This window comes from Podarcis liolepis (assembly GCF_965112155.1).
Source record: "Podarcis liolepis genome assembly, chromosome: 9".
Classification (NCBI taxonomy): Eukaryota; Metazoa; Chordata; class Lepidosauria; order Squamata; family Lacertidae; genus Podarcis; species Podarcis liolepis.
The window spans coordinates 18615916-18760094 of record NC_139564.1 but is presented as its reverse complement, the minus strand read 5'-3'; the positions used below and the strand labels follow the sequence as shown (position 1 = coordinate 18760094).

The 144179-nt window shown below is 42.4% G+C and overlaps 1 protein-coding gene and 1 long non-coding RNA gene across 4 annotated transcripts; one reads left to right on the top strand and one right to left on the bottom strand.

The window, feature by feature from the left end:
* Positions 1-38049: 38049 nt before the first annotated feature.
* On the bottom strand, positions 38050-89048 carry SMARCAD1 (SNF2 related chromatin remodeling ATPase with DExD box 1). 2 transcript variants are annotated; one of them, XM_083458631.1, is made up of 24 exons: positions 88729-89048; positions 79291-79629; positions 74006-74174; positions 70382-70538; positions 69424-69487; positions 63584-63675; positions 62595-62678; positions 61596-61680; positions 56442-56836; positions 49388-49590; positions 48782-48872; positions 47457-47556; positions 46965-47024; positions 46720-46795; positions 44956-45091; positions 44515-44652; positions 44117-44212; positions 43817-43934; positions 43555-43676; positions 42000-42188; positions 40856-40974; positions 40056-40238; positions 39576-39685; positions 38050-38594 (listed from the first exon to the last, which is right to left on the bottom strand). In XM_083458631.1, the coding sequence occupies exons 2-24, from the start codon at positions 79541-79543 to the stop codon at positions 38533-38535; spliced, it is 3102 nt and encodes a 1033-aa protein (XP_083314757.1). In that variant the 5' UTR covers positions 79544-79629; positions 88729-89048; the 3' UTR covers positions 38050-38532. The 2 variants fall into 2 exon arrangements, with proteins under 2 accessions (XP_083314757.1, XP_083314758.1); XM_083458632.1 differs by lacking the exons at positions 56442-56836; positions 61596-61680; positions 62595-62678; ... (4 more) ...; positions 79291-79629; positions 88729-89048 and adding an exon at positions 55792-56179.
* On the top strand, positions 88838-110568 carry LOC310686015. Of its 2 annotated transcripts, none has more exons than XR_014515641.1 (7): positions 88838-88936; positions 95515-95556; positions 99044-99106; positions 100563-100662; positions 102586-102690; positions 106244-106320; positions 109794-110567. It is a non-coding gene; the product is annotated as an uncharacterized lncRNA (long non-coding RNA). The 2 variants fall into 2 exon arrangements; XR_014515640.1 differs by lacking the exon at positions 88838-88936 and adding an exon at positions 89125-89495 and having other exon boundaries at positions 109794-110568.
* The last annotated feature ends 33611 nt before the right edge of the window (positions 110569-144179 follow it).

Sequence of the window (144179 nt, the reverse complement as noted above, 5' to 3'; positions counted from 1 at the left end):
TTTTGTCCAACCAGTGATGTTCTGAAGCAGGGCTTGTTCTGCAGAAGTTGGGGGACAACAAATCCCCTAATCCCTTACCACTAACTTACACTGCCTAGGACTGATGCCAATTGAAGTCCAACACCATCTGGAGGGCCACAGGTTCCCACCCCAGCTGAAGGGAAGGAAATGGCATCTCAAAGCAAGATGAAAGGTGGAGTGCATCTAGTATGCATTTTTACCAAATGACTCACACTCCCCTAACTTTTCGTCTTCCACCTGGCATGCCAGAGGCATTTTCACAGCTGAAGGATGTTATTACAGGTCAAGGAGGGTGTGGAGCAGGACCAGTGGGAGTGTGGCCTGAGGAGAGTCTTGTGGGCAAGACAGAGAGTCCTGGAGGGTCCCTATCCCTAATGGATTGAGAGTTCTTGTTAGAGGTATAGGTTGGTTGCTCAACAGCAATCAGGCAATATGCTGCAATAGTCTGTTTTAAAGCTTTCTTATCAGTGATAAAAACCTTTGGAAAGCGGAGCACCTCTATCCTGTGTCTTGCTCATTCACTGGCAGAATCTGAGAGTCGGCAGTCCTTAAACCTTCCCCAGCAGAGTAGTTTCTTGACACCCAGTCTGTGCCTCCCCTCTCTGCGCAGAAGCCTACTGCGCAGGGAGGGCGTGGGTAACAGAGGACCTCTCTCCTCCCCGCTTTGCCCAGGCAAAGTGTCCTGGCACCACCTCGCCTCCTCCAAGCCCTGAAGCTCCTCTCCGCTGGAGGCGTGGTTACTCTCCTCCACTGAGGAAGTGCTGCTTCCCACGATCTTTGGGGGCTCTCTGTAATCCATTCGGCTTTCCCCCTCTCGCCCCTCAGCCGATGGCAGTTCCCTGACAGTTTTGGATTCAGAATGTTGCATGCCCCGCTCTCTCACTGCCACATGCTTCAACACGTGATGAAAAAATGTGTATATTAATAAAATCCAACTCCAGAATTTTTAGAGTTGTAAAAAATGTGCATAGGTAACACTCTTGTTCACATATTGAACAACATCCCTTCAATTTTTATTTTCATTCTGGAAAAGAAAGTTCAGCGAATCAGGAAGGCGTCTCCATTTCTATAGCACCTCTCACCCCTGAAGACCTCCAAAGTACTTAGCAAATTTAGCAAGGAATATTATTTCATCAGCTCCAGAAAGCTGTCCTCACTGGGGTGCATTTTGGCAGTTGGGAGACTACTCTGTCCAATGAAGACAACAGAGTAACTGTCTGAAGGCTTAGTAAAGTTACCACCAGTGGAATTTGTTCAGAATGGTGGGTTATCACTCCTCATCTTGCAAAAAACACTGCAGGATTTCTAAGCATCCATCAGAATATGGTCCTGCTGCTAAATCTACTACTGTAGCTCTTGTCTCTATACTGTTAGAAGGTTTTATGCCTTTGCTTTTAATTTTATATATTGGATAGAGGTCACAGACTTTATATTGAAGACTCCTGAAATGACCAGGTGTCTGTGTTGGTTGCTGGTTGGCACCTGTCTGTCTACGGAATAGGATTCCTTCGGGGGTTAAGCAAACCATTGGAGAGTTACAGCACCTGCTGTGGCTGTAGAAGTAGTGCAGATAAAGGAGTCCAGTTTCACTGGTGCAGATGCACTATGACATTTCTCTCTGCACTCCTTCCAGCTGTCATTCCTGCTCTGGATACACAACCTGATTGTCTCCCTCCAGGCACTGCAATCATCTGGTGTAGTTCTGGTGCAGTGCTTTAAATCATGAAAACGCCAAGGTGTTGGTCCAATAGAAACAACGGGTTAATATAGCTATGTAGTCTAAGAAGTGATTTATTTTTCTTTTTGTTTCAAGCAATTGTTTCTTTTATAGTTATCTAATTGATGATGATTATTTTTTTTAAAAGATAGTGCCCTCTGTGTTTGTTATAGATGTGTGTTTGCCAAGATGCATTCATATATATTTTGCAAATAGTAGCAGATCCAGGTGCAAATGAAGTGCTTGCATATCAATATTTTTCAAGTGGTGCCACAATTTCCTGGTCCAACGGTTTAGCAGCAGGCAAAGATCTGCAACAAATGACTTCTCCTCATATCCAGCTGGAGTGACTGCAATGAGCATTAACTGATTAGAGCAGCAGCAGTTATTCTATCTAGTCAATAAGCTGATGTGCAGGGTGCTTGTCTTAATGTATGACTTAAAAGTGTGAGCAGTATTGTACTAATGCCCAGAACGGCAATCAAATCAACATGGGGTGCTGCCTTTCATCTCACAGTGGGACAAAAACCATTGGGCTCTAGTAAACGTGACCTCAGAGTACAACTTTGGTGAAAGAGGCAAAGATCCAGCAGGCTTTTCTTATGTCTTTATATTCTTAACTATTTGCTATAGTTGCATCTGAAATACTGCATATGAATATTTCTCAAGCAATTATTCCTTTTATAGTTATCTAAGATAGTGCCCCAGTGTTTGTTATAGATATGTGTTTGCCAAGATGCATTCGTATACATTTTGCAAATAGTAGCAGATCCAGCTGCAAATGAAGTGGTTGCATATGAATGTTTTTCAAGAGGTGCCACAATTTCTTGGTCCAACAGCTTAGCAGCAGGGCAAAGATCTGTGACAAATTACTTCTCTCATACTCAGCTTGAGCGATTGCAATGGTCACTCCATTTCAAATGCGCCTACCTTTTCAAGGGACCTCATCTGCATTCCAGCTGCACACCTGGAAAGAATGAAACCATCCTATAGAAGGCATGCCCTATCTGTGCTGGCAAAACAGCAGTTTCCCACCCAGCTCCTCAAAGAGCCACAGCTTCTGAGTTATGTTAACAATTTGAAGTTAGTAGGTGCCACAAAAAAGCACATAAATTATACCCCTCCCCATTATATCACCAAAAAGTAAAAAGCATTTGCAATCATTACTTTTCCCCTAGTCTTATATTGTGCAGAGTCCCTACCATATAAAAGTCATCAAATGCTTCAGTGTGATGTGCATCATGTACAGGGCTGTGGTTGTGTTATGTTTTCCAAGTTGATGCCAAGGTAACAAGTACGAGGAAGGTGGAATAAATCATTCACTTGATTGTCAGGACCAAGAATACATGGCTGAGTGGGCATAGCTAGAGGTATGACATCACAGCTCCTGATTTCTGACAATTTGTAGAAGCACCGATTTATGTCAGAAGAGTCCTACAAGTAGACTTAACAATGCACCAAGCTTCCGCTGGTTGATTTTAAAAGCAAAACACTTTCCATAGTAAACTCTCATAATCGCCATCATCTCTTTGCAGAAGGTGATTAAAATGTCTTAGCAATGATGCAGATCTGATTGGAACGATCCTTAAAAATTACCTCCTTGTCCAAAACCCATCAACCAAACAGACACTCATTGATTTTGTTTTAGCCCTAGAGGCTAATCAGATGAATGTTAATCACATAGTTCTACCCCATTGAGTTTCCAGTTGTGTTCTAGATATATTTGAATCTGCTTTTTTAAAAGGGTTGTCGGGTTTAAATTTTTATCAAGCCTCACAGAAGGCAAATGAGTAACACTGCATAAATGCAAGCAGGAAGAATAGCATTAAAAAAAAATGAAGATCAGCTTGATCTACAGTTTCTGATGATCACATGGCAGAATCACATGTTATTTTAGACACTGATACTAAATGAGAGGCAGATGCATTGATAAGACACTGATACAGTGGTACCTCGCAAGACAAATGCCTCGCAAGACGAAAAACTCGCAAGACGAAAGAGTTTTTCGTTTTTTGAGTTGCTTCGCAAGACGAATTTCCCTATGGGCTTGCTTCGCAAGACGAAAACGTCTTGCAAGTTTGTTTCCTTTTTCTTAAAACTGTTAATACCCAGAGTGCATTGCTTGAAGAGGTGCTTCGCAAGATGAAAAATTCGCAAGACGAAAAAACTCGCAGAACGAATTAATTTCGTCTTGCGAGGCACCACTGTATTAAACGAGAGGCAAATGCATTGCCCAATTAATGGATTGGATCCAGACTTGGCTATGCTTAGAGTACAGCTTTTGAAGTGAGTGGGAGTTAAGTGCGCCATTATGTTCCATTGATTTCAATGGGGGTATGCTAAGCATGACTTGTGTTGAAATCCTAAACCCACTTAATTTGGAGCAAGCCCCACTGAATTCGATAGGACTCAATATTCCAGCCCCCCCCCCCACATCACACTGACTTCACTGTGCATTGCAGGGATCTTAGCAGCCCAGCTTCTGTTCGTTCAGCAGCGGCACCAAAAGCAACAAACCCTGTAGGCTAAATTCCAACTGTTCACTATAAACACTTAGCACCAGTATAATGCGGGGAAGATTTTATCTCTTCCTTTTTTCCTTGCTCAAAACAAATGGTTCTTAAAATTCTGTGGTGATGTTTTTCTTTTTTTTTTTTGGCACTTATAGGACAGGGACATCGACAGAGTGCAATCAGTTTAGCACTCCAGCAGCAAACCAGAGGCTCCGAACAAGTCCCCTGAAGCAAAATGGTACAGTTTTGCTTATTTCTAAAATGAAAGCCAATATGCCAGCTGAGAAGCTGATACAAAATACCTGACGGAGCCCCCTTATTGGAGAAGCCTGCCCAGAACGTAAAGGGGACAGGCACCGTAAGGCTTAGCATCCCTGAGTTTATATACTGTGAGATTTAGAAGCACTAGAAACAATCTTACTGAAGAAAAATCTACCCATCGAAAGCCACTGATCAAGCAACTTCAGTTTTGCTTTAGAAAATAACATCAACTGAATATCAGGACTAGATACCAGCAAGCAACTAAGTGAATTGTGTTCCTGTTCCAACACTGTATTCATTTGCTGGTCCAATGTGCATGCGGCATGACATGACACAACATGCACAAGCAAGAAAGAGCCATAATCTGCCTCAAGGTCATGCAGACTCTCTCTACCTTCTTCTCCTCCCACAAGGCCAGCCAGGATCCTTAAGCTTGTTCTTGCCTTTAAATTAAAGGTAAAGGGACCCCTGACCATTAGGGCCAGTCGTGGCCGACTCTGGGGTTGCGGTGCTTATCTCGCTTTATTGGCCGAGGGAGCCGGCGTACAGCTTCCAGGTCATGTGGCCAGCATGACTAAGCCGCTTCTGGCAAACCAGAGCAGCACACGGAAACTGTTGGGATACTGCCAGGGAGACAAAGGCCATCATGCCTCCACGCCGTCTCCGGACGATCCATCAACCTCCCGTAGAAACGCAGTATCAGTCAATTAGCGACATAAGCCTCAGAAATAGCTTTCCACATTCCAAGGACTGTGCACACCCTTTGCAGAGTTCGCACAACGAAAGATGCACTCAGGAGAGCATTATTTACAACTTTATTCAGCGTTGGTCAGAACAAAGAAAACATGACTGCCTGCTTCGATGTCCAGGCACAGAGAGAGAAACAAAAGCTATATACAAAAGAGAAACTTCCTGTGAGCTGGAAGTACCCAGACTCTGTAACTCACAAAGCCTGCTCCCTTTTAAGGTGGAACAGAAATATCCTAACATAAACACCGTTTACCTTCCCGCTGGAGCGGTACCTATTTATCTACTTGCACTTTGACGTGTTTTCGAACTGCTAGGTTGGCAGGAGATGGGACCAAACAACAGGAGCCCACCCTGTCGTGGGGATTCGAACCGCCGACCTTCTGATCGGCAAGTCCTACGCTCTGTGGTTTAACCCATAGCGCCACCCGCGTCCCTTGTCTTTAAATTATCTCACTCCTAATAAAGTCATTCTAGCTATAAAGGCCACAGCATTAGAGGTGAAACCCCCCGCCCCATTTTTAAAAGCAGCAGTTCTGTCAGGAGCATAGGAGGTTCCTCTATTATACCGAATCAGACCATCAGTCTACTAACTCAGTATTGTCAACACTGATTGGCAGCATTTCTCCATGGTTTCCAGGGTCCCAATTTTACCTGGAGATGCTGAGGACTGAAGCTGGGACTTTTGGCATGCAAAAGAGAGCATCTTAGTGCTTTGTTCCTTGTTTTATTTATTTATATGTTATTTGGTTTACAGTAAAAGCCCAGCTCCCCCCTCAGGCGACAGTATGCAGCACACAACAATGCCAAGGTAAGTATTGTTCATTACATGGGTTAAGCAATTTAAGTACAAAGACATTGCTGAATACAAAAAAATCATACAATGCCAGATAGCCCAGAATGCCGGTGGCACGTTGGCCCTCCTCTTCCTTATTTGTAAAGGTTATGAAATGTCTTTTGTTCATTGTGAAATATAAAGAAAAGAGGCCCCACGACTTTGCCACCTGAATTCCTGTAACATAAAATCAGTAGCCTGTTGTCTGGAAGGTTTCTGAGTTAGCCTTACGTTGTTGCACAATTGGCTCCTGTACATGCTGTGTAAATACTCACACACGGAGAGTTCAATAGACTAATCAATAAAGCTCAGAACTAAGTATTCTCTTAGGCCACCATGCTGCTCAAGAATGCTGTTAACCATGGCAAGAGCATAGTTATGACAAGGATCTAGTATACTCCCAGACAGCTTTACTATCTGAAGTGTGAGCAGGGATGCCAACTTGAATCAAATATTTTTTTGGGGGGGGCAGGGAAGCCCCACCCCACATAATCAGAAGATGCGGCATATGCACACCATTTGAATGGCAATGCCCATCAACTTTGGGGGCACCCAGCTCCCTCAAATATTTTATGGGGGTGTGTGCAAAGGACCAAAGCCTATAAGGCGGAGTATTAATTTCTATGATAGAATTGGCCTAACATTTATTATCATCACCATCATTTTGTCTAATCCTCTAAGGCCGTGTTAGGGAGGACTAATGACCTCCTTTTGGTGGAGATATGCTGGGCACTAAAATAGATAGTACTTCTGTCCCATTCTGCAGAACCCTAAATAGGACGTTAGTGGTTTAAGATACAGCTGCTTCCAACACAAGCAGAACTTTTGTAAAGCCAAAGAACAGATTTACAGAGGATGCATTCGCTATTCCCGGTGCAGACAGATAGTTTATAAAGATGTTCTTTTAACCAAATAAACTAGGCCAAAGTTCCATCTCATTGAGGGTGATGCTCAACAATGACTGAAGTAACACACACACACACACACACACATCACACACCACACACCACACACCACACACCACACACCACACACCACACACCATCAACATTTACCATGGGATTTATTCAGATCAAATTATACATCTTCCTACTGTGATATGAATAACATCGCCATTTAAATTGTTATTATAAAATGCGGCACTATTAACCTTCGTAATTGCTCCTGCCTGAGATGTACAACTCACAAAACAAACTTGTGGTTAAGTATGAAACTTATGAAATCTTTGGCTGAAATTATTTCCAAATACAGTGTAAGAATGGGGAGCCTCCATGCTGATTCTAACTTAAATGGTTTATACACAGGATTCTATACAACTCACTGGCAGGACTCATTATCCAGGACTGCAGCAGGGCTTTTCCTAGGATGAAATGAGAAGGAATCATAGAATCATAGAATCATAGAATCATAGAATCATAGAGTTGGAAGAGACCACAAGGGCCATCGAGTCCAACCCCCTGCCAAGCAGGAAACACCATCAGAGCACTCCTGACATATGGTTGTCAAGCCTCTGCTTAAAGACCTCCAAAGTAGGAGACTCCACCACACTCCTTGGCAGCAAATTCCACTGTCGAACAGCTCTTACTGTCAGGAAGTTCTTCCTAATGTTTAGGTGGAATCTTCTTTCTTGTAGTTTGGATCCATTGCTCCGTGTCCGCTTCTCCGGAGCAGCAGAAAACAACCTTTCTCCCTCCTCTATGTGACATCCTTTTATATATTTGAACATGGCTATCATATCACCCCTTAACCTCCTCTTCTCCAGGCTAAACATGCCCAGCCTGCAGGCTGGGTTGTCCTTAAGGGGCAGTGCACAGTTACTTCACAATGCCTGAATACTTGAGTTCCCACCAAAAATAAATCATAATAAAGTTTTAAATTGGACACTTATTTCAGTGAGACTTAATATGCAGTTAATTTTCCCTGGGCTATGTTCAGTATGTCCAGCACTGAACAGTTAGTTAAAGCAAGCAGCCACCTAATAGGAGCTGTCATTTTGAAAATTACAGCTTTTTAGTGTAACACAAGGATCAATCCAGGAACCAGGCTGCACTCTGAATACCAACAACCAGCCAGGCACAGCTTTGGAAAGGCTTAATGAATGCTGCAATAGCAAGATAGACCAAAAAGCAAGCTAATGAATTCATCTACAGTGAGAGAAAAAGAAGGGGACTGCCAACATTTCACTGAGCAGGAAACCAAGTCTCTTTCATATAAAGGGAAACTGGCACACAGAGAGAAGTCTATAAAATATGCTGTGTCATTTTTTCACCCTCATCCAAAATTCTCCTTCAGTTTTCTGGCTTATTTAGTTGCCAAACGAGTTCTTACATCCAATCCCGTGTTACGTTCCGTCAACGTTTTCTAAAACTCAAAAGAGGTTTCAGGCAAAAGTGGATCAATGGGAGTGAAGACAATGGCAAGACAGTGGTTCTGGGGACAGCCAAATGATGCCATCCAGACATTGTTGAACTCTAGCTAGCATGGCCAATGGTCAATGAGCTGGTGCCCATCAATGTGCTGGCATGATATTGGCTACCTAGAGATGGGGGAGACATCCAAACCAGTTCACAGTTAAAGGTGAACTAGGTTTAATTTTCAATTCTTGAAACAATGCACAAACCAAAGCATAGCCGTCCTTCCTCTTAATCCTGGAGAAGAGTGACTAGTGGGGTGCCACAGGGTTCGGTCTTGGGCCCGGTCTTATTCAACATCTTTATCAACGACTTGGATGATGGACTCAAGGGCATCCTGATCAAATTTGCAGATGACACCAAACTGGGAGGGGTGGCTAACACCCCATAGGACAGAATCACACTTCAAAAGGACCTTGACAGATTAGAGAACTGGGCCAAAACAAACAAGATGAACTTTAACAGGGAGAAATGTAAAGTATTGCACTTGGGCAAAAAAAAATGAGAGGCACAAATACAAGATGGGTGACACCTGGCTTGAGAGCAGTACATGTGAAAAGGATCTAGGAGTCTTGGTTGACCACAAACTTGACATGAGCCAACAGTGTGACGCGGCAGCTAAAAAAGCCAATGCAATTCTGGGCTGCATCAATAGGAGTATAGCATCTAGATCAAGGGAAGTAATAGTGCCACTGTATTCTGCTCTGGTCAGACCTCACCTGGAATACTGTATCCAGTTCTGGGCACCACAGTTCAAGAAGGACACTGACAAACTGGAACGTGTCCAGAGGAGGGCAACCCAAATGGTCAAAGGCCTGGAAACGATTCCTTATGAGGAACGGCTAAGGGAGCTGGGCATGTTTAGCCTGGAGAAGAGGAGGTTAAGGGGTGATATGATAGCCATGTTCAAATATATAAAAGGATGTCATATAGAGGAGGGAGAAAGGTTGTTTTCTGCTGCTCCAGAGAAGCGGACACGGAGCAATGGATCCAAACTACAAGAAAGAAGATTCCACCTAAACATTAGGAAGAACTTCCTGACAGTAAGAGCTGTTCGACAGTGGAATTTGCTGCCAAGGAGTGTGGTGGAGTCTCCTACTTTGGAGGTCTTTAAGCAGAGGCTTGACAACCATATGTCAGGAGTGCTCTGATGGTGTTTCCTGCTTGGCAGGGGGTTGGACTCGATGGCCCTTGTGGTCTATTCCAACTCTATGATTCTATGATTCAAAATTTGCACTTATCTGAATTTTGCAAGTTGCAATAGCAAATTTTGCAATTACCTGAATTTTGCAAGTTGCAATAGCAAATTTTGCAATTATCTGAATTTTGTAAGTTGTTGGCATCCATCTGCATCAAGAGACAATGGAGTGATCTTCCAGGGGTGAAGTCAAACTGCTGTGTTAGCAGCACTGAAGTGACCACCCCATGACACTGAAAGATGCCGCAGGGTGGGGGTCCACAGGAGAGGCAAGGGCTGGGCTGACCTGTGTGAGAAGGGACAAAGCAACTTGCAGAGGCAATTGGGGTGGGGGTGGCAGGCTGGGAAATGATCCACAATCCCAGCTAAGGTGGAAGCTGGGATTGCCAGAGGTAATTTGGCAATGCCCTGTGACAGAAATTTCATTGGGATTTCCAAGATAACAACTGAAGTCTAGCAGGAATCATTAGAGAATCAAAAGACAAAGGCTTCTTCTGTAGCATAGTGAAGTTTCATTCTTCAAAATATTTTTAATTTTAAGCACTGGCTTTCATTTTATTTTGAACCATTTGCTTCTTTACCACCAGCCTCTGAAGTCAGGGAGAATCAGTGTTTCAACGTTTGCAGCTAAAGTTCAACACTCACAGCTGAGCTTCTGGCCTTGTAGCTGCTCAAGTTGATCAGCCAGCAAAATACTGTTCAATTCCTTTCTGGGGCTATTAATTGTTGAAGCAATATTGGTCGCAAAAGGGCATACTGAGGTCAGATTAGATATCCTGTAGGGTATATATCAAGAGGGATGATGAATCAGCAGCCACAATGGTGGAAAACCAAAACACAAATATAGAATCTGGGCAGAAGATAAGAAGCATTTTGCTTATGCCTACCTGAGCAAAGAAATGCACATGGAAAGAATTCTCAGAAGATTAGAGATCCCTTGAGATCGCTCAAAAAATGTCAAGGCAGAACTGCTCTTGGAAGATTGCAGTGGCTACTTCAGCTCCTATTTTTTACTGTAATACTTAGATAAGGCATATACATAAGTGCCTTTGCAAGGTTAATAATGATAATGACCCAAAGCTACCTGCAAACACAATATAAGCATTAAAACCAATTAGAGCAAACACAACCTTAAAACCACATTTCTCCAAACAAAAGACAGGTCTTGCAGATCTTGCTCCACTGATAGAGGAATCCCTTCAAATCAATGGCCAAAAGCACAAATAAAAAAGAAAGTATTTGCCTGGTGCCTAAAAACAGAAAAAGCTGGCACCAGGTGAGCTTCTCCGAGATGAGTACTCCACAAGCAGGGAGCCATCACTGAAAAGGCCCATTCTTGTACTACTACCCTCCAGACTTCCTATGGAATAGGCATACAAAGAGAGGTCCCAGACGACTATCAGAGGTTCTGGGTTGGTTCAAGTGAGACAAAGAACATAATATGAGTCCTGCTACAACTAGTCCAGCATCTTGTTTCCCAGACAGGTGCTCCTGGGAAGCCCGTCAGCAGGGAAATAGACATAACTTTGGCTGAAGTATGCAGAAATGGCTGCACAGCTTATGTGGTAAGCGGATCAGCACTTTGACACAGTTAGAAGTGCTATTATGTCCTTTTCCCATCTAATGCTCCACAATTGTTAGATTAGAGAACCAGGTACTGAGACAATAATCTCACTCTCAGGCGTTAGGCATTTCATCCTCTGGAACTGTGCAGGGGGAGGAAAGGGCTTCTGTGTTAGTATTCCCAACAAATAGACTTTTATTTATAAATGTGTATAAAGGAGTGTAAGGGTTGCATTTTGGGAAGTGGGACAGGAAAGAACACATATTTTTGGCCTATTCTATCATATTACTTTTTGCCCATTAGATATAATGAAATGAGAACAAGGATGTGTGGGGAGGAAGGTGGTCAAAGGATGCTTTTATGCCTCCCTCTGACTGTTTATTAATTACTGAAGAGGGATTGGGCTTTCTAAGAGCAAGGACAAGGATCATAAGACGAGCCAATATGGGTCAAACCAAAGACCCTTCCAGTCAAACATTCTGTTCTCACAATAGCCTTCCAGATATTGTTAGAGAAGAAAATGCTAAGGGGTAGACCTGACACAAATCCAGAGTACCTCCTTCTGGCTATTCCTGGTTTGACTTCACCCCTGGAGGCGTACTCCTTTGTCTTTCAAGATAGACAGATGCCAACAACAACAATACTATCAATGTTTCATTACTGATAAATAATAGAGATTATATTACATCAACATTATACTGACATCAACAGTAAATAATATGAGAAATAAAGCTGTTTGTTAGTAAAGTTGTAAGACAAAAATAATGAGGTTAGAGAGTATTCTATGTTAAAATGAACTACTGTAGTTTAGTGACAAATCTTTCTAAAATCCCAAGTTGTATCAGAATGCAATCAAATTAAAGCGAATAACTTATTTGCTTCTAGGCTGCAAGCAGCCCATTACATTGATCTTAATTAGATCAGACACAGTTTCTCGCAAACCTATTGGATTTGTCTAATTTCATGGTTGGTTGTAAAAATCAATCTGTTGTGTTCTCTTAACAAAAAAAAAAGTTACTTAAAACGTATTTGGTTTGAAAAGTTAAAAAGAAAACAGCCAAGGCCGTTGTTGCTGTCGACTTGTTGCTTTGAATTTTGCACTGTTTAATGAGTTCCTAGGAGGGATGATTCTGTCTCTCCTTCTACCTGAGCTGCCATAATAGGCATTCCTCGCCCCGGAAGGTCTTTGAGGAATCCCCCTTCTGACTGGTGCCCTGTTCACTCATTCAACAACAGTATTCAATTTATGCATGTAGAAGGGGAGGGAACAGCATTGCAGCAGCAAGCTCCTCCTCTCCCTCAGCACATGTGTGTTCATTAAACATCTGAAACCACTTCCATTTACAGCTGTATGTGCAGAATCTCTGTTCAGGCATTTATTGAACACACATGGAAAGGGCAGAAGCCTAGATCCCTCACGAGTGCTCATCAGACTTTTTTTTTTAAAAAAAGACTGAATAGGACTTAAATGACTGGCGGATTGAGGGGCTGTAAGACCCGTCCCAGACAGACAATTATGGCTCAAGGCCTTTATCAGATGTGCTGGGGTCTGAGACTCAAAAGGAACCCCCTTCCATACTCTAACTGGAAAAGATGTTCATATACATTTAAGGAACAAGTTAGATTTTCCTTTGGTGAAGGAATGAAAGTGGAGTAATATCTGTTGTATCTTTTTTCAATAGTAGCCTGAGCAGATCTGGTATCTTTTGAATTACTCTGATTCAGCTGCTTTTGCATATGCTTACATCGATTTGCACAGTATGGGGAGCAGAGCTTTCACAGGCCCATGAGTAACCACAATTAGTTCTCATTGATTAACGTTGGCTTAATAGGCCATGTAGGAAGCTAGGTCAAAGATAGTTCCAGTCATGGAACAATTTGTCAGCTGAAATAAATTTAGGATTCATCTTCTCTACCCATAAACTCCGTTCATTATCAGCAAAACTTTCATTGCATTTGATCATATCTCAGAGTCAGTGTGGTGTAGTGGTTAAGAGTGGTGGACTCGTAATCTGGTGAACCGGGTTCGCGTCTCCGCTCCTCCACATGCAGCTGCAGGATGACCTTGGGCTAGTTGCACTTCTCTGAAGTCTCTGAGCCTCACTCACCTCACAGAGTGTTTGTTGTGGGGGAGGAAGGGAAAGGAGATTGTTAGCTGCTTTGAGACTCCTTAGGGTAGTGATAAAGTGGAATATCAAAGCCAAACTCCTCCTCCTCCTCTTTCTACCTTTTATGATTCTTTTAGGGCTCCTTCTGAAAATTTTCTTGACTGTGTGGAATTCACTTTAGTGGTGTTCCATCTCACATTGTGGAGTTACTATTAGAAGTCCGAGGTCACAGGGATGAATCCATGACCATAACATAGGTCCCTCTCATGCCAGCACTGAACCAGTTTCTGCAGCAGGCAAAATGGTCTCCTCTCATGTCAACTCCTGGCATTACCTTCCCAGTGCAGCAAGGAATTGTGGTGCAATGGCTGCTGCACATAAAATATAATGTCAAAAAGGGCTGGTAGGTTCTGATACAAATGCTAAAGAGCTCTTGGCGCTTACTTCCTGGTAAGACAATATTACAGATATTTAAATGATTTTGTAGAACAGCTACTGTATGCCGTCAAGGCACTTTGTTATATTAATGACCCACCTGCTGTTTCTAAAGAAGGATGAGCTTTAAGTCTTTATCCATTGGCTTGATTTCCTACGCCCAGCCTAGTTCCAAGGGGTTTACCTAGCTTACCTTCAGGCACTAGGCCTGCTGGCAGACCAACTCTGTTTTACAAAGAAGTCTGCAAACATGATATGAAGGCTGCCAACATTAACCCCAACCATACGGGAATCCCTTGAAGATGTGCCTGGAGACAAGTGATTAATATATAGATTTCTTAGTGTACAAAAACACGTGTGTTGTCTCTTTTTTCAAGTTCTGTTTTCTAAAATTCAGTTTCATTTGTTGTGAGACATTAGTGTTACATACAATGTTAGGTTAGGAAGAAAAGAGGGGGGGGATGGTGAGTGGGGTGGGGTGGTTATGTTTCCAGTCTTCTACTTAGTGTATGTGTGGGATATTGTGTCAGCATTACTTGTAAGGGTTCTCTTACTATTTGCTTGTTGTGCTTCCTTGGTGGTGAGAGAAGTTGGGGAGTGGCCTAGGTTGTGGTTGCTTGTATTTGGGTGGCTGTAGTGAGATTTGTTTTTGTGTGCGAGTGGTGTGTGTGCATGTATTTGAATCAGGTTAGCCAGATTGATTTGTATGCTTTTGGCAGACAGTCAGGTCATTTATCCACAGTGGTTACCAGAGGAGGAATGACTGCTGGGAGGAGTGCAGACAGACAAAATGTCATGGTAAACCTGCGCAAGCAAAACTGGATGCCTTCATCTGCCCCACCTGCAATAAAACCCACCTCTCCTGTCTCTACAGCCACTGCAGGCACTGTAACTCTCCAACAGTTTGACTTTACCCTTGAAGGCACACTCTTCCACTGTTTCCCAAGAAGGATGGATGCTAACAACCTTAAATTGACCTTCAAATAATTTTTTAATGTTTACATTTTTAAAAAAGCAATTGACTTCAGGAAATGCTGCTGAAAACCACCTGCGCTAATCAGGATTAGGATGGACATTCAGCACATTAGCAAAAACTCAATACATTTTTCTGCTGGGCAGCTATGGTGGGGTGGGAAAGCCTGGAGTTGGTGGTTCACCACCTTCTTCAAAAGAGTGACTGCACCAGTGATATGTTGCAATGAGACGTGATCCCTAATCATATAGCTCTCCATGTGTGTAGCTAATGTGTGGAGGATGGAGCAGGACTATGCTGACTGAGTTTTGTAATACTGTATCTCCCAGTGTGGTGTAGTGGTTAAGAGTGGTAGACTCGTAATCTGGTGAACCGGGTTCGCGTCTCCGCTCCTCCAACATGCAGCTGCTGGGTGACCTTGGGCTAGTCACACTTTTCTGAAGTCTCTCAGCCTCACTCACCTCAGAGAGTGTTTGTTGTGGGAGAGGAAGGGAAAGGAGAATGTTAGCCGCTTTGAGACTACTTTGGGTAGTGATAAAGTGGGATATCAAATCCAAACTCTTCTTCTTCTCCTCCCTGTTCAGAGGGCAGCTATGTGTGTTTAAATGAGCAGGTGCAACTGGTCCATGAGATCAGGATTCTGTATCATGGAGTGCTCTCAACTGCATGGAGAACCTGCAGCCCTTTGCGAAGGCATCTCACAGCAGACCTAATAAACACTGGAAGTGGGATGGGAACAGTGGGGCCAGAAAGCAGGGCCCCATTATACACAGTGTGGAGGAAGATGTGAACAGAGGTTCAACTGAGTGCCTGTTGATCTCCACCAGCCATCTGGGAAATAGGCTGTAAAGCTACAGCACGGTCAAGAAAGAAAGACAGGTATTTGAAATGAAAATAAGACAACCATTTCCTGGGTAAACAGATGGTATAAGATAGAGGAGGAAGCTGGAGAAGGATAGATTGAATCCAGCAAGGGCAGCCAAAAAGATAAATACCACCACTTTGTCCTTGGTGATATGTGGAAGGTGAATATTGCAGGGGAAAGATGTGATGTACTACTTCACACATTTGCCTCACTGCATGGCAACAGCACCAGACAGAGACAAAAAAAGACCCAAATGCCCATCTGGAAACCCTTCTCCAGCGGACAGCAAATATCCTTGATAGACTGGACTTTAAATTCCTCTTCAGATTTTCTTTCTACTTCTCCATACGTATAAGGAGGTGCTGAACTGACCTTTTCCTCTTCAGTTCTTTCTTTTGCCACAGGTCAAGGAAAAACCCATGTTTATATCTAAGTCATTATACCATTCTGGTCTAACTTAGGGTGTGTGTGGGAAACTACTATAGAAATCTGTGTGGTGGCAGGGGTCATTTTCAAAGCATTTAATCAGATTCCTATATATACCTGCTTTTAGCATAATGGCACAAATACTCTGGAACTCTGTTCCTACTGAAATCATATCGGCACCTACAATTGTGATACTGTGTCACCTGAAAATGTTTCTGTTTCACCCAGCATGTTTGAATAATTTGATTCAGTGTCACGGTATACATATATACACTCATGAGGAATAATTGCATATTAAGCAAAGCTGCTTCCCACACGCCACTTTTGCTTATGGAAAAAATATGCCAGTTACTTTTCCATGAGTGTTATATGATAGCTTTCCCACTGCTGATTGATTTTCATATGCAATTTACTCCACTGGAAATGATTTTGCTTCTTTTACTTCCATCTTTCGTCTTTCATCCCCCCCCCCCCCGCTGCTTTTGCAGAGCTGATCAGATCGAATATTACTGAAATGGTGATATATTTCATTTACAGTGAGGTGTTTATATAATGTTTAGTTGCTTATTGAATTTGCATATGGATGTATTGTTACTATGCTTATTTAAAGCTTGTGGGCTTCCCACGGGCATCTGGTTGGTACTGATCCAGCCAGGCTCTTCTTATGTTCTTCAGTGAAATGTTAACCACATGTCACTACAGCTGCAATCCTATGGCTACTTTCCTGGGATTACCATATTTTTTGCTCTATAAGACGCACCAGACCACAAGAGTTTTGGGAGGAGGAAAACAAGGAAAAAAATATTCTGAATCTCGGAAGCCAGAACAGCAAGAGGGATCGCTGCGCAGCGAAAGCAGCAATCCCTCTTGCTGTTCTGGCTTCTGTGATAGCTGTGCAGCCTGCATTCGCTCCATAAGACGCACACACATTTCCCCTTACTTTTTAAGAGGGAAAAAGTGAGTCTTATAGAGCAAAAAATACGGTATGTCCTACTGAGCTCAATGAGTAGATATGGATAGCACTGACAGAGTTTTTACTGCTATGCTATGAAATGCTTATGTACGATGAGATGATTTGGGTCCAATTCTTTTGTGGCAAAGCGGGACGTGAAATAAAAATGAAATTACATGGAATCTGAAATACAGGAGGAACAAAGGGCGGTCTGGGACTCCCCCATTCTGGTTTCCTCATAATGTTACTCCTTGTCAGCTGCCAGTTAGAGGACATGTTCAATGATGCTCCCAGAAGACCTGTTTATTCAGCATTCAGTCTAGTTTATTTATAGTGTGATTAGTCAATGCTAGCTATTAACGAGCATTCGTTCTTATCTGTTTGTGGTATGGTTTGATGATGCATCAAAAGAAGCATTTTCTCACACTTCCCATTGAAAGTCCAAGCTTGGGGGTGAGTGGGTTGTTGCACAAGACCTTCCAATCAATTCTAATAAATCAACCTTAATTTGCCAGCATGTGATTTAATCTCCCCCACCCAAAAAATGGCATCCTGAAAGAACCCCAAGTCCCAAATATCCTTATTTTGCCATTATTCCTAAAAGTGGGGGAGAAGAATTGCAACTTAAAACATCATGCAGTTTATACCATGTGCCTTAAAAATAATAATAAAGTTTAAAATAACAATAGAGCTCCATAGTTTACTGCTTGCTTGATTGCTTAACTCCTGATTTCTCCCATATCTTTGCAGACATGAAAGTTAGGGATAATAACAAGGAAAAAAAATGTGGTTGAAACTCTTGAATTTACCATGAACTCCCCAGTTGTACATCTTTGTCTCAGGAGTCACACATAGCCACAATACCCAATCCTGCCTGTACCTTCTTAAAGATGTCTCTACTGCTCCAGAACACAGAACCCAAGGGAGGACATTGCTGGGAAGTCTATTTCAGCTGAACACTAGGAGAGATATCATTGCAGTAAGTGCTTCTGGACTCTGGAGATTGCTGCATTCTGATGCAATGTGGGGAAATACTATACAGCCTTTTGTCAGGGATGCTGTGGTTGTATCCTGCTGCATCACAGATCCTGTACTGAGCAAGGAGTTAGACTGGATCACCTCCAACTCCCCTTCCAATTTGTTGATTGATTTATTGGAGACTAGTCCATATGGACAAATGAGATACCGCACTTCCATTATATCCTAAAAAGGATGGCAGGAGCAGGGACCGAGCAATGGGAGCTTACCCGATCGCAGGGATTCAAACCGCCGACCTTCTGATTGGCAAGTCCCATGCTCTGTGGTTTAACCCACAGTGCCACCCGTGTCCCTCCATTATATCCTACTTGCTTTTAAATGGAGGGTGAAAAATTAAGAACACTACAGCTAAAAAAGAGGATGTGTGAAATCACAAAACTTTGCAGAATGCATGAGGGAATTGACACATTTGTCTCTTTAAGAAAACGAGTGCTTCCTTGGTTTGAAATCCAGGGAAGCCTTTGACATCGGATGGTTCACGGAAACAGGGATTAATCAAAGTGTGTTGGGCTTTATGCATTGCAGAGATTATTTATTGTTGCATGTTCTTTTCCTGCAAAATTATATGTCACCCTCTTCTTGACATTTCCAGAGGTCAGATAATTCTGCTATTAATTTTTAAAGTGAGAAACCATATCGAGACAATGCATTTTTAAGGGCCATGTGCCAGGGGGAAACTCAGTGTCAATTCATAACATAACCTAAAAGGCATCCATTAGAGAGCAACAAGGGAATTTACAGTTTGTTAAGAAAATTAAAGAAGAGACCAGCAGACAGACAGCAACCAGGGAGCCTTTTGACCTTAAGTCCTTGACAATCTCCTTTTGTATTCCACTCTTCCCAACCCACCAGTCCGTAGGCTGCAGGTATACATTATTACCTGCCTTTTCTTCCTTTACCTCTGTTCAGGCCTGGATCACATATTCAAAAGTTTGCAATTTTCATTTTAGATATAGGACAACTAAAATGGACAAACATAGATTTTTCTCCCTTTCCAAATAATTCCAGAGAGTTTCCAATGAAACTGATTAGCAGACAATTTTGGACAAATGGAAAACATAGCATTAGGGGTTTGTGGGTGCCAGACCTTTCTAACTCATGGACACAGCAAGTGTTAAAATATAAGCCATGCTAGCTTCCTGATGACGTAGTCAACCATTAATAAAACAAAGGAAAGGTGACGGGCCATTAAGAAAGCAAGCTGCAGTCAAGCTAATGCCAAACATGTTGCTCTGGTTCCCTTTGGACCACACCAGCAAGGCCAGGGGTGGGGATGTCTTGTCATCTGCACAGCCCAGGACCTTCATACACACTGCCCAGGCCTGAGCCCCGGAGAGGTTGCGATGATGCAACAGCATTTTTACCCCTGGCACCGTTGGGCCTGCCCTCACTTAAATATTAGTGCATCCACCTCACAGAACACCAATTCCACGAATTCCTGCAAGCTACCCCAGATTATCTTGTGGGGGACTTGTGTGAGGGAAAACTTTATAATTTGGAATCTCAGGCAGGAGATAAACAAGAAAGATTTTATTAAACAAAGGAAGTTTATGACACAAAGAGGGTGAACCATAGGATACTTCAGATTATAATGTTATTTCACTTCAGTTCTTTCTCAGTTGTTGCACAGCTATTGCCGCTTAATACTTTGGTTCTTAAACAAGGTGGTACTTCCTGTCAGTTACACACCCCTTTGACAACCCTACTCCTGAGGTACTCCAAGTAACAGATTCAAGGGATCACCACACCCCTTTTAACTGGTTTGGGAGTCTTTTCTTTCTAGAATAATCTCTCCCTCCTGACTGGAATGAGTCCTAAGTAGACTGTATTCTCACAGCTTCTACTTCTCGTAGTTCAGCCACAGCTTCCCAGTTAATTCCTAGTCTAATTATTCTTACAGGACACCACACACTGTCCTTACACTAAGCTCAGAGTCTCCTTTCTTTAGCTTTTGATATATTCCTCAGAATGGATGTTTCTACCCAGAACCAACTCTCTCTCTCCTCTCACTCCCTATCTCCCAACCTATTCTCCCAACCTCTATCCCAACTTAAAACCGGCTCTCCAAATCCTTTCCTTTTCAACCCCCTCTCCTGGAACCCCAGCCAATCATAAGCTGCTGTTTGTTAACCATTTGCTGGCAGGGAAAAAGAAAAAGAAAACACTTGTTGATCCAACCTTCCCAGCAAAACAAACTTTTCCGTCTCTTCAGTGCTGCTAACACAGCAAAAACAATGTGGGAGGCAGCAGTTACAAATTACTGGTCTCTGCAGCTACAGCAGGCGCTGTGATTCCCAAGTGGTTTCACTGCACCTCCATGGTTGCACTCCATTGCCTCTCGAGACAGACAGATAACAACAACAACAGTGAGCTTCCTAGAGATATCTAGTTGGCCACTGTGGGAAACAGAATACTGGACTCAGGGGATGCTTGGACTTTATCTAATATGGTATTTATTTAGTTGTTAAACTTGTATGACGTCCTTCATCAGAAGGCCACAGCTTGATTTACAACACAGAACATAAAAAACAACATGGGTGGTGTTCAACATAGCACTAAGTGGGTTCCGAACGTAGGGAATCAAGTACACACATAGAATGTCTCTTGCATGCCCCTAAACCTGTTATGCATCCCCCTAAACCAGAGCAGATTTAGGGGTACAGGGAGGGACCCAGCTTACTTGAATCCCATGCTGCATGTCCATACATAACATTATATCTATACAGTACAAAAAACTGAAACAATTAGAGAGATGTTATTTATAAGAAGAAGAAATACACAGTAAAATGCAGTGTTTTGTAACGTAAATTATTACCTATTAATCTCAAATACAGGTATAAAATATAATCCATATTTAACACCAACAACCTAAAAATCAGGGAACAACAACAATTTTTTTCTCTATACAAAAGTAGCTGTTAATCCCCTCTGCCCCCACAGAAAATGATGGACTATCCCAGGTCTGACTTGGAAGTTTTCCTTTCCTCTTCCAGTCTTTCATGTTGGGTGATCCTCACTTCCCTTGCCTCTTGGGGTCCTTCCTGCATCTATTTGCCACTTCCATTGCGGTGATATCTGTTAGCAGTTTGGCTCCTCCGATGCTGCATTTGTGATTGGTGTAAATCACATGCCTGTCTGAGAAGAGTGTGGGAAACGGAAGACACTGTATGTACTTTGTAATGTACTTTCAGTTTTACTTGTGCCTGTTCTCTCTCGGAGCTGATGAGAGAGGACGCCATAATTCTTTGTCTGTACATAGTGTGTAAATAAACACACAGATTAGCTCTACGGTGTCTCACGCTTCTTGCTGTGTGATGCTAGAAGATTAGTGTGCATATACCATCTGGTATAGGATGGTGCTGTGGGTTAAACCACAGAGCCTAGGACTTGCCGATCAGAAGGTTGGCAGTTCAAATCCCTGCGACTGGGTGAGCTCCCATTGCTCATCCCTGCTCCTGCCAACCTAGCAGTTCGAAAGCACGTCAAAGTGCAAGTAGATAAATAGGTACCACTCCGGCAGGAAGGTAAACAGTGTTTCCGTGCACTGCTCTGGTTCGCCAGAAGTGGCTTAGTCATGCTGGCCACATGACCTAGAAGCTGTATGCCGGCTCCCTCAGTCAATAAAGCGAGATGAGCGCCGCAACCCCAGAGTCAGCCACGACTGGACCTAATGGTCAGGGGTCCCTTTACCTTTACCTTTACCATCTGGTATATGTCACTGAGCGCACTGGAGAAGAAGGGAAATGCCTTTCTGTGCATACCGGAGGACGCTCAAATAGAAAGGGCTGCAGGACTACCCAGGGCGTTTTTTCCAACAGAATGGGAGACACCAAAGGGAAGATCCTTTGTGGTGCCTTCCTTTGAGATGAACCCCACATTGACATTGGTCCATCATGGTACCTGGCTTTCCTCTCACCATCCCAAAACTCAAACTCAGGGTGGGTAAAATCCAGTTTGACTGCCTCTATGCATCATGCACCTTGTGCATTTATGGCTCTGTACATGTCTTCAACATGTAGCTATTTGCTCTGCCCCTGTACACCTAGCAAGCCCAATGTTTTCATTCTGCTCCCTACATAGTTTGTGGTGACAGATGGCCAAAAACGTCTTATTCACAGCACCAAATTCCATGTATATCTCAAAGGAGAAATTATTGCTAGAATTCAGCTACAGGAGCAGAAACACTTTCCAAGTTCTCTTCCCTCCCCTCCATGCAAATGCTGTGATTTAATGCAGGCTTTATGTTAAACCTCTTGCAGATGAATGAACTGTCTTCAGCCTTGTTTCAGAAGCATTGCACTGGAATGAGCATTAAGAATAATATGGCTTGTCCGTTAACCACTGATATTGAAGGGGAGGGGGAAGTGGAGATGAGGTGAGGTGGGGTCAGGGTAGTGATTCGACAATATTTGTAGGCCTATTGAGAAAGGAGCCTGTACAGAACTGTACCACGATTTGCTGATCCAATAATAGCCTGCAAACCTTCCAAAACGAACATCTGCCCAACTAAATCTTGGGATTTAATTTTAATCCATCTGACTTCCTCTGGATTTAGTCGGTGCTTTCAAATAAAGAGAGCCTCAGAATTCATCAAGAAAGTATGCCATTTAATTAATGTTCTCATCTTCTTTAATGTTCCCCTCCTGTCCACATTCAAAGAGATTGGGAACAGCAAAGGCCGTGGAGAATCATTAGCACACACCAGTGGCTCACTAACCATAATATTTACTGACACATCCATGATAGTATGGTCAGGATAAAGCTGATTCATTCGTCTGTCTTGACAAAAAGGACACACAGACATCACATTGCATCTTAATGGCATAAGGAGATGTAATTTAAAATGGGGAGGACCTGAGTAACCACTTGCCTCTACAAAAACAAAATGGGAAAAATTTCACTACCAAATGGGTTGTTTTTATGATGCAGAAAGGAGACAGAGCATGGCTGATTCCTATTTGAATCCAGGACTGTGCCTATGAGAGAAGCAAGACCCTTTTGGGGAGTCAGTGCTCTGAATCTCTCCACATTAGGCTCAGGTTGAATATATATATATGTAAATAAAACATATATCATATCGAGTGTCTCCTTGAAGTCTGGGCAAACATGAAGCCTGGGCAAACACTTACAATCCGTGACTGCAGCCTACCACAGCACAGTGCATTCAACTACAGTGGAGCCTCGGTTTTCGAGCGTCTTGGAAGCTGAATGTTTCGGAACCCGAACGCTGAAAACCTTCCATTTTTTAACATGCCTCCGAGGCGTGTTTCTCAATTTTCACCATTGAAATTGCCAACAGCCCTTTGCGCCTCGGTTGTCGAATGTTTGGAAGTCGAACCGTCTTCCAGAATGCATTCAACAATTGAGGTTCCACTGTACTGAAAGCAGCTGGAGGAGGAAAATAAATTTGTAGACTGGGTTTTTGTTTGTTTTGTACAGCAGATTCTGGGTAGGAGCATTTCATCTGTGTAGTTAGAACTCTGGATTTCAGCATCAGTTCCCATTAAGATTCAGAACCAATCTTTACTCCCTCTGGTGTCAGCTTCCATGGGAAGGCATAGAATTGGGAGCCTGCCTTGAGGCAAAAGTCAGGAGAAACCTCTTTACAATACCAGTGAAGTGTGAGGCAGCCTTTAGCTATAGAGCTTACTGGGTGGCCATGGGCAAATCACTGTCTCAGTGGAACCTCCTTTTTAAGCATACTGTTGTGGAGATAAAACAAATGCTAAGGGCACTGTACAAATGTTAGAAATTGCTTTAAGGATTTCGGCAGCATTTCAGAAGCACACTCGGCCTGCTTTGCCACATAGAATGAGACATTATAGGATTCTCCTTTTCATTCTCGATAACCATCTGCTACAGAATGACATAGTGGGCAGTGGTGGATCACATTAACCCAGTGCTTAAGCTGTAAGAAATAATTTATTTCGTTACTAAGTGCATTGGTCTCAAACGTCACAATACAAATCATTTCCAGTTTTAGGAATTTAGGATATTAACCTAGTTATCTTCAAATAAATTAAGCAAATACCACTTAGACTAGGGGAGAATGATTGCATATCCTTCAAAGGGATCGGTAAGCAAGCAGCCTGATCCTTTCCAGGAAACCTCTTTGAAATGTTCTGAATGTCTTAACGTACATAACTTAGGAGACATAAATGGATTCCAACTGCCCCATTTCCAAAGCCTGGTACTGTACATGGAAGTGTGTGTTTCTATGTGTGGAGACACCATCTTCTCCTTCACGTCAGTCTTGGGTAAACCCCGACTGTAACTTGGCAGTTTTTGCTGTGCTCATGTGGCCACTGGTCAGGAATTATGGGAATTGTAGTCCAACAACATCTGAGGACCCAGTGCTGAAGAACACTGTATTCATGTGTATATCACACCCTTAGAAAATAAGCAGGGTGCAAATGTGACTCAAACATCAGCTGGCAATTTCCCCAAATTTTACATCCCAGTAATATGAATTATGGTCATTTTTATGTGAATCCTTTAAAAAGCAGATCTCTCTCTGCAGTCAGTATAACAGCAAAATTACTATAGGAAATCTTTGAAATGCACAGGACGTACATTTGAAAAAAAAAAAAGGATATGCACAGCATCTCTGCAGATTCCCCATTGGAAACAGTTTTTTAAAAAACACTAAATGGGAAGTAAACAAGCATTTAGATGTACTTGACTGAGCAAGTGCTTTGACACCTACATTCAGGAGAGATTTTTTTATGCATTGCACTTCATGTTGACTGAGAAATTCTCTCTCTCACTCACTCTAATTTTGGCCATTTTAAAATATGAGTTGCACTGCTGAGGGGCTCTAAGGTTTATGCATCCAACAAACTCTAGTCCATGAAGCTTATGCCATCATAAATTTGTTAATCTTCATTGTGCCACAAGATTCTTTTTGGTTTTTACTTCTGAGGAGAGAGGTTGATAGAACTGGTCTGTTGAGCTTTGACATGATTCCCACAGCCTGTATTTCAATTTCAAATTCAATGTATTGAAGCTGGAAGACAAGCATTGACATCAGCTACTGAAAATGTATTGTGTTCCATAATTTTGCAAATGTACTTTCAGTTCTGCTAAAGTCAGGAAGGAAATAAATCGATGTACATCACTCTGATCCAAATTTGTTTTGTTGGTTGCTTAGCTTTTGTGATGACTGTTGGTTTTTAGAAAATAAGTTTGAATGACTGACAAATTTTTATTGACTAGCTTGGCATTTTTCGTAGTAAGGAGAAGGCATCATATTGAAGCTCCTGGAGTTTGACTGTGTAGATCTGCAGGAAATTCATTCATCCTGTTATTCTGAATTTTTTCTATCATGAAGGTGCTTTGGGGATTTATTTTTATTTTTGCTATACAAGAAGTGATCCGTTACTGGTGGCTAGATGGAGAGAGGGCCTTTTTAGTGGTGGTGCCAGCCTGTGGAATCCACAGCCTTCCCATTTCCCCTGGAACAAGGAACAAATGACACCATCCCTGGAGCTGCCATAATTGTTTTCCCAAATGATGGATACCAATGGGAGGGAAACTGTACAAGGAAAAACAAGGAAACCACCGAAAAAGGAAAGAGGAATGCAAGAATGGCTATTGGCCCTCAGTTCTCCTGTGCTGACACAAGTCTGGCAGGGTGCTCAGTGCCTCCATCTTTGGACCCCCACATTTCAAATTTCAGCCTAAGTAGAATTTTTAAAGTAAAAAACCTTTTAATCACATTTTGGGCATTTCTTTAGAGTTTAGACTGTCAGGTCAAACAGTCTTTTGGATAAGGACTGTGGCTCAGTGATGGAGCATCTATTTTCTATGCAACAGATTCCTGGCACCTCCAGGTAGGGCTCGAAATGTCCCCCCACTTGAAACCCTGGATAACGATTCAGGGATCTGAATTGGTATAAGGCAACTTTCTGCATTCCTACATACAGTCAAAGAAGTGAGCAGGCTTGTTAAGACCTTTTCAGTAGTGATTTTGAAATTGTTTTCAATGCATATTCTGAACTACAAACCTATTAAGGAACACAGCAGCACTTTGTTTATGTAATGGCAGAAATTGGCTTTGTGGCCATTATAGCAAAAACTACAAAGCCCACCCCACACTTTTCCAGGTCCTGTCTCTTTGGCAAGTGTGCAGCTACGATTTGTGGCTCCCAGTAGTGTGCTATTTCAGGTACCTGAAGAGGTTCATAAGAAAAAACACATATATAGTTATGAAACCGGAATTACCCATCGAAATAGAAAGCTGTTGTCTGAAGAAAGGCCAATAAATGTGTCTGGAAAAAGCAGGAATTTAAAGAAATTGAACACAGCAGTTACCTGAGTAAAGAAAATGGTCAGGAATTTCATGAGTGGGCTGGTTGTTGTTTTTTGCTTCAGCCTTTGACATCAGACATATGGGTGTGGGGGCTTGATTTTTGCCACCAAAGGAAATCTAACTGGTACTTGCTGAAACTCGGGTCTCTCTAAGCATGGTGACGCTAGTTAGATGGAAACTCAGCCAGACTAAGTGCACTTATTTGGAAGCAGGTTCCATTGATTTAGCTTACCTAATTACTGGGAACATAAGCAGAGTCGCGATGGATCAGGCCAAAGGCCCATCTAGGACAGCATCCTGTTCTCACAGTGGCAAACCAGGCGCCTGTAGGAAGCCTGAAAGCAGGACCTGAGTGAAACAGTGCTCTTCCCCATGTGTGATTCTCAGCAACTGGCATTCAGAGCCTCTTTGCCTCCAACAGTGCTGGTAGAACATAGTTGTCATGGCTAGTAACTACAGATACCCTTATCTTCCATTAATTGGTCTAATCCCCTTTAAAGGCCATCCAAGTTGGTGGTCATCACAGCCTCCTGTGGGAATGAGTTCCATAGTAATAATAATAATTTATTATTATTTATAACCCGCCCATCTGGCTGAGTTTCCCCAGCCACTCTGGGCGGCTCCCAATCAAGTGTTAAAATAATACATTAAATATTAAAATCTTCCCTAAACAGGGCTGCCTTCAGATGTCTTTTAAAAATAAGATAGCTGCTTATTTCCTTCACATCTGGAGGGAGGGTGTTCCACAAGGTGGGCGCCACTACTGAGAAGGCCCTCTGTCTGGTTCTCTGTAACCTCACTTCTTGCAATGAGGGAGCCACCAGAAAGCCCTCGGCGCTGGATCTCAGTGTCCGGGCTGAACTATGGGGGTGGAGATGCTCCTTCAGGTATACAGGACCAAGGCTGTTTGGGTTTTAAAAGTCAGCACCAACACTTTGAATTGTGTTCGGAAATGTATTGGGATCCAATGCAGATCTCTCAGGACCGGTGTCATGTGGTCCCGGCGGCCACTCCCAGTCACCAGTCTAGCTGCCGCATTCTGGATTAATTGCAGTTTCCGGGTCACCTTCAAAGGTAGCCCCACGCAGAGTGCATTGCAATAGGCCAAGCAGGAGATAACTAGAGCATGCACCAATCTGGTGAGACAGTCCGCAGGCAGGTAGGGTCTCAGCCTGCGTACCAGGTGGAGCTGGTAGACAGCCGTCCTGGACACAGAATTAGCCTGCGCCTCCATGGACAGCTGTGGGTCCAGGCTGCGCACCTGGTCCTTCAGGGGCACAGTTACCCCATTCAGGACCAGGGAGTCCCCCACACCCGCCCACACTGCAAGAAGTACTTTCCTTTATCTGTCCCAAATCTTCCAACATTCATTGGATGTTCGTAAGTTCTATTGTTATGAGGGAAGGATAATTTTTTCCCATCCACATTCTTATTCTTCCAGACATTTGGGGTGAACCAGTGAGACCAGTTTCTATTTTCAGTATTCTTAGGCTGTTCTTCTTGGGAATAAGAGGGCTCTTGCCCGCAGTTGGGGACAATAAAGAATATTTTCAAGAAACAGTCAAGGGAACTGACCTAAATAGAAAAGACATTCACCAAAGAAAAGGTTGCTTCATTGGGTGGTCTGATTCCAAACAAGAGTTTGGGTGAGGTTACATTAAATATTTTTTTCTACATGATCTACAGAGCAGCTGGTTTCTAGTTTCATGGTGACTGAGCGTTTTGTCAAAGCATTTGTTCAATAATAATAATAAAAAGGCCTGCACATTTACTTAGAAAGCTGCCAGCTTTGGGCATCTCTGCCACTTAATTCTACTTCTGGGCGAAATGACACTCCATTTTGTAAATGTAAGGCACCAGGAGAATCAAAATGGGGAATAATAACATAGGACACTGTCAGACCAGTTGAGCTCGGTACCGTCTATCTGCACTGACTGCCAATGTCTTTCCAAGGTTTCAGAAAGGGAATATTCTCAACTGTATCTGGAGATTTTTTGGGGGGGAGGGTGATTTGGGGGCTTTCTGCATACAGAGCAGATGCTCTACCACTGAGCCACAGCTCTTCCCCAAAATGCTTAAGTATCTTACTCCCCGCACCACCAGAGTACCTTTAAGGCTGAGTAAGTTATTTGTCTGCTATTTGTTGCACAATGCCTACGTAATGGGCAGAGGTTTACTAAAGCATATTAGCCTTGCCTGATCAGGTAGCCTGAGGAACTAATAGCAACCTGCCTGGCTTTATATAACTGCTGCTCCTGACTTTATTCCTCAGTCTGGGCAACTTGTTCATGGGTTAATATCTGCTGCTATGGAAGCTGATCTCTGGCTTTTTGAATCCTTGTCTATCTATCTACTCTGGAACCTGAACACCAGCCCACTGTTGATTATATTACTTGTTTTTGACCTCGCTGAACCCCGGCAGCAATGTAGCGCGGCATTACAAGCTGACAGGTCACATGTCAAATCAAGCGATTACAAGCTTAGCAACATCACTAACATGCATTTCTGCATGTTAATACTAGCATATGAAATCATCTGAGCTTTAGCAGTGAAAAGATAAATGTGGTATTGAGTGAACAAGTGCCTTGCTTTACAGAAGACAATCCTCTATTTGAAAGGCTGCTCAATCCAGTGATTGCCAGTGCCAACTGGGACCAACAATAGGCGCAGCCAGAGCCAAAGAGAAGCAGAACCAACTTATTCTTATTTTGTCCCCATACACCTGGCCTGCTAAGATCTATGAGGGCAGCACTGAAACAGGAGGAAGCTGACAGACAACACCATCCTGTAGGCTGCTTTTGTCGTGGAAGGAAAACAGATTGGGGCTGTCAGCAGAGTGAGTTGGGCAATGTGCCATTCACCCTTATGGACCACCCTCCACTGGTGTGATCCAGGCCCAATTTAAAAATATGAAGGGGTATAGAAAACAGAAGCTTTGAGGTTGCCCATCAACAGCACCTGCATAGCAGACTGAGAAGGCATACAGATGATCTGGCCACAGTTTTCCCCACTATAGTCACATGCATTGCATTTCTATTTAGAGTAACTATTTCTGAACGTGCATCAAAGCACATTAATTGGCAAGTCCCCATTTTATGCAAATCCACGTCTCCTGTTGTCCCCTTTTGGGGTGATGTGCAAGTGGTTACCCTACAAGGATAGCTAATTACATATTGGCATCCATCTGCCAAGACAGACAATGGAGTGTGCCTATGGGGGTGAAGTCAAGCCGCTGAATTAGTAGCACTGAGGAGGAGTATGAGGCACCAGCCAACTGTCTTAGCAACTCCACTCTGAATTTGTGTAGGGTTTACTCCTTAGCCTTTTCTTCTCTCTGAGATATCCCACAAGGCAGTGAAGGTTTAGGATCAGGTTTTCATTCTCCTAGATGGACTACCTTCCCAGGTTGATGAGTCCCACTTCCTTCTGTCTTAAGGTGCTGTCTAGGTTTGTCATTGCTTTTCTCCCAAGAAGCAGGCGTTTTTGTGACTGCTGTCACCATCTGCAGTGATCATGGAGCCAAAGAAAGTAAAATCTCTCACTTCTTCCCCTTCTATTTGCCAGGAGGTGATGGGACCAGTGGCCATGATCTTCGTGTTTTTTTTATGTTGAGCTTCAGACCGTGTATTTTGCGCTCTCCTCTTTTACCCTCATTAAAAGGTTCTTTAATTCCTCCTCACTTTCTGCCATCAAGGTTGTGTCATCTGCATATCTGAGGTTGTTGATATTTCTTCCAGCAATCTTAATCTCCTAACACCCCAGCTAATTACATGTTAAAACAAAATTGTGCTAAAAATCAAAGCGTCTTAAGACACAGCTAGGTTTACCTTTTTAAAATTCAGATCAAAGCTGATCATCAGATCATAGTAGTTAAAAGTAGGATAGATGTGGATTGTGGTTAATGTTGTGAGTACACCCCCTTCTAAATAAACATTGGAAGGGCACTGGATGCAGAGCAATTGCGTGTGAATGCAGTCAAAGAGGTTATCATGGAGTTCTGTCCTCCAAATGAGTGGGAGCAAGACCTTTTTACAAGACCTTTAAATATATATGCTACATAAAAATAAACTTAGGGTTGCCATACGTCCGGAATTTCCCAGACACATCCAGAATACTGCATTTGGCAGCAGTGTTCAGGCAGGAATCAGCAAAATGTTCAGGATAATCCAGACCTATGGCAGCTCATGTCATCAGCAGTGTCTTTTCCCATAAAAATAGCTCAAAACCGGCTTCTTTTTTTGGCGATTTTGCCAAAAAAATCTCAAAAACTATTTGAAATATGGCAACCCTAATAAACTAGTTTTTTTTTCTTTTCTCCTTTCCAAGTATGGATGACCTTTTAATTGCCTGAAATTTTGTGAAAAAGCAGCCCTTTGGGTGCTCTGACAATTAGGGATTGTTTGTTCCTAATGATGGCTGCAGCATAAACAAACATGGTTTGTAGGAACTAATTTGCAAGAGCGGAAAATGCAATTAAAGGTGACATTTCCACCAAAAGGCCTACCCTTGGCTGTGGAGAAAGGAGGAGAATTGGCTGAATCAGCCCTGTCCAGCTTTTCTCCACAGCCTAAGGAAGAGGCTGGCTGTCATCTTGCATCTTTTTTGAACCCCCTGTTATTAATAAGAATCTCATTAAAGTGATGTTTTGGGGAACAGGTTCTTTTGTTGTTCTTTAAATTGCTTTAAATTACTCACCCTTCCATTTTGGTGTCTAGTTCAATGCCCTGAAGAATTTTTCTGGTGTTCCTTGATGCTTGTCTGGTTAGATTTAGAAGACCATGGCCATGTTCACCAGTCCACAACCCTCACTGCAAAAGCTGAAGGAACTGCGATAATGTCTTTTGTTTGCCTGAATGGAGGGAGGGAGGGAGGGAGGTGTGTGTGTGTGTGTGTAAAAACCTCTGACATTTGCACAGACCCTCCAAGTGTCCCTACTTTCCAGGGACAGTCCCAGATTTACAGAAGCAGTCTCAGTTTCTGATTTGATCCTGAAACATTGCACTTTTCCTTAGTCAAAATAAAAAAATTCCTTCCAGTAGCACCTTTTTTATTTTTTTTATTTTTATTTTGACTATGGCAGACCAACACGGCTACCTATCTACTACTTTTCCTTAGGACGTTCATATTTTCCTCAGAGAAATGTTGGAGGGTATGATTTGCATGGCTGGATTATACAAAGATAAGAGCTGCATCCATTGCTCCGCTCACATTTTCTCTGACTCCACCATTTTCTTTGGCAACGCAGCCCCCAGAAGAGAATGTGGCCCTCATTCTGCAAATGTTCTCCATCCCATTCGACAGATTTATGACAGCTGAGAAACTTCTTTCAAGTTTCCAACTGGAATTTGCCTTTGCAATCAAGTGGCCTTTGGTGATAATGTTTAGCATTCACACATTGCAGCTCTTAAAATGGTGCCATCCCAAAGGCCCACTCTGTACCTGAGAACAACCTGAAAATGAAAGGAAGGGAACATGGGAAATGTCCCTTCGAAACCCAGTGGGATTCAACAAGAGAGAACCAGACAAAGAATGATATAAAGGACATGCCTTTGGGCAGGCAAGCAAAGAGAAATGAAAATGCTTGCAACATCTTCCTTGGAAGAAGCAATGTGGGCCCCAACCAAGGAGCTGGGAGAGAGCTGTACTCTCTCAAGTGTTTTCTATTCATAGCTCTCAGCTTGTATGTAGCTTGAAAAACTATAGAAGAGAATGGGAAATGAGTTCCTCATAGACTTTATGTCACAGTCCTGTGCGGCCAGCCAACCAGCCGAGTCTCAGGGGGTACTTGCCTGGAGGCAGAGTCCGCATGCAAGCTTTAGCCCAGTCCTAAGGTCAGGTGTATCTCAGTTCACGTAGTCAGACGATCCGGGGGTCAAGAAAGCCGAGGGTCCAAGGTCACGAGAAGCAAGAAGCAGCAAAGTCTGGCCAGGAACAACGAATGTCGTTTCCAGCAACTGACTGAGGCTGGAAACCTTCCTTAAGAAAGCTGGAGCCAGCTGGTTCACATCAGGAGCAAGAAGGCTGATCAGCAGCAGGTAGAGTCACTCTGCCTTCTGCTCCTTCAGGCTGCTGCTCGGCAGGTGAAGCCGACTCCTGGCCCATGACACTTTGTTCCCAATAACTCTTATTTTTAAAAACGGATCCAGGGGGCTGCATATCTTTTCCCTTGCTATTGTGGGATCCTAAAAAAAGCCACTACTTAACAGTCTTTCTTAGGAGATACAGAAGGGCTGCCAAGTGTGTTTGATATGCCCAAAGGCAAAGTTGCAGAGAGTGGCAATTTCTGCGTGATGATAATTCATTCTGCCATAGTGAGAAGCAGGCAAATCTTAAGAGACTCATCATCTGACGCCCAGGTAAATAACTAACTAACTGTTTTCCTTGCAACCCTCCTTGCCCTTTCCTCACGACAGCCTGCCACCTCTACAGCGCTTCTGCTGGCTCCATTTTGCCTTGAAATAAGCATTTATGAGTTAGTGGTGAAGAAAACATGTACCAGGAGTGCTGTTGCATTGATGGGTGCGGATTATGAAGCAGCCTCCCCCTACTTGGTGCCTTCCAATGCTTTGGGACCGCTGAAGTTCAGTGGCAGAGCATCTGCTTTGCCTGCAGAAGACACTATAAAACAGAGAAGGCTCAAGCACTAGTTTCACTTTAAGAAACTACAACAAATAAACTCACTTTAAAAGCCCAAGGCTACACTGTCCTGATCACAGAGCCTCTGAATGTGAACAGCTGCTCGTGGCTGACGGCCATGCCCAACCAATGCACAATGATGCAGTGCTGAGGGTGGGGTGAAATGTTCTTGACACCACGAGTGTCCTACTTACCTGAATGGCTATCCCACCCATTGCTTCCGAGTAAGAATTGATAGCACATGTGAGTTTAGGGTTGCCAGGTCAGGAGCATCCCAGACCCTCAGATTTCAGGGCCCCAACCTGGAACATACGAGACCCTGCCAATGCCACAGCAGTTAGGATCTGGAGACAGAGGTTATTGCTATTTATTAAATCTCTATACTGCCCTTCATCCAAGGATCACAGAGCTGTTTGCAACAGAAAGGCACAAATATACATAACCTAAAAAGGTAAAGCGACCCCTGGCCATTAGGTCCAGTCGTGACCGACTCTGGGGTTGCGGCTTTATTGGCCGAGGGAGCCGGCGTACAGCTTCTGGGTCATGTGGCCAGCATGACTAAGCTGCTTCTGGCGAACCAGAGCGGCGCACGGAAACACTGTTTACCTTCCCGCCAGAGCTGTACCTATTTATCTACTTGCACTTCGTGCTTTTGAACTGCTAGGTTGGCAGGAGCAGGGAATGAGCAACGGGAGCTCACCCCATCATGGGGATTCGAACCGCCAACCTTCTGATCGGCAATCCCTAGGCTCTGTGGTTTAACCCACAGTGCCACCCGCGTCCCTATACATAATCTAGTTGCAAACAAAAATAATACCACCTCCCAACAGTTTCAAAGGCCATAGATTGTTGAATCAGCCCAAGGCCTGATGTCTAAAGTTATGTAATAAAGGCACCAGGTGAGACTCTGTAGGGAGAACATTCCACAAGCAGGGAGCCACTGCAGAAAATGCCTTTTCTGGTTTTGTTCCCACGCTCCTCCGGGACTTCGCATGGAGGCGGCACACGAAGAAGGGCCACAGATGATGATCACAGGATCTATGGGGTGGTTCATAAGGGAGATGGGGGTGGAGATGCACCTCCAGGGCTGAAGACAAACAGCTGCCTTAGCAGCAGTGAAGTGACCTCCTCAGGACAAGCATGGGCCGGGTGTGTGGAGGGCCTGTGCTGCCCAGTTGACAAAACTCCCCCTCTCAGCCTCACCAAGGTGGTCTAAAGGAAAGCAGAGCAATATGGTTGGCACCAGCTTGGCTGCAGGAGTTGCCGGAAGGAGGCATACAAGGCGCCATCAAACCATCTTAGGGACTCCACTCTGGATTTGTGTAGTGTTTAGTCCTTTGCCCTTTCTTCTCCTGCAGCGGTTCTGCAAGGCAGCGGAGCATCAGGTTGAGTTTTCCATCCCCTTAGATGGGCTACTTTCCCAGGCTGACGAGTCCCATCTGCCCCTCACTTCTCTCTGCAGCAGATGCAGAAACCGCCTTCTTGACATCTGGACCCACTTTTGGTCTTGCCCGTTCAATCTGCCAGAGCCTGTCTTTGCAAGCAGGGGAAGGTAAAGAGGAGGGCAATGAAGCATTATTTCTGCACACTAGGGAGGTGGAAAACACACACTTAACCTAACAGTCCCCCCCTCCCTATTCTCTACTCTGCTGAGATTGCACCATTAGTGAATGAGGCTTTGGGGCCCACGTGAGTGCTTTAACATGGACGTGACCTCTGCTGGCTTAACCTCTGCCCACCTTATTAAAACGGCTTTAACGCGGACAAAAGGGGAGTGGGGGGCACAGCAACTCACGTCAGGAGGATCAAAATGATGAGCATGCTGAAAGGGAGGGGAAAGCCGGGAAAGTGGGACACTGAAGGGGAAAGATCGCAGCGGTGCTAAAGGAATGCGAAAGAGGGAGAAAGGAGGCGGGAAGGTAAAGACTGGGGTAGGGAGAGGATATGCTAGTAATTGAGTTCTAATATAGGTCAGGCTGGAAGCAGCATTCAGAGTGAGAGGTGATCAGAGACAAAAAATACATATAAGGCATATAGCAGTTCTGGAAAGACTACTTCTGGCGGGACGGCGGCAAATGTGGCCCTCCAGTCTTCTCTGTCTGACCCCCGAGACTCCAGGCTAGACTTCTTCAGCCATACACCCCTTCCCCAGGCCACACCTCTCAGCAGGTCTGCTTTGCACCCACCTGGGGCGTTTTTGCCAATTGATGTTTCGTTGAGCTCTAGCCATCCCTCTTGCTTGCCTGGACGGAGAAAGGAGAAGTGTGTGTAAAACTAGCCTAATGTTCAAAGGCAAAACCTGCAGGTGTTGCTCCACCCCCCAAGGATCAAAGGCAGGAGACTAAAGGAAGCTGGTGTCTTTCAGATGGTTTGGACTACTAACTACAGCATCAATCAGCACCAGCCAGCATGGCCATGGTAGTCAGAGCCCCAAATATCTGGAAGGCACCTGGCTGGTGAAGATCGGTGTAAGTGGTGGCTGCCCTCAGTCATCTTCCTATGATCATGGTCTACACACTGGTACCTCCTAGATGTTTTTGATTACACTCCTGACCATCTCCCTTTCTTTTTGCAAATTAATTCCACTTTCTTCCCACTGACCTCCTTCACTTTACTTCCAATGCTGCCACCTTCTGGGAGAAATGAAGCCGGCCACACTTTGTAGCATTTTGCAATGAGCATCTTGTAGAATTTTTGAAGTCAGGCCTCTCCCCCCCTGCCCCAGGGTCATTTTACCAATCATTTGTTTGGCAGGGGAATATGTGGAGATATTCCTGCGTGTGTATGGCCATGAGAATCAAGGGCAAGGGTTACACTGCACTGGAGAATTAAGGAGGATCTTCCTTCCTAATCTAGAGCCTGGTTCCTCTCATTCAGTGAGACCAGCATTGGTCAGCCATATACAAGCAAATTCCAGGAAGAAAAAATAAAAAATTTCTGGGCTCAGTTTGTGACCTGAAAGACAATAATTGACAGCTCATTCATTTATATATTGTGTTTTTGTACACAGCCAGAAGCGTCCTGGGGGACTTCACTGGGATGCCTTTTGCAGATGGTTCGCTCCTCATAAACTGTTCCTTCTGCAAGAGTGGGGGACCAATTAAGATGGCCTGCGCTCAGAGACTTGACGATGGATCGCTGGATGCTCTGGGAGACTTTCCAGTAGAAAGAGGAGGTGATCCAGTTGAGGCTCTCATCTCACTGTGGAATGGTGAGTTCTGAAGGACTATTGACACAATCGCTCTTGAGTGACCTTCTCCAGTGCTGTAGAGTCCGCAATGCCCTCTGGTATTCTAGTGAATTCTGTGTGATGAAACAAGATGGATGACAGCCAGAGCACTGGTGGGGTAGAACTTGCTTCCAAGCACCCAACAAGCACTGTTTACAGCATCAATAAGGGCAGCGAATAATTTTTTTTCATGGCCAGCAATGCTTTTGCAGGTCAACTGGAATCTGGTCTCACCTGTTGGTGGAGATGTGCCTCTGGAGCCAACAGAAGCCTGCTGAGATAATTTGCTTCATCATTTTCAGGATTAAGTTGCTTGACTTCAGAGCAATTTATGCGCTACCAATATGGTTCCAATTCAAGCAGAGGTGCCGATTGCTATGTCTTCCTTAACTCTGTGGGGTCAATTTTAGTCTATGAGGCCCAATGCTGTGGACAAGGGGCTTGTGGAGTTGTGCCCTCTTGAACCCTGCCCATTGTGGCTGGTGAAATTGATCAGGGCCTTTTCAAACATCAGTCCAAAGGTTGGGAGACACAATTTTGTTTTCAAGAGTTTGGGGGATAATAATAATTTCATTATTTGACTTGGTTGCCCCAGCCATTCTGGACAGCCTCCAACATACCATATATAAAAACATAATAAAAATTAAAAGGCTTTCCTATACAGAATTTGCCTCCTCCCACTCCTCCAATATGTTGGCTTACAACAAGGGCAGAAAACTTATTGCCTTATTGTACTACAACTTCCATAATTTCTGATCACTGCCCATGTTGGCTGGAGCCACAGTCCAATAAAATCTGAAGGGCAGCATATTTGCTATCCAAGTTTTGACATGCTGACAAGTTTTGTGAGTTGATTGTGCAACTTATTTTTCTCCTGTTGGTGGGTATGTGTCATAGGGAGTTCAGTTAGTTATCGGTCATATTCCTAACACTGTTTTATGTCAAAATAAAAAAATTCCTTCCAGTAGCACCTTTAAGACCAACTAAGTTAGTTCTTGGTATGAGCTTTCGTGTGCATGCACACTTATTCAGAATTTCGTGTGCATGCACACGAAAGCTCATACCAAGAACTAACTTAGTTGGTCTTTAAGGTGCTACTGGAAGGAATTTTTTATTTTGACTATGGCAGACCAACACGGCTACCTATCTGTAACTGTTTTATGTGTAAGCTGCCTTGTGGACTTATGCAGATCTCATACGGTTCTGAAGGTAGGATAATACATATCATAAATAAAGAAAATAAATAGTGACTGAGATATTGGGGCTGTGGAAGGAGGAAGAGATTGGGAAGAGACATATCCATGCAATGAAAACATAGGAGAATGGTAACAACATATATTTAGATTAGCTTGCAAACCCACTGGGTATAACCTGCCCTTTTTATGTATTTTGTAAGCAACCTAACATTTTAAGCACTTCACAATTATCATAATCTTGTTTATTCCCAACAAAATTCAAGAAAGTTTTTATCCACAATATAACTATGTATAAACAATAAAAGCTGTAAGAAAGTCAGTAAATGTTATTATATAACCTATAGCCAAACTAATCTGTACAAGACATCAAAACAAAATGTGATTCACTAGTTTCAAAGTTTCTGGAGAACAGATCTGTTGTCCACTACTTTCTAAAACCAACTGCAGTTGGAATTCTTTGCCCAATTCCTTGCCCAGAAAACCTCAAAACAACTCTCCCATATTTAATAAAAAGTATATTTGAAGAACGTAAACTTATGATGACATTATGTTCCCAGCTGAAATGAAACCCCTTCTGGGTTTCAAAAAACCGTTTACCAAAACACCATCAGCGAAGGTTCAATTTTTATTTTGTGAACAATTTGATACAAAACATTACAGTACTTCAAATAAAAACAAGCAGAGAGACAAACAATATGGGCATTTCAAATAAGGCACATGTAAAAAAAACCCCACACATCCAGTGAAATAGACAGGTTCTATATATATATTTGGAGGTAGAAATAATTACAAAAATATGGAACAATTTTAAGCATTAGCAGTTCAGTTCAAACTAGGATCCCATTTTAAAATTGCCTTGGTAAGATAGCTTATGTGGCATTTTATGCACTACATTTTTGTGGCAACTCTACTTTTTGCTTCGGAGTAGCAGAGTGGGGAGGAAAAGAAACTATACCATGAGTAATACAAGGAAATTACAAAAAGTTATAAATGTCCATACAAATGTTTTTAATAACAAGAAATTCTTGAAGCACCACATTTTAATTTCCCCCCTCAAATTAAAAAGATATCTACAACACTTTTCTTTATATTATTATTAGAGACCTAATGATGCTTTTAATAGCGTTGCTATATCTGCTGGAATGGCCCCTTCTTCTCCTGCAGAATAAAAAGAATGCATCAGAGGTGTATTTGTGAAGAAGCATTTCATGCAAATAATCAGCGTTCTACACAGCTAAAAAACCTGCAAGCAATAATAATCCATCCCCTTCTGCAACTTCTTAAGGTGGGGGGTCCAAGTGACCTCAAATCAATTTGGGTGTTACATTATGACTAAGGACTAATGATGTAAAGAGTAGCTTGGATATGTACTTGCAAAACTAGAGACACAAACCATGCAAGTCTCTAGGTTTTGTACTGTTGTGCTGAGCCTGATACTATGCTTGCACAAGCTGTGATCCAATATGGTAGGTGGCACAGTAAAATATCAGGCCTGCAAGCATCTAGCATCCAGCTAGATGTAAAAAAGTGATATAAATGCTTAAGAAAGCAGTGGGCTAGTATTCAAAATGCTACACTGAGCACACTACCCAGGCTCCTGCCTTTGGAAAAGCTTCAGATATCCATTAATCAACAAGAGATTTCTACTCTGGAAATAAGGTGCAAGGAATGTGTTGCGTTGGAACTGAATTCGCAAGTTTGTCCAAACAGCAATACGCTACTTGTTTTCCCATTAAATTCCTTCCCCATTAAATTCTTGTCCTTTAGAATTCTTATTCCAAAACAGTGTTTTAGAAGTATGTCTGAACATGAGAAATATAAGAGACCTTTTCCAACATACATTATATTTAAAGTACTGTGATGAATCTGCCATTGCACCAGCTGTTAGCGCTGCAATGTGTTGACAAATTGGTGAAATTAAATATTGCTTTAACTGCACATTCTGCTTTCTTGCATTACTTTTTAACATCTTAACCCAAAAAGTCACAACTTCAACTGCCCATAAATTATTCATTTCTCTTCCCCACTGGTCTCCTGGCACAATGAACCTAAATATTGTATTTCTTTGAACTCTCTCACAGTTTGGGGCCCAGAGCTGCTTCTACTTAGCATATTCAAAATGGTGCTGCAAGAGCTTACCTGCATCTGCTGCTGTCATGTCTTGTTCCAGCTTTAATTTCTGCTGACTAATTCTCAGCATGGATTCCTCTATAGTCCCTTTACTTATGAGCCGTATCACTTTCACTTCTCTTAAAATAAAATAAAAAGAACATGTTTGTTCATACAATTCTGTAAATCCCGATTTTGTCATCAGTGTTTCATTTCCATTTAAATTTCCAGCAGTTCTACAGAAAACAACAGTGCTTGCATGTTAATTATTTTTAATGAAGACTGTAAGTGTCTCATCACATACACCTCTGTGAAAAAATAATATTCCAATATAAAATCAATGGGAAATGAATTCAAGTTTTATCCAACACTATACCAGTTATACCAGCTTGCTTACACCTCTAGACACAAAAAAATCTCTTCTAAAGATTTAGAATACTTGATGCAGTTTATCGTGGATAATTTATTTTGTTTACAACTAAAGCTTCTCCTCATAAACTAAAAACTTACCTAGTTTGTCCTACTCTATGGCATCGGTCTTCCGCCTGCTTGTCATTGTAAGGATTACAGTCAATGTCATGGAGGATGACCACATTGGCTGAGGTCAGATTAATCCCTAGACCACCGGCTTTTGTGGAGAGCAAAAAGATAAATATACCCATATCTGAATTGAACTCGTCTATCAGATGTATCCTACCAAAAAGAGAAAGCAAAGCAGTTTTCAGTATACAAGCCTATTGTTGTTTTGCCTTCAACTATTTGAGCTGACACACATAGGTATGCTCAAGTCAAGCATGTTCACAAGCAAACCATTTTAGATCATACCCTATGGATATTTCTTTCGCGCAATACGTTTCGATGGAATCAGTTCAGACATTCAGACTGCAATTCCATGTACACTAACCCGAGTGTGAACTCTGCTGGAACACAGTGGGACTTCATTCTGAATAAACATTGCTCTGTCAATTGCTAGTTGGGGTATAGGCTCCATGCTTCGGCGCTCATTAGTCATTTATATTATGATTTCCAGACAGCATGTCTACAGTTAGCTCAATCAACTGTGCACTGTGTAATTATTATCTTTGTTTTAGGCTTTATAGCAATTATTTCCAGTTCCTTTCATTCTATGCATTATATGAAGGGAAGAAATTTTAACCATCTTGCTTCAAGAGTTTTTCATTAACTTGAGCTGTTTTATAGATCTCCTCTAATTCCCAGTACCTCCCAGAGTCAAGCTCGAATAGAGGCAGAAATGACTATTAGTTGGACCTGATAATGCTTCCTTGTGTTCTTGTGGAAGTTTCACCTACCTGTCTGAAATTTGTGTCTTTCCATCCAGCCTCAGGTATCGGTGCTGCTTATGTTTCAGAAGAACCTCTAGGATGTCTAGCATCATAGTAAATTGGCTGAACAGGACAACTCTGTCACCCTAAAGGAAGGAAGAGCAGTATTTAAGAGAAAACCCATGCATGCACCTGAAAGTTTGTTTTATACGTATCCGCAGAGTTCTGGCACTTGAACAAAAGCCACCTTGTGTAAGATTCAAATTCTCTTCAACACTATGGAACAATCAGGAGATAAACAGCATGCTGGCCTTTTTACGGGCTGCAAACTTACAAGTGCTGAGTAATGATTTGAAGCCATAGGCAAGACTGTACTTGGAGCAACCAGTATATTCGCAATGAAACACGGGAATAGAGAGAAAATGCCCCAGGATTCAATTACTTTACCTTGGCTTACATAGCACAACAATATGTTGTGATCTGAAGTACCACGTTTCAGCAGTTCAATGTGTATTTTAGATATCAAGACGGGAAAGTTCAAGTGTTTTAAAAACAAGCCTTTATATTTCTTGTTTGACTGAGTACTCAACAGCCAACAAATTCAACAAATATCTGAACAATATCTGAGTCCATTTTTGTTACATAGGTATGCTTCCTACTCTTCAAGGACAATGGAGTGCCAATTTAGGGTGAAGGATGAAAACCTGAGTCCCTGCTGGCTTCCCCCACCTGGGGTCCTCCAGATGTTTTGGCCTACAACCCCCAACAGCCCCAGTCAGCATGGTCAATCGTCAGGGATAATGCGAGTTAAAAGTTCCATGACATCTAGTGGGCACCAGGTTGGAGAAGGCCATCCTATGCAGATACCAGCAAAGGGTAATTTGGGGAGCAGGCAAGAACTTTAATCAGGGTTAATTACAAGCCAAGGTGTTGGTGGGGAGGTGGAGGGGAAGGAATCTGCTGACTTCTGAACTCTGACTAGGGTTATTTCTGGCTCCCATCCATCCTCATATTGCCGGGAATTTGAGGTAAGTCTTCTGACATCCAAGCCTAACACTCAAACAGCTTTCTACAGGATTTAGTGACATTAAAACACAGCACAACTGATATCAGCACATTTATGTGTAAGATGTATGTTCTAGGATGTCCAAAATATACTTTTAGAACAAACCTTTTCTTTGAATTCAGACAAAATGCGCTCTAGTGTTCTAAATTTTCCCGAATCCAAAATTAGATCCATTTCAAGCTTGAAGTCATTAATATTTGCATACTGTTTACAAAGCAAATGCAATTCATAATCTGTCATCACAGACATATCTTCAAATATAAGGTCAGGGTTTGCTTCACAGTGTGTAGGCTCCTAAAACAAATAATCATAAATCAAAATGAAGCAAGCTATTTAGGAACTACCAATATTTCTTCAGGCTTTCTTTTCTAAGTTTACTGATGGATTTTTGAGTGTAAGTGCTGTTAGAAAATTTTAGATACATTCAATAGTCATAACATGTTAGAACAAAAAGAATAAGCCTGACAATAGGCAACAATCACCTCCCTGTCCCACTCATCTCTCAGATAATATAGGGTTTTTTGGGGGGAGGAGGGGGGGAACATGTGTGTTGTGCCTATACAGAAGGTAAAAATGTTTATGATTGTCTTTTCAGTAGAAAATCGGGACTAATCCTAGAGCTGGAGAAAATATAGTGACATTTGTATACACAGAGTTATAAAACTACCTACAGTGTGGTTCATATGAATACAATTAGCTGTTGAATAATTATTTCTCAGACCTGGCAGAATAGGGATTGGATTGGAATGTCAACTTCTGTACAAATGTGATGCAACCAAGAAATGGCAAGGCCAAATCCTGCCTTGTTAGCTATGTATACCACACATGCCTTGAAAACCATGCTTCCCAAGAGCAATCATAATCCAAACAGCAGGATGTGAGTTTACAACAAAGGTCAGAAAAAACTATTCTACGATGAAGTGGTGGCACAGGAGAAAAAGGGGGACAGTGCACTGCCCCACTCCTCCCTTATCCACCTGCTCAAGTGAAGAATGGTCCTTATGAGATATTTGCTGGGGTGTGAGTGGGAAGAGAAAGGGAGAGAAAGTGAACACATACAAAGTGTTATTGTTCTTTGGACTGTTTAATGTTATACTTACTTCCTTAATTACACACACACACACACAGTTTAGAACTTCTTGTATCTGGGGAAGGAGGCTATTGTCCATCGAAGTTTATGCTCAATAAATTTGTTAGTTTTTAAGGTGCTACAAAATTATTTAGTCTTGTAACTTGGGGGAGGGGGAGAGAAAGGGTTTGGCCTTACTGGTTTTTATTTGGTTGCATTTTGACATCTAAATATTGACATCTAAATATTACTTGTGCTTTTCATGTTTTTGGTACATATTCAATTTCATATACAGAGATAAATTATTTTTAAAGTTTCCCATCTGTTTCCTCTAGTGTGGCCAGATCACAGAACTCTGGACCCTTTGTCTTGTTTCATCCCTCAATCTGTGACACGTTTAGAATTCCAGCAATGCTTTCCTAAGGAAGCTTTCTCTATTCTCTATTGATAGTTTGATACATTAAATGATATAATTTATTAAATGCAGGACACATAGTTGAACAATAACTATTTGGTGCAAATACCAATTTGTTAATAACCAAATTAAAATGCACCAAGAGCCTACTGGATTATTCAAATCCAACACTTTACCTTGAGCATAAGTTTTGACATCACTTTAAGTTTCTCTGCTGTAAAATACTGACGGTGAAGAAGAGGATGATTGGCCATTTTTCTTAGCTGCATCATGACATTGCCCATTTCTGAATTCTTTTCTAGGGTTAGAAAACAAATGATATATATGTATATGTCCAGTGGATATTTTCTATTAATATACCCACAACAATAGAAAAGTTCAGTATTTCTGCTCCATATATGATAAAAGTAACAGAGGAAGATGTAAACACCAACGCACCATGACTGTCAATTGATTTCTTTAAGCAGCTGAACAGATCTTGGTATAGCTTTTCCTGTTTCTCAGACATTTCACACTGTTCAACAATATCTTTTTTGGGAGGCAGCTGTTTGAGGACCTGGTGGGATAAAACAACGTTTTGAATTATTTGGCTACCAAGCGTTTGAACTTAGACTTAGAACCAGCACATACTGCGCTGGAGGCTGTTCCTGTTCAAAGAAACCTGTGTTCAGGTGATTTAAGTTAGTCTAAAGCAACCAGTATAGGCTAAAAATAACAAAAACAAACCACCAAACATACCTCATCTTTTACTCTTCTCAGGATGAATGGTTTTATTATCTGCTTGGCATGTGCAATTCTCTCTTTTTCATATATACTGTGTTCCTCGGTTGCTTTCTAGAGAGGAAAAACATATGCTGAATTGCATACAGTGGATGCAATCAAGTTTTATGCTGAGAAAGAGTTTTACCATTTAATAAAAAGGAATGTTCTGAATGTGAATGTTTTGTAGTGAATAGTTGTGATTTCTAAAGCATTTATTATAGCTCCACTAGCACAAAACAGGGGTATTATGTGGTGGTATGCATGAAGACTACATAATGACTTTTTAGGTGGTCTGCAAGGATAAGTTATAAAGACAGCGCTCATTGTGAAAAATGTACATGAAAATCATAAAAATGTTTTTCAAATATACTTACTGCTTTAGAAGAGAACATCCTCCGAATTTCACTGGTGCTACTACTGAACATCCGTGGCATGACAAAATTCAAGAGCGACATAAGTTCTAAAAGGTTATTTTGCACTGGCGTCCCTGTTAACAGCAAACGGTTTTTTGCCTATTTTCATAAATAAATGAAAGCCATTAGCAGATATAAAATGAGATCATCTATTCAAAATGACATTTCAACGGGAGAATGATTTTACTGTTGAGCAATCAAATAGTCTCAAACTAACTGCAGTTTATCATTACCCTTATAAACCCAGGATAGGTGTGCCTAGAGTTACAGCTTAATTTTGTAAAGCAAAAAATCAGGATGCAACTCATTTTAACACAATTTTACTGACACAACACCACTTGAAAACCTAAGGCAACATTTACTAGAAAGTACCAAGAGTAGTAAAGAGCATCAAAATCTTACATTAATTGTCATCAGGTGTTGATAGCGAACAGAACCCATGTTTTTTAACATGTGACCTTCATCAAAGATTGCATAATTAATTTTCATCCGACGAAACAGACTGCGGTCTTCTGGACTGCTAATTGCACAGTTATACCTATCAAGAGAATGAACTATGAGCATATATCTCTAGATATTCTCTCTCTCTCTCAAACACACACACACACACACACACACACACCCTCATTCAGGTGTTCTACTTCTGTGTAAAAACAACACATGAGGAGAGGGGAAGCAAAGACTAGTGTGTCAAATCTGCCCCCATCGCCCTCCACGAATTTGGGGGGGGGGACTTCTTCAGCAGGGGACCTTTCCTACTTGTGCATGTGTCCGACAATATGGTAGGCTTCTAAATAATGGAAGAGGCCTTCATTAGTAGTGCAGGAGTCTTGCTTCAGAAATTATTCTTCCAATTCATGGAGGGTGGCTGGGAACAGAGCTAGCATGATTGTTCCCATCCCTCCCCCAATGCATGTTGATTTAACACAGAAGGGAAAAATTGAACTACAAATACAGTATATTCTGACATCCAGAAAGGCCAGGAGACACTGCTGTGATAACATAGGGTTGGGTTTTTTCACCGTAATGCCCTCCACCGAATCTAGAGGCAACAGCAACTTAACCCTGTGTTAGATCCAAGGAAACGTGAGCAGAAGGAAAGTAACTGCTGGTACTATTCAGCAAACATTTGGGCAAGTGAGTTTGCACAGTGCTACAGCACTGCTTTCAAGAATATCCTCAGTTTTCATTTCACTTCTCATGCAAATGTAGAACAGTATTTCCATGACATGAACAGAGCTCATTTCCTACACATAGAAGGATACTCCCAAGTGGTAAATTGTGTATTGAGTGCCAAGACTGTTTTATAGTAACACTCAATAGTCTGCACACGACTCTGAAATTAGGATCAAATGAGGAAAGTCTAAACCCAGCAATTAATTGTTGTATATGAATTGTCAACTATTACAGACAACACCTCTGCATGCACTTACTATATACAATGTGGTTAAAAAGACTGATGTTGCCAAAATACCATCTTCCTGGTTTCCCCCAATGCCAAATCCTATAATGACTTTTTTACTCAGTCTTAGAAAATACCCAACATTATGAGCAACAATTTATTGTATAGCACGTACTCCTGGAGGGAAATACGATCTCTGCATGCTCTGTACATAGCCAAGTAACACACAATGTAAGCCCCTCTGGGACCCCTGTGAGTGGGGAGGGGTTGGAGCACAGAGTGCCATGAGAACAGAGGTCTTTTCGCTGTAACAATTTCCCCCAATGTAACGTTTCTTTTTCTTTTTCCCAAAGGAGTGAACAATAAACATTTTGTTATACAGGCACCAACCCACTTGCATGCAATCAGCACCCACCCTGTTTTCGGTGCTGCAAAGGGGCGGAACAGGGTGGACTTACATGTGTCCCGCTGATCTGTGTGGCAGCCAGGAGCACAATCCCTGTGCAAGTGGAAAGCTGCCTGTACAGAAGAAGGGGAAGGGGTGCCTGTGGGGATACCACTGGAGTAAAAAAGCATGTTCCATGTGATCCTAGGCAATGAGAATCAAGCTTATTCCCATCTGTACAGCCCCAGCCTGGTTTCTGCATAGGTATGTTTGGGACTGACTTAGCAGATTTAAATTGAACAGCATGTGGTATAGTCTGAAAGAAGTGCCTGATTAGGAAACAGCAAGTGGCTAAATTTCACACAGTCCTTGTACTTACGTTGTCACAATGACATTGAAATCTGCAACTTTATTATGGATATCCATTCTGAGATGCCTCCTGTCTTCTTGCGAGCCTAGACAGAAATAGACTTCATTTTTCCCCAATTCTAGAGAATGGCTTTATAAAGCCTCAAACTTCTCTGCAATTCACAATGTTGCTTAGGGAGTTTTGATACCCACATGTAAAAAGTCGTACTGTCTGCATTTTAGCTACAAATGTTTTATTTTAATATAATTTCTTACCGTAATAAAATAAAACTTGGAGTTCAGGACACCACAGGTTCACTTCTCTTATCCAGTTATCTGTTTTTTTTAAGAAATGAATTAAATAATTACAGACGTATGCTATGTGTACATACAGATTAATTTTAGTCCCAGTTTTGTTTTTACTAAACTACAAGTCAAGAAAACTGTGTGGATTACAATCGCTGTTGTACAGCCAAAAGAGTGGACTTCATTGAAGAACACCTCAGTTCAAAACCCCACTAAGCTCTGAAACTCATCCAGTGTCGTTATCTCTCATCCCAACATATCTAATTGAGAGTTTAGTTGGGGAAGCACTATTGTGTGCTGCCCTGAGCTTCCTTGAAGAAAAAGTAATATATACACATAGATATGGTAATGCAATATATAGTATACATGTTTACTTGAAGTAAACTGCTATTGATTTTTAATCCCGCAAAGCCTGTTTATAATTGGAGCCTTAAAAAAAAAGAAAATAAATTCCTCACTTACCTATTGTTGACGCAGGCACTACAATCAAATGTGGACCTACATCACCCACTTCGTAAAGATATGCCAGAAATGCAATTGCTTGAATGGTTTTTCCTAAACCCTGTGTAAAAGTTGAGATAATTTAAAATAAAATACTATTGCCTTTACAGTACTGATAAAGTTAAACAATGAAATGTTAGCCCATAATATTTATCAAGCTAGTTTTGGGTTTTAAAACTGGAAAACGGAGGTTTGTATTCAAAAAATATTGTGTTGTTAAACCCTACTCTTTAAGAACCGCGTAACCAGGTTTGGCTGACTGAGGCAGGTCAAAACCTCTGGTCCCCACATTATCCATCACATAGGAGCCAGCAAGTGGTTTGAGTACATAAGCAGGTACAATTAGTATACACACCTTGACCTTAGAATAATAGAATTGTAGAGCTGGAAGAGCCCACGAGGGTAATCTAGTCCAACCCCCAGCAACCAACCTTGTCCCTTCACAGGCCTTCCTCTTAGGAATGGAATATCACTAGCCAGTGAGGCAAAGGTTGCCCAGTATTCTCCTGGGATCTAACTTGAGGAGTCCTATGGAGACCCCTGTTCCTCCTGGTAAAGCACAAGGTACCATTTGAGCCATTCCCCCAATGTCTATCTCTGCCACTCAAGGTTCTCTGGCTCAGACCTGGGACTATGCTTCATAGAATCACAGAACTGTAGAGTTGCAAGGAATCCCAAGGGTCATCTAGTCCAACCTCCTGCAATGCAGGAATCTCAGCTAAAGCAACCATGACTTCAAGCTCAAGGGAAGTAGTTGATCATTGGAGGAAGGCTCCACCTGTCACAAGGACTCAAGGAGGGAGGGGAATGGACATAGCCTGTAACCCCTGGCAAGTCTCAGAAACGTTAAAATCACTCACTCCCTTCTTGCTAGCAGCACATAACAGTATTACCACCCACTGAACATCCCCCTGCCCAAGAGACAATTAAAACTTAAAAATCATTTTGGGGCAGCAAAGAATTTCTTTCCTCACTTTCCTTCTAGAACAGCATGAGGATCTTTCTTTCCGATGCCCAACCATGTGCATGTATGATTGCTACTATCAACACATCCTGATTCATTTGTAACGGCTCAGCTATTAAAACTATTGGAAAACTGTGTAACAGGCCACAAGCTAGTCTCTCCTACTAAACACTTCGCTACCGAGCAGCAGAAGCAAACCTTACCATTGCCTATTCTATTAGATCGCAGTCTTCCTAGTTAGACCAGCCTCAGATAATTTGCTAACACTGGCCATGCAGTTATAATGTAATCACTAGTTGAAGTGATAATAATATCAACTTACCATTTCATCAGCTAATATGCCATTTAGCGAATGCTTGTGCAAAAGTGCTAGCCAATTTAAACCAATCTTCTGATAAGGCTTCAGCTCCATGCTGATAATAAAGAAGAAAATGCACCATTAACACTCATGGAAACTCAAATCTAATGACCTGATGTTTACCAGAAATGTAGTACAGGACTTTTTAATATAAGGTATTTGGAGCTTTTATGTTATTTGGGTGGCTTGCCTTTTTTTTCTGTCTTTCATTTGGGATGTGAATGTGTGTTCTGCCCGTTAGGGAGGGGGTTCTAAGCATCACTAGTTTTCTTTTTCTGTGAAATAGCTATTTAGTGGTGCTCATGACAGTTTTGATTTCCAAAGGTACTTGCCAAAAGGTTGGGGACCTCTGGACTAGCTATTCCAAAACATGCAATTTTCACAAGGAGAGAGAATGAGGGTAGTGGTTTTGCTTCATATGGATAGGGCACCATGGATGCTGGCCATTTTTCAAAACCAGTCTCCTCATCTAGATTTCGAGCATTTGGAACCCAAGCTTCTAGCAACTATTACATACACCTTTCTTTTATGGTACTTATGTAACATTCACTTAAGAGCAATCCTACCAACCTTGAATTCAGAATGGAAGGCTGATCAATGTTCCATCCGCTTCCGCTATCTCCAGTGATCCTCGTCACTTGTTTGGTCAGTTTATTTGAGATCTCTTCACATTTGTTCATTAGCTGTAACACGACAGCTCTCTCTCTTAGTAATATTTTGCAGTTCCATATAATATCTTCTGACAACCCATTGGTCTTGCACATTTTTGTGAACTGTGAGAGATCATGGGGGGGGGGAGTGGGGAGTGCAGAGAGCAAGGCATTACTCAATCATAAAGACAGCAAAATCAAACTGAGCCTGTTTGGTGGTGTTGTTTGGTGCCCCAGATTACTCAATTATTCTTCCAAAATACTATGATATTCATTAATTAAAATTGCAATGGTAGGCATACATCTAAAAGCTTATGAAGATTTACTTATCGGTAAACACATTTTTATTACTTCGATATTTTGTTCCAGAATAGAATGAGTTCCTTCTGAGCAGGCAAAGGCAATGTGAAGATGGAAAACTCAGCTGCCAGCTTAAAAATGCTTGAGATTGAGACAAAGGAAAAACAGGTAACGTTGAGGTTAGAAGGGTGGTGGTTGGGTGATTGTCAGATCGCCTTTGCCTTCATTAAAAAAACCAAAACTGGAATAGCATGTTATCTCCATTTTCTTGCCCACACAAAATATGAATGGGTGGTATTCAACTAAGTTTTACTCAGAGTAGAACCACTTGAATTAGGGGACCTCGTAACTTAATTTCAATGGGTATACTCCAAGTAAAACTTAGTTGAATACCACTCATTGTGTATATAATCAGAAGTTTGATCATGCATTTTTACGGTGAGCTATCTCACATCAAGAAGCACAAGGCCTTCCATATCAGAGTTCCACCCACAGGCCACTTCTATCAGAGGAAGGACTAGGAGTCCTTCTCTTTCTCCATTTCTGCAGCTCCTCAAAAAGCTGTTCTAGGACAGTATGGCTGTTGAGGGGCTGCAAGAGAAAAAGTTGCCTCCTTCCCCTCTTTTTTGTCTTGCAGGTGTATCCATTGTTTCAGAGTTATCTTCTGTTCATGGAATGGCATACCTGACTCCAACCCACTCAATTTTCCGACACCAATATCATTTTTAGTGATCACGTTTAGAACGTTGTAAGAAAACTGAAAATCCATGTTTCAACAGCAGAGGGCAACACAGAGCTAAAGATAAGCTGGATTACATTGAAATTGCTGTACTATACTTTTTTTAAAAGTGTGTATGGTTTTATTTATTGTGCCTGGCTGAACTCCAAATGAGAGATGAAGGATCTTTATCCACAAACACAAAAAAGCCTTCAAAACAATCTCTCTCAATTAAAAGAAACAGAATTAATGTGCTACTGAAAGTATAACGGGGCATGATTTTTGCACCTACTCATATATTTTGAAATATAGCATTAGATACTTTAAACAAATCAGCTTCTGTTCTTTCTAGTGTATCTTGATTTCAGTGAGGCTTTTGACAAAATCCTGCTTTTGTGGAGAAGCTGGTAAAATGTGGGCTGGGTGAAGTAACTGTTAGGTGGATTTGTAGCTAGTTGACTGATTGAACCCAAAGAGTTCACTTATGGTTCCTCATGATCCTGGAAAAAAGTGACAAGTGGAGTACTGCAGGGTTCTGTTGTTCTTCAATGTCCATATAAATGATTTGGCTGAAGGAACTGAGGGGATGCTAATTTAATTTGTAGCCGATACCAAACTGGGAGGGGTAGCTAAAGCCACAGAAGACAGAATAAGGATTCAAGATTACTTTAACAGATTGGAAGACTGTGCCCAAACTATCAGAATGAATTTCAATAGGGGGAAAATGTATGGTTCTACACTTAGGCAGGAAGAACCAGCTGCACAAATATAATATGGGGAACTGGGTTTGCCAGTAGTACATGTGAAAAGGATCTAAGGGTCTTAGTAGACCAGAAACTTGATATGAGTCAACAGTGTGAAGCAACAAAATGTTAATGCTATTCAAGGCTGCATCCAAGAAGTCTAGTCTTTGAATCAAGTCTTCCAAGTATTTGTAGATGGCCTCTCTGATCTGCTGAAGGCTGTGCCACCAGTTTGCAATGTGGGTTGTTGTGGCATAAGACAGACATGAGTAGTTACGGCCTTCATGTTCCTGCATCTCCTTGCATGAGGGAGGCCCTTTCAGTGTCAAGATAATCAACATGGACAATACTTGTCACAGATCTGGCTACAGTTCTAAGACTGCCTCTAGCAGCAGAGAACCACCCTCCATACTTGTTTAAACAGGGAAGTAATTTAAGGATATGAGGAACAGAATGAAAAACAAGCTAATATTTTCCTAATCCCAAAGCTATAATAGCCTTTTGTCGGGCTCACTATTGCAAATGAGTACAGTAAAGCATCTTAATCTCATGCATAATGTGTAAAATGAAAAGGTATTTTTGTTTTATTTTGCTTTGCTAGGATTGCTTCACAACCATGGCTTGCTTATAAAGCCCATTCAAAGCATTCTGAAAAATCACCATGAGCTAAAAAGGAACTCCTCTAATGTTTCCTTTGCACTAAAAAAGCATGGCGTAGTCTATACTTGTGACAGAATGAGGTGGTAGAACACCCAAATCCTTGAATGACCAGCTCTCTCTGCATTAGCCTACAGCAGGCTTCCTCAAACTCGGCCTTCCAGATGTTTTTGGCCTAGAACTCCCATCATCCCTAGCAAGAAGGACCAGTGGTAAGGGATGATGGGAACTGTAGTCTCAAAAACATCTGGAGGGCCAAGTCTGAGGAAGCCTGCAAGATGGTGGCACATGCAGGCACTGCGGCTGAGTGCTCCATGGAGAGGAGTCAGGGTTTGTTAGGACGGATTATTTATAGCCGACACAAAATGCTGTATTTAATTATGGGGTATCAGAGCTTCTAGGGGGTTAACCAGGCTGGGATAGCAGACTTGTTGGTTTTTGAATGTCTGAGGCAGATTTTTTCAATTTCATTGTTCTGTATGGGACAATGACAATAAAGATTATCGTATCGTATCGTATCGTATCGTATCGTATCGTATGAAGCCCTTCTCACTGCTCCACCATTAGGACAAATACATTTTCTATGTTGGCACCCTGACAGTGGAATATCCTCCTGCAGATGCATAATGGCACTGACACTTCTGTTCTTTTGGCACATTGGTTTGCCCAGGTGCCTTTTTTTGGGGGGGGGGGGGAATAACAGCTGCAAGTAAGGCATCAAAATTGTGATTTGTTGGGTTGCATCCAAAGAAGTTGCCTCATTTGTACTTCTTCTCTCTCCCTCACTCCCCCTCACATTTGTTCTGTGGTTTTTTCAACCACCACAAGTAGATTTGCAAGGGGAGGTATGGGGACATGTGGGGAGAAACCCCTGTACTAGGAGGATGGCTTTGTTATATAAAACCCAGTATTTTGGTGTTTTTGGAAGCTGAGTTAAATTTGCTTTACTTGTACAGTTGTTATACTGTACTACTGTACTGTAACCGACCCTAGCATGCATGATGAAGGGTAGCTAAAAGTTTTCTTATAAAAATAAATAAAATGAGATAGATTGAGCCAGATGGGAGAAGAATATTTAAAAAATGATACATATCAAGAACTCCCAGCAAGCAAGCTAATAAACAGTGCAGCAGTCTTAAATTTCTGACTAATCTATTTGCCACTAACTTCTATTAGAAAGGAACACCTCGTTTGAAAAGTGCATTTCTGTACATTCAGGGTAGCTTGATTTGGCTGTTGTGGTGAAGTCTTTTTGAAAGTAAGTTTAAACATCAACAGAATACTTTGGAATTTAAACAACACTGAACTACCAGGAGTAGAAAAGCGTGTTTGTTTGTTTGTTTAAAAAAAACCCCACAAAGTTATTTTAAACAGGAGATTAAAAATTCTATTAATTATTCTAGATGCCTAAAGCTCAGGTTGGCATAAAGATAAAACTTATAATCTTTAAATAATGCACCTCAAGTGAAACCATCTGCTATAAAAACCACCCATTTTGTTTCATGTCAGATTGTTAGCATCTGTTTCCAAGTTACAACAAGAAGAACCTTCAGCTGTTTTCCAACTTGAGCCTCATGAACAATATGATAAGCAGTTTATGCAAAAGCTGCTCAGGTTTGTCCATTTGACAAGTACAACTGCAATTGGGATACAATTCAGCATTTTAAAGTCCCACTACCAAAGGACCTAGAGGGGCCTATGGGGCAGTACTGGACAAGATGATCCGACTTGGTTTAGGTCAGTTTCATAGGTCTATAGTTAACTGCAGAGGTTGTCTGAAGCCCAGGGCAGCAGTCTTAATTAGAGTAATGTTATAAACAAAACAAAAAAGGCAGCCGGCCCCTGGCGGGTCCCCCTGCCAGCTTAACCCTCTGAGTTCTGGGGCAAATGTACCTGGCTGCCTCCCACCCACCCATCCTCCCACTGCACGGATCTGTTGCCCTTTCTGAATGCCACTGGTTCTTCCAAGGTTTCTCTCTTATTATTATTATTCAACTGAAGATGTAAATTCAGCTTGGGGACCTTCTGCATGCAATGTATCTACTGCCAAGCTGCAGCGCCCCAACCTATAGCTAGCTTGAGCTCAATACTTCCCAAAGCTTGTGTATGTCTCAGAAGTCTTTGAATCAAGCCCTCAATCTAGCCAAGCTCTATTCTTTCCAATGAGATCTGCAGAACTAAGGTCTCTGTATACACATTTCATTTTAACCTGTGATTGCCGGACTGTTAGGGAGAACTGGATCTTGCATGCATATTGTCTAACAGAAAAGGTTTCACATTTTCCATCAGGTGTTTTTTGGGGGGAAGAGTTACAATATACACACTAGTTTCACAAACTTCATGCTTCCCCCCCCCCCCACTCCCCCGGAAGAGTAAAATAAGCTACAGGTAAATATAAATAGTTCAGATGAGGTCCCACTACTCTGTAATAAGCACTAATACCCTTTCACAAATTTTAGACACGTCTTCCTTATATAAGAGTATAAGCAGGCAAAATGACCTGCACACAAAAGTGTTCTTCCTCAGAAGAGAACCCCTTCTGTTGGAGGAAAGAAATTTTGGATATAACCCAACATATTTACCGTATTTTTCCATGTATAAAACACCCCCATGTATAAGACACTCCCTATTTTTGGGGACTCTAAATTAAGAAAACACCCCTGAGCACTACCGTGTATAAGACGAACCCCAATTTTAAACCTAATTTTTTGGTTAAAAAAACCTAGTTTTATACACGGAAAAATACAGTAAATAATGACTTTGCCACTAATTAGGCACATTTCCCAATAATTAAATTCATGATTTTACACACAGATTAAAGAAGCCTAATCTAAATTTACAGTTTCCATGAATTAAGGTATTTCAGACTATGAAGGAAGCATGCAAATTTCAAAAACATGGACTAAATATTGAAACTCTAAAATAAAATTAAATACTTCTAACATGTGCCTTTTGGATGTAGACTAAAACTGTTTGGTTACCTTTTGCATTCAGCGAAATAAAGCTAGAATTAAACGTGTTTCAAGATAGCATTACTACTTAGTAGCAAAAACATTTGGCCTGCTCTGCATAGTTGGCCTTAAGCACATTTAAAAGCTACTCCTTCCAACTTTCAAGATCTCCAATTTGCTGCATTTTATTAAAACTGTGGGCATGTAGTTACAGCAACTATGCAGCTCTCCGGGTGCTGACAAAGAGCTCTTATGAAAGGGATTGTTTAATACAAACAGGCCCACACAGCTTAATTGTATGGAACTATTTCAGAGGATGGCAGCCCTTTAGCAATTACTTTTGCAAAGAATCTGTCTCGGCGAAGCTCAACATGTTTCAGAACAGACAGATGTTCTGTTCAAAGTCAAAGGCTTCAGGCAAAACAGTCTCCGAAGCAGCATTTCAGTAAAGCTGCACTTCTGTGAATTTGCGTACTCTTTAAAATATAAAAAGTTTGAAAACTTGACCAAGTCATCCTAGGAACTAATGATGAAATGCACCATTATTTTAAAAGACCACTATTATATATGTTGTGCACAGCATATATAATAGTGGTCTTTTAAAATCAAAACAAACAAAACTGAACATATACATAAAAATGCAATTCCCATCAACTCCCCCCCTTCACCTGAGAATACTACTTTAAAAAATACAGTCGGTACAACATCTAACTGTCAAAAGGGCCCATTTACTACTATTTCTCTAAAACCACATCAAACAGAAATCACAAAGTTAAAAATACTGCAATTCCACAACTTTTCTTCTGAATTATTAGCATTTTCAAACACAAAATCAGACTGCTCTGGCTAGAGGCTATTCACTTTCCTGGAACATACATAGCTCGAAGCACACAATTATAGCAAACATTTGAAAAATAAATAGTCCAACGACTGGGAAACCGTTCCAAGTACTCACCATTAGCTAGGTTTTATTCTTTCCTTTCCTATGTTAAGGTTTTCTGACATTGCTTTTGAAAACTGCAAGCTATAGCACTCCATAAAATGGCCACATTGCTCAGCTAATAAAACCAGTGTTAAAAAGACAGAGCATAAACATTTAAAAGGAGGAACAACCACCAGAAAAATCATCAAAGGAACCGTTTCTTCAGTGAAGCTTAAAATATCCATCCTGGCATCTTCAATCATGGAGCAACCCTGGAAGTTGGTTGCTGATTCTCTGAAGTAGTTGCAGCAGAAATTCTGCCACATTCTTGCCTTCTGCATGGTTTCTCGGCTGCAGCAGATCAGAACAGGCTAGCAAACAACAGCTTCCCAAATGAAAGCTCTAAATTCTTCTTCTACAGTGAAATGAACCAGGTTTCGGTGCTCAAGAGTGAGTGACAGTGTTGCCAGCCAATCAGCTTGGGTTTTTCAGGAAAATCACCCCTTAATTCATTCAAAATTAGGTCATCTGACACTATTTGAAATGCTATTGGCTTAGAATGAGCATAGTGTTTTAGCCTAATCAGGAAAAGGACACCCATCTATGTCTTTTTGGATTTAAGGCATCCTTGACTATATTACCTGCTGTATATATATATTTTTAAAGAATGAATGCAGACTTACCAGAGCTTCCCAACTATTAAAGGGACGGAGCTCTATTATCTTCTGAGCCTTTTTCTGAGAGCACTGGGGGATCAAAGTGAGTTCACCCAGTGAAGCATCTTGCAGGAAACTAAGAATTTTAGTTTTGTAACCATCCTCCATCACATCATCACTACCACCATAGTCCTCATCAAGGGAGCTGCCAGCTTCCGAAGCAGACTCGTACTCCAAATCTTGAGAGTCCCTTTTAGTACTCCAGATTTTTTTCTTTTTATCTTTCTTTCTGAAGCCGTTCTCAGTTCGTGTGGAGGATTTCTCTTTCAGCTTCACATTAGTGTCATTCTGGCGATAATGGCTGTTATTAACGGAGACCCCCTTTCCATTTGAAACTTCACTTTTGGAGGGGTATTGGGTATCTGTATATGCATTAAAAAAACAACACAGAGAGAACTTACAAGAAGACAGTAATGATGGGGGGGGGGGGACTGTACAGAACCAGTGCCTACTTTATGGAATAAGCTTCCATTTCCTTACTCAAAAACATTTTATCCAATATTTGGCACTATTCCCATGACTGCATTGTGCTGCTCTGATATCTGACAATCATAACAGAACATTGCACAATTCTATTTAAAAGCTTAAATATTATTGTTAGTATCACATAAAGGTGGAGTAACAGACATTTTCTTCTCAAGCTCTAAATAAATATTAACTGGTTAAATCAGGACATTAAACAGTCATTGCTTTTCATTAATGTCTTGCAGAACATTGCAGAACCTGTTGATAGTTTTAAGCAAGAAGTGTTATTTTGTACCCAAATCTGTTTTAATGTAATGACGACACATTCAACAACAGTAAAACATGCCCGTATTGCTTATTTAAAACACCTTTTGCAATTCTGTACTTTTAAAGACATCTTAGTCATGAAACATTTTCAGTATCTCAAATTCAGTTCTTCTGGAAATAAGGTAACTAAGGCTGAAATCCTAGCCCCATTGAATTAAATAGGACTTACTTCTGAGCAGACATGGCTTGAGCTGTCATGTAACTAAATATCTTGCTACTTTCTAATATTTCATAGTTGTAAGAAATATTGTTTAAAGGAGAGTTAAATAATTCAATTATATTAGAAGAATTCACTGTAAAACAGTAAATAGCTCCATAATAAAAGGGATTTGTATTTTAGCCTTGTTAGGGAAGTCAGTTTAGCTATTTCACCTATTATTACAGTATGAGCATACAGTGGTGCCTCGCAAGACGAAAAGAATTCGTTCCGCGAGTCTTTTTGTCTTGCGATGTTTTTTCGTCTTGCGAAGCACGGTCCGTCGCAACTGCGCCTCTTCAAGCGGCTTAAAAAAAAAGCGCAAGACGTTTTCGTCTTGCGAAGCAAGCCCATAGGGAAATTCGTCTAGCGAAGCAATGCAAAAACGGAAAACCCTTTCGTCTAGCGAGTTTTTCGTCTTGCGAGGCATTCGTCTTGTGGGGCACCACTGTACATTAAAGAAGTAAATAGAATGCAAGTAGCAGTACATTGTTATATTTAACAACAGAAGTTGAAAAGGGTATTTTTCAGACAGATCACCACCTCTTACGCTGTCTCTAGAGAGGCTTATCTTTTCGTTCTTCTAGACTTTTTAATTACAAAGGCTACTTTTATCTGGTTCTTTTAGGCACTTCAACCAAATTATCTTTTTGACAGTTTTAAATAGTTTTAGCTGCTATGTCTAAGCTGGTTCTCTAGGTTTCCCTGCTCTAATTTGTATTAATTATAATTGTCTTTACTGTTTAAACTGTGGGCTGCTTTTTTATTTCCAACAGGTCTATAAACCACCCTAGGGAACTACGTTATATGGATGGCTTACAAATATAACAAGCACATACATTCCTAAATAAAAGTTGCTAATGTGTATTTGTGGAACACCTACCATGGAGTCACAGAAATTAATTCAGTTCACACAAAACTAAAAATAAAAGTTAAAGGAGTCTGCTTGCAGATGCCATAATAGGTAATGAAGTGTGTTCTAATGTAGCAAGGTCAGGATACCAAAAATGATGAGCTATGGGAAGCTATTCAACTTGTACTTTTCAAAGAGTAGCTCCTCACACATATGGCAAATTGCTTTTAAAAATGACAGGGCTTTGTGACATTGCATGTTTGTGGGGATGATGGAGAGTTAGGTGTGTAAGTATGCTGCTCAAATGAAAAATTCTACTAGGCTGCTACAGGTTCCTGTGTTCACACAAGCAAGTATTTGGATCCTGGCCTCAGGTTTTAAATGTGCTCATCATTTTATAAGGTACCTTAAATATTACGCCTCTATTTAATGAAGTGTTAGTAATGCAATTTTTAAAAAGAGAAGCAAGCAGAACACCAGCAGTAACATGTGAGAACTTGAGGGGGCATTGTACATCACTGTTCAACACAGGACATTCCTAAGTCACCAGCTGCTGGGATAAGCCAGCAGTTTCAAATTGTTCAAGTGCTTAGGAGAAGGGACACCCCACGTCCATAGTACAAAAAATATCTGGTACTACCCATTTCTGGTTGTTATATAGCACACTTCCCATGGTTGCTGCAGAAATGCAGCAGCTGAAGCAGCCACAGCAGCTGCGGTAACAATTAGGGTCCAGGATACTGACATTTCACATAATTCAACCAGCCAGTGACAAGCAGAAAGGCAGGAAATATTTTAAAATAAACAAATTTGTTCCAGTATTTCTCTTGTTATTTGCAATTATCTTCCAGACACTTATAATCAAGATGCTCAAGCCTAGTCTCTTTCCCAGTTTCTCAGTTGGTACATAAATTTACTATTTTAAGCAAATTACTATAAACCAAAACACTTTACTTATATAAAACGTGATCCGATTTACAAAGGTACTGAGCCATGAAGAAAATCACTGTGTTTCCCAAAAGTGTCCTATGGGAACTTCGGGAACTACCTCTAACACAGAGCAGGGAGGAGAGACGTGCATGAAAGCACTTGCACATGTATATAAGGTCCTTCTGGATATCGGCTTAGGCTTGGAATGCAAACACATTTATTTGGAAGCATCACTTGGGCTTGGATCCCAAAGCAGAAGGTACCCTTGGCCACACAAGCCTTCCTGCACAGCTTCCTATGCCCAAAACACATAACACCGGTCCTGAAAGACCTACATTAGCTCCCAGTATGTTTCTGAGTACAATTCAAAGTGTTGGCACCGACCTTTAATGCCCTAAACGGCCTCAGCCCAGTATACCCGAAGGGGTGTCTTCACCCCCATCGTTCAGCCCGGACACTAAGGTCCAGCTCCAAGGGCCTTCTGGCGGTTTCCACAGCGAGAAGTGATGTTACAGGGAACCAGGCCTTCTCAGTAGTGGCGCCCGCCCTGTGGAATGCCCTCCCATCATATGTCAAGGAAATAAACAACTATCTGACTTGAAGACATCTGAAGGCAGCCCTGTTTTAATGTTTGATGGTTTATTGTATTTTAAATATTTTGTTGGAAGTCACCCAGAGTGGCTGGGGAAACCCAACCAGATGAGCGGGGTATAAATCTATTATTATTATTACTATTATTATTATTATTATTATTATTATTATTATTATTATTAGGACATGAGTCTGACTGGGAAGGAAGGAAAACCCCATTGTGTAAATGGAGCAGAAGTCAATAAGCAGAGGTCATCATGAAATCACTGTACTATTTTTGAAGATGCCCCCAAAACTAAAATAATCAGTTTTGAACACAAAATCAGACAAAAAAAAACCTCTCATTCAACTGGTAACTGCAAAGTATATTCTAGAAAAAACAACGAATTGCAGTCGTTTTTATTGTTGTTGCTTTTCTAGCGATTTGATCTGCTGATGGAGTTGTTTTTAAAAAAAAAACAAGCAGAAAATATGTTGGTAGAACCAAAAGGCTGGGAAGAAGCTGGTGGCGGCAGCAGTATATGGCAGCTCTCTAGCAGGGATATGAAAGTCTACTTAAATGGCATCAGCGATTACCAACAAGACTGACTTGAAAGCTCAGGAAACAGTACATTTGAATGTCAGAAGTAGTGCTTAGTAACAATCAAGAAAGGGAGGATGTGGAAAATGTTGCATCCTTCTTGGCAGTGCGGTATGGCAGTCTCTATTAAGTATTCTACAAAGAATTAGACAGGTTCCTTACATCAGTTTACAATCTAAAATATTTTAATTGTAATAGCAGCGGTACAATGACATTAAAGCAGGATTAAGGTGGCTGGTTGAAATATGCAGAATGCTTACACTGCAGCTCCACTCTTAGGGACAAAGGTTGCTGCCTGATAGTAAGCCAGACCACTGGTCCATCTAGCTCAGTACAGTCTGCACTGGCTGGCAGCAACCCTCCAGAGTTTCAGACAGGAATCATTTTTTATTCCCTACCTGAAGATGACAGGAATTGAACCTGGGACCTTCTATATGAAAAGCATGTGCGCTGCCATTGAGCTGTGACCCTTCCCAATCTTAGATCCCTAGTTGGGGAGGAAAACACGAAGGAAAGAAACAGAAAGAATGGCAGGGACAGAGAGCAATGCTGCTAAGTTGCTTCTGCTCATATCATTTTGGGCTCTTCGTTGCATAGAAGAACCTCCGTAAGTAAAGCCTCTCCTGAAGTCATTTGTGGGAAGTCAGAGAACATTTCAGAGTGTTGCTTGACATGAGTGAGAGACTGCAAACAGGAACAGCAATTTCTGAAGTCTGTCTAGGACAGGCATCCCCAAACTCGGTCCTCCAGATGTTTTGGGACTACAACTCCCATCATCCCTAGTTAACAGGACCAGTGGTCAGGGATGATGGGAATTGTAGTCCCAAAACATCTGGAGGGCCGAGTGTAGGGGTGCCTGGTCTAGGAAGACCTTAGGCATGCATCGACAAGGCTCTCACCAAATGATAAGAGATTGCAGGATTTAAAATACATTGCAATACTTCTGCCCACAATGGCTCCACAGTTGTCACTCAAGCCTTTTATCACTTAGAGTTTCTCAACTTTTACTCCATCACAGAGTCATTGATAGTAAAAGCTATATTCTTATATCAGCATCTGACATGGTCATTTTTTCCATTTAAAAATATTTCACATATTACTTACAACAGGACATGTAACTCCTTGCGATAGATAAAGCCTATATGGTGTGTGTGTGTGTGAAAATGAAATATTCTTTACCCTCATGATCTTCCATGAATACTTTTAAAGATTCAAAAGCTTCCTGAAATATCCAGTTGTGTTCCCGAAGTACATCTCTCAGCTCCTGTTTAAGAAAAAGTCAACAGAAATCCTATGTAGTCACAAAATTAACAGCCTATGACTAGACAAACATCTATGCAGATTAAAACAAAGAAGACAATCAAGGAACCTTCTCATTTACAGCAACTATGAGAACATAAAATATACACTGCAGCTACTACTGCCCAGTACAAAACTGCTCCTCACCTTTACATTTTATCCAATAATTAAAGCTGAAAGTACTCCAGATCAAAAATTAGCAAAAGTACACTAGCTTCAAATTCAAGAATACCTCACGTTATTTCTTTACAACACTATCTTCTACAGTAATATTAACTGTCTATTCTAGCTCATAATGTGGATTGACTACTAAATCTATTCCTAGGTTGCTCAATTATTACACATACTATTATATATATATTATATATACTAACAATAAATCCATTCTCCAAGTGTCTACCCTTATGTAGCCAATATGACACCATTCATGTAGAAGAAGGTTTCAGCAGGCTTGGGGTAATCCCAATTTTGGCAGAGGTACGAAAGACTTTAGAAAAGCTTAAAGCAGTGATGTCCAAACTTGGGCCACCAGCTCTTTTGGGACTACAACTCCCATCATCCCTAGCTAAGAGGACCAGTGGTCAGGGATGATGGGAATTGTAGACCCAAAACAGCTGGGGGGCATGTTTGGGAGGTTGATGAGCAGGGAGGGAGGATAATGGAAAACTGGGGATGGGGGAGAATGGAATGGAGTATCCTAAAAAAAAGTACACGGCTGGCTGACTGGCAGGCACTTTGACATGATCAAGTCACTTAATCTCTTTTACGCAATTCCAAATTCCTATGCAAAGGGAAGAGAGCTAATAACAGTAACTAGAACGTGGACTAATTTTTGTATGAGGGTTATATACAACACATTTTTGGCTGAATGTAACATACCTCTTTATCCAAGCTGGGAAATTCTTTGTGCAGTTTGCTTACTAGATTTTCACGCTTTTCCCATTGATTCTCAGGACTCTGCAACTACAGTTCGGAAAAGATTCATTTATTTTAGACTTATCCTATGCCACTAACTAGACAACACACTTGCCCACTGAATGGAAAAGGTAACTTGAAGGAACCACAATTATGTGTGGTCCATGGGTGAGGAACCTCAGGCCTGGGGGCCAAAGGCAGCCCCCTGCAAGCCTTCCTAACTGTCCTTCACAACTCTGCCCCAACCTAACCCCCACACCCCTGACTATTCCTGCTTCACGCCTTCCTTCAAGTGTTTGTGCGGTTGGAAATGTCCTTCAAATCTGATAATGCCTTTTATTTGCCTGGGTAGAGACTAGAGAAGAGTGTGTGAGTGTTTGTAGGACATTGCCTACTGTACAAATGTTAAAAATTTACACTTGTTGCACTGCTCACTTTTCCTCAATTACCAGAATGTGGCCCCTGGCAGGCTGCCCATAAAGTAACATGGTCCTCAGACTGAAAAAAGGTTCCTTATCCCTGGTGTAGCAGATACAACTAAGCCTCCAGATTCATCAACTGCACTTATTGTAGCCAGATATGGATTAATGTCTTCACCAAGATTTTTTTTTAGCACACTTAAGGTTTGAAAACTTCATCTGTGTATTTAGAAAGAAAGCGGACAAAGGCCACACAAAATGGCTTAGAGGAGTTGGAGCTGACCAAACATTTGTGATTTCCCCCCTGTGAACTAACTTGGACATGTGGCTACCAAGTCATGCATTAAATACAGAAAATTCAGTGTATGAAAGAGATATGATTAGGAGAACATTTAATTTCCAATGCTCTAGCACTCATCTCATAAATAATTAGCACAGGAACTGAGCACACATGGAAAATCTTGACAAGGTGTTTACTCAATGAGTGCTAATTTGGGGTTCTGTATGTAAAGGAAGTTACAACCAGCTACTTACAGGATCAAGCCTTTTCTTTTTCGTATTTTGGTCATCCTCATCTTCAGTACCATCGTTGGCACTTTCCTCAAGTTTCCTTTTGCGAGAGCTGCCTTTTGAAATTAAAAAGAGGATTTTTAAAAAATTGGCAACTTCTTGCAGTCCAGTATCAAAGCACTTTGTTGCTTAGCAATTAATCTAAATGCCCTTTAATCAAAACCAAAACCTGATTTTTACTTCAAATTAACCAAACAGTAAAAAAATGTAGAAATTTTATTATATACTAACATTTTTGTTATGAGTTGGCAGTTCATAAGAAATAAAATAAATAAAATTTTGCCAGTTTTTTTTCTCCCACCCATCCACCAAACGCACACACACACAATCCCACTGAGACAAAAAAAAAAAAAAGCAGATGTTCAGAAATTCCTCCTTCTTTTAAAACTTGCTCAGAATCAAAGGAACCATGCCCTTATGTTCAGGCATGTTTCTTCATGTCTATTATTTTATACACAGGACGACTAGCCGAAATGTTTTTCACAAAAGTTTGCTGTTAAAAAAGATATACATTTGAGAGGCTATAAAAAGATGTAAAATTTCAGTTTTTTAAAAAATGAAAATTGGATGGAAGGGGAAGCCAATGGGCAAAAACAAACAAGGAAAGAAATGCCATTTTGAGACATGCAAGAGATGTACAGTTGAAATAACTTGTGGCCAAAATCCAAGACCATACTATGTAGTTAATTCTTACTTCTGAGTTAATATGTGCAAGAGTGTGTTGCAAGTCCCCTTAACTTTAGTAGAACTGACTTCCACAGATGATACCAACTTATCTGTATGCTGTCACAAGTGAGATCACCACTGCATTTGCCAATACCTAGCCTTCATAGAATCATAGAATCATAGAATCATAGAGTTGGAAGAGACCACAAGGGCCATCGAGTCCAACCCCCTGCCAAGCAGGAAACACCATCAGAGCACTCCTGACATATGGTTGTCAAGCCTCTGCTTAAAGACCTCCAAAGTAGGAGACTCCACCACACTCCTGGGCAGCAAATTCCACTGTCGAACAGCTCTTACTGTCAGGAAGTTCTTCCTAATGTTTAGGTGGAATCTTCTTTCTTGTAGTTTGGATCCATTGCTCCGTGTCTCTCTCCTCTATGTGACATCCTTTTATATATTTGAACATGGCTATCATATCACCCCTTAACCTCCTCTTCTCCAGGCTAAACATGCCCAGCTCCCTTAGCCGTTCCTCATAAGGCATCGTTTCCAGGCCTTTGACCATTTTGGTTGCCCTCCTCTGGACACGTTCCAGTTTGTCAGTGTCCTTCTTGAATTGTGGTGCCCAGAACTGGACACAGTACTCCAGGTGTGGTCTGACCAGAGCAGAATACAGTGGCACTATTACTTCCCTTGATCTAGATGCTATACTCCTATTGATGCAGCCCAGAATTGCATTGGCTTTTTTAGCTGCCGCGTCACACTGTTGGCTCATGTCAAGTTTGTGGTCAACCAAGACTCCTAGATCCTTTTCACATGTACTGCTCTCAAGCCAGGTGTCACCCATCTTGTATTTGTGCCTCTCATTTTTTTTGCCCAAGTGCAATACTTTACATTTCTCCCTGTTAAAATTCATCTTGTTTGTTTTTGCCCAGTTCTCTAATCTGTCAAGGTCGTTTTGAAGTGTGATCCTGTCCTCTGGGGTGTTAGCCACCCCTCCCAGTTTGGTGTCATCTGCAAATTTGATCAGGATGCCCTTGAGTCCATCATCCAAGTCGTTGATAAAGATGTTGAATAAGACCGGGCCCAAGACAGAACCCTGTGGCACCCCACTAGTCACTCTTCTCCAGGATGAAGAGGAACCATTGATGAGCACCCTTTGGGTTCGGTCAGTCAGCCAGTTACAAATCCACTGAGTGGTAGCATAGTCAAGACCGCATTTTACCAGCTTCTTTACAAGAATATCATGGGGCACCTTGTCAAATGCCTTGCTGAAATCAAGGTAGGCTACATCCACTGCGTTCCCTTCATCTACCAGGCTTGTAATTCTGTCACAAAACGAGATCAGGTTAGTCTGACATGACTTATTTTTCAGAAATCCATGCTGACTATTGGTGATCACAGCATTCCTTTCAAGGTGCTCACAGACTGTTTGCTTAATGATCTGTTCCAGAATCTTCCCTGCTATTGATGTCAGACTGACTGGGCGGTAATTATTTGGGTCCTCTCTTTTCCCCTTTTTGAAAATAGGGACAACATTTGCCCTCCTCCAGTCTGCCGGGACTTCGCCTGTTCTCCAGGAATTCTCAAAGATGACTGCCAGTGGTTCTGAGATCACATCTGCCAGTTCTTTTAATACTCTTGGATGCAGTTCATCTGGCCCTGGAGACTTGAATACATCTAAACTAGCCAAATATTCTTGTACTATCTCCTTAGTTATTCTGGGCTGTGTTTCCTTTGCTGAATCATTTGCTCCAAATTCTTCAGGTCGGGCCTTGTTTTCTTTATCGGAGAAGACTGAGGCAAAAAAGGCATTGAGGAGTTCAGCCCTTTCTGTGTCCCCTGTTTGCATTTCACCATCTTCTCCTCTGAGTGACCCCACTGTTTCTTTGTTCTTCCTTTTGCTACGAACATACCCATAAAAGCCTTTTTTGTTGCTTTTAACCTCTCTAGCAAGCCTGAGTTCATTCTGTGCTTTAGCTTTTCTGACTTTGTGTCTACACGTGCTGGCTATTTGTTTGAATTCCTCTTTGGTGGTTTCCCCCCTTTTCCATTTTTTGTACACATCCTTTTTTAATCTTAATTCAGTTAAAAGTTCTTTAGATAGCCACCCTGGCTTCTTTAGGCACCTTCCATGTTTCCGTCTCATTGGTATTGCCTGACGTTGTGCTTTTACTATCTCCCTCTTAACAAACTCCCAGCCATCATGAACTCCCTTTCCTTTTAGTATTGCTGTCCATGGGATCTCACCCAGCACTTCCCTAAGTTTTATGAAGTCGGCTTTCTTAAAGTCAAGAAATTGAGTCCTAGTATGCTTGGCTGCTCCTTTCCGCTGTATAGTAAACTTCAGAAGAGCATGATCACTCGCGCCTAATGATCCTTCCACATCTACCCCACTAACCAGGTCATCAACATTGGTTAGGACCAGATCTAAAATGGCTGTTCCTCTTGTTGCTTCTCCCACTTTCTGGACAATGAAGTTGTCTGCAAGGCTAGTGAGGAATCTGTTTGACCTTATGCTCTTGGCTGAGTTTGACATCCAACAAATATCCGGGTAATTGAAGTCCCCCATTACTACTATCTCCCTTCCTTTTGCATGCTTGGCCATCTGTTCCAGGAAGGCATCATCTACGTCCTCCGTTTGGCTTGGGGATCTATAGTAAACTCCCACAATGAGGTCTCTGTTATTCTTCTCTCCCTTAATTTTGACCCAAATGCTCTCACTTTGGCTTTGAGGTTCTAAATCTTGGATCTCTTCACAGGTATACACATCCCTGACATATAACGCCACTCCTCCTCCTTTCTTGTCTGGTCTGTTTCTCTGAAATAGATTGTATCCCCCCATTATTACATTCCAATCATGGGACTTATCCCACCAGGTTTCAGTGATGCCTATTATGTCATATTTAGTTTGCTGTACCAAGAGCTCAAGCTCATCTTGTTTATTTCCCATGCTTTGCGCATTAGTGTACAGACATTGAAGTCCATTAATCATTCCCCCATGTCTCTTATTTAAGGATTTTTTCCTCCCACCACTAGGTCCGCGTGCTGTTTGCTCCATTTGGTCTATGACATTTGGATGATCATCTTCATTAATTGATAGACTCCTACCTTCAGGAGCACTGTCTCCCTCCCCCACATTAGTCAGTTTAAAGCCCTCCTGATGAGGTTTCTGAGATTTTTGGCAAAAACATTTCTCCCAACCGTTGTGAGGTGCAGCCCATCACTTGCCAGAAGTCCATCTTCAAGAAACTGCAGTCCGTGATCTAAGAATCCAAACCGTTCCTGTTTACACCATTTGCGAAGCCAGCTGTTCACTTCCACTATTTTCCCCTCTCTCCCTGGGCCACGTCGTTCAACTGGGAGGACAGACGAGATGACAATTTGTGCATTTAGTTGCTTCAATTTCCTGCCGAGAGCCTCGTAGTCTCTTTTGATCTTCTGGAGGCTATTGCTTGCAGTGTCATTGGTTCCCACATGAACCAAGAGGAAGGGGTATTCGTCAGTGGGTTTTATGATTCCTTGCAGTTGTTCAGTTACATCTTGGATCTTAGCCCCGGGGAGACAGCACACTTCCCGAGACATCTTGTCAGGCCCACAAATCACTGCTTCTGTTCCCCTCAGTAGGGAATCCCCTATCACCAGTACACGCCTCCTCTTGCGTTTGGTCGGGGTTCTTCCGTGAGCTGTCCGTTCCAAGGTCGCCTGCACATTCCCTGAGGACTGACTTTGCTGCTCGTCTTCATATACCTGATCGACTGTAATGAGGGAGAGATCCTCAAATGGAGTCTGCTCTTCGTCTTCCATGCTAGGGGAGAGGACCTCAAAGCGATTGTGTATTTCTAAACAATCAGAGTGAACCCTGGGCCTCCTACTTCTTTGAGTCACGTTTCTCCATATATCTGGCTCCTGTGTTGGTGAACAAGCCTCCTTCTCAGGGGAGTCCCCTGTCTCCTCCTTGGTGGGGACGGTGTGCTCTGTTGCTTCCAAGAAGAGCTCCAGCTCTCTAATTCTTTGGAGCATAGCTACACGTTCCTCCAGTTGTTGGACTTTGTCTTTTAAAAGGGCAATCAACATGCAATTGCTGCAGGTAAAGCTGCCTGCAACCTTTGGCAAGATGGCAAACATTGCGCAGGAATCGCAGGCGACTGCAGCTGTTCCCTCCCCTTCCATCATGAGATCGTATTCTGATAATTTGAAGCAAATGGAGTACACAAAATGGAACTTAACCAATATTCATGTGAACATATGCAAAATTAGGCATAGAAATGCTTTGTAGATGGAATTATATCTGAATTTAGGAATCAGCAATGAAGGGCCTTAGACAGTTAGGTCCCCAAAGATGGGTATGGGTAAAGATGGTATGGGCACCAGTGCTTTGCAACTTGATCATAAATAATCTAGGGTTAAGGGTAACTAGTTGGGCGTCCATATTTGCAGATGACATCAACTTATTTAGAGTGGTTAAAACAGAAAGGAATTGCACAGCATTTTATGTGCTAGCCAATGCTAAAGTGCTAGGTAAAAAACTGCTTGGAAACTATTAACAGAAAGTTTTCGCTCTATAGGATGCAGTTTTCCCCCTCCAAAAATTAAGGGGAAATGTGTGTGCGTCCTATGGAGTGAATGTAGGCTCCTTGGCTTCAACGATAGCAATGCGAAGCCTCCGAAGCACAGAGGGAGAGCTCCCCCCCCCCGCGCTCCGGAGGCTTCGCATTGCTTTCGCTGAAGCCACCTGAAGCCCACGGAGCGCAGCGGGAACTCCTGCTGCGGTCTGGGGGCTTCGGGCAGCTACCCGCAAGTCTTCAGAGCGCAGCAGGAGTTCCCGCTGCGCTCCGAAGGCTTGCGGATAGCCGTCTGAAGCCTGGAGAGCAAGAGGGGTCGGTGCACACCGATCCCTCTTGCTCTCCAGGCTTCACATCACTGGAGAGGCGCTGCACAGTTTTCCCTCTCTGCGCAGTGCCCCTTCAGTGAAGCGGGAGGAGAAATGGAAGGGGTTCCATTTCTCCTGCCACTTCGCTGAAGGGGTGCTGAGCAGAGAGGGGGAGAATTTTTTTTTCCTGTTCTCCCCCTCCTATGGTCCAGTGTGTCCTATGGTCCGGGGCGTCCTATAGAGCGAAAAATACGGTGCTTCTTACCTTCCTCATTCAACTTCAAGCCTTCAGCTATAGCTTCATCCATTGTAGCAGTTGATGATATCAGCTAGAGAGAGAGAAAGGACAAAAAAGTCAACAAACATTTCTTTATTAAAATTAGAGGAATTTCAATTATATTCTGAAGAATTTACAGTGAAATCCTATGCATGGTTTTTGAAAGTTATTCTGTATTCAAATTGTCCTACCCCAAAAAATATGAATTCTGCAATCTATACAATTTATGCAAATTGGGAAAACTTGCTACTGATAAAGGGAGAGGAGTTATGCAATACACTGTAGTCCACTGGAAATCTTAATTCATCTGCCTTCTGAGCTGTGAGGAGACATTGCCCACATTATTTCAACTGTATCATCACAGTCACAATGGCTCAAAAACTTGTTTAAGAGGGAAAGCAGAGATTCTCAGAAAGCTGCTACATTCTGCATGCCCACTCTACAGTTCTTTCACTGGCACTATTTAATGATTATATGCTGCTATGAGTTTCAAAGAGCTTTCCATGGACCACCTCAGCAAGCCTTTAAGCTTCTACTTAAATAACATTTACTTAAGCTATTCTTTTATGGATTGCATTTCTAATCATTTTTATGTGCCATGGGGGGATCACACTTTATAGGATAAAATGGCAAGAGCATACATACTAAAACGAATGAACTCACGAAAGGTAGATAGTATAAGAGAATAAGTTCTCAGGCTACTATATATAGAAGAGTTGCCTATCCAAGATCACCTACTCTGTTCACAGCAAATGCAAGATTTGAAAACAGAACTCCCTGAGTCACAGTGTGTGAGAGAATGAGTGAGAAGGTGAGAGTAAGTAGCTCACTTCCAAGTGTACACTAACACTGCTTTAAGACAAAATATTGTAATTCATTCTTCACAATATTTTATGACTGGTGCTCCTTTCAAATTAGCTAACAATTCAAAAGTATATTACTGTACTTGTAATAACTCTTCGTCACTTTTTTGTGGAAAGAGTTCCTTTAGCGTTTGGAGTTTGCAATAGTTCAGATCCTCCTCCTCTTCCTCGTCTTCTTCATTTTCCTTAATAGATTTTGATGGCTTGCCTTCATCCTCTTCACTATCTGAAGGCTCTGAGCTGTCGTGTATGGTAAAAATATTTACACCATTTTAGTCAAGCACCGTAGTATTGCATTTTCTATAAATATATAAACACAGTAGCACTGGTAGGAATAACAGCAAATTTATTACGTCATAGGATTTCATGAACACAACTGATTAAGTGAACTGTAATCTCTGAATGGTTATACCATCTTAAAACACTCTTTCATTGTTTTTTACTGCAAAAAGGGCTACTCCTTTGGAATATAACTTTTAAAACCAGCTGCCTTGTCAAGAGCCTTGGGAAAGCAAGCAATTAGCTCTAGCCTTATCATAAAAACTTACCCAACACAGGAGCTGTTTATAGGCTACGTTTCTGTCTAGGGAATTTATCTGCATTCCCCTGTGGAGTATTCTGCTGCAGCAGATGCAACATTTTCTCTGTAAGAAGGTGAAACCTAATTTTCTAAGATTATGCCTTTCTGATGTCAAAGTAGCTTTCAAAAAAATTGCCAGTTACCCCTTGCAACATTACCCATCCCTGAACATTCTGAGTTGCATCTAAGAAATCTCAAAAATATTGCCAAAACTAATTTACCTATATTCTACATTGTTCTGTGCCAATGTTTCTGTATTCCAACCCTACTGGCTTTTAAGGTTACATCTATTCAAGAGAGTGTGTGGATAGCTTATAAGATTTCATAGGTACACAGCAAAGCTCTTAAATATCACATAAGTTGTACAGCACAGTTGATACAATAATTCCTAGACAATATGTATATGCATCTGTCACACACAAAAAAGTGGTTGTACAGGAATATCCAATGTGGTATTGACCAGATGTTGTTACAGACTATAATTCCCATCATCCCTGACCAAGTTTGGCCAGGGCTAATGGAAACTGGGAGATCAACAGCATCACACTGGCTACCCTGCATAGACTGAACAGACTCTGATTAACAAAAGAGATGCTTCTGTGGGCTGACAATAATTCTGTGGGCTGGAAGCACCTAAGGCTTCCGTAAGTGGCTCCACTTAATGGCCATAAGTGACTGGCTATTTACAAAGATTAGGTTAGTTCCTTTGTTCAACAAAAAAAGGTTCTGAACACGCTAGGAAGGCCTAGGTATTGACTGAGAAGTTCATTTTCTCTATCTCATGAGCACAGCAAATACTTTACAGGAGTCACTCAAGTACACTTGAGCAATAACAGAATTATTAACACAGAGAAATAAGGCCTTATCGAATACCATCTAGTTTACACACTCAGCTAGGAAGTTGATTCTGAACCGCAACACCTGACCACAGTGAAATGAAGAAGCCCTTTTCAAGAGGTGTTAAACACTTCTTAATTTGCCTTAGAGTTGCCTTGGGGAAAGGAATTAAATGCATTAATTACAAGAGATAAAAAGTAGTTTCAAAACTCCATTCATTTATTTGAAAACTTAACTCATAATACATTATCTTCCAAATCTTTTTATAAAACTGAATGCCTGAGGGCATGTTAAAATGCTCATCTAATTATCACGTTGTTGTCATTTATAATATCTTTTTCTTGAAGATGTTGTGTAATTGAAGATCATAAAAAATAAGTACATAATTAAACAAAGCTCTGTGGAAACAATAAAAAATGCTACATGTATCATATAAAAAGTATTTTTTGATAATTTATTTAATGATACTAAGAATTATTTTTTAAAGTTAAAAACAACGAATGCATTTAAAATTCAGACTGAAGGAGGCATGCATCTATAATCAGGAGAGTTTTTAAAATGAACAATGCTTGTTTTAATAACTGAGATTCACTTCTTTTTAACTCTATGGACTTTACTGAATATATGTTAAATAGTAATGTTGCAGTACTTAAGATCATTATATTACAATCCAACCAACGCTTTTGAGTGGGCAGTTTGTCATTATGCTGGTGTGCGAGGGGGTGATTGTTTTATTTATGTTTTTATTATGTGTTTTGTTTTCTTGTATTTTTATGCTGTAAACTGCCCTGAGATCAATGCTGGCATACCAATTTAATAAGTAAATAATATATGTTCTTGGGCCTACAGTCTTTGGCTAACGAAATGGTAAACTTGGTGAAAATGGAATGAATTTTGGACTTACTATGAACATTCATTTTCTTCAGTGGATAGTTCTAACCTAGGAGTGAGTTACAGGGAAAAACCTTGATGGATTGATTGATTTACTTATCAATCCATCCTGCCCCTACTGCCTTCCCTCAGGCCTTCAGTTCCAAGGCACCAGAATTCTCAATGTCATAGTAACCTGCAAGGCCAGCTTATACGTGGTTGCTCCCAAGAGAGGCATGGAGATGTGAGTAGTCATAACACCTGCTACTCCATCTCGTTTAAACAGCTACCTCAGTGCCCTGCCAGCTCCTTTGGCTAGAAGTGTGAAGAAGGGCAAAAGACCCTCCCCTCCTCCATCCTCAATCAAGTTCAGCTGTCCAACAGCTTCCCTGCCCCCAGGTCATGGCTTGAAGATCAGCAAAGCAATTAGAGAGGAGCTAGTGGGGTGGGGAGGGATTAAGCATTTTACAAGTTATGTAACCTTGTTACTTAATTCTTTTAAACTGTATTATGGTATTTTTAAGTATTGTAATTTTTATTGATCATAATTTAGTAAGGATTTATTGTTCTTGTTGAGAGTGAATTTCTGTTTAATTATTTGCGGGTATTTTGAGAGTCAATTTTATTGTGCACTATTAGATTCTAATGGATTACTGAATATTGCTTTATTATAGAATAGAATGGAATCACAGAGTCAGAAGGATCCACAAAAAGAAGAGGAGCTTGGATTTGATATCTCACTTTATCACTACCCTAAGGAGTCTCAAAGCAGCTAACAATCTCCTCTTTCCCTTCCTCCCCCACAACAAACACTCTGTGAGGTGAGTGGGGCTGAGAGACTTCAGAGAAGTGTGGCTAGCCCAAGGTCACCCAGCAGCTGCATGTGGAGGAGCGGAGACGCGAACCCGGTTCACCAGATTACGAGTCCACCACTCTTAACCACTACACCACACTGGGTCTCCAGTGTCATCTGGCTCTCAATGGTCATCTAGTCCAACCCTGTGCGACACAGGACTCTTTGGCCCAATGTGGGGCTCAAACTCATGACCATGGGATTAACAGTTTCATGCTGTTTGATAAAGCTGTTTATTTTAAGCCATATTTCTTATTATGACATATGTGTTGGATCAGACAGTCGTAAGATAGATTTTGTATATTTTGTTGCTTCTTTGGCTTGTAAACTGCCTTGTCTATAGCAATATAGAAAGGCAGTATACAAATTAAACATGCAATGAAATGAAACCTATTCAGGAGCTCTCATGGAGTTAATGATAACAAGCTTTATTGTTTTTTATACCAACCCCCCCCCCAATATTTACTTGTAAGAAAGCAGTAATCAGAAATATGGACTTAATATCAATTTATGAGTATCAATAAGGGAATTTATATCTATAAATAAACAGGCATTACTAAGACTTACATAATAATCACATCCTTCCTGGGAGCAGCAAATTGCTTTATACGGGAGTATTTTGGTGCCACTTCTTCTTCACTTTCTGATGACAATTCAATAACATCTTTCTGACACTTAAAAAAAGATGATTGTGTTGTCCTTTTTGCTTCAGGGGTTTCTGGAACACTGGAATCATCTGTGAAAGCATTTTAAAGGATAAAAAAGACACATGTTACAGAAAAACAAGAGTACAAGTCTTACTATGACTGAGGTATCATCAGAAGTGGCCACGTTGATTACACCAAATTAATTAGAAATGTGCTTTGGGGGCACGTTTAGTCTAAGAATTATGTAACTTAAGGTAATGAGTTTTTAAATTACTCTACTGCCTTGAAAACGTGTGTGTTAAAGGTGGTATAGTTGGGTGGTTAATTGAAGATCTGTTTCAAGTTGTGGCATCCTTAAAACTCAGCTTACTTTCTAACATGTCTCCAAACTTAATGGCTGCTGAGAAAAGTGTGAACACACATGGGCTAAAATCACAGCCTTATGTAGGCTCAGAACTACAGTGTGGCCTGCGCAGGTCTTCTGGCATCCAATGGGAAGAAGGGACTTCTGTGTTCTGCTATGCTCTTGCTTGAAACAGCTAACAGCCCTAAAAGCAGGTAGGGGCAAAAGTGAAAAGATTATGGTTCCATCCATGGCTCCCTTTCAGGGCTAAAGCATTCTGACCCTGGAGGCATGAAGGCAAAATGAGAAAGACAGCAGCACACACAGGAGAACAGCAGCTGCAAAATGGGATTGCTGCTTGACAGAAGTTTACTGGAAATAAATTTTAAATAATCTGAAAGTGCTTGAGAGGCGTTTGATGGAAACTTCAATAAATCTTGAGCTTTTATAACCCCGAGCAAGTGACTGACACTGGAAATGTAAACTTTGAAACTGGGTGCTGTGGCATGCCCCCCACCACCGTAGTAAAATTGTACTGCCATATGGTAACAGGATCTTAGAACTAGATATATTTATTGGAGTAGGGGGGTGACACCCCCCCTGAAAAAATATCAAGAAATAACTTGCAACTTAGCAGTAGATTTTGAATTAGAAAAATGCAGCTCACACACCTGTTCTGTTTAAAAGTAAAACCAGGATACCACAGGAATCAGACGACACCACCACATGCTCCCCCCACACCAATATTTAATGTTTCATATGACCATCACCAAGCCTAATTAGAGACATATTAAACTCACCAGGGTCAAGCAACAGTCAGATATTGTACTGATTCAGGATAGAGAATAGGGAATAGAGCTGCACTAGACAGCACAAGGGGTGAAGGAAACATTCTTGTAGCTTGCTCTTAATTCCAAAGCCATAGCTATTTTTGCATGTCCATATATTGTTATTTAGGGACGCGGGTGGTGCTGTGGGTTAAACCACAGAGCCTAGGACTTGCCGATCCCCGTTCGAATCCCCGTGACGGGTAGAGCTCCCGTTGCTCGGTCCCTGCTCCTGCCAACCTAGCAGTTCGAAAGCACATCAAAGTGCAAGTAGATAAATAGGTACTGCTCTGGCGGGAAGGTAAACGACATTTCTCTGTGCTGCTCTGGTTCACCAGAAGCGGCTTAGTCATGCTGGCCACATGACCCAGAAGCTGTACGCCGGCTCCCTTGGCAAATAAAGCGAGATGAGCGCCGCAACCCCAGAGTCGGTCACAACTGGACCTAATGGTCAGGGGTCGCTTTACCTTTATATTGTTATTTGCTTCATCTTTCTACAGTACAGAGACAAACTTTCCATTGCTCTTATCACCACAGCAGAAACTGACATTCTGATTTCTACTTATATTATAATAATAATAATAATAATAATAATAATAATAATAATAATAATAATAATAATTTATTAATTATACCCCGCCCATCTGGCTGGGCTTCCCCAGCCACTCTGGGCGGCTTCCAAAAGATACATCATACATTAAAAGCTTCCCAAAACAGGGCTGCCTTCAGATGTCTTCTAAAAGCCTGGTAGTTGTTGTTCTCTTTGACATCTGGTAGGAGGGTGTTCCACAGGGAAGGCGCCACTACCGAGAAGGCCCTCTGCCTGGTACCCTGTAACTTGGCTTCTTGCAGTGAGGGAAGCGCCAGAAGGCCCTCGGTGCTGGACCTCAGTGTCCGGGTAAAACGATGGGGGTGGAGACGCTCCTTCAGATATACTGGACCAAGGCCGTTTAGGGCTTTAAAGGTCAGCACCAACACTTTGAATTGTGCTCAGAAACGTACTGGCAGCCAATGTAGGTCTTTCAAGACCGGTGTTATGTGGTCTCTGCGGCTGCTTCCAGTCACCTGTCTAGCTGCCGCGTTCTGGATTAGTTGTAGTTTCTGGGTCACCTTCAAAGGTAGCCCCACGTAGAGCGCATTGCAGTAATCCAAGCGGAAGATAACCAGAGCATGCACCACTCTGGCGAGGCAGTCCGCAGGCAGATAGGTTCTCAGCCTGCATACCAGATGGAGCTGGTAAACAGCTGCCCTGGACACAGATTTGACCTGTGCCTCCATGGACAGCTGTGAGTCCAAAATGACTCCCAGGCTGCGCACCTGGTCCTTCAGGGGCACAGTTACCCCATTCAGGACCAGGGAATCCTCCACACCTGCCCGCCTCCTGTCCCCCAAAAACAGTACTTCTGTCTTGTCAGGATTCAACCTCAATCTGTTAGCCGCCATCCAACCTCCAACCGCCTCCAGACACTCACACAGGACCTTCACTGGTTCTGATTTGAAAGAGAGGTAGAGCTGGGTATCATCCGCATACTGATGAACACCCAGCCCAAATCCCCTGATGATCTCTCCCAGCGGCTTCATGTAGATGTTGAAAAGCACGGGGGAGAGGACAGAACCCTGAGGCACCCCACAGGTGAGGGCCCAGGGGTCTGAACACTCATCCCCCACCACCACTTTCTGAACACGGCCCAGGAGGAAGGAGCGGAACCACTGTATAACAGTACCCCCAGCTCCCAGCCCCTCAAGACGGTCCAGAAGGATGTTATGGTCAATGGTATGAAACACCGCTGAGAGATCCAGCAGAACTAGGAAACAGCTCTCACCTTTGTCCCTAGCCCGCCGGAGATCATCAACCAGTACTTAGCTTGTTTGCTTTAAATTCAGGGATATTATGGCACTTAGACTATAAATGAAATGCCATGGAAGTATTGGTCCATCTAGCCTAAAATAATTGGTTGAGAGTATGGCGTACTCTGTCTGGCAGCAGCTTTCCAAGGACTGAGACAGAAGTATTTCCAGCCCCAAGACCTGCAATCTGAGGTGAAGATGTGGCAACTGGAGCTCAAGACCTTCTACATTCAGAAGAGTTTGCTTTATCACTGAGCTATACTGCTGTATCACTGAGATACAGTCCACAGACTAAATTTAGTGTGAACATTCCAAATTAAGCTGCCCTATTAGATACAGTCAATGATCATTTCGCACTGAGGTTCCATTTCCAGCCCCCACGTTTGTCCGCGGAGCACGCATAGGAACGCCCTGCCCCCTTATGCCATGCCACACCCTTTTAGCGATGTGTTTAGTGACATTTTTGGGTCACTTCCAGGTTCGGTTGCATTTTATTCAGACACGCGTGAATCGGTCGTTACCTGTGCTGTCCATAACAAATTATTTTTAAGAAGTGGGATATGAATGTGTGAATAAAAATTAAAATCTTCAAGTTAGTTTAAGTTTTTGGCTTTTCCCCTGAAGTTAGCAGCTATAATTTCCTGGTTCAAACAAAACCAATAAATTATAGTTAGTTACAAGATTCCACATTTCATTAATGAATGCCATGAGAGAAGGGGATGTGTTCATGGGCAAAATGCTTGTTGGCTATTAAGCAGAGACAGAATCACCCACACAAAGTCACTGGAAAGCTTTGGTTTGTCAGTGCATAATGTGTGCCATAGCTCTCAGATGCATCTGAAGCCTTATTACTACAACAGCTCATTCCAAGGAATAAGATGGATGATACCTCACTAACAAATGAGCAGCAGACACAGTTGTTTCCATTGAACAAAAAAAAAACCACCCTGACTCAGCATAAGCAATGAAATGTATATGACTATACAATTATTACCTATGGACACTTGAAGTAATTCCCATAACAAACTCATTCTACATTTGGTGGGGAAATGTTCCCACTCATCCATAAAAAATAATCATTTTATTTCTTTATAAATAAAGCACCCCCTCCCCAAAAGAGTTTACAATCTAGATTTTTGTAATTTTGGGGGGGAAGGGAGAGAGATAATAGCTAAGGGTTACAAGGGATAGATGTGGTCAACTAATTTGGTTAATAAAACCATTTACTATATTGCTCCTCATTGGCTTTTATTCTCTTCCCCCATTGTATTTGTTGCTCCCCTCGTATTTTTTTACCATATATTAGCAGACCAGTTTCTGCTAAGAGAGATTAGGCACTGGGCCACACCATCCCTATTTGTGCAGTTTCTATGGAGACAGATTTAAATCCATTTCTAAGTTTCCTTTTTCAAAAAGATCTACTGCATTAAAAAAAGCACCTTAAGTGCATACTTTACCTATAAACGTGAAAATTGTCTGTTATATGCAACAGCTTATTATCCCATGTTAATATTAACCTCTAGCTAAAGTTTTCTCTCATATTTTGGGGTGGGGTAGAAAAGCTTTTCATCTTGATTAGATTTCTTTCCTTAGCACAGGACTAAGCAAGTATCTATACATTGCTCTTAATGTGGTACCTTCTGCTCAGGGAATGGGAGATGGGAGATGGGAGAGACGACATTATCACTGACCAATAAAAATGGCTTTCAAAAGCTATTGTACAGTAGTAATAGCAACAGTGAATGCTTATGTTCACATGTAGAAAATATCAAAGGACTGTCTGCTTTGTTTTCCAACAAAACAACTTCAATGGATCAGGATGTTGGCAAAGCAGTTTGAATGTTAAGTTATGAGGGTCAAGCCCTATGGGATTTTCTTGCAAGTTCTTAATTAACCCAGATTTCCTAAATGCTTTTGAGAACATGATATTTGATACCAGAGAAATTGAATGTCTAGTCAACCACAGGAATACTCTGCACATAACCAGAGGAATTCAAAGAATGCTCTAGAAATTAGAGCTGTAAAAGATATAACAAGATACAGCCGCCACATTGCTATCAAAACATCATTCAGCTGTATGAGTGAAGATCAAACACTAAGCTATCAGCACGAGTACTGTAGACTAAATCAAAGCTGGTTGTATATAGACTTTCCCTTCATTTATAAATCACATATATGAGAACTCACCAGTTTTCTCAGACACATCAGATGCTGGGGTGGCTGGTTTACTAATCTGATCAGGAACATTGTCATTTTCTTCACCAACAGATGCAGCACCATCTTTTGAAGGAGGAGAACATGTGGTGTCCTTATCTACTGCATCCAAAGAAGTAGAAGAAGCCTCCTCCTGATCTGCAGAAAGGCCAGGGGAAGGGGCACTCTCTTCCTCCACACATGACTTCCTTTCAAAGCGAAAGCGGTTCAGGTTAAGCAGACTCATGATTGGCCTTCCTCTTCTGTCACAGATTATGGAGTTCAATTTAAAATCCCTCTGGCTTACGATAGCACCATATAAATCAAGAGTAGCTAGAGATATAAAAACAAAACAAAACCCAGAGGGTGAGGTGGGAGATACATGATAGAGCAAGAAAATACAATGGAAGATCCTTATTTGTAGGCATTCATTCATTCAATAAATTTCTATACTGCCTTGGGTCATGAATAACCTCAGGGTAGTTTATACCTATAAAACTTAAGATTTATTGAAACTATAAAACACACAGTAAAAAGTTAGGCCATGTACAAAAGAGGAGAAAGCAGTCTCCAATTATAAATGGGGAACATTGATTAACTACTCCCAAATGCCTTAGTGAACAAATGTATCTCCAACTATTGACAATGTAGACATCAACCACATTTCCGACCAGGGGGAGTTCCATAAGCAGAATGCCAGCACAGAAAAGGAACAACCACAGTTACCTCTACTCCCCCTCTCTCTTTAAAGATCAAAGAAAGATTGGGCATAAAAGAAAATGGGAGGGAGATCCAGCTGAAATTGAGGGGAAAGGGATTTTGGCAGACAGGCACTCTGTCCAAAAGGTTTCCCATTGCCGATATAGATGTTAACAAGCATGAGGACACGATGGAACCTTGCAATACACCATGGTGCAGGTGCCAGGTAGTCAGGCAGTAGTTACCCAATGTCACTTTCTAGAAACAGTCCTGCAGGTAGGAGGGGAACCACAATAACACCATACCTCTAAGTTCCAACTCACAGAGCCACACCAGGAGGATACCAGTCAATGATACTGAAAGCTGTCAAGAACTAAAGAAGAATCAGCAAGTACACACTCCTCCTGGCTGTGTCATTGATCTGGTGTATAAGACAGCTTTTTAAACCCGGAAGAGGTTAAAAAGTCAGGGGTTGTCTTATACACCGGGTACTACCTCCGAGGCAGCAGTGGGCACCGGACGGCTTCCTCCTGGCGCGGAGACCGCCGCCCGCTTCCGTCGCAGCAGCGGGAGGTGGGCTCTGCACCGGGTGGCTTCCTCTCGCCCAGCGTATAAGACTGGGCTTATAAGATGTCTTATAGGCCCAGTCGCCTAATACGCCAGAATCTACGGTAATACTAGAACTGAAACCAGATTCAAATGGGTTCAGGTGATCAGGATACTCCAAGCATGCCTGAAGAGCCACCAGTGATCTACACAGCACTTTCATTTTGCAGCAGCAATCTCATTTTGGGGTGGACAGGGGAAGCAAGGCAAAGTGCACTTGGAATTGGAAGGCAACAGCCAGGGATTTTACTTTGGAGTTGGGCAGGGAGGCATTTCTTCTCCCACGCCCTCAGCACCTGCAGTTTTAACCTTGAATCTCAGTCGCATACATGGCCACAAGGCTTCTCAAATTGCTCACAGACAATTCCTGGTCACAAAACAGACCTGGTACATGGCTAATTTTGAACACTATCTCCAGTACCTTGCCTATGATCTCTCATGCACCTTGGTGGATTTCTCACACACCTTCAGAAGGGAAGATTTAACATCTTCTTCTTTTTTAAAAATAATATTTATTACTTTTCCAACAATTTAAACACAACAAAAAGAAGAAAAAAGACAATAGAATACAACACAAAGACACTACATAACACTAACACATTAAACTAACAAAACAAAACAAAAACCATTTAAAACACATCAAACAATTTCAATATCTTATCTTTCATTCACTTATTTCAACGACCTCCTCACACCTCCCTTTTTGTATTCCACTTCTGTCAATTGTTTCAGCAATTCCTTTCCATCTTCCTCTGTTTTCTATCCTATAATTATCTTAACACATTCTAACCTTATTTTTTCCTTTAATACTCTATTAATCTATTTATACTTAGTTCCTTATAACATTTCTACTAAAGCCATATAACTTCATTCCAACATTTTTCTAACATTCATTAATTTTACAATATTTCTGTAAATAGCCTTTAAACTTTTTCCAATCTTCTTCCACTGACTCTTCTCCCTGGTCTCGGATTCTGCCGGTCATTTCTGCCAGTTCCATATAGTCCATCAACTTCATCTGCCATTCTTCCCGGGTGGGTAAATCTTGTGTCTTCCAATACTTCACAATAAGTATTGCTGCTGTTGTTGCATACATAAAAAAAAGTTCTATCCTTCTTTGGAACCATTTGGCCGACCATGCCCAGGAGAAAGGCCTCTGGTTTCTTCAGGAAGGTATATTTGAATACCTTTTTCATTTTGTTATAAATCATCTCCCAGAATGTCTTAATCCTTGGGCATGTCCACCAAAGGTGAAAGAATGTACCTTCAGTCTCATTACATTTCCAACATTTATTGTCGGGCAAATGGTAAATTTTTTCAAGCTTGACTGGTGTCATGTACCACCTATAAATTATTTTCATTAAATTTTCTCTTAGGACATTACATGCCGTGAATTTCATACCTGTGGTACATAACTGTTCCCAGTCAGCCATCATTATGCTATGTCCAACATCTTGCTCCCATTTAATCATAGCTGATTTCACCATTTCATCCTGAGTGTTCCATTTCAACAGCAAGTTATACATTCTTGACAAATTCTTGATTTTTGGGTCTAACAATTCTGTTTCCAATTTTGATTTTTCCACCTGGAAACCAACTTTTTTTGTCCAAATTGTATGCCTCCATTATTTGGTAATAATGGAGCCAATCTCACACTTTGTTTTTCAATTTTTCAAAGCTCTGCAATTTTATTCTGCCTCCATCTTGTTCCAGAATTTCCCAATATTTCGGCCATTTGGCCTCCATATTGAGTTTTTTCTGTGCCTTCGCTTCCATTGGTGACAACCATCTTGGGGTTTCCTTTTCTAACAAATCCTTATATCTTATCCAAACATTAAACAATGCTTTTCTAACAATATGATTTTTAAACGCTTTATGTGCTTTTACCTTATCGTACCAGAAATATGCATGCCAACCAAATGCATTGTTGAAACCTTCTAAATCCAACACGTCAGTGTTTTCAAGAAGCAGCCATTCTCTCAGCCAGCAAAAAGCAGCTGATTCATAATAAAGTTTCAGGTCTGGCAGGGCAAATCCACCTCTTTCTTTAGCATCAGTTAATATCTTAAATTTTATTCGAGGCTTCTTGCCCTGCCAAACAAATCTAGAAATATCTTTCTGCCACATCTTCTTAGACATCCCCCATTCCACCCCCACGTCAATCTCTCTGTTTAGCTTTTATAAGTCATAATGGGCAAGGATCAAGAGCACACGAAGCTGGCCAAACACCTTCAAGTGCCTTGTCCACAAGAACTTGAAAGGATCCCATACAACTTGATTAGCTGGTGATCTGGAACCTCCCCCAGAGTTATATTAATTGCCCTTATTTCCCTTAAAGTGCCTTACAAATTTATCACAACAAGCCTCTGAGGGTTTTTGATATTTTCACCTTGGAAAAGCTCTGCAGGATGGTTACTTGATGATGCAATGGAAGAGGGCATATATATTTTATTTGTCACAATTGCTGCCATATGGCAGGCATTATTATGTGCTCTCACCTGTGCCTTTTTACTATACAATGTGTGCCACATATGCTTCAGTCACCACCCTGGTCAGCTGTGACCAAGGTACGTGAGTGGGTTGGCAAGAATGGATGGATTTCGCTTTCTCCACCAGCCTGTTTGGCAGAAGGCAATCCACACCTGTTAAGCAATTAATACCCTACATTTCCATGCAGGCTGCAGAAGACGATTTCCCTATTCTATGACAAGCATGGAAACACAGGATACTATGATTACCTACCTTTCTAAAATATTTGTAGGCTACCTTTTAAGGTCAACCCCCCTCAAGATAATTTCCAACATGTAGATTCACAAGATATAATCAGTAGTAACTTTAAAACCATAAAACACCTGCTGTATACAACAGATTTTAAAGGTTAATATTCAATTGAAGCCATAACTTTTTCTTTTAGGGTTAATTAATAGGATGCACAACTGAAAAGGGACTATGGAAAACTATTCTAATATATGATTACAGAAATAAGATTGTTATATGCACAAAGATGGAAAGATACAGACCTACCTACTATAGAGAAATGGTTGGTAAAATTATTGGACATAGCTGAGATAGCAAAGTTAACGTGTTTAATTGGAGAAAAATCATTATTGACATTTATTAAGGATTGGAAATTTCTTATGGCCATTTTGCATGAATGAGAAAATGAACTTGTAATATCTGGATTTGAAGACTGACAAAATATTGGCTTACAGAAAATAGCATAGTTGGATGTTAATGAATGAATACTATATTTAGATGAAGGATAGAGCACTGGAAGTCTTTTAATCTTTTCTTCACACACACACACCCCACTCTCTCCTTTCCCCCTACTTTCTTCTCCTTTTTTATTCTGTTTCCTTTTAGATTGGATTTTTTAAGTATTTCTTTTATTCTGGTGTATTATAAAAATATACTTTGTACTGGGTATGAACATTCATATATCTTTGGATAAGTATCAATAAAAATAGATACTTAAAAAACCCCACCATAACACACAGTAAAAATAACTTTACTAAACATAGAGAACTAGCATTATCACTAACTGCAAACAACATTCACCCCAGTATGAATGAAATCAGGTAACTAAAACTAATGCAGTTGGGATATTGTTTATGGGTTTTTGCTGGGGAATTTTGTTGCTGTTATTGATTATTATTTTTTGTATCCTTATTTTTAGATCTTATTATCATTCATGATTTATGTAGCAATTATTCAGTTTGGCTGTCTATATTTGATGTGTTTTATTTATTGTTTATTACTACTTTTGTTAGGTTTGTAATTATGTAAATCCTTTAATGTTGTAAGCCACCTTGAGCATGGTTTTAACTATGGAAAGGTGGCATACAAATAAAATGATGATTTTCTGCAAACTGACGTTTCTGAACCATCTTTAAAGACAGGCCCATACAGCATGCTTTACAGTAGTCCAGCTTGGTTATCACTTGTGAATGGTTCACTAAGACAAGGTCTCTCCTGTCTAAATAGGGTCGAAGTTGGCACACTAGACTAAATTGGTAAAAAGCAGTTGGCCACTCCTGCCACCTGAACTTCCCCATTTAGCGCTGAGTCCAAAACTCCCCCACTCTATACTTCGTCATTCAGGGGAGTGCAAGCCTATCTAACAAAGGCAAACTTCCATCCAGAGAACTCTGTTTACCACCCCACAGTATTTCCTTGTCTGCATTAAGCCCCAGCCTGTTCACTCTTATCCAGCTCTAAACCACTTCCAGACAGTGAGGCAAGAGTTCCATAACCTCCATGGAATGAATAGATGGAAATGGTATGGAGGTAGAGTGTCTACAGTATAGTGATGACACTTTAGCCCAAACCTCCAGGAACCTTCCCCCTGTGGTTTCATGCAGATGTTAAATGTGTGAGAGTCAAGATGCTCCACTAGACATATTCATTATAAGGCGCCACATAAGTTAACAGATACAGTGGTACCTTGGTTTACTAACTTAATCCGTTCCGGATGTCCGTTCTTAAACCAAGGCATGCTTTCCCATAGCAGCGGGGGACTCAATTTACAAATGGAACACACTCAATGGGCAGCGAAACATGTTCTTATTCCAAGGCAAAATTCACAAATCAAAACACCTACTTCCGGGTTTGCAGCGTTCTTAATCCAAGTTGCTCATACACTAAGCTGTTCTTAAACCAAGGTTCAACTGTATAAAACAGAGTGGAAGCTCCCCTAGCATCAGTTTCCAAGACTTATCCTCCAAAAAGGACTGAAGCCACAGTAACACTGCGCCTCCTCAGCCCAACCCATACTGATAGTTCAGAAAATACCAAGGCCAATAGCACGAAAATACACTGAGAGGTCAATAACACATAGGACTGGACTCTCTACCCCTTTCTCCAGTGCAGGTAATCCACCAGGTCAATCAAGGCTGTTTCAAAATCAGCCTGAAACAGATCATCAGCATCATCTAATATTACCTGGAGTTGAAAAACCATCACATACTCCAGCATCTTGTTCATTAATGGCAGGTAACTGGACAGTAACTATAATAATAATAATAATAATAATAATAATAATAATAATAATAATAATAATAATAATTTATTTGTACCCTGCCCATCTGGCTGGGTTTCCCCAGCCACTCTGGGCGGCTTCCATAGAAACCAAAAATACACTAAAATATCACAGATTAAAAACTTCCCTGAATAGGGCTGCCTTAAGATGTCTTCTGAATGTCAGGTAGTTATTTATCGCTTTGACATCTGATGGGAGGGCGTTCCACAGGGCGGGCGCCACTACCGAGAAGACCCTCTGCCTGTTTCCCTGTAGTTTTGCTTCTCGTAATGAGGGAACTGCCAGAAGGCCCTCGGCACTGGACCTCAGCGTCCGGGCAGAACGATGGGGGGTGGAGACGCTCCTTCAGGTATACTGTGCCGAGGCCGTTTAGGGCTTTAAAGGTCAACACCAGCACTTTGAATTGTGCTCAGAAATGTACTGGGAGCCAATGTAGGTCTTTCCCACATTTAGGTCTAAATTTGGTTTCCAAAGGTGACCACATCTGAGATCCATAGTTCCAGCCCAGCCCAGACAAATTTTAGTAACTAGGAAGGGCAATGATCACTAGAACATGTGGTAGGCCTCAATCCTGCAAAGAGTGGTACTGTCTTCAAGTTGTTCTAGTCCCATCTATTTCAAATTACGTCAAATCTATGGTATCCAAGTCATCACATACGCAAGCAACTTTATAGCTGAAATGTGCAAGCAAACTGATCACAGTGGGCTTTTAAGGGTTCCAGTTTTTGCAACCCAGTGTTTACACCCCCCAAAAAAAATCACTACTGGATGGCATTGAGAAAACACAATGGTGATGGAAAAGTCAGTATTTTTCACTTTCATCACCACAATGAAGAATGACTGAAAATGAACTCTTACTTGTGTTCAGTCATATTATTTATGAATCTTCCACCATTCATTCTAATCATCAGCTCTGCTGTCTCATCATCCTCAGCTTCTTGGAATACCAATAGACTGGGGCTTTACTCTACAACTGGATTGAGTCAATAGCTTGTTATCCACACATTCCAAGCACAGACCAAATTATTGCGTGGTATCACAGAATTAGCATAAAGTTATTTTTTGTAAAAGCACCACACCTACAGGACACAGCTAAGGGTGCCTACTAAAAAGAGTTAGGGTCCTAAACCAATATTAAACTGCTTTTGAACAGATAGGCAGCATCCTCCCTAACACATAGAGCATTCAAACAAAACAAATGGAAAACATCCTAGTCTGTACTGACTTTAAAATGCTGGATTCCAGCTGTGAGGCAGTTTTAGGGCACTTATGTTTTTAAAATTATTATTTATTAAATTTATTATTTGTTAAATGTATTATATTTGTATACCGCCCTACACCCATAGATCTCAGGGCACTTTTAAATTGCGATTTCCTCATGTTTTACCAGGCTGAGGTTTCAATCTGCCTGAAAGGCACCCCCAAAGGTCATCTAGTCCAACCCAACCCCCCAACCCCGGTTTGCAATGCAGGAATCTCAACCAAAGCATCAATGTCTGAGAGCTGCTCACTAGTGATAGAAGCAAATGCAAATCAGGCAAGATCTCTTCAAGCTTCCACACACCTTGACATTTATTTTAGCAACCTGCTCACACGGCAACACCAGAGCGACAGAAAGGGTGAGCGTGGGGAGGAGTGGAGGGAACAGGGAATATTTTATATAACAATAATAATTTATTATTATTTATACCCCACCCATCTGGCTCGGTTTCCCCAGCCACTATGGGTGGCTTCCAGCAGAATATTAAAATACAATGATTCATCAAATGTTAAAAGCTTCCCTAAACAGGGCTGCATTCAGATGTCTTTTGAAAGTCTGATAGTTGTTTATTAATGGGAGGGTGTTCCACAGGGCAGGTGCCACTACTGAGAAGGCCCTCTGCCTGCTTCCCTGTAACTTCACTACTCGCAGTGAGGGAACCGCCAGAAGGTCCTCACAGCTGCATCTCAGTGTTCAGGCTGAACGACGGGGGTGGAGACACTCCTTTGGGTATACTGGACTGAGGCAGTTTAGGGCGTTAAAGGTCAGCACCAACACTGAATTATGCCCAGAAATGTACTGAGAACCAGTGTAGGTCTTTCAGGACCGGTGTTATGTGGTCTCGACAGCCACTCCCAGTCACCAGTCTGGCTGCCACATTCTGGATTAGTTGCAGTTTCTGGGTCACCTTCAAAGGTAGCCCCACATAGAGCGCATTGCAGTAGTCCAAGCAGGAGATGCACCACTCTGGCGAGACAGTCCGCAGGCAGGTAGGGTCTCAGCCTGCGTACCAGATGGAGCTGGTAAACAGCTGTCCTGGACACAGAATTGACCTGCACCTCCATGGACAGCTGTGAGTCCAAAATGACTCCCAGGCTGCGCACCTTCAGGGGCACAGTTACCCCATTCAGGACCAGGGAGTCCTCCACACTAGCCCGCCCCCTGTCCCCCAAAAACAGTACTTCTGTCTTGTCAGGATTCAACCTCAACCTGTTAGCTGCCATCCATCCTCCAACCGCCTCCAGACACCCACACTGGATCTTCACCACCTTCACTGGTTCTGATTTAAAAGACAGGTAGAGCTTTCAAAAGGGAGGTACAATCTCCCTTCTAAGTAAACACTCGCTCGGCAGCGCTTCCTTCTGCCCCCATAATCCGGCCGGCCTTAATCCCTCCACACACACCCCCCCAGCCCCCAATGCCTCGGGGGTTTAGGCTCCGAGAGTCGGCAGGCACACATCCCAACGCACCCCTATAGCTCGGCCCTCCAAATCCCGGCCTCTCCTTCTCCTTCTCCCCCCCCCCCATCTGCTCCCCACACAATAGTCGTCCTGCCTTCCACCATCTTCCCTCGCGAGAAGGGGGGAAAAAACGGCACTTTTGTCGCCTGGGAAGGATGAGGAAGACATTCCACCTCACAAACCACCGCGCGCTCTCCCTCCCCCCCCCCCCCCCGTGGAGCAAATAGCCTGTGAGGCAAACAAAAGATGGGAATGGGGGGAGGGGGGAGGAAAAGGGGGCCGGCGCCACCCTCCCCCACCCTCTTTCTCTTTCCTTCCTTCCCTCCCTCCCTCCCCCCTCACAACAACACCGGGTGCTTCTTCCTTACCCCGCCCCCGCTCCGAGGAGGCGCGCGAGCCTTTCCAGAGCGCCGACACCGGCCAGCGGCGACGGCAACAAGGGAGGGGAAGGGGGGGAAAAAAAGAAAAGAGCGGGCTGTGCCGAAGGGATGACGGCGGCGGCGACAATGACGGCGAAGGCCGGCCTCAGCCAGCGAGCTCGGCAAGGCGAACGATAGAGACGGAGGGGAAAGAAAGGCGAGAGAGAGAGAGAGAGAGGCGAGCCGGGAGGATGGGGGGGGAGGGGGCGTTGAGAAAAGAGAGAAAGAAAGGGAGGATTGTACCCCCAAAGCGGCGCCTAGTGATGACCTCACTGGGTTCCCTTCGTTTTTCCCAGCATTCCTCTCTTTCTCTCTATCCGGCTTTTTTATTGTTTGTTTATTTTATTTATCCACCGTGGCTCTTCGTGTCTTACATGTGACGGGATATATACATATACAGAGAGGGAAACAAAAACACACACACACACAAAAAAAAATACATACACGCATATATAGGCGCACTCAGACGCGCGTGCACGCGCGCGCGGTTTGCCCCAAGAGCACGCAATAAATTCAGCTGGCGAATTCCGCCCGCTCAGAGGGCCTCCTCAGCCCCTCACGGATCACCCGCGTGACGGCAGTTGGCTGCCCGAGATCCTCGACTTGAAGGTTTCTTCTGGGTTGCCAAGTCCTAGGCAAGAGTTTAAAGGAGCCCTTAAATCCACATAAATCAGCCTTTAAATCTTCAAGATGGAGACAGCAGAAATGAAGGGAAAGTGAGCTTGATTATTTATATATAGATGTGAGATTGTGGGTGCTTTCTTGAGAGAGAAGATTATGTATGTAATATGTATATAGTGTGCATATGTATGTGTGTGTAATTATGTAACAAAAATGAATCGGATTATAAAAAAACGAGCACTTTGCAATATAAAATAAAACATTAAAATTCCTGATAAAAACAATTTAAAGCAAGTATTAAAAACATCAAAAGGATTATCAAAATCAACACTAGCTAAAAAAGAAATAAAACACCTTCAACTTCTACATGTCTGGATTAGGTAAAGAGACCCCTGACCATTAGGTCCAGTCGTGGCCGACTCTGGGGTTGCAGCGCTCATCTCGCTTTACTGGCCGAGGGAGCCGGCGTACAGCTTCCAGGTCATGTGGCCAGCATGATGATACGGAAGGGGGGGGCATGTCTTCTTCACCTCCTTCTTCGCTACAATATATCCATTTATTTCCAATTGTCAATGTCAAAAGGGACTAAAATCTATAAAATTCATAGAAAATCAACGTGCCAATTTGCTCAATTTCTCTAGGACTCCATGACACCTCCCCTGTCCTCCATAATCCCTCAAGCAAGGTGTCAAGACCCTAATCCTGTCAAACCACTCTGCCAAGCTTTTCCTCCGGGCAAGGCCAGGTGGCAGACCATGCATACATGGACCATTGTCTTCTCATCAGGTACTCAGGATGTGCTTATCTGCGCATATCTCCAGCTCTGCATAATCCCCCCTCCCTCCTCCGTATGTTAATCCTGTGTGACCCAACCTTTTCTTAATGTATTCATGATGTAATCTGTGTAACCCAACCTCTTCTTAATGTATTCATGATGTAATCTGTGTAACCCAACCTCTTCTTAATGTATTCATGATGTAATCTGTGTAACCCAACCTCTTCTTAATGTATTCATGATGTAACTGGGATGTATTTTGCACTGTATTCTGGGACATGGAGGGAAATTTCAAAAGTTCATGTCACCCCTTTCTCGCTGTTCAATCTCGCCTTGAACCTGTTGCGCAATAAACTTGGATCTTCTGCAGTTTGCGCCTGTCTCCGGCTGAGCTCATTTTCTTCCGCAGGGACCCGCGGACCTAGTCCGACGAGCTGGGTGGCAGAGTAGCCCCGCACCCAGATTTTACCGTAACAATGACTAAGCCGCTTCTGGCGAACCAGAGCAGCACACGGAAACACCGTTTACCTTCCCGCCGGAGCGGTACCTAATTATCTACTTGCACTTTGATGTGCTTTTGAACTGCTAGGTTGGCAGGGTAGGCTTGCCTTAAAAATGTTTTACGTAGATGCTGAAAACAGAGCTAGTGTGGTGTAGTGGTTAGTGCTGGACTAGGATGTGGGAGACCAGGATTCAAATCTCCACTCTGCCATGAAGCTCAGTGGGTGACCTTGGGCCAGTCACTGCCTCAGCCAAACCTAACTCATAGGGCTATTGTGGGATTAAATGAAGGGGGGGGAACACACCATATATATATATTGCTTTAAACTCCTTGGAGAAAAAGGCAGTATATAAATGCAATGAATAAATAAATAAATAAATAAATATAGTGATGGTACCTGCCTGATGCTTATAGACAGGGAGTTCAAAAGTGTAGGTTCTGCTATGCTAAAATGCATTTGCAGATTGGGTATTATATGGTAGCTGTAACACAGCCAGTTCCACAGGTAGAAGTGGGCATAGGCAAGTAAACTGATCCCAGCTGTTAAGGGTTTAATATACTAATTGTAAAACATTAAACATTGCCTGGTAGCAAATAAACAACCAGTGTAGATCTGTGAGCAGAGGTATTATATGCTGACAGGGTCTTACTCCTGTCAACAACTGTGCCACAGCATTCTGCATTAACTGCAGCTTCCAGATGAAGTGCAAGAGAGGCTCCACATAGAGTGCACTGCAGTAATCCAACCCTGAAGTCACTAGTGACTGAATTACTGTGGTCAAGCTCTCCAGCTGTAGTTGGTTGCACCAACTGCAGCAGGTAAAACGCATTTCTAGCCCCTGAGGCTACTTGGGCTTTCAGCAGCAGAGCAAGATCCAGAAGCATCCTCAAAACTGTGTACCTGACGCTTAAGTGGGAGTACAACCTCACCCAGGGCAATGTTGTTGTTGTTGTTTAGTCATTTAGTCGTGTCCGACTCTTCGTGACCCCATGGACCAGAGCACACCAGGCACTCCTGTCTTTCACTGCCTCCCACAGTTTGGTCAAGCTCATGCTGATAGTTTCGAGAACACTGTCCAACCATCTCGTCCTCTGTCGTCCCCTTCTCCTTGTGCCCTCAATCTTTCCCAACATCAGGGTCTTTTCCAGGGAGTCTTCTCTTCTCATGAGGTGGCCAAAGTATTGGAGCCTCAGCTTAAATTGGCCAATTTATCAGACAGTGGAACAACCAAACCACAGTATCTCTGTCTTGCCATGGTCCAAGATCAACTTATTTTCCCTCATCCATCCCACCACCTCATCCAGGCACCTGTCAAAGGCCTGCATGGCCTTTCCGGAGTCAGATGTTATGGAGAAACAGAATCCAGTGTCATCAGCATAGTGTTATAAGAAAAAACTGCTCCTTTATCCCTTATGGGGTAGCCAAGAGCCCGTATAGAGTCCTTATGTAGGTTTTCTATTGGGAGGAGAAAATAACAGAGGCCAAACAGAGAATACTGAGAAGCAAAGCAGCTAGAGCCAGTGTGGTGTAGTGGTTAAGAGCGGTAGTCTCCTAATCTGGGGAACCGGGTTCGCGTCTCCGCTCCTCCACATGCAGCTGCTGGGTGACCTTGGGCTAGTCACACTTCTCTGAAGTCTCTCAGCCCCACTCACCTCACAGAGTGTTTGTTGTGGGGGAGGAAGGGAAAGGAGAATGTTAGCCGCTTTGAGACTCCTTAAAAAAGGGAGTGAAAGGCGGGATATCAAATCCAAACTCCTCCTCCTCCTCCTAGTAAGCTTGATCTTTATTAAACTGTTGCAACAGGGTCCCCCACTCACCCCACGCAGGAAGGGAGGAGAGGAACCCAGAACAATGGTGTCCAAGCTCTTATATAGATATTTGAAATTACCTCCCCTGTAGCTCAAGACTACCCCCCAAAACATCATACATACATCACAGAAAGAGGTGGTCCCCAGCAGAAATTTGAGTGTGTTGCTTCTCTCCTGTCTGCCAGGATACCTGAAAATGCCTTATCTGATTGCCTTTTCTAGGTAGCCTGCCCATTCCTTTGAGATGGTAAATACTTAGTTCCTGAATCTCTTACGGGTATTGATAGTGTGCTCAGCTTAACAGATACTTGCCAGACTGTATTTACAGGGAGGTGTAAGCCCCTACTGTCTAAAGACAATTGGAAAGCTTTCCCCATTTTCTTCCTCCTTGCAGAGAAATATTTGAGGTCAATTTGTGAGAGTCAAAATGGCTTCAGGATTATTCTCCTGTACTATTTCAGACACGTGGTTTATATACTTACGTATGTGTTTGCGTTGTACATTTATGAACATTTATTATTATATATATATAGGACCTTAAAATTCCTATAACAATAGTAATCACACCCAACTTCCAACAGCAGGACCAGCCCACCCATGAGGCAAGGTGAGTCAACTGCCTCAGATGGCAGGATCCATAGATCTGGCCTCCAAGGAATGTATTGCCTGCTGTTGATATTTATTCCCCACTCATTCCCGATGTAAATCCTTATTCCCCACTTGTTCCTGATGTAGATTTTCACTCATCCCCTTTTTCCTGGTGTGGGAGGGGATACCATTTTGTGGTTAGCCTCAGTTGCCGAAATGTATTGGGCCTAGCAGCTTCATGTAGATACCTTTTGTCTTGCCCAGTATAGCAGGAAACTCTGAAGTATGACCATAGAATAATAGAATCTTAGAGTTGGAAGGGACCCCAGGGTCATCTAGTCCAACCCCCTGCAATGCAGGAATCTCAGCTAAAGCATCCATGACAGATGACCATCCAACCTCTGCTTAAAAACCTCCAAGGAAGGATGGCAGGATGCTGGGAAGAGCATTGGTGTGGAGAAGGGTAAAGGCACAATGAATGTGCAGATTAAATATTAAGAAAACACATAAATAGAATGTGAACAAGGCAAAACTTGTTAGATAATAAAACAACACTTAGTGGAAGTTTGAAAAACCCAGCGGTAGAGAGATTAATTCTTTTATACTGTTGTAATTGCTCATGGTTATTATGATTATAAATATTACTATCTGAGATGACTTCCTGGCAAAGAAAGTGAACAGAGGACTAATTGAAGGATCAGGTGCACCAGTCAAGGGTTTGTTTTGTGGAAAACCAATAATTTCTGGATTTTTTTGTTGGTGCTAATGTAAAATTGAAATACAACAGGTTAGAACTGAAGACTTGTCTTTTGGAGAAGATGTCCTAAAAATATAAAGAAGGAACATTGTAACAAACTGAGGAGAAAATGCATGGAGATCAGCAGAACTATTTGGAAATAATATCTTGGAAATATATTTTTCAGTCCCATTAACAAATCACCTAAACCAGTGAAGTAACTTACTTTACACTTCTTTAGGGTGCAAATGAACTCATCCTATATAAAATGAGCATTGTTGAAATTAACAGGAGTTAAATGTTGAATTGCCTGTTGTCTTTGTCCATGTAGTTTTTTTGGCAGGGATACTGGAGTGGCTTGCCGGTTCCTGCTCCAGGTGGATCACGTTTGGTCAAAACTCTCCACTATGAGCTGTCCATCTTGGGTGCCCTGCTCGGCATAGTTCATAGCTTCTCTGAGTTATTCAAGCCCCTTCACCATGGCAAGGCAAACTGCGGGAGGCAGTGGAAGACAGGAGTGCCTGGCGTGCTCTGGTCCATGGGGTCACAAAGAGTCGGACACGACTAAACAACAACAACAAATGCTGAATTGTGCACAACTGCAGCCATGGTGTTTTTAATATGTAAATCTTTATCAGATGTTACGTAATAACAACAACAGCTCACCATTACTCCTGTTTTTCATACAAGGGTCTTGGGTCAAATAGTAACAACTATCCAGATAAGTCTGTGGCAAGGGTAGGAAGTGTATCCACCTGTTCCAGATTCAAGTTCTGCTCTTAGTTTCTGGTTAATGATTCCAATGGCCAATTACTTTATGCTTAAAAATTGCTCTCAGGGTGGCTTACAGTTTACAGACTCATGCAAACTACCTCAGTTAAGAAGAATATAAGACATATTTAAAATAAAAAAAGCATTTACAGCAGAAATTTTAAATACTATTGTAAATCCAAGCCAGATGGACTTGGTCTGGCATCAAAAATCTAGTAATGATAGTGCCAGCCACCACAGAAAAGTAATCAAAATGAGCCATCAGGACATTCAGTGCCAGACAGCAAGTGGGGTGGAGCCTCTCCTCCAACTGTGTGTTAGTGGGCAGAGACAAAAAGGGTTTAGGATTTTAGGTTTCTGTAGGCTGAGGAGAAATACGTTTTCAGTCGGTTAGTGGTGACAAGGAAGAAAGAGCGGCATGTGGACTAGCTGTGACAGGCTGTAACAAAGAGACAGAATGGCTGATTTCTCTGTCCCAAGATCCAAACCTACTGCCACTATGGGAGAAGCAAGAAACCTTATTGGAATGTGAATGCTCTAAATTCTCTCCACCTAGATTTAGGATGTATATGTGTGTAAATAAACCATATACCATAAAGACACCACAGTCTCTGCTGTGCCACATTGTCCAAAGGGAAACATAGACCCTGGGCAAGTACCTGGGCCCTTGGAATCTTGCACAACTCAAAGATTAGGGTGGTGTGCAACAGTACCACAATTTGGTGTGACAGTGCTCCTCATGTAAGCACATACACATTTTGTTGTTGTTGCATACAATTTATTGAGCTAGAAAAAAATATTTTCTTTTTTGTTCCACGTTCACAAAACCTCTGAATCCCATCCATGGAGCCCCTAGAGGTCCATGGATCACAGATTAGGAGTCAACTTCTTTGCTTGAATTTTAAAAAATTGCTCTGAATCCAATTATTGCAGAAGACTGAACCGCAACACAGGGTCTTCTGTGGAATCTGAAAGGTACGTGTCAGGGCCTGCTTCCAAATCTTGTATAGAATTGGTGGGAGGTACATCTAGTGTTATAAATTGTGAGCAACTAGACAGGCTGTCAACGGCAGATGGGCTTATACTTGATTGCCAATTAAAACACACACACACAAAGATGTTTAAACTAGCTCACACATCTGTAGTTGGCAAAGTGGTGAGCAACTCCATGTGTCGTACATGAGGTTGCTGTGGCAACCACACCATACCTTAATCATAAGTGTTTTGAAGTGAGCGATTGGTGAGTACAGACAGAAGAGGGCCTCAGGTTGAAACTGTCCCATACTGTCTCCTCTCTTTTGTTTCAAGAGTGCTCTTTTTACTTTGCTCTTGAAAATTTCCAAGCTGACAACTAACCCTCTTCATGCTTCTAGGATTAAAATCAGCAGACAGGCCATACAAATGATAATTGGGCCTTCGCTACAGTCTTCTGTGGGGTGATGGGAAACCATTTAATTCCACCACCACCCTTTCCCAACAAATGCCAGTACAGCTTGCTGATAAACCATTCTTGTCAAGCACTCTTTGAAGAAACACCCCCCACCCAGTGCTGTGTGTGGTCACTTCCAGATTACCTGCTTATTGAGCATTCATCCTGGTTTTCTATGCAAGGAGGTTATGCAGCAATGCATCAAATATTATGCCACACTTCCCAGTGCTCATAAGGAGAGCCTGCTGAATCAAGCCAGTGGCCTATGTCAGGGTGCTCCAACATGTGGCCCAAGGACTGCATGTGGCCCTTGAGGACTTTGTTGTTGCCCTTTGGCAAAATGTGATCCCCCCCCCCTTCAGCCATCATGCTACCTTCTCAAAATCAGGTAAGCGAGGTGCTGGGCTTTGGAAAAGAGGTGTGAGAGTTCTGCCAGGGTCCTTGAGCCCTCCTTTTGCCTTCCCAAAACCTAGTCGGCACTCCTTCTGCCCAGTCCAGCTTTGGCTGGAGAGGTGTCAAATTTTGGCCTTGTGCCCTGCTGCCTCCACAGCAAGGCAGTGTGCGGTCTATGGGTTCTGTCTAAAAGTACTCTTGTGGGGTTTACTTGGTATGAAAAGTTGGACTGCCCTGGTCTATATAGTCCAGCATCCTGTTCTCACAGTGACCAACCAGAAGAAGCCTGTGGGAAGCCTGCAAACAGGACATGAGCACAACAGCACTCTGCCCACCTGCGGTTCCCAACAACTGGTATTCAGACGCATACCACCACTGACAGTGGAGGTAGAATATAGCCACTGAATTTGCCTGATCTTTTAAAGCCATCCAAGTCAGTGGCCGTCACTATTTTTCAGAGAATTCCATAGTTTTACTATGCACTGCATGAAGAAGTACTTTCTTTTATCTGTCCTGAAGGATCTAACATTCAGCTTCATTGATGTCCACAAGATTTAGTGTTATAAGAGAGGGAGAAAAAATATTTCTCCATCTATTTGCTCCATGCGAAGCATAATTTTATAAACCTCTGTCATGTCATCTTACCTTTTCTCCAAACTAAAAAAAGCCCCAAATTTTGTAACCTTCCCTCATAGCGGAGTTGAGGTGAGGGGACTGGAGAACTGTACACAGTACTCCAAATGTAGTCGCACCATAGATTTGTATAATCACAGTTTTATTATCAATTCCTTGCCACAGCTGGACTAGGCAGACCTTTGGTCTTAAGCCAGTAGGGCTCCTTTTATGTTCTTATCCTCTGAAAATTGCTGGAAACATCAGCCAACGTATTTCACTTTATAACTGCAAAAACTTTTTGTTGATTTTTTTTTTACCAACTTGGTGTCCAGCATGATGGCTGGAGCTGATAGGAGTTGTAGCCCAAAACATCTGGAGAGCACTAGGTTGGCAAAGGCTGTCATATGATCTCTGCAGGGTGCTTCTGAGAGAATTGAAATCTGTGGGTTGCAAACGGCCATGTGAAAATCCAAGCCAACTGTGCAGCCCTCTTCATAGTCTCCCCAGGGATGCTGTGCGGACAGAAATGTACCAGCCCTTGCCAGGACCAGTTCTCTGATACAAGTTTAGGCATTATCATGCTCAACCTTCTAAGAACAGGAAATTGACATAAGGAAACCGCATTAAACTGATTTCTAGCAAAAATAATAAATATTTAAATATTGGAATCACTCCAGTAAAATTAGTAAGAGTTTGCTGTTTCCCATAATGTCAGAGTAGTTGCATTCATGGTTTGCATTACCAACAAAGATCAGTGCCACACTCTTTTCATCCACCCAGAGAACCACACCTAGTGGTAATAACATCCCTTTTATTTCTTAATGTTCTATTAAGTGAATGTTTACTAGCCCGAACTAGTCCAAAGTGATTGATGAAATGCTTATCTTCTTATAATGCACCTTAAGTCAGGGAGGTAAGTGCCAGAGGACTTATAATAATACTTACAATAATATCTCCAGGTCTCTTCCTTAACAGCACACTTTTAGTAGGCAAAACATCTGCTGGAGTTTCAACTAATCAACTAATTATACTAAGAAGCATGGGCCACGAGAGTTAGACAAATTCACGCAGCAGAAGGCTATCAATGGCTATTAGACAGGATGGCTATGCTCTGCCTCTACAGTTGGAGCAAGTAATGTATCTGAGCATCAGTTGCTGAAAACCATAGTAGCTGAGAGTGCTCTTATGCTTGAATCCTGCTTGTGGGTGTCCCATAGGCATCTGGTTGGCTACTGTGAGAACAAGATCCTGGACTAGATGGGCCATTGGTCTGATCCAGCAGGCTCTTCTTAGGTTCATGATCCACTAGGATCTTTTCCTGCTTAAGGTTCTAAAAAGCAGCTATGCAAAGATACTCAGGTAGGTACATGGTGCAACATGCTTGCTGCAATCGAGCAAATCTTGATCTGGTCAGTGTCTTGAGGGAAGCCCACCTCAGAGCTCTACGCATGTTTCCTTGAGTTCTGTGGTGTTAGAAAGGTGGGATAGAAATACAATAAATGCTGTGATCTTCTACAATTCACAGTAATCAAGAGTGTGCATATTATCAGTAGTATTGCTAAATAGGGGCACTTCTAGACTGTCACTATTTTGAGGTGGGGATTCAATCACACACTTGCAAATCCAGGTTCTACAATTACAGTTGACTGGGAGGTCTTGGGAACAAATTCACTTTCCCAGAAATATTGGATTTTGGGAGGGGAGGGAGTAAAGAATATGGCAGGGAAATGCACTGGAAAGTGTTGGTAACAGTTGCTCTGATGCAATGTCATCTATCCACCCCACAAACCAATCAGAATAAGCTGTACCCAACATTAGTCACACTTGGAGCAAACCCATTGGCATTAATAGGTCACAACAGACAGGTCCATTAATTTCAATGGGTTTGCTCTGACTAAGGCACCATTATTAGGAGCCAACATTGTCTAGTATTCCTGCAAAAATCCAGATGAATGCTTAGTCAACAGGTAGTATGGAAGGTGCCCATCAATATGTGTATTGATTGAAGGCCTTTTTTTATTGCAGGGACTTTCTGGAATATCCTGCCTTCTGTCCCCATGTTTTGCATCACTGTAACAGGATCCCCAAGTACAACTATTTACTTCCCTCACTGACAGCTGTTCACTTCTATTGCAGGAATGGTGGTGGGGGAGAGTGGTGCAGTTAAAACTGTTGAGGAGAGATTATTAACTTCCTTGACTTCATTCATTGAGACTAAAGCCTGCCCCTTATTTGCATAGCCCTTCTTTTTAATCCGTATCACCTCAATTTGGATTTTGAAAACAAGGCATGGGGAACCTTCTGCAGCCAGGGCCAGCCCTACCATGAGGTAATATGAGGCAACTGCCTAAGGCAGCATATTTCTTTTGGGGGGAGGGGGGTAGCAGCAGCACCTTGGACGTTCTTCCTAAACCCCCTTACCATCCCATCTGTTGGAGAACAGAGCTGCACATGCTCCATTACCTGTTCTGCCCACTCTAAATTAGCCTGCTGGTTTGGGTGCAGTGAAGGAGACCATCATTTTATTGGTGTTGTAAGTTTTAGTTTTCAGTCCAATCAGTTTCTGTATGTGGAATGTGGGGAGGGAAACATCTTGTCCTTTGCTCCAGGCAGCAGGTTTCTGGGCATGCAGTTCCCATCATCCCCAACCATTGGCAATGCTGGTTGGGCCACTTAGAAGTTGGGGACCAACAACATCTGGAGGGCTATAGGATCCCCACCCTTGCTTTACAAGGTTGGCATGTCTGTGTGTGTTTAGTTACAAAATGCACATCTGTAGAGTGTATGTTTAGGAAAAGCCACATTTTTTTAAAAAACATACTCTTTAATGTCCACTAGGGGGAGAAAGGTTTGTGATTCAAATTCATATCCTAGAATCATACATTATAATTCCCATTTAGCAATGTCACCTTTAATTTGCAAAAAAACACACAACCCATCTCTCTCTCTCTCTCTCTCTCTCTCTCTCTCTGTGTGTGTGTGTGTGTGTGTGTTTGTGTGTGTACACACAAACCAGTCGAATTGTTCAGATGCAAGCTTAAGTCTCTTTAAAAAAATACCTAACCCTTTTCTAACTGAAATATTTAAATTTTCTCCTTTGATCACCTTCTTGTGCTATGATGTTATTTTAACTGTTAATTCTGGAGTGTATTTTATACTTATTGTTTGTTTTCTGTACCCCACTGGTATTTTATGTGACTGCTTTATGAAATATTTCAAAATGGCAGATATCCTAACTTCACATTCTAGCTTTGCATTTGCAGGGAAGTCTACCCACCCTCCCATGTGTAGAAGCCTTCACACCTGCACTTCGAAGTGGTATCCATTAGGAGCAGGTGCATCATGTGACCATGCCGATCATAGATCTTAATTCTCAGAGTGCACATATATGACCACAACAGATATATCTTATTCCATGTGTGGTGTTGTAATCACTTGGATAAGTGCAGAACGTTTAGTTGGACACATATTAGCGATAGGACAAAAAAGAAAGAGTTACTGAGAGGTGTGCAATCCTTTAACACCTGTTGTTTGGTCATGCCAGTGGATGTGATGTGCTGGAAATGAAACGTATGAAGAAATGAACAGGAGGATAACCATGGAAGAAAAGTCTCACCCGTGGCCCCATCATATGTATCGCTGAGGTGAAGCACTTTAAACCACAAGCATAAAAATGGACAACTGAGTATTTCTGTTGAACCTTGACTACTAATTCAGCCTTACTGCAGGTTTTTGGAACAAGCATATTAACAGTGTTATGTCGTTTCCTTGTTTGTTGAATCCACATCCTGCTCTTCCTCTGAAGGAGCCCGGGATGGCAAAGAAATATGCAATTTAAAAGCAAAGCAAACCATTTTTTCCAGAACAGTTAAAACACCCTAAAAACAATTACAATTAAAAACATTTGAAAAGCAATTACAGTTACAAACTTCTTCCGTCCAATGATCTTGGGGTTGCTAGGAAGAGTATTTTTCAGCCAACAAATGCCAGGGTAAAGGGGGATTTTCCAAATTCATCCTGAAGGTTAATAATAATGCAGCAGGGTTCCTTTTAAGCCAGGAACTTGTGGCCTTCCCAATGTTTTTGGACTACAACTCCTATGTCATTGGTCATGCTGGTGGGAGTTGGAGATAGACGAAATCTGAAAGGCTGCCAACTCCCCATCCCTGTACTAGAACTTCTTGAATTTTCAGCTTTGATTTTTCAAAAAAGTACCTATTTTAAGTCTTGCAAAGCTTATGCACACTACTTCTTCCACTGATTTTCCCCAGGGGAAAATTGCTCTGTAGTGCTCAATCAGAGCAAATGGCAATTCAGGTTTTCTGCAGATTGCTGTTTGAGAGTGGGTTTTTCCTGGCAAAGGAGCAGGGCAAAAGGATAACCACTCATACCCATGCTTTCTAGGCATGTGGAAGTGAGAGCGAGCCCTAACAGCACAATCCTATACATGTCCTGACAGGAGTGAGTCCCACTGAGTTTCAGTGGGACTTTATTCCTGGAAAGTGTGTATGGAAATGCAGCTTAAACCTTTTACTTGTTCCTATACCCTGTATAGAATGTTGATGTATGTTTTAGTGTGGTTTTGGTTTATTGCTAAAATTAATTAGGCAAGTTTTAAATAGTTGTTTTTAACTGCTTACTGATATTTTTATTGTTATACAGTAGTACCTCAGGTTAAGAACTTAATTCGTTCTGGAGGTCCGTTCTTAACCTGAAACTGTTCTTAACCTGAGGTACCACTTTAGCTAATGGGGCCTCCCGCTGCCACCGCGTAATTTCTGTTCGCATCCTGAAGCAAAGTTTTTAACCTGAGGTACTATTTCTGGGTTAGTGGAGTCTGTAACCTGAAGCATCTGTAACCTGAAGCATCTGTAACCTGAGGTACCACTGTATTCTTTTTGTAAACCCCTTTGAGTTTTTTGGGGGGTTTCTTTTTTTACAATCAAGCTGTGTATAAATTTTATGAAAGAAGGAAAGAAAGAATTTTTTAAAAAGCGCATAAGGCACATTGTATTTGATCAATTGCTCTCTAGGAAGAAATACAGTTAAATCAAATAGGCTATTTGTCCTTATGTTGAGGCTCTTCTACAGTGATTCCCCCCCACCCCACCCCCACCCCCCCAAAAAACAAACCACACACCACCAGCCTGGCCACAGGTCTCCTTTTGCTCCAGGCAACTTTCTAAGTACCTTGTTCAAGTGTGTTGGGTTTGTGACACAGCAGCTAAATGTCCACTAGATGCCAGGCTTCCTTTGCACAGAACAGCAGTGCTATGGGCTTCAGGGAACACAGCTATTTGGCAGAAAGAAACCAACCTTTTCCACTGAGGTTACTAAGGTTTTGGAGCTGGCCTTTGTAGACAGGGCTGTGTCCATACTCCATGCTTTATTTCATTTCTTTTAACCTGGTAGAATTCTACACCCTGGAAATGAAGTGCTTATAAATATGATAAACCTTTGATTTTTATTAAAAACAAAAAACAGAATATGTGTTGCAATTAAAATATACCTTTAACTATATTAGACTCTTAATTTATGGATTGATACTCAGGGTTTTTTATTTTAAGCACAGGGATTTTAGGAATTAATTTGGATGTTTCGTATATTTATTGGATGGTTGATTGAGAAGATGTTTTGATCATTGGTTGTAAGATACACTGCTTCTGCCACATGTAAGTCAAACCAATCAATTTCTCTCACATTGTTTCAAGTTTTGCAAATATGAAAAGAAACTGAGTTCTTGTGTTTTGCTTCTGTTGAGCGTCTCAGATATAATACTTGCATGCACCCCCCCATTTAAAAAAAATATTCTGCTCCCAAGAATCCTGTTTCTGTGAAACTGGATAGTTCCTAAGTTATGCAAATTGAGAAGATGTGTAAAAATATTTAGCATTTTGAAATTGCTAAGACACAGGAGCAGCAAGGACTCTGAAGCCCTGTCCACAACCACTGAAAGTATTACTGTACTCAGTAGCATCCATGCTGACTGCTAGTATTTTAGTGGAATTGTTCACACTTTCAGGCATTATTCCTTCCAGTGGTGAATTCAGGTCATGGGTGCTAAAGAGAGAGGTATCTGCATGCTTAGGGGAACCCCAAGTTTTGCAAAAGGCAAAAAACAAACAAAAAAATCATAAGAAAAATACCCTAAAAATGACTATGGAATGCTGACTATCTGTTGAGGAGGAGAGATGGAATGGAGCATGCTGATGGGAGCATGGCTGGCTGGCTGGAACACTAAGCAGACGCACTGCAATATTGCAACATTTTGTCACAGGTCCCATGGAAAGGAAGGAAAAGAGAGAAAAAGAAGAAAGCAGACATGCCCAGGAGACAGAGATTCTGTATCCACTTTCCTATTCTGTGCTTTTCTTGCAGGATCAAGGCATATTCACAGCCTTGTTTATAACTGCATTCTGCCACCATAATGGCGGAAAGGAATTAATTTTTATGAATTAGGCAGGCACAGATGACTTCAGAAAATTCATATTACACATACGATGTAAAAAAGAAGGCTTTTCTGATTGATCACCAGGTTCAGAGTAGGTCAGTAAGGGCTTTGACTTGCACTTGTTTAACATTGGGAAATATGCAAAGGATTGCTGTTTCCCTCTAAATGAGGCCACAAGAATTTCATACTGAGAATAGACAGTACATTTGCCAGGAGACTTTTCTATCCTAAGCTTAGTTTTCTTTCGTCAGTGCTGGATTGGGGTCGAGGGCCACATTGCCTCTTGGCCAACCCTCCAGGGGTCCCATGCAAAAGTGGATGTGGCTAAAGTGAGCATGCCACCCACACACTCTTGTGTGCAGACACGCACAACACACATACATGCATCACAGAATCATAGAATTGTAGCATTGGAAGGGACCGCAAAGATCATGTGGTCCATCTTCCTGCAATGCTGGAATCCTGCCCAAAGCCCAACAGATACACATACAGCACACAATCCCACAGTACATATGTGGGATTAAATAAATGCAGACACACAAACTTCTCTGTGGTGCATTGGATTGAGTCCAAATTCATAAATCACTAAAACTTGAGCCATTTTTACAGCCTGATATTATGGATTCAGCAAGACCCACTTGGTTAAATAGGACTTACACTCAAGTAAGACTGCCTAGACTCTAAAGTCACCCTCCCACAAGTCCATTAAACCTGGAATCAAATATTCTTAACTGGATCGCTGGTGGTGGAAAAGCAATGCCTTAGCAGTGGTCGACATGTGGGCGATACTTTGTCTTCTACTCACAGCTGGTTTTAACAAAACAGCTTGCTACTAGAAGATGAATATTCTGTGTTAGGATAGATAAATAAGGGATTCGATAGGGAAGCAGCAAGGGAGATTCAGGTGATAAGACTATAGCTCAGTGTCAGGGCTGGAGATGATCTCAGGTTCCATCTTTGGAATGTCCTGGGTCTGAATCCCTGCCTGTCAGTGTGGACAATGCCCAGCTAAGTGGACCAATGACTTGACTTTGTACAAGGCACTTTGCCATGTTCCTGTGGCAGCAGAGGGATGGGTAAAGTGAGGTGCTGCATACTGAAAAGAAGGTGCAGAGGCAGGAGTGGGAGAAGGAAATTCAGGAAAGTAACTATAGATGGGCTTGTGCCGAATGGAGTGAGCGAGAAGGATGTAAGCTGAGACAAGGGAAGAGATACAGGCTACAATCCTATACCCCCTTACCCAAGAGTAAGCACCATCCAACTCTATGGGACTGACCTCTGAGTAGATATGTATAGGATTGCACTGATAGACAGGGGCAGAGAGAGGGAGAATTTAAAAGGGTGGGTAATCAGCTTAATGGCATATTTGAATACCTAGTAGACTCAAAAGTGCCCATTTAAGAGAAGCAGAGGAATTCACAGGTTTAGTCATTGAAGGTTTTGTTTCGATTGCACATTTACTTTACTGCCAGACTTTACTGTTTAGAATTAGGTCATTGTGGTTTTTAAACTGTTGTGTGCCACTTTTGGCATCGGTAATAACGCAAAAACAGTTTATAAGATTAAAAACAATAAAAACGCTGTTTAAAAGGGGCTATTCTGTAGCCACCAGTTTTCCAACTGTACTTTCCTCCTTGCCTTCTGTCGTGTGTGTGTGTCTGCAGGGTAGGAGTCACCGATCCCTATGAGCCAGAACTATTGTGAGCAGCACGAAATACCTGTTTCACAGGAGAAAAACTGGCAATGCTCAGAACCTCCCCCTCCTCCAACAACACCTAGAAAATACCTACAACCCCGCCACCCGAATAAAACCACAGATAGAAAGCAGGCTACTCCTCCCCACCCCCCAAAAAAGGAATCCAACAAAATCCTTGGTTGTTTTTTTAAAAAGAAAATAAATAGGAGGGTCACATGGCCTTGGCTGGCAACAAGGGTGCCATATTGGCCACAAATGCCAGATTAGTAAAGGTAAAGGGACCCCTGACCATTAGGTCCAGTCATGGCCAACTCTGGGGTTGCGGCGCTCATCTTGCTTTATTGGCTGAGGGAGCCGGCGTACAGCTTCCGGGTCATGTGGCCAGCATGACTAAGCCACTTCTGGCGAACCAGAGCAGCGCACGGAAACGCCATTTACCTTCCCGCCGGAGTGGTACCTATTTATCTACTTGCACTTTGACGTGCTTTCGAACTGCTAGGTTGGCAGGAGCAGGGACCAACCTAATGCCAGATTAGGAACCCCATAAAGATATAAGAAGTGCCTTCTGGATCAGGCCAATAGCCTATCTCATCCAGTGGCCAACTAGAGGCCTGTGAGAAACCCATAAGCAGGACCTGAGCACAAGAGCCCTCCCCCCCCCCCGGTGGTTTCCAACATACTGTCTCGGACCATGAAAGAAGGGCATAGCCTCCCCCAAGTGTAAGACCCTGTATAAACCTCAGGCAGTATCTATGCACATAGATTTACCTGAAATTAAATCCTCATTAAACACAGACTGGCTGACTTCTGGCTGATCTTGGGAGGTTGCTAGTGTGCCCTGCGTCCCCAAGGGGACAAAGCTAGCCTTGGGCATTCCCACAAGACCCTGCCACAGGTCTGCCAGTGAATACCAGAAGAGAGCTATTGCCCCGTCCTTCCTAAAGCTTGCTTTGAGCCAGGACTTAAGACCTCGATCTGCTTTGAATGCCACCGTGTAGCTTTGGAAGATATGAAGTAAAAACAGAAAAAGTTAAAACAAAACAATACAAAACGCCATACTGATTATCTTTTCCTCCAGGCTGAGGCACCAGAAGCAGTCTTTACAAGCCTAGAATTCAAGGGGAAGGTTTTTCTGTCAGTAGATTTGGCTTCTAGGCAAGTATAAGCCCTGGCACATCTCTCTCTCTCTCTCTCTGCTTAGCACCTGTTCCATCATCTTTTGGTTTGGCATGATTTGTTCTTGAAAAAGCCCATGCTGGGTGCTTCTTAACCCCTTCCTTGAAACGCTTGCCAACTCACTGTTCAAAGATCTCCCTGGGTATGGCAGTCTCTGATTATAGAGTGCCACCACACTCATCAAGTGGGAATGAGGTTGGCAGCAGCATTGGCAACAAACATTCTTCTTTTTTAATAGAACGTATTCATTTACTACTTAATAGATAAAAAGAAACCCCTAAGTGGTATAATCACAGGGCAGAGATTAGAAATCAGTGTCAGTTCATATGAAGAATACAACAATGAAATTCAAATAAGACCTAAATGCTAGGCGAAAAACAAACAACTGAGAGGGTACATAGCTTTTATGCACACTCCATATAATGAGGGAATTTTTGTTTGTTTGTTTATCTATTACCTACCCTTCAGTCTCAGGTGATTTGGGATATGAGCTCACTTTCCTGAGTCAGATAGCACCATTAACAAGGCACCTCGAAGTGGGGAAGGGATGGCTTTATTCTCTCCCAGCCCCCCTTTTATTTTCTGAGAAGTGAAAGCATGCTGAGTTGGAAAACACTCTGACCTGGAGAGGGAGAGGGAGGGGGATCTTTCCTTCGGACAGACAGGCCTAGCTTTTAATTATTTTCTGAGTCCACTCCAATCATGGTGATTAGGAGCAAGGGGTTTTTTGAATTATTTAATTCAAGCATGAGTTGTTCTTCATGCAGGTCATTAGTCTCCATGTCTTGGCTGTGAAAGCATGGTTTAAGAGGGTAGAGTTAAGACTACAGTGGTACCTCGAGTTACAAACGCCTCAGGTTACAAACGCTTCAGGTTACAAACTCCGCTAACCTGGAAGAGTTACCTCAAGTTGAGAACTTTGCCCCAGGATGAGAACGGAAATTGTGTGCTGGCGGCGCAGCAGCAGCAAGAGGACCCATTAGCAAAAGGACGCCTCCAGTTAAGAACAGTTTCAGGTTAAGAATGGACCTCCAGAACAAATTAAGTTCGTAACTAGAGGTACCACTGTATTAGGGTAGCTTGCTCCATTTCCAATTGTTATTTTTTCCAACAAACAATAAAAAGCCCCCTCTCTCTTTTCTTCATGGGGGTTTATTGCCAGGAAGGAAGGGTGGTGGGAGAGAAAAAAACTTTGATTTCTCCAGTTTATTTATAGCAAAGATAAAATTACCTAGCATGATAGTCCCTGGGCATGTTTTTCTGAGGTTTGGTACCTTCTGAGGGAGGTAGACTCCTCCCTCATGTTCCCCGTTTTCAAACTGTTGTCCATAGCAAGTAAGGGAAAGGAATGTTACCCAAAATAGTAAATCTTGCCTAGGAAGAGGGATTGATTGTTATACCAGTCTTGGAATTGCACCTCTCTGGAATAGGTTGCAGATGGGCATTGTCGAGGAACTATACAGTCATGCCTTGGTTGTCAAACTTAATCCGTTCCGGGAGTCTGTTTGACTCCTGGAACCGTTTGAAAACCAAGACGCAGCTTCCAATTGGCTGCAAGAACTTCCTGCACTCAATTGGAAGCCGCAGAAGCTGTGTTGGACGTTCAGCTTCCAAAGAACGTTTGAAAACCGGAACACTTACTTCTGGGTTTTCGGCATTTGGGAGCCAAAATGTACATGCACCAAGGTGTTCGAGAACCAAGGTACGACTGAAATTGGCTGCATATCCTTGAAACTTGTCCACTCCGTGTTTGCAAACACAGTCTCTCTTTTGATTGTAAGGGGGTTTGCTGGCGGATATGTAATGGGTGACAACTTGAGGAGTGTTCACACATTACATTCAACAAGTGTACAATCTGTGTCCCTGTGTATGCAAACAGTTGAGCTGTTCACTCATATAGTTATTCACATGTATCATTCAATGAATGTACAGTCTGTGTGCATAATAGCTGAGTTGTACAAATCAACACCCTGTACACTCTTTCACACAAACACTTGTACATATGTAGGGACTCCCTGTACTTCTGTATATGTGAACAAACCAAAAGTTGCTGCAATAGAATTTACTTGCCATGGAAAGTGTGAGTCAGCATTAGACGTGACCCATCATAGCTATTGGAGACAAAAGCAAAGATGTTTTATTCTCAACCCGGTTATTTGTTTTCTTTTTTACAATGGTGCCATCTTCGGACGATAGAGACATTTCTTTATTCATGCATCTCAGTGAGTGGTAAATGAGGCATGCTTGCTCAACTTGTTTCGGATGGAAATTAGTCTAATTAATCCATGCAGCTAAAGAATAGTTGTTCTATTCCAGTACAGAGCAAGTCTGATGTAGCTAATATTTTATGGCCATTGTTGTGTACTTCACAGGACTAGGATATCCCTCTGTTCTGTAGCAAATTTTCATGGAGTATAGCAACTTGTCAACAATATATCCTGTTTGTAAGATTTCTAATATGTGAAATTGAATTTCTTTTGTAGGTGTTTCCTTGCCAAGTAATGTTTTAGAATGGACATTTGCTTTTCTGTTTAGGATAGGCTAATGTACATTTTCATGTACTGGAGGGATGGAGAAGTTATTTACTGTGCCATATTTTATGTGTAGTTTCCTCCTAATCTATTACTTCCATTTTAGTTCGGTCTTTTATAAGTTGTTATAGAGCTGTAATTTTTTTTAAAAAAAATTGTGTGTGTTTTGTGTTGCTTCACAGCAAGCAGGACTAACAGCCAAAATAAGAGCAAACTTCGCTTGAGGTGGTTGTGTTGAAGTGCATGACTTGAAGGATTTATTATTATTTCTAATTACACAGAGCAACTTGGACATTTTGCAAAAGGCACTTCCAATGAGCTGCTCTGCTCAAGAAAACAAATTGCTTTCCTGGTTTAAGCACAGTGATTTCTGCACGCACACACATGCACACCCAAAATAAACTTATATCAGATACTGACAAATCTTTTTAATTGATAAGAATCACATCCCATAGTGAATTTACATTCTTTAACTGAACAGTTCGGCCCTTGACGCCAACCTCTGAGGGAGAATATTGTGGTCATGGTGTCTGAACAGTGCGGTAGCTATGGCTACGTATATAATTCTTAGCAATGGAAAAAAAAGTGACAATGACATTAAATTTAATCAGGTTCCCCTTTTCGATAGTTCCCACTGGGATGAGCCACTAGTGTCCTGCCTTAAATATTCAGAGCTTTCAAAGTTTGCATGCATTTTTATGCTAGGACAATATCCTGCTAATAGAGAACAATGGAACTGTCATGTATATCTGCCCTGAGTAGCCGTAAGTCTGGATTTCACTAGTATAGGGATATTATGATTGCTTCTTTAGCAATTGTCCTTATGTTAGCCTTCACTTAGGAAGAAGAAGAAAGAAGGGCCGTGATGAAATGTAGGGACTAAAATATAATGCCCCTGTCTATTTTTCTTTTGGAATATAGATCAGAGACGACTGTCCTTTTTAAAAAAGAAGAAGACAGAGCTTTATTTCCAGTCACACTTCATCTGATATAAATGAACCAGCACTGAAGATCACATGGCTGAATGCGTTTGGAAACACAACATACATTAAGGAAAAGGAGGCTGGAAAGCCTGACTCTACAAATGAAAAGCATCTCGTCCTTCACATATACCATAAGATTTGTGAAGTGGAACTACCAAGAAGATGTTTAAAGAGTTTTTTGTAGTATTAATTTTAACTTCATGCGTTCTCAAGCTGAATCCACCTCACAATTAAACACACAGAGTGTGTGTTTACTAGTTACACTATGCATTTTGACCTGCTTAGTTTTACGAGAATGTGGTGCAACATTTATTACTCTAGTAAAGGGAAGCTGTGTTAATCATAAAGGTACAAGAAAATTAGCCTCCTAAGTCTAAAATTTCTAATTAAGGCTGAAATCCGAAGCATAGTTTTCCCGGAAGTAAGCCCCCTTAAATACAGTGATTACATCTGTGCAAATAGGTGTGTGGTTGCATCTTAAGAGTTTATAGGAAGTAAAATACAGAATGAGTTCAAAGACGCTGTTGTGAAAGTATTGTAAGATTGGATTGGATCATTTTTCAGACAGGGTTGGGAGTTCTAGTTGACTAATCAGACAATAATCAATTAAAAGTATTTTGATGAACATTTTGGATCTAATTTATTAGTACTTTTTTTAAAAAAACCCACATGACTAAAAATCCATGGGCTTTTATTTAAGCTTTACTCAGAGTTTGTTGTTGTTGGCATCAGTCTGCCTCGAGAGACAATGGAGTGCACCTCCAGGGTGAAGCCAAATTGCTGTGTTAGCATCCCTGAAGTGACCTCCCTGGGGCACAAGCCCGGGCAGTGTGTATGGATGTCCTGGGCAGAAATTAATGGACTTAACTTGGTCATGTTCATTCACTGCAGTGGGTCTACTCTGAGTAAAGCTTTGTGGACCACTTTACACTTACACTGAAACGCATTTTCCATATTATGGCCAATTCACCCAAGTTTCTCAGTGCAAAATTTTGAACTAGATCTCCTTTAATTTGCAATGTTTTGCAGGAGAGAGAGGGAGAGGAGTAGTTTTGCCCATGGGGGGGTTAATAGCCCCTCCGCATTCCAAACAGTAGCTTCACCACATTCCTCTTCTGAACATGTGGATGGCCTCCAAGTGAAATACATGGGAAAGCACAGCTGTGCTTGCTGACAACAGCCAATCCTGTGTCTCTTATCTCAGCGGCTGAAGGCTTGTGATACAATGCTGATTGCAAGCACTGCGGAGTCTATTAGTTTTCCCTCCACCTGATCACTTATCACATCAAGCATTAGATTAGGCAGTTGAGAAGAGCCACAACTGAGTGATAGAGCACCTATGCTGCAGGCACAAAGTCAATTGAATTTCCAGGTAGGGTCAGGAAAGCTGGTTTTCTTATGTCTTGGAGCAAGAGGGGATCAACCAGTGGGGTTCGTGATCATTTCCATGGGTGGGATTGCTGTAGCAACTGCCTCCCAGCAGGGAAACTTTGGCTGCTTACTGGGAGTGGGAGAGGTTGAGCTTTTGCAGACATCCTGGCAGAGCCAACCCAGAGCTCCCATGAATGCACCTGCACAGCCCCACCCACCCTGCGGGCTTGTCCCTCCCCTTCCTGGTAAGTGGCAGAGACTTTGCTGCTGGGAGACTATTGCTAATGCCCTTCCTTCCCCGGTGACCTGCTCCTGGTCTGGAAAACTGCTGTCAATTAAGCGCAGAGATAGATGGACTAATCGCCTGGCCTGCTATAAGGCAGCTTTATGTGTCCCATAGTCATGTAATTTTATTTAGGAGACTTCGCTCGGTTGGTGCGTTTGCTTTTTACTATGCCTTCTAACAGTCTGAAATACCTTGTTAACTTGAGAGCTAATTCAGATTTGATTTTTCCTTCCTTCCATCATGAAAACGTGAGACAGAAGCAGGTGAGAAGGAAATGGCTGAAGCTACAAACGAGCAAGCAGTCCTGTTCTTTAGGCCAGTATCTCTATTTAATTCTACAAACCAGACAAATCTCATTTTGTTTTATTGCTGCTGCTGTGAAAGGCTGCTTGAATGACTTGTCGCCATGTAGGCGGTACTTTCTGCATTTCATTACCACTTGACCCCACTGCCTACAAGCTTGTCTCTCTACACCCACTTGCTTTAGCTGCCAACTGAAGATAACACTTCAGGCATCTGCCATAATAAAGTCTTTAAGGTGCCACAAGATTCTTTGCTGTTCTTTTTATTAGTCACCAAGGGCTCAGTCCAAATGCCCCCAGGGTTTGCTCTGTTCTGTTTGTTTTACTTGAGCGTAGGATTTCCTAGCTGGCTGCAGGAAGGATCATGTGATTTCAGCCCAAAGCACAGCCCTTGCAGAAGGTTAGCAGAGTGAAATGTGAACCGGGAAACACTGTCCTTGGCATTCATGCCTTTGTTTTAATCAGAAATAAGCAGAAAACGAGAGGGCTGGGCGGGGTGGTGGTCAGAAGAGAACAAGCAGAGAGGAGGGGAAAGGAGCACCTTTAAGATCTGGGCCACAAAACACCTCCATCCTGGACCTCAGACAGCGTATTGGACGTGGCAGCCACCCACCTGTTCTTGATGCGATTAGATTATACGTGCTTAGATGCATGTTTCAAATTGATCTCTGGGGAAATGGAGGCATTTGCGCTTGCAGCTTAAGTGACAACAGCCGCATTCACAGTTGTGCTAGAGATGCCTCTAGCCCACAAGGGAAGCAGCAAGGCGGCTCACAGGGGTTGGAGCCAGACTTGGTCCCGCTTTGAATGGAGCCACTGAAATGACTGACACAGGTGTTACTCATAGGGATGGGTGAATCTGTCAGTTTCAGCTTCTCTCTGCTTCTCATTTTTCCATTCTTAAGTTCAGTTCTCCACATTTCCTCATCAGTTTTGTGATTTTTAAAAAAAGTCATCTTGAGAATTCATCCGCATTTCAATATGAATTTCTCTTTTGATACTTTTTTGGGGGTACTTTTGCCCAATACATTTTTTGCAAAGCAATTTCACCTGATATAATGCATTTTTTCTTCTTCGTTAGTTCCACTAAAACATGCAGTTCCACTAAAACAAACACTTTTACCCTGTTCTGTGTATTTTTGTACACCTTGCTTGGCTGGAGAACTGCACTGCAAATTTCAGAGAAGGGAAAATTTGAAAGGGTGCCTGCATTTCAGGCTGTATATGGTTCTGGAAAGTGTGACTTAAGAAGGTTTGCCTTTAAATGTGAGCTGAATCAAATATCTTCCCTGTCCCTAGGTATTCATCACAAACTTTAAGCTCCACTGATTTCAGTGGGTCTACTCTAAGAATAGGGACACGGGTGGCGCTGTGGGTTAAAACACAGAGCCTAGGACTTGCCAATCAGAAGGTCGGCAGTTTGAATCCCCGTGACGGGGTGAGTTCCCATTGCTTGGTCCCTGCTCCTGCCAACCTAGCAGTTTGAAAGCATGTCAAGTGCAAGTAGATAAATAGGTACCACTCTGGCGGGAAGGTAAATGGCATTTCTGTGTGCTGCTCTGGTTCGCCAGAAGTGGCTTAGTCATGCTGGCCACATGACCCAGAAGCTATACGCCGGCTCCCTCGGCCAGTAAAGCAAGATGAGTGCCGCAACCCCAGAGTCGGCCACGACTGGACCAAATGGTCGGGGGTCCCTTTAAGGCTTCTCACAGGCATCTGGTTGGCCACTGTGAGAATGGGATGCTGGACTAGATGGGCTGTTGGCCTAATCCAGCAGGCTCATTTTACATTCTTATGTTTTTAGCTCCATTTTACTCCTTAATAAAGTTTTCTTTAAAAAAATACAGGCAACAGAAAAGAACCCCCACGTAACAATACAACAAGGTCATGAAATAAGTAAAGAGAGTCATGGATTGCAATCCTTAAGCCATGCATAGGATTTGAAGTGGGGTGAGGGACCAAGATGAGCTTCTCTAACATCAAGGCTGCAGTCATAATGCCCACACTCGGGTGGCTGGGTGAAAGAGAGGGCAGGACTTCAGCACCATTAAAAGGAGAAGGACTTTCAGCAGGTATAGCTTGCCTTCCTTTGCAAAGACCTCGGCAGGTGCATGTGTGCCTCTAAGTGCCACATTGTGACTGTTGACTTTGTGATGAAGTGCGTGATCTGGGGGATCTTACTTTGACCACAAACTAACCAGGCACCCTAAGGGCAGGGATGGGAAAGCTTTGACTGTCAAAGAGGTGGTTCCACCACAATTCCCATCAGACCCAGCTGGAACAGACAATGGGATTCCAGCAACATCTGGAGGACCACAGCTTCTTCATCCCTGGCCTAGGGCTAACCTAGCATACTTCATCCCCAAACCACTTCTGAATTGTAATGGCTTATTTTGGACACTGGCCCACTTTACAACACTTGGGTAAGGTTTACTGAGTTCAAATGCAGTGACGCACACTGAACAACTGAAATGAGCCACATAAGGGAACTTTCCCTGTCACTTCAGTGAGAGAGAGCTACAGTGTTTTGCAGATCCACATCGGAACCCTTGGCTGTACACGGAAGGTGATGGATCAGAGACCTGGATTTTAAAAGTTTTTAAAGATTCAGATTAACTAGTAACATCAGCGCCACCATCTTGTTGCAGGCAGGCAACTGAGACTCTTCATTCCTTCCTCTCATACGGAGACTTAACTCACAGGATGGTCCTTTCTGCTCATGACAATAAAAACACATTTATGGCTCTCATCTGCATTTGCATGCAGGTGTGTATGTTATTGACACAGGTGAGAAACTGCGCAATGCACACAATGTACAGATAGTTATTTCAGTGTGAAATGCAGAGAGAGAGAGAGAGAGAGAGAGAGAGAGAGAGAGAGAGAGAAGTGTACGATTCATGTGTCAAACCAGATGAAAATAAAGACAGCAAAGTTGTTGGTGTGAATGCAGATTATAAATGCTGATATCCAAGGAGTTCAAGCATTTAAAGAAGAGTTTGATGCTGGCTGCATTGTTAGACACTTACGAGGTAGCAAGTCTTGTTGAATTTAATGGGACTTGCTCCATAGCATTCCACTTCTGGTTTCTATATAATTTCCCCACCACCATCACTGCCGTGGAACAGCGAGGGGGAGAGAGGTGCATATATGTTCATAGCTAGCTTCTGGTTAGACAAGCAAGACCAAAGATAATTTTGCAAAGTGAAGTTAGAAACTGTATACTTCTTTATTGTCTCATCACAAAAATGTCCAGTCTAAATGCACCTTAGATCTCTGGGTACTTTGTCATGGTAATGGTAACCTAATGCATTTGATTTTCTTAAACCTTTTCTCCATCCCTTTCAGCAAGGTTGCACTGAAAGCACCTCCTATGCTGTGCTGATAAATGCAATCTATTCTGCTGTGTGAGTATGTGTGTGTGTGTGTCTGTTTAACAGAGGCAGCAGATTTCTTTCTTTTGAAGACATTGGCAAGCTGCCTTTTGCAGTTCAGGGTTCAAATGTTTGGATTTTGGTTATACTTTATGAAACTACCTCACATGTTACCTTGGACTTGTGTTTGCTGCTCATTTATTCATGTACTGTGTGATATGATCACGATTCAAGATTCTCTTTTTCCAGTTGCAACTGAGGTTTGTGAATTAGGTTACATCAGGGATGGTGGACCTGTGAGCATCCAGCTGTTGCTTGTGGTCCCACCAATAGCAGTGGCTCATGGGAAGATTACACGAGTCATATCCTTCTTGGTGGTGGCACCTCAGGATGAATTAAGTTAGGGTGTGGTGGCGGTAGGGAGTTTCCTATTGGTATCTCCACTTGCGTAACATTTTGTGAGTGGACTGTATTTTAACGATACTGAACACCATCCTGAGAACTCATTCATTCATTTTATTTGTATGTCAGTTTTCCACACACAAAAATCATACTCAAAGTGACTTACAACAAGAAAAACAGGGATACGTTTCAAACAAACACTACAAGAACAATTTCATAATAACATAGAAAAACTATATAACGAATATAATAACATACCAAAAAAAACACATTTCAAAACTATAAATATAACAAGATTACTTAAACAACATGCAGCATCCAATAACAAAAATAACAAGGAAGCTTCACAGTTTCACCTTAGTCCTAGAAACAACCCTCCTATGATGTTGCTCATGAATTGGAAAGGAAGCTGGTATAGATAGAAATAATTATCTATCACTGATAGATCTCTCTCTCTCTCTCTCTCTCTCTCTCTCTCTCTCTCTCATCTATCTATCACAATTGACAAAAACAACATTAAAAAGCATTTCAGATAAAAAGGAAAAAAATCAGTAATAGTTAAATCATTAGTAAAATACAAACTATAAAACCAGCATCAATTAAAACCATTTTGTTTCTTACATGCTGCAGGTATTACTAGAAATTGACATGTGGAAATGCAGTTTACCTTTCCGCCACAGCAGTACCTATTTATCTACTTGTACTGGTATGCTTTTGAACTGCTAAGTTGGCAGGAGCTGGGAAAGAGCAACAGGAGCTCACCCCGCCACAGGGATTCAAACTGCTGACCTTCTGAGCACGTGCAGTCAGCTCCAGGGGTTGGCTTGAGAGAGAGTGTAATACCTTTCCTTATTCTGTGAGGCTGTTTTTTGTGTATTTTTAGGGGTGCTTCATGCCACTTTTATATCTCAGAAAGAAAGACAGCATGAAGGACTTGCAAGGAAAAGTCCCTTGGTTCTGTTATCAGCAGTTCCAGGTAAGATTCCTGTCTGTAAGTTGTTAGTGACTGTCCATTTCCCACCCAGTGTGTCCATGCAAAGGATACCAACTTTATTAATAAGAAGAGTGATGAAGGCTAGATAGGAAAGAGGAGAGAGTTATAAATCAAATAATAAAGCAGGCTTTCCACTCAAAGCTAAGGTACTTGGGCCTTTGTAGTAGGGTTTGACTAACCACAATAGCCCTCTTTGTTGTGGTCGCAGCTGAGAGAGACCTTGACTCTCACCTTTGGCTCAGGGAACATAACTCACAATACAACCAATTATCCCACAGTCAGGTTCACAATGGCAATAACTGGATTATTGAAAGTGAAAGTACTCTTGCCACCAGAAAATTGACGATAAAAAAGAGTAGCAGCAGGGGTTCCCTTCATCTACCAGCTTAAAAACAAATAGAACATAGAAGTCCATGCCTGCTTGCTTGCAAACCAGAATATAGTATGCATTTTCTTTGAGAAGGCTAGTGTTTGTTTATTTATTATAAAACTTATATATCACTTTTCACTTCTCTTAAGAACTATCAGAGTCGTTCACAAAATAAAACCAAGCAATGCCCCTTACAGTAAAATCCAATTAATTAATCAATTCAAATCAAAACCAGGAAAAAAATCATAGGATCAACCCCAGAAACCAGATAAATATTCAAGAACATGCTTGTGTAAACACATAAACACACCCACACACCTGGTGCCCATCTGACCTTCCTCAGAGCATCTCCCAGATGAAAATACAGTGGTCCCTTGGTTCTCAAACTTAATCCGTTCCGAGAGTCCATTCGACTCCCAAAACCATTCAAAAGCCAAGGCGTGGCTTCTGATTGGCTGCAGGAGCTTCCTGCACTCAAGCGGAAGCTGCGTCAGACATTCGGCTTCCGAAAAACGTTCACAAACTGGAACACTTCCGGGTTTGCGGCGTTCGGGAGCCTATTTGTTCGGCAACTAAACCATTTGGAAACCAAGGTTTGACTGTAGGGACATTTCTTACTCCCCTCCCAACTGACCCTCCTTGACTTCCCATTTTGGTCCCCCACCCTCCCACAGAACATTTCCTATCAGATTAAGGGCAAGTGCCCCCACCTCTACACTAATGGGACACAGCACATATGCCTGGCACCACCCTGAGAAAACCCCTTGATTCCAGTTTTATTTTATTTTATTTTATTTTATTTTATTTTATTTTATTTTATTTTATTTTATAACGGTAGATTTACAAAAGAAAAACAAGCCCATAAAACATTTTTTTTAGAAAGGGGCAAGATTAGATGTGGATGCACAAAGCTTTTTTTTTAGCTTTTTTTTTTTTTTAAAAAAAATCAAGACTCCTTGCGCTCCCCCCTGCTCCCCCTTTCTTCTTGCCTGGGGTGGCCCTGCCCTCTGCCTGCCCCACAGAGCCAGTGCGTCACACAGAGCTGGGCCTTAGTGGCAGCTGCCTTCCCTCCTCCTTCCCTGCTCTCCAGCAGCCACTACGAATAGTCCAAAGGAGGAGGCCATCAGCAGCGGCCATAGAGACGCCATGGAGAGGCAACAGCTCAGGGCAAGCGCCAGCTCATCCTCTTCCCCGAGTTCAGCAGTGACAGCATTGATGGAGGAAATAGGGACTATCTGGGATCAAATCAGAAGCTGGGGTGGCTTTTGTGATTCTGGGACTGTCCCTGGAAAATCAGGACACTTGGAGGGTATGCACAGGATAGGTACCACCACTAGTTGTCCCAAACTAGGTTTTTTATGGAGTCAATCCTGCTACTTGGGCAAAGATCCCAATTGTGTGTAGGAATTGCAGTTTAGTGAACTTCTTTACCAGTGAAGCTCACCTAGTGTGGGTTTACAGCATTCATGCACATCAGAACTCATGTACCATCACTTGCCACTTATACCATCTCCATAGTGTGGCCTATCCAGTTTGTGAAAAATGTATGTTGCACTTGTAGTGCAGTAGACTGGGGCTTCAACTAATATAGTTAGCGCACGTGCGTGCACACACACACACAATCATCATTGGCAGCAGCCTGGACCTTGTGACCATGGACCAACCTAAAACTCAAGGATGCAAACCTAGCACGCAATTATGCATGGTAGGCCCCAGTGAATCCATGGGCTTCCCTGTGAATAACTGGGGGGAGGAGGGATTGTAGGCTTGCCACTTTTGTTCTGGCCAAATACAGGACAGGACGGGGCAGGGCAGTTGGGGGAGCGATTCTTTTTTTCTTCATCTGGTGCTGAAATGACTTCAAAGCAATCCATTACATCCTAACAGGATGGCTCCTCTGAAATTTCTCTCTCTCTCTCTCTCTCTCTCTCTCTCTCTCACACACACACACACACACACGAATTTGTAAATCTGTCTGTGCTTGGCTACCCAGAGCTTAAATACATGGCCTTTTACACACCCTTTCAAATTTTACATTGAACTACGGTACAATCTTGTATTATACAGGACAGGTGGCAACCCTAGATTGCTACCTAATATAGTGCTTTTGTTTGTATCGGTTTATGTCACTGGCATCACAGTGGGTCTAATTCTAAACAAAAATATGTTGCTATGGACATTTTTCGTTGCTCCACAAATAGTCCTTCTTCCTCACATATGTTGCCCGATTCAAGCAGTTTTTCCTTTCCTTCCCTTTCCCCCCTCCTTCTGAAGTTGAGGGAACCATTGTACCTGTGATCAGTAGCTATGGTTGCTGATACTTGATCTGTTTATTCCACCTGAAAATGTCTGACCTCTGCATTACCTGTGTAAGCAGAAGAATAGAGCAGTGGAAATACATTGACACAAGATTCTCCCTTTACTTGCAAGACAGCTATAGACATGGGGAATTAGAATTAGAATAGGTGAGTGGGCCCTTTGGGATCCAACTGCAGGTCCTTTTAGTCTTCTGATTTCAAAGGCAATTGCTCTCTCTCTCTCCATCCCCACTCTATCTTTAGCTGCAGGAGTCACTGACTACATTAACCTGCCCACTGACTGGCAAATCCATCGCATCTTCTCTCCTTTGAGAGAAGGGGGAAAGGGGTTTGCTTGGTTGCTTGTTGACAATGCTCTTTGCTTAGTCTGGGGCACAGAGAGGGGGGACAGCAGGGTCTCACACTAAGCCACCTGAGTACTGTCTCCATAGGATAGTGACAAATGGTCAGCTGAAGTGCAAAGATCAAGTGCTAGGAGAGCAAGGTCACATGCTTTACACGACACCTAATGGGACTGTCATTTCTCAGGCTCGTTGGCCAATGGGGAGGTGGCGACAGGACCTTCCAGTCACTAAGGTATCATGTCTGGCATCTCAATTGAGTGGGTTAAATCCAGCAGGGCCAAATGAGTTCACATCTAATTGCCATTGTCTCATTAATTCTTTTATGTTACTGTCTCTCTCTCTGTGTGTGTGTGTGTGTGTGTGAGAGAGAGAGAGAGAGAGAGAGAGAGAGAGAGAGAGAGAGAGAGAGAGTCATGTTCAAACAGTAAGAATACTGTTGGGCACCAGCTAGTTGACTGCAGTGCAATTGCTTCCCAATAGCTTCATTTGATAATGCTGCAAATTCTCATGTATTAATCAAAGGCATCTGATAGATATATCTATGAATAATGGAAGGCACAATATTCTTTTATTGGAGAATATTTGGTAGGGGTAGAATGCTAAGGCCTTCTCCAGGGAACAGTAAGTGCATTGACTGTTTAAAAATCTGTCCTCATACATATAGCTCATACAAACATTTCTTAAAGCATCTGTCAGTCATCCTGTGCCCTGCTTGGCTTAAGGAACATTTCAAAACTGCATGTGAGGGTACAAGTTTGTGCTTTGATCAAATGATGTTGCTGTAAAAAAAAAAAAATGAAGCCTTGAGGTGACTTCAGTTACGAAAAAAAAATGGTTCTTAAACTGAGCTCCTGTTTAGGGAAGGGACATGGAGGAAAGATTTTCTCCCACTCTCATAGCACTAGAACTCTGGGGTATTCAGTGAAGCAGAATGCTGGGAGATTCAGGACAGGCAAAAGGAAGTACTTTTTCACACAGTGCATAGTTAAACAATGGAATTCACTTTCATAGGAGACAGTGATGGCCATCAACTCGGCTGGGTTTTTAAAGAGAATTAGTCAAATTCATGGAAGATAAGAGAGGCAGTGTAGTGTAGTGGTTAAGAGCTGTAGACTTGTAATCTGGGGAACCGGGTTCGCATCTCCGCTCCTCCACATGCAGCTGCTGGGTGACCTTGGGCCAGTCACACTTCTCTGAAGTCTCTCAGCCCCACTCACCTCACAGAGTGTTTGTTGTGGGGGAGGAAGGGAAAGGATAATGTTAGCCGCTTTGAGACTCCTTCGGGTAGTGATAAAGCGGGATATCAAATCCAAACTCCTATCAGTTCCTACTAGCCACAATGGCTATGTTCTGCCTCCACTGACAGACGCGGTATTGTTGGGAATCACAAATGGGTGGAATGTTATTCCACTCAAGTCATGCTTTGGGACTTCTCATGGGCATCTAGTTGAGCACTGTGAGAACAAGGTGCTGGATGAGATCCTGATCAAGCAGGGCTCCTCTTACATTCTCATACAGTGGTACCTGGGGTTAAGCACTTAATTCGTTCCGGAGATCCATTCTTAACCTGAAACTGTTCTTAACTTGAAGCACCACTTTAGCTAATGGGGCCTCCTGCTGCTGCCGCGCTGCTGGAGCATGATTTCTGTTCTCATCCTGAAGCAAAGTTCTTAACCCGAGGTACTATTTCTGTGTTAGTGGAGTCTATAACCTGAAGCGTATGTAACCTGAAGCGTATGTAACCCAAGGTACCACTGTATATGAAATTACCTATGAATTTGGGTTTATCTCCCTCTGTACGTCTGCTCCACAGTCTCCTGAGACTAAGGCCACAATCTTGTACACCCCATTGTAAATGATTTGAATAAATAAATAAGGGCCTGTGGGACTCAGCGGGACTTTGTTCCAAACACAGCTGAGGGCACTTTAAGTTTATTCAGAAGTAAAGTAAGTCCCCGTTGCAATCTGTGTGAGTTGCAGAGGGATGCTATGGTGGTTTGTTCCGAAATAAGTCTCACAAAGTTCAGTGGGATTTACTTGCAGGTAATAGTCACTCTTCATTCCCAGGGTTTATGAAGAGAAAATGATTGTAGACAGTTTTATGTCTTTGGTGTAAATCTGTATTTTGCCTGTTTTTATTCTGTTTTTATATTTATGTTTAAGTTTCATTTTGAAGTTCCAGATTATTATTTTTAACCACAGCTCTGATCAGCCCTAGCTAGCATGAGCAGTTGTTAGGTACAGTGGGAGCTGTAATCCAACAACATCTGAAGGGCACCAGGTTGGGGAAGGCTGGCCTAATTAGATAAGCTGCCATTCCAAAATGCTTGCAAGATAGCAAATGCCATTGCATGCAGTAGGGACCTGTTTATGGATTCAGCTGATGGCGTTTACAGACAAACCACATGATTACTGGGTGAGGGGGTCAAAGTCTTGTAGGACTAAACTGGTCAAACTCCCAAGCATTCCGGTTTTGTACCAGTTATGTTCAAACCAATTTCCTTGTACTAAACCAGGCAGTTGGAAACATGAACACATTGAGAGGTTTTATAGTCTTCATTGGCAGGCCATTAAAAAAAACAAAAACCTTACCTCTTCTAACCCTAAGGCATTCATGTGTATAAATGCAGCTTGAAGAAGTCTACTGGAAACCAGGTTGGGAGTGTTCTTCAGCTTTGTGATTGACAGCTCTAGACTTCCCTGGTGACAATGTCATCTGAGAGACCTTTCGTTCCCAACCCCAAGTCTTCTGCAGTCTGTGGTGTCACCGAAGGACAGCCCCCTGCGGTATTGCCAAGCTCCTAGCTGTCACGGGGCTAGGACCTGGACTAATTCATTGCAGTAGAGTTTAATTAAACTGCACCAGAGTTGTTTCCCTGGTAAAATAAGTGTGGGAAGAGAATGTGTGTCAAAAGAGACATACCCCTCACTGTGTGCCGTTTATTGTTGCACCACAACTAATATATTGTGGGAATTCCCATGGAGTCCATGATAAACTGTATTATCATCTTCCCTAAAACAGGCTCTCTACCAGTGCATGTTACCACTGTAGCCCGCAATTCCATTAATCCTCCTAATTTATTGTATTACAGCTGTATGTGAGGTCTCCTAAAGCCATTGCACCCCTTTCATCTTGATAAAAATGCTTGTTTTTTCCTTTTCAGATAAAGCCAGTTATTATTTGTTGTGTCTGTCTCTTCAAAGCCACTTGCACGGAAATATAATTACTGGCTGAGAAATGTAAACTGCATTTGGCATGTTGTCTGCCATAAAACGTAACGATTTTACGAGATCTACTTACTGCAGTAGTATATGAAGACACACACAGCCTGCACAGCATTTTTATTTAGTTCTAGGCTTAAAAGTTATTTTTATAAATATTGTTAGGTGGTGTTTTTTTAAGTGTATGGGTATGTAGCTATATCTCTCTACCCGTACACAACACCCACATAAACAAATAAACTACAAAAGCTGTGTTGGTAGGATCATTTCATTTTATAAGACGACCGAATAATCAAATATATTCTTATTATCATCATTATTCAATTTATATACCACCCATTGATCCCAGGGCAGCGTACAACATTAAAAACATAATTTGCATAGAATAATAATTCAAGACAGTAAAGCAATCGGGGGGGGGGGGAATCATAATAACATGATAAAACCCAATCACCATCAAAGTCTACTAATGATTTTGTCACTGGGTTTCATTGGGATCTTCCACCTAACATTCTGCTTTTTTTCTATGAAAGGAAGATGAAAGCCCTCTACAAAACTTCATGCAATGCTGTGCACACTTACTACACCTCTCTTTGAACTAAGTAGAATTTACTTCTGAGTAGTCTGTGAAAGGGGCCCACTCCTACATATTTGTCATCTGATGACCCAGAGGTAACCTCACAAATTGAACTTTCACAATTGGAGCAGTGTGATTCAGTGGTGTATCGCCTCCTGAACCTGGAGGTTGCAACTAGCCAACATGACTATTAGCTATCATTTTTCCTTTCTCCACAATATGTGGAGTCACCACAATATGTGGCCATCACATACTGTGGTGACCTATTTTAGTCATTACCAGTACCATCCAGAGCATCACCAGTTTCCCTGTCCCTAAAGGAGATGCAGGTGGCTTAAGGTGCAGCTGAACACAAGCTAATCTACCAGCAATTCTACACTTCCTTGGAAGCTGGTTCCAGTGCTAACTGCAAACAGGCTAAAAATATAATTTCTGCACCAGCCCTTTGGACTGCTCTTGGTGTGGGGGCCGTGAATGCTTAAAGCTGAAATGTGAAACTGGGCCAGGTCAGACTCCTTTTATTGAAACTTCCCCCCTGTCTTGTCAAACCACTGAGGCGCATATTGTACTGCAACAGCCTATCACAAAGCCCTTTCTGTCTGGAACTTGTCCCTGAAACTTCTACTGGCCAGCAGAGCATAAACACCAAGGTGGAACTACTGTCCAAAAAGCTGCATGGCACAATAGCTGCTGCTTTCACAGTAAGACAATCAAGTGGATTTTCTGCTGGTGTGTTTTTCTCATCATATGCATGACAGAAAATCTAATGGGGCCTGTTAGGGTTTCCCCCCCAGTAGCTTCTAAGATTCTCTAAAGTAGCCCCTTATCAGCCCCAATCTCAAGATGACTACCTGCTTATTAGAGACCATTGGTAAGGTAGTGGCTATATCTTTGTTTATCCCCTCCACCCCCATGAAGGTAGCAATAAAACAACTTTAGGAAGTGAACCTACTATATCAGACTTAAGCCTTTAAGAGAAATTGAGCATCTACCTTCTAATATGCAACGCACAGAGTTCATACCTACCCTTCTAATTTGTAGCCGAGGCAGTTTACAACATGAAAACTATCAAAACAGTAAAGAAGTAAAACTAATGTTTATAAGAACAATAAAACAGAAGCATAATGCTATAATAATGAACAGTGATAAACCTATATCATTTAAAAGGCAGAAAAACTGGTAGGCAAACAAATGCCTTTCCCTGAGATAGAAAAAGGATGAACACTGGTGGATCTCCCTCAGATGAAATCTGCACTGTCGGTGCCCAGAGTGGGGAGGATTCTGCTGTTCTCAGGTCAAGTGCTTGTGCACTTCCTGGGGCATCTGACTGGCCACTGTGAGTACAGAGGTCTGGACTAGATGGTCCCTTGGCATAATTCAGCAGGCTCTCTTTATGTTTTTAAGCAGAACACCTTTTGAATACCAGTAGCTGGAGAATGTGAGCATGCAAGGTCTATTGGACTCATGCTTTACCATTATCCTCCATGAATTTATATAATCCTCTTTTAAAGCTATCCAAGTTGGTGGCCATCACTACCACTATGGTAGCATCAAGTTGGTGCCTTTGAGATTGGAGATAATAGAAAGCCATCATGAGTAGTAGTCCCTGATTGGTAGTCAAGATTAAGACCTTTCTTTTCCAGTGGACAGGAGTTCCTTTCATTCTGATTCTATCTAATCCTCCCAGGCATTGTGTGTGTGTGAAGCTGCTCTGCATGAAATGTTCAAATTTGTCACTGACTTTTTTTTTATATGTACCTGTAGGGTGTTTTGGATGTTAGGGAAGGGGTAGTACCTCTGGTGGGGGACACATCCCCACCCTGCACTCAGCTCTCACCCATGCCTTATAGAAGCTGTCAGCATGCAACAGTGGCCACACCCCAGGAATGACTTCAACTGGGGAGGCTAAACCAGGTGAGGGTAACCAATGGGTCTCAAAGTCTTGGTAAGTTAGGGGCTTCCCTTGCATACAAAGACAGGCTACGGCAGACCAGAGTGGCAAGACCAATAGTGGGTCCAATGGTCAAGAAGGCAGTTTCTGCATGTGCTATAGAGGGACGTGAGGGGCAGGTGGGACTTGTGAACCTGAGAAGGTAGCCTATCTAGGAGAAGAAAAACTCTGATAAGAAAAAAGGGTTTTCTTGTGTGTATGGCTGATTAGCTGTTTTCCCTGTGTAAAGGTCAGAGGGGGCAGGGTTTCTGTTGAGGCAGGGGATTAGCTGTGGGAGGAGCTTATCAGAGGCTGCAGGGCAGCGGCGCGCGCCTAGCGGCGCGCGCAGTTATACCCATCTTTTAGATTTAGGGGAGCTAGTCTCAAACGTTTGTGGGGGAGACCTAGGTGTTTTGTGTGTGTGTGTGTGTGGAGGGGAAGTTATTTGTCCTGTCCTCAAGCTTTTTATGATGGAGGACCTCTGTAGCCACCCCGAACGACACGATCTCAAGATGGAAGGGGAGGGAACAGCTGCAGTCGCCTGCGATTCCTGCGCAATGTTTGCCATCTTGCCAAAGGTTGCAGGCAGCTTTACCTGCAACAATTGCATGTTGATTGCCCTTTTAAAAGACAAAGTTCAGCAACTGGAGGAACGTGTAGCTACGCTCCAAAGAATTAGAGAGCTGGAGCTCTTCTTGGAAGCAACAGAGCACACCGTCTCCACCAGAGAGGAGACAGGGGACTCCCCTGAGAAGGAGGATAGTTCAGCAACACAGGAGCCAGATATATGGAGAAACGTGACTCAAAGAAGTAGGAGGCCCAGGGTTCACTCTGATTGTTTAGAAATACACAATCGCTTTGAGGTCCTCTCCCCTAGCATGGAAGACGAAGAGCAGACTCCATTTGAGGATCTCTCCCTCATTACAGTCGATCAGGTATATGAAGACGAGCAGCAAAGTCAGTCCTCAGGGAATGTGCAGGCGACCTTGGAACAGACAGCTCACAGAAGAACCCCGACCAAACCCAAGAGGAGGCGTGTAGTGGTGATAGGGGATTCCCTACTGAGGGGAACAGAAGCAGTGATCTGTGGGCCTGACAAGATGTCTCGGGAAGTGTGCTGTCTCCCCGGGGCTAAGATCCAAGATGTAACTGAACGACTGCAAAAAATCATAAAACCCACTGACGAATACCCCTTCCTCTTGGTTCATGTGGGAACCAATGACACTGCAAACAATAGCCTCCAGAAGATCAAAAGAGACTACGAGGCTCTCGGCAGGAAATTGAAGCAACTAAATGCACAAATTGTCATCTCGTCTGTCCTCCCAGTTGAACGACGTGGCCCAGGGAGAGAGGGGAAAATAGTGGAAGTGAACAGCTGGCTTCGCAAATGGTGTAAACAGGAACGGTTTGGATTCTTAGATCACGGACTGCAGTTTCTTGAAGATGGACTTCTGGCAAGTGATGGGCTGCACCTCACAACGGTTGGGAGAAATGTTTTTGCCAAAAATCTCAGAAACCTCATCAGGAGGGCTTTAAACTGACTAATGTGGGGGAGGGAGACAGTGCTCCTGAAGGTAGGAGTCTATCAATTAATGAAGATGATCATCCAAATGTCATAGACCAAATGGAGCAAACAGCACGCGGACCTAGTGGTGGGAGGAAAAAATCCTTAAATAAGAGACACGGGGGAATGATTAATGGACTTCAATGTCTGTACACTAATGCGCAAAGCATGGGAAATAAACAAGATGAGCTTGAGCTCTTGGTACAGCAAACTAAATATGACATAATAGGCATCACTGAAACCTGGTGGGATAAGTCCCACGATTGGAATGTAATAATGGGGGGATACAATCTATTTCAGAGAAACAGACCAGACAAGAAAGGAGGAGGAGTGGCGTTATATGTCAGGGATGTGTATACCTGTGAAGAGATCCAAGATTTAGAATCTCAAAGCCAAAGTGAGAGCATTTGGGTCAAAATTAAGGGAGAGAAGAATAACAGAGACCTCATTGTGGGAGTTTACTATAGATCCCCAAGCCAAACGGAGGACATAGATGCTGCCTTCCTGGAACAGATGGCCAAGCATGCAAAAGGAAGGGAGATAGTAGTAATGGGGGACTTCAATTACCCGGATATTTGTTGGACGTCAAACTCAGCCAAGAGCATAAGGTCAAACAGATTCCTCACTGGCCTTGCAGACAACTTCATTGTCCAGAAAGTGGGAGAAGCAACAAGAGGAACAGCCATTTTAGATCTGGTCCTAACCAATGTTGATGACCTGGTTAGTGGGGTAGATGTGGAAGGATCATTAGGCGCGAGTGATCATGCTCTTCTGAAGTTTACTATACAGCGGAAAGTAGCAGCCAAGCATACTAGGACTCAATTTCTTGACTTTAAGAAAGCCGACTTCATAAAACTTAGGGAAGTGCTGGGTGAGATCCCATGGACAGCAATACTAAAAGGAAAGGGAGTTCATGATGGCTGGGAGTTTGTTAAGAGGGAGATAGTAAAAGCACAACGTCAGGCAATACCAATGAGACGAAAACATGGAAGGTGCCTAAAGAAACCAGGGTGGCTATCTAAAGAACTTTTAACTGAATTAAGATTAAAAAAGGATGTGTACAAAAAATGGAAAAGGGGGGAAACCACCAAAGAGGAATTCAAACAAATAGCCAGCACGTGTAGACACAAAGTCAGAAAAGCTAAAGCACAGAATGAACTCAAGCTTGCTAGAGAGGTTAAAAGCAACAAAAAAGGCTTTTATGGGTATGTTCGTAGCAAAAGGAAGAACAAAGAAACAGTGGGGTCACTCAGAGGAGAAGATGGTGAAATGCAAACAGGGGACACAGAAAGGGCTGAACTCCTCAATGCCTTCTTTGCCTCAGTCTTCTCCGATAAAGAAAACAATGCCCGACCTGAAGAATTTGGAGCAAATGATTCAGCAAAGGAAACACAGCCCAGAATAACTAAGGAGATAGTACAAGAATATTTGGCTAGATTAGATGTATTCAAGTCTCCAGGGCCAGATGAACTGCATCCAAGAGTATTAAAAGAACTGGCAGATGTGATCTCAGAACCACTGGCAGTCATCTTTGAGAATTCCTGGAGAACAGGCGAAGTCCCGGCAGACTGGAGGAGGGCAAATGTTGTCCCTATTTTCAAAAAGGGGAAAAGAGAGGACCCAAATAATTACCGCCCAGTCAGTCTGACATCAATAGCAGGGAAGATTCTGGAACAGATCATTAAGCAAACAGTCTGTGAGCACCTAGAAAGGAATGCTGTGATCACCAATAGTCAGCATGGATTTCTGAAAAATAAGTCATGTCAGACTAACCTGATCTCGTTTTTTGACAGAATTACAAGCCTGGTAGATGAAGGGAACGCAGTGGATGTAGCCTACCTTGATTTCAGCAAGGCATTTGACAAGGTGCCCCATGATATTCTTGTAAAGAAGCTGGTAAAATGCGGTCTTGACTATGCTACCACTCAGTGGATTTGTAACTGGCTGACTGACCGAACCCAAAGGGTGCTCATCAATGGTTCCTCTTCATCCTGGAGAAGAGTGACTAGTGGGGTGCCACAGGGTTCTGTCTTGGGCCCGGTCTTATTCAACATCTTTATCAACGACTTGGATGATGGACTCAAGGGCATCCTGATCAAATTTGCAGATGACACCAAACTGGGAGGGGTGGCTAACACCCCAGAGGACAGGATCACACTTCAAAACGACCTTGACAGATTAGAGAACTGGGCAAAAGCAAACAAGATGAATTTTAACAGGGAGAAATGTAAAGTATTGCACTTGGGCAAAAAAAATGAGAGGCACAAATACAAGATGGGTGACACCTGGCTTGAGAGCAGTACATGTGAAAAGGATCTAGGAGTCTTGGTTGACCACAAACTTGACATGAGCCAACAGTGTGACGCGGCAGCTAAAAAAGCCAATGCAATTCTGGGCTGCATCAATAGGAGTATAGCATCTAGATCAAGGGAAGTAATAGTGCCACTGTATTCTGCTCTGGTCAGACCACATCTGGAGTACTGTGTCCAGTTCTGGGCACCACAATTCAAGAAGGACACTGACAAACTGGAACGTGTCCAGAGGAGGGCAACCAAAATGGTCAAAGGCCTGGAAACGATGCCTTATGAGGAACGGCTAAGGGAGCTGGGCATGTTTAGCCTGGAGAAGAGGAGGTTAAGGGGTGATATGATAGCCATGTTCAAATATATAAAAGGATGTCACATAGAGGAGGGAGAAAGGTTGTTTTCTGCTGCTCCAGAGAAGCGGACACGGAGCAATGGATCCAAACTACAAGAAAGAAGATTCCACCTAAACATTAGGAAGAACTTCCTGACAGTAAGAGCTGTTCGACAGTGGAATTTGCTGCCAAGGAGTGTGGTGGAGTCTCCTACTTTGGAGGTCTTTAAGCAGAGGCTTGACAACCATATGTCAGGAGTGCTCTGATGGTGTTTCCTGCTTGGCAGGGGGTTGGACTCGATGGCCCTTGTGGTCTCTTCCAACTCTATGATTCTATGATTCTATGATTCTATGATCCTAAACCTCCACTGCTTTGTGGGATATGTTCGGGAGAAGAAGAGGTTAAGGAGTTAACCTGCACAAATCCAGGGTGGTGCTCCTAAGACAGTTGGATAGCACCTTGTACACCTCCTTCCAGCAACTCCTGCAGCCAAGCTGATGCCAAACGTCTTGCTCTGCTTTCCTTTGGATCACATCAGCAAGGCTGAGAGGGGCATTTTGCCATCTGGGCAGCCCAGAACCTCTGCACACAAAGCCTAGGCTTGAATCCCAATGAGGTAACTTTGGTGCTGCCAACACAGTGGTTTGGCTTCACCCCTGGAGGCACACTCCATTGTCTCTCAAGACAGACAGATGCTAACAATGTGCAGTATATGTGTGTCCTGGGATAGGGAATCTGTAGTCCTCCAGAAATTGCTGGACCACACCTCCCACCATCCCTGATCATTCACGGAGGCTGATGGGATTTGGAGAACCACAAGTTCTACATTACTCTTTTCAGTGTTCTTTCCTGTCTTGTCCATCCCTTGTGAGACTGTTGCTGTGATCTTATTGTTTTGAATTCTCTGTAAGCCTTTTGGGGCATTTTATTAGAAAAGCAGATGTGTGCACATGTGTTCAGATCAACCCCTTCCAGGGCTCCTACAGAAATGCTGTGAGGCAAAGAGAGTTCCATAGTCTTATAAGAAAATGCCATGGAAAAATAAGTGGAAAATTGAAATATATGTACCTCCCTCAGTGATGCTTTCAAATGCAAGTGAAAGTTTGGGATCAAATCTGGAAAAGGAGGAGGTTTCAGCTACTGGACACTTGCACCAAAAATGTAGATATTTCCCCCAAACATTTTGTATATTTATGCTTGATCTTGAGACCCGACACGCAGGTCAGCAAATGTCAATAACATTTTAATTGCTAAAGGGCTTTTGGTTTTTTTTTACAAAGTCAGCTGGGAATGGGTAAAACAGTATCCTGTCTATTATTCCTGGTTTCTCTTCATGAAACCTATTCTTGGCTGTACACATGATAGTTGCTATGCATACAGATAGAGTCTTAACAATACTGATCTGACATTCAAGCATTTCACCTGCCGCGCAGGACAGCCTGCTTGTGCTTTTAAACTTACTGCTCTGGCCAAATGCAAAGGGACCACTGTACAACTCTTTGCTTATCTGCTGTATTAAGTCAGCAAAGTTAGTGCTTGGATGTGTCAGGTATCACCCAGGGATTTAAGCAAGAGCCATTTTGTAGTTAACCCAATCCCATGGCCTGCACTGCATTGCCTTTGATTTTAAGACAGTTAACAACCAAAGGCAGCCTATGCCATTAATTGGCATCAAATTCACCTGAAATGTGGCTATACAATAATTCCCATTTTGCCTCATAATGGCTTAAGACATATTCTGTTATACCATCCTACAATGGTGCCTGTGAGCAGTAGGTGAAAAAGGTCTTGGATTTTTATTTTTAATCTCCTTTGGGGGTTTTTCTTCCTAAATATCATTTGCTGGACTGAGTATTTTTATTCTGTTGGCATTGCTGCAAGCATACTGTTGCATACATGTTGCAGAAATGCTTTGATTTACTGAGAGAACATAGCGTTTTACCCATGTTCTGTTGCAATTCCCCCTTTGTTATGTCTGAAGCTGTGCAAGATTTCTTTGGAAATGAGGCACAGCGGAGACTGTGGTGTCTTTATGATATTCAGTTTATTTATGTGGGATGTAATCCATTGGAGCAGTCAAATACAACATTCCTTGTTTCCCTAGAGTGGACACACGCAGGAGGATGTTACTCCAGCCAGTATAACTTCCTGTTCCACTGGTCTGGAGCGTCCTCTCCTTACGTGTGACCAGGCAGATGGGCTCAACGCTGGCTGACTCCATAAAATAGCCGAGTCACGCAGCCATCTTGGTGCCATTTTCTTCTCTTGATGCTACTCTCTTAATGTATTTTGCTCTCAGCCAGCAGCACATGGACTCAATTCCCATATGGGATGAACTCATACTTTGTTCTGTAACTACTAGCTAAAACCTGTCTTCAGGGATCATACAGTGAACTGAATGTGAGTAAACTTCTTGTTAGTTTTAAGGAAAGACTTTTGTGTCTTTATTTTTTTAAGAGGGATCAAAGGGGACACCAGGAATAATCCAGTCTGGGTGTGATGGCCTGGGAATCCGATTCAGAGGCTGAACCGGAGGAATCCCAGGCTGCACAGGAGTCCCCACCTCCAGGGCCGGCTGAACTGGGGCAGGGCCTTGATTCTGAAGCGCCTGCACCTGTGCTGGATCCTCAGGAGCAGGCACCAGGTGAATCCACTCTGGCTCCGGAGGTGGTTGAGGACTCAGTGCCTACAGGTGAGTCTCCCCCTGGGTCCAGTAACCCTTCAGCCTCTCCTGAACTGCAGAGGCTCAGGGCAGAGAGGCAGAGGGAACTGTTTCTCCCAGGAGGAGTGCTCGCCTTAAGGCCAGGAGAGGCGGGTCTCCTGGGGGCCGGGACTGCCCCTGGCCTCAGAGAAGATAAAGGCCAGTCAGCCCAGTCCCAGGTTGCGGGAGCAACGTCGTTGAAGAGCTGTTTTGGCCAGCACCCAGTCTGGTTCCCCCAGAGTTCCTGTCCTTGCCCGGCTCCTTGCTGTGGACCCCACTTCGCCCGTGGAGGACTGTCTGCCGACCCTCGACTCAGGTCCTGGACCTTGTCCCATGGTAACCTCCCCCCTGGACCAGCACACTGGGCAAGCCAGACTGGATTGCTTAATGAAAGAGATTCAAACGAATCTGCAAACTAGCTTCCTGCTGTATTGAGGGGAATCTTCTCTGCTACATGACCCACTAGCATGAGCACTATCCTCTCCTACTGTCCTTAACATTCCCACAATTCACACATACCATATTTTTCGCTCTATAACACGTACCCGACCATAACACGCACATAGTTTTTAGAGGAGGAAAATCTGTAGGCATGCCACCCGTAGGCATTTCCTCCATAACATGCACAGACATTTCCCCTTACTTTCTAGGAGGAAAAAAGTGAGTGTTATGGTGCAAAAAATACGGTATATACAACCTGAGCCTATGATGGAGGGGCTCCCAGGATTACACTCCAAGTGGGTCCTGCTTCTCCCATGACTGCCACATTGGATTCAAACTGTCAGCCCACATCATGCTATGACCCCCTGCTTTCTTCCAGCTTGCAAACTGTTTGCAAAACAAACTATTTTTTCTTCAGCTTGCCTCATCGCCAACTGCAATGAAACTGTGTTTTTGTCTCTGCTAACTATCTCTCAGCTCAGGGTGGGGCTCTAACCATTTGGTGGCTGGTATAGTCTTTGCCTGTTAATGTTCTGGTTTAATGGCTCACCTCCCAGGTCATTACTCTGTTCTCCTATCTCTGTTCTGCTGTCACCAGGCAGGCCTGGCTTGTATTTTTAACACAAGCTGAATCCACGGATTCAATATTTGGCAGCGTTTAACTCCCCAAACTTTGATTAATTCTAACTTTGATTGGACCGAGGAATTTAGAGTGTCTTGCACCCCACAAACTCATAGCATTATATTACACCCATTCAAGGGCTATCTTAGAATTTCACTTCATTGGTAGTCCCCATTGAAATCTGTGGAGTAATAGAAACGTCTTCTAACCTGTCCCATTTTTTGCAATGTTGCCTAAGTTGGACAGACTTAATTTGGATGCAGCCCATGGAGTTCTCCTGTGTAAACCTCTGTTGTCCCCATTTATTTCAGTAGGGCTGTTGGAGTATACATTAAAGCACATTTTAAATATAACTTTTCGTGAGGTTAGTGTCACTCTGGGAAAAAGAAACCAGGAGTTGTCCCATGAGTGCTTTCTTTGGGGGAGGCTAACTCAATTGCTTTGATGTAAAGGTTCTGTCTCATTCTTTTAAATATTCCTTTGACGTTGTATTGCTCCACTTGTAATAGGCTGTTATTGCCCAAGATTGAATTTGCAGAGTGAAGGTAAATCTTTTGTGATGTGATTGTGCTGCCCTAAACTCAATATTGTTCAGGGGTCCTTTATAACTCTCTGGTTTCACTGCAGCAAACAGGACAAATTTTCATTTTTACCCTTTTATTTTATTTTTTTTCATTCCTTGTTCTGAAACTGAGACGGAGGGTGTTTACATGCACATTCCATGAGCCCAGAGCTCTTGTGGCATAGGTAGAGGCTTTGGAAATCATCCTCTGAACACTGTTGGCGTTTTATAAATTAATATTGCATGAGGTTTATTACATTCCAGAAGGCACTGAACAATATTATTACTCACATTGGGCTATGGAAAGAGAGCAAACTCATTCAGGTCAAGCACGGTTGAGCAATCACTGGGTGAAAAAGTTATAGAAGTCTTCAGTGTTAGACTTCAATGTAACAAAGCCAGGTTCAAATCTCTAGAAGGGTGGTCATGTGTCCAACTTTACAGTGTCCTACTTCTGAAGGAGTCCTAAAAGGTAAAGGTAAAGGACCCCTGACAGTTAAGTCCAGTCGCGAATGACTCTGGGGTTGCGGCGCTCATCTCGCTTTACTGGCCAAGGGAGCCAAGGTTTGTCCGCAGACAGTTTTTCCGGGTCATGTGGCCGCTTCTGGCGAAACCAGAACAGTGCACGGAAACACCATTTACCTTCCCGCTGGAGCGGTACCTATTTATCTACTTGCACTTTGACATGCTTTCAAACTGCTAGGTTGGCAGGAGCAGGGACTGATCAATGGGAGCTCACCCCTTCGCGGGGATTTGAACCACTGACCTTCTGATTGGCAAGCCCTGGGCTCTGTGGTTTAGACCACAGCACCAGCCGTGTAGGGATGTGCTAATCTGTCAATTTTGCTTTCTCACAATTAAATTCTCTAGGTTTTTGCATCGGCTTGTGTTTGTGGCTTTCTTTTTTTAAAAATCAAATACCAATCACAAAAATTCATTGGCATCTTAGTGTGAATTTTGCAATGTTATAAAGCAGCTTCCTCTAAAATAATGTATCTTTGTCTGATATTTTCACCAAGATATGCATCTTTACGCAAACTTTACTCTAGCACTTGCATTTTTGTACACATTACTCAGCTGGAGAATGGCATTCTGGAGAATTGCAAGTTTTGAAGGCTATGTTTAATTAGGTTCACCCTTAAATGCAAACCAAATCACTCTCCTCCTTGCAGGCATGGTTGAGGGAGGCAACAGGATGCACAGATGGGCAGGGGATGTGGGTGACTATTTGATCTGCTCATAATGGCTCTGGACATTTTCTGGATTTTTCCCATTTGGGAGGAGGGACTCAACAAAATCCAGGACAGCTTTGGCATATTCCCCCATCCACACTGCAGACACTCACCCATTTCTAGATATTTTTCTGCTCCTTTCACACCTTTGCTATCAAAGGTTCGTCTTCTTCTTTTTTTAAAGTGATGCCTGGCAATTGACAGGACTCACACGCATTGGCATATAAAATTGGATCCATACAAAAAGGGATGATTCCCAAGGCCGCCACTATTATTTTGTTGAGGTTTCAAGTGGCCCCAGAGTAAGAGAGAGGTAAAGTTGGCCACTAGCCATGTCCCTCCCCTTCACCTCCTTTTGACTCATTGTGCCAAGTTCAAGGATGAATTTAGCCAAAGTGCCTTGTTAAAAGGTCAAGGGATGGAAAGGGGATCATGTTCTCGTAGACAAAGTTACATCTCACAAAAAGACCTTTAACTTACACAGAGTCAAAATGCACACTCAGCGGGGAGTGGGGGAGATTGAGCCAAACCTTTTGGAATAAGAGCGCAGGCTGGGAACAATTGGAATGAGAGCACCAGCATGCAGAGTGTACCTGGAACAATTGGGACAGTAGTAGGCAGAAAGCTTGCAAATCAGCCATCCTTTCCAGAAGTGGAACGACTTTGAGTTCTGATCAAGACCACTCTGTCTTGCTGACTTCTTATACTTTTGAAAGGTAGACCCAGGGGACTCGACTAAAGCCTGGCTTTACAATGACTTTCTGAGTCCATTGGCTTCTCACACTACATGACTCTAGGCCAGAAAACCTGTGTTTACTGATGTGTTTCAGGCTAATTAGTATTGGTTTCCTTGAGCAGTTTGGCTGAAATTCTAACCTGGAATAAAGTATGCGTTCATGAGAAGCAAATTCAAATAAGACCCCCAGCTTGTAAATTCTCAAGATTAATGCACTTTGTGCTTTCCTCCTGTTCCATTAAACGGAAAACATTACTAGGGACCTGAAAAACCGTCTTTAAGTGTGCATAATTCATAATGAGAATAGTTGGTATATTCTTTCCACCTGCTGCATTAACCCGAAAACATTTCTCAGGTCATATTAACACATCTGTGCATAATTAATAAACATGTGTCTTGGGATGCCATGTGAGATTGTGGCTCTGAAAAAACCCTTTTTTGAGGGGCGGGTCATGGCACGAAATTGTGCGAGAGTACCATGTCCAAAATGGCTGCTGTTCATCAATTTACATAAAATCTGCATATGGTACAAGATACATATAAATGCAATTTTAGAAATGCCTCCTCTAATTGAAATTGAAACATAAAACATCTCATCATAGTGGGGGAGACTGTGTTGAGGTGACCTTTGTGTCTGTACAGCCTGCTAACTGTTGATAGGCAGCTTAAGGCCCCTCCCTGCTCTCCCTTCTTATGGCTCTTTGATCTTTAAATTCCAACTAGGACTCCTTCAAAGGACGCGGGTGGCGCTGTGGTCTAAACCACTGAACCTCTTGGGCTTGCCGATCAGAAGGTCAGCGGTTGGAATCCCTGTGACGGGGTGAGCTCCCATTGCTTGGTCCCAGCTCGTGCCAGCCTAGCAGTTCAAAAGTGCAAGTAGATAAATAGGTACTACTCCAGCGGGAAGGTAAACGGCGTTTCCGTGCACTGCTCTGGTTTGCCAGAAGCGGCTTAGTCATGCTGGCCACATGACCCAGAAGCTGTATGCCAGCTCCCTCAGCCAGTAAAACAAGATGAGCGCCGCAACCCCAGAGTCGACCACAACTGGACCTAATGGTCAGGGGTCCCTTTACCTTTTACCTTTCAAGGGATGGTAGGGAAGGTAGAAGCAACATCATCCATGAGAGTGGAGAGATGGAAGTTGTATCCTTTGTCCTACTCATCTACTAGACTCCTGACATGCTCTGCAGTGATAAGTCCCAACAGGAACAAGAGGGATAGAAAGGCTAGAAGCCCTTCTCCAGGCCAGGGACAGGAAGCCTTCAAAGCCTCTCCTTGGGAGCAATCCTTTAAGTATCCCATACATTTGTTTCCAAGTAGGCTTGGGCTCATCTCTTTGATGCAATTAGGTGGTTTTAGAATCTAGACTTGATGGTCCTGCAGGTGCTTCCACTCAGTGGAGAGGAACTTCAGGCCTAATGGTCACATGTGGTTCTCCAGGCCTCTCTTTTTGGTCCTCAAGACTCTCAGGCCACTTTGCCTCACCTGCCGCATCTGCCATTGACCCTACATTGCATCCGCCTTGGGTATTTTTGCCTGGGTGGAATGTATCCTTGAACTCTGATCATGTCCCTAGAGAGGGGTTCATGAGAGTGTTGTAGAAACTAGCTGGCTGTACAAAGACAAGATTTACATTCTTTTCCCCAATATGTTTTTGCTTCTGGCCCTGACCACCTGCATGTGCTCCCCCTGGAAAGATTGCACAGAGGGAATGTGACCCTCAGTCTGAAGGTTACCCAACTCCGCTGCATTTGAGGACCTTCCTGCTGAATCTGCTGAGAGGGGCTCTGGACTTCTCCGAAATCCTGTCTGATGGCTCCACAGTTTGGAGGCTACATTTTATGAATCATAGAAGCTCATTTGCAAGCTAGGCTAAAACAGACTTCCAGAACATCGCTGATTTTTGGTGTTGGGTTCAGGAACCCAAGGAAGAACATATACACCATTGTAGTTGCTCTCTCTTTCCCTTGCTTGTCTTCCTCCTTTCACCTCACCCACATCCCTCCTGTGTGGAAAACTGTGTCTGAACCAAAGAAAGGAAGCCAGAAACCACGCTACAATTTCCAAGGGACAATGTACATGTGCAGAAGCATCCAGTGCACGTATGCTAGATTCACCTTGCATGTGTAGCCATGGAGTTTAGAAGCAGCCTGGTTAGATTTGGATTCACTCTGTGTCTTTCTGATTCAATTTGTTATTCTGGTCCTAATCTACCTGTTAAGTCTGAAGCTCTGTTTCATTCCCAGTGTGTATAAAGGCTATACTTTTTCTTCTTCTTTACATAAGTGGATGAAATTTGCAGGCAAAGGGGCCCCTCTAGAGTTTATTAAGTCAAAATTTTGACAGATGGGTGTGACACTTCTACAAGGCCTGACTTCACCATTTTGGGGTGGGAAAATAGAAATCATGCTCCCCTCCCCAGTTTTTTGTGGACAATCAGTCTTAAAACTAGGAGCGTGAGGGAAGTATAAGAAACTTACCAAAGTTCAGGCAAATAGGTCCAGGGGTGGTTGTGCTAGGTGATTTTTGCCTTCATAATTCAAAGAAACCTGGAATAGTCCATGATTTTCCAGAGTTTCAAAGAGGACACCTTTCCCAGCCCTACCTGAAGATGCCAGGGAGTGAACCTGAGACCTTCTGCATGCAAATCAGATACTCTGCCACCGAGCTATTGGCCTTCCCCCTCCAAATTATCTGAGAAACCTTTGAAAGACCAAATTACAAATTGAGAATGGGGAGATCTCGCCCATCGCTAAAGGAGACATATGCAGCTTATGTTTAAGCTTCTTTGTCACAATTTTATCACTGCTGCATAACACACTTTCAGGCATCAACAAAAGAATAAAGATGCTCGCACAACCCAACTGATAGTGATAATGAAGCTTTGATATGCTGATCCCCCATCGTCTGCTTTCAATGGGTGAACTCATTCAAAGAAAGCTTGAATAAAAGGCAAATAGTGGGTAGCCGTACAGAGGCAGCATCTGATTAGAAAGATCACCTAACACATTTTGCTTTCCTTTTTGTGTGTATGCTAACTGTGTCAGATGCTGCCGTGTAGGTGCTGGTTTGAAAATGTTCCAACGACACCCCTGTTTTGCAGTATATTTTACCATTCAAAGCAAAAAAGACTCTCTTTCCCCCTTTTGAAGGTCTGTAAAATAAAGAACATTAAAAAATGGTTAAGGACTTACTGCAAACCTCAAGTAGCAGTTTTCTACTCTTGTTTTCTGCTCATCTTTTAAGATGGAAGTCTATTTACAGCACAATTTAATGTTTGGTTTTAATAGACAAAGCATTTATAGACAAAAGGCTGCATTAGTCCAACAATGCTTTTTTAAAAGAGCTTTCCAATCAAAAGAGGAACTTGGAGCTGGGTTGGGAAGCCTATGACCCTCCAGAAGTCGTTGGACTACTTCTCCCATCATTCCTGAACATTGGCCATGTTAGCTGGGACAGTTGGGAGTTGGAATCCAACTGCACTTGGAGGGAAACACGTTCCCCATCCCTGATCTGCTTCTTCAAACTGCTCTACCTGAAATATTGCCTGCCTACATGTGTCCTAATATCTTCTCCAGAGGCCCTTCTCTGAGGGCCTCTCCCATTTGAGTTGAATTGAGTTGAGAAGGGAGGCCTTCTCTGTGGTGGCACCTCCGCTACAAAATGCTCTCCCCAGAGAAATTTACCTGGGACCTACTTTGTTACCTTTTTGGCAGCAGGCAAATACCATTTTATTTCCCTCAAGTGAAATTGGTTTTATGCTGCTTTCGTATGTTGTTTACCACACTGTTTATCATTGCATGCTGCTTATTAATAATTTTGATATTGTTGCATTTTATGGAATATGTTTTGCTTTTATGTGTTGTAAAAGAAACTGTCCTGTATAAGTCTTTCTGAAGGGCATAATAGAAATTGTTTAAATATAATAAGAAACTCTATGTGCAAGACTATACTCAGAGGTAAGTCCCATTGTAACTACAATTTGAACATTGTATTTGTTTGCTTTTTATGGCTGCTCTCTCCACTTTTATAATTGTTTCATGTTGCTTTTATATTGTATGTTGGGGCTGCAGGTTGAGGCTGTGATGTTATCTTGCTTTTCTATTTGCTAGTATAATTGCTAAAGAGTGACAACAATCGGGTGCCTAGAAAATACAGAAAAGAAATAAATTACATGGAACTGTTACTGCTAACTTTTTTTCTCTGGTTTCATATTTGTAATCTGGAGATTATGAGTAAGATCTCATGAAGTCATATTCAAGTAGACCCACTGAAATTAATGAAAGTATGTTTCTTGAATCTATTCCTTTCAGTAAGTGTACTCTGAGTTTGATGAACATTGGATATCACCCATATTTTGGATTGTTTTTGTCTGATTCCTTTGGAACATTTACTTTTTAAATTGACAATTGCTTGTTTTGCTAGACTTAACACACTACTTGAATACCCACCACCACCCCTTGCAAATTGCCCTGTAACTGAAAAACTCCAAGGAGATGGCTAATTTCAGTATCTCAAACTCAGTCGAAGCTTATTACGAGTTAAGAAACTGGTCAGTACTCTCTTGCTAACCCAGGTGATGTTATGTTTTATTCTCAGCTTCAACCTGTCCCTCCCAAAGGGTTAAAACTGGGTGGCACTCAGGGGCTTATAACAAAAGTAACTATGAGTGTAAAACAATCTGATACATTCAACATAGCAGGGCCCTTCTCCTTCTCTCTAATCTTTCAGCAAGGCTCGAGGGAGGCTAAAGTTTAGATCAGCCTATTCTCTCTAGAACTTTGATTCACTATTAAATTCCGTCTAATGAAGATGACTTTGCCATCTCACGTTCATCAGCAGGCTATGCATGGAACAATGGCAGGATCTGCCTTGCATAGAGGGATATTGTTCCTTTCCTTAGCTTGCCGCAGCTGAGAGGAATCACGTGAAAATTGACATGCACAGGAGACTTGTGAAACCAGTTAGTGGTAACTGTTATTCTCAGGGGTAGGTAGTACCATTGCCTCTTAGGTCATGTTTACACAATAACAATGTGAAGAGACTGATTAACGCATTGTCCCGAATTTACTGCTGGTAAGACTCTCCTTACCCCCCCTTTAGACTTTGTTTAGTTGTTATTATATTAATGTATGAGGGCCTTTGTCTTGTGCCCCCTCCACAGGAGGTCTGGATTGTGGCAACATGAGAGCGGGCCTTTTCAGTGGTAGCTACCTACTTGTGGAATGCTCTCCCAGAGGAGACCCAACTGGTACCATCATTACAAATCTTCAGGTGCCAGGCAAAAGCATGCTTTTTTTAGCCAAGCCTTTGGCTTTTAACTATATACAGTATGGCCTTTTTTGCATGGGTAGAATGTTTTAATGTAGGTTTCCCACTCTGGTTTTAATGTATGTATTATGTGTTCTGTTTTTTGTTTAAAATACTGCAAGTCACTTTGAGTTGCTGGGGTAAAAGAAGTGACTAATACATTTAATTAATTGTATTTATACAAATTCCACCAAGAAGTTCACAAGGTGGTTCTTCATTTTATCCTGTGAGGTAGGTTAGGCTGAGGGGCAGTGACTGGGCCAAGGTCACCCAGTGAGCTTGTGGCTGAGTCGGGACTTAAACCCTGATCTTGCATGTCCTAGTCCAGCACTCTAATTACCACACCACAATGACCCCACGTATGAGGTCTATTTATGGCAAGGATGGGGAACTTGTGATCTTCCAGATGTTGTTTCATTACAGCCCCATGTCCATTGGCCGGGGCTAGGGCTGATGGGAGTTAGAGTCATTGCTATAACATGGTCACATGGCTTGGTTGGGGCTGATGGGAGTTAGAGTCATTGCTATAACATGGTCACATGGCTTTTGTGCAGAGGACAGCCCTTCATTTGAAAGTGTCTCTTATTTGAAGGGCTGCCTAGCCCAAGCGTGGTTTTAAGACAAAGAATCCTTACAATGGAGAACAGGAAGACCCTGTAAGTTGCAGCATCTGAACAGCAGATGGAAGAGGCACACAGCTCACCTGGGCACAGTCTTGTTTGCTCCCTATGGCGGGATGTAATTATTTCAAAAGTTGCACCTGTGCAAATAAACAAATATTTGAAAATTTGTGTCTTTATGGTTGGAGGCAGTCATGCTTCTGAATAAGGTAAAAGAAAGGAAAAGGTAAAGAACCCCAAGACGGTTAAGTCCAGTTGAATTCGACTATGGCGTGCGGCTCTCAGCTCCGCTTTCAGGCTGAGGGAGCCAGCATTTGTCTGCAGACAGCTTTCCGGGTCATGTGGCTAGCATGACTGAACTGCTTCTGGTGCAACGGACACCGTGATGGAAGCCAGAGCACACAGAAATGCTGTTTATATTCCTGCCACAGCGGTACCTATTTATCTACTTGCTCTGGTATGCTTTCAAACTGCTAGGTTGGCAGGAGCTGGGACAAAGTGGCAGGAGTTCACCCCATTGATCAGATTCAAACTGCTAACCTTACAATCAGCAAGCTCAAGAGGCTCGGTGGTTTAGACCACAACGCCACCCACGTTCTGTGTCCATCCAGTTGCTGGAAGTCACAGGAGGGGAAAGTGCTCTTGTGCTTTCAGTTTTGCTTGCTGGTCTCCCACAGATATCTTGACTGGCCACTGTGAGATCACAGGATGCTGGACGAGATGAACCATTGGCCTGATCCAGCAAACTCTTCTTATGGCCTTATGGGTGATGCGTGTTCTTTGACCTGGCAGTGCATAACTGGCTAACCCACAATGTCGGCCTATATTTCCCCCTATTTAATCCAATTTTATGTTTCCCGGGGGGGGGGGGAATCCATTTGCAAGATCTCAATGACCCATTTACAGCATAAATACTCACAACTGGAAGCACCCCCAGTTAAAGTAGCTCCAAAACCATTCTGCCTCATGTTGCCTGTTTCTTGAAACAGCCCTTTCATAAGCAGATTTCCCTCTACGCTACAGCAAGAGGAACAAAAGGTTTACAGTATCTAGATGTCCCCTTGTGTGTGTTTTTGGTTCTCTTTTATTCCATCGTTGGCCACCACTGATGCTCATAATGCATCAATCAAATTTTCTTTGTTTTCATGGTTAATATACATTTAAAATACAGAAATGGCCAGTCTCTAATTTAATGCCCTCAACAAAGAGGATGGTAGGATCTGATTGTGGCAAAGAATGTCTTTGCCGATATTCGAGTGAAAGGAAACAAATTGCTCCATGCTTATCTTTGAAAGAAGATCCTATGGCAGACCAACTTGCCCCGCATGTTAATGACCAAGCAAGAAAACACTGAAGAGAAAAGCCAGCAGTGTGGCTCTCCACATCTTTTCTTTGATAGCTATGAAAAATGTAACTTCAGGGACATTGTGTGGACAGAGAGTGCTGAACACACCAATTTAATAGGATGAAACTTATTTTATTTGTTAAAATAATACACACGCAGGAAGATGAGAACCACTCCATTTGGGTGTAACCAGTAGGAATTGCCCAACAGGCTGAAGAGAGCAGAGCAGCCTTCCCTAACCTGGCGCTCTCCAGATGTCATACCCTCCAAGTTTCCTGATTCTCGGGGCCACTAGGGGGTGCATCGGAAGATGGCTGACAATAACATCTCTCCGACCCACACGAGGTAATTTGGAGGCTATGATGGGGGTAATTAGCCTCCTTACCCCCCCCCCCCAGGATGGCGGGGGGACTGCCCTTGCCTGCTGTGCCCTACACCACCCCCGAATTTGTGGGGGTGGGGGCACTAGGCACAAAGCCCTCCTGTGGGATCCCGGCACTCCTGGACGCCGTCCCTGATCCACGCCACTAGCTGCAAGAACTTCAAAAGAAACAATTTGGATGAAGGAATGCACATATTTCAACGAAGAAGGGGGAGTAAAGACTGCTAACAGAAGAGATATCTGATAAAACAAGACAAGAATTAATCATGAGAAGATACGCCAAGATACGGTATGGCAAATGACTGATGGGGGAGGGGGGAAAAACTTTCCTTTCTTTCCTTATGTGATTAAATTAAACAAGAATCCCCTCCCCTCACGAGTCATAAATGTCATTTTAAGGACTTAAGCTGTGGATTTAAGACTGTGTGGAGATGAACTTTCGAACCAAAGCATGTTTAAAGAAGAGCGTGGAATGTACAAGAGCTCTGGAATGACGCAGTTAAAATTGCCGTCACCATATTAGGAAGTTCTGACGGAGGTCTTGAGTCTGGGAGGAGAAATAGAGAAATAGAGCTGCTTTTATATTGTGGGTGAAACTCCTCATAGGGACTTAAGAGCGACAGTTTTGCGAGATAATGATGGAAAGAGCGATGTTATCTATGAAGGTGATGATATATGAAAACC

What these genes read in the sequence shown, in the direction of transcription:
- SMARCAD1 (XM_083458631.1), bottom strand. Translation starts at nt 79,543, where the DNA reads ATGAGTCTGCTTAACCTGAACCGCTTTCGCTTTGAAAGGAAGTCATGT. An exon ending in AGTGCCTGCGTCAACAATAG is followed by an intron (nt 47,025 to 47,456) that starts GTAAGTGAGGAA and finishes TAAAAAAAACAG; the next exon opens with ATAACTGGATAAGAGAAGTG. An exon ending in AAGACACAAATTTCAGACAG is followed by an intron (nt 40,239 to 40,855) that starts GTAGGTGAAACT and finishes TCTTTTTGGTAG; the next exon opens with GATACATCTGATAGACGAGT.